Here is a 141247-nt window from a genome sequence, read left to right as displayed (position 1 = left end):
CCAGCAATATACAGAACAAGATAAGTCAAAGGAAATATAGAACAACAGAAGTGACCAGGAAATTGGCGACAGTTGAATACGGAACAAGAGTAAATGCTAAGCTGCACCATTAACTACATTTCTATAATAAGGTCACTGGTCTTGATGGAAATCCTCTATATATGTTATATTGGAACACAGAAAATGCTGTCTTTACTTTGCAAATAAGTGATATATTAGTTCATGAGTGATGGACAAATAATTCACTTGTGTACTGGAGAATGATATGGGACAACCTAGAATGACACATAACATGACTTAATTCCTTCAGCTATATGATAAAAGTGTGGGTGTACTAATGCCATGTGGTTGCTGGTGTATGGGGTATATTATTGTTAAGTTTGTGCTGGTGAAGGGTATTAATGTTATTTGGGAGCCTGGGGTATTAAGGTGATGTGGTGGCTCTTTTATTATTGTTGGGCTTTTATTGTCATGTGAGGTTTGTGAGGCTATTACTATACTGTAGGGGCTGTTAATGCAATATGTGATCTCTGTTGAATGTGCAGGTTATTTAATGTTGGGTTTCAATGGGAAAATATGTATATTTATTAAATGTGAATGCTAGTAATTTAATGTTAGGCTGGTTGGGGGAAGGGGGACAATTTATTAGACATAAATGCTATTAATTTAATGTCAGAGTTCCCTGGAGAGAAGGATGCATAAATATTAAACATGGTTGCTTTGGATATAATGTTGGTGAGTTTGATGTGAGAGTGTTTGTGATACACCATTGAAGTGCAGGTTAGCTCTTCATCACTGCCCTAGAGGTAACACCCCTCCCTATGGTGTCATTTTGGTGAGATGGGAGGAGCTGAGAGACAGGAGATGAGAAATGGGGATTGAAGAGCAGTTGATAAAAAAACAAGGTTGAAAACAAAGGAAAGAATAAGTGACTTGTAAGATAATTAACGAGAGGTAGAGAGCTGACAATGTAGCAAAAAGTGGAGATACAGAAGCAGGAAGAAAAGTTAAACAGACAGAAGTGTAGAGACTTCCAAGATTACCATTAGTCTCCCTGCATCTGAGGGAAGCTCCATCACAGGATAACCTTTTATTTGGTGAGAGATAAATCTATATATTGTTTACCCATGTGCACATCTTACATAGTTGTGGACACTATTCACTATTTGCAATTTTGTACTAAACTGTCATCTAGTGAACAAGAAAGGACCCATTTTGGTGTACATCACCGTTCACCTATAATGTACAGAGCTGCAATGTTATATTCAACTGCAGAGAGAGAGAACAGTGATTTTTTACTGTCAGCTAACTAGAGGCCTTCCAACATGCACAATATATATGTCATGTAACCTGGGTTATCTACCTACATAGTTCCAACCCATGCAAAATTTGAAATAATTTTTACAAGTGATTATTTGGTAAAAAAAAACCATTACTGAATAGCATATATATCTTATATATATATATATATATATATATATATATATATATATATATATATATATATATAGTATGTGTATTGTATATTGCATGTGTCGCTAATTCAGTATACCATTGTAATTATATCATCTTTAGTACTGAACTAGGACTGTTATAAAGTTATTGACCTTATATGTGTATTTAACTTTTGCCAAAGTACCAAAAGTTGCATTTGGTCCTAGCTGTATGCCGATGGCAGTGTAACCTATTTTCATTATAGCCGTGACCAGAATCACCGACCACATGCTGTTTAATAAATATTCAGATCATTCAGCCTATCTGTTTGGAAGAGACTTGCCTCTCTGTTGTGGCGTGATAAGTTGGGAAAGATGGTCTGCCACAGAAGTTAGTGTGCCAGAGCGTGAATCTGAAGAGCCATGTCACACTAAGATACCAATGACCTGTTCTTAATCCTATATTCACTACACCCTCAGCACAAGAGGGTATTACATGTTCACTCATTACTCGGTATGGCCGGGTCCCTCGTTCTGCTCTTTTGAAATATGTTCAGGCGCCAGGAGGGTTAATACCAAGCACCGGAGAGGTTAGTTTACTGGCGCTAGACATCAGCGTAAAACTATGTAGTGTGTGTGTGTTTGAATGTATATTTAAATGTATATTTAATAAATAAAAATGTCTCCTACCTCTCCCTGCTGGGCTAGTGGGGATCCGTGGGCTCCTATGGCAGCATTACACCGCTGCTACGGTTCCCTTTCATGAGGAACGGAGCACTGTGGTGCCAAGGTGTTCCCTGATCCCTGGTGGCCCAGTGGGGGCTGCAGGAGTATCCACACAGTCACCCCTGCCAGCAGCTTCAATTCAGTGGCTGCGGAGGGTCTTCTAATGTTGCTTCCTGGATTTAAATGAATCCAGGGCTGAGACCCCTCTCCCTGGCAGCTCGTGGACAGAGGGAAAGTATATCTCCCCTGCCACTAGCAATAAGTTGAAAGGCGTTAAACCCCTCTAGGCTGATTACATGAATAAGCCTGGATTGGTTGAAGTGACAGGAGGCTGTATTACCTCCTGCCATGTTATGTGTCTCAAACTGTATATAAAGAGCTATAATGTGCATTTAAAACATATATACCATCTGTGCTTCTGGAATATCACCAGTACCATTAACTAGTGTGTAAGGGTCCTTATAAGGACCCTAGAGCAATAAACATTACTGCTTCAAAATTCTGCCTAATGTCTATTACCTGCTGTATCCTTTGACCAACACATAAGAGCTTACACTCTGATCTGTTCGCTGGCTGTCCTGTGTTGAACCCGGCATCTCTGTGTCAATGCTTTGTCCTCTACCCAGCAGTCCTGATCCTTAGGAAGCAGTAAGAGGTACTAGTAAGCCCACAGCAAAGAGGCACAGCAGCAGCCATACCAACTACCCCAGAAGTAAGCGGTTCCAGGTGAAGGAGCCTGGTGTTGGCAGCACAATCCTCCTACAACTACTGCACAATTGGCATTTGCAGTCGGAGAGTGCCTGCTGGCAGGTCACACCAGGAACAGATCGTTGCTGATGGTGAGACAGAAACCCAGATAAACTGTGTAAGGTCTCGCAGCCAAGGACTGCCTCCAGACTGGATGGCAAAGTAAGTCCATTCGGTCACACTCGGCTGTTCAGGAAGGGGAATAGTACCTATCCCTTTTCCAAACAGAGCCTGAACATTCCATGATCCAGCCAAGCAGCAACAGATCTTAAGGCATCAGCAACAGAACAGTGGAGGATCTAGGGGGGCGGGGGCGATCGGGGCAATCGCCCCCCCCCCCCTAGCAGGGGCTTGCTGCAGACAGGTCTGTTCGGCAGTGACAGTGTACTGCCCGGCTACTCTGATTGTGTTTTAAACACAATCAGAGCAGCCGGGCAGCATACTGTCACTGGCGAGCGGACCTGCACATAGTGTGCAGCCGCCGGCAGCCTTATAAATCAGAAAGGGGGCATGGCCTATATAGCCCCCCCTAAAATCGCCCCGGGTAGAAGAATTGTCTAGATCGGCCCCTGCAACAGAAGGTATCCAAAGCTGCAAGAACAGAGAGGAGAGAGCAGCACAGTATCTGAGTTTTTGAGTGATTGTGATTTTGAGTGATTGTCTCAACTTTTGTCCCACTTGCAGGGACAATCAAGAGATATATTTGCTACACGCTGTTCTGTCTGTGAAGGGGGAGCCAAGTGCACACAATTCATCCCTGCCACTAGATATACTTTACATATTTGCTGCACAACCCTGACACCTCTGTTATAATGTGCTGAGCTGAACTCCTCTAATCAGGACTCAACCACGCTGCTGTCAGTCTGTGCATCAACATCAGTATCTGATTGCAATCAGCCCCATCACTGTAGGGTCAACAAAAACAGTTTCCTGTGAGTTGAGGTAGGCAGACTATATTTCATTACACGTGATGGGGGAACAATTTGTAGATAGATTAAGCAGATCAGTATTATCCAACCATTTGTCCTCTAGAATTCCTGGCAAGCTGTAGTTTCATATCTGTTAGACCATGCTGGGGGTGGGTGAGAGTTTAGTTCCCTTGGGAATATGAGAATATGTTGATGTCTGACCAAGGGTGACTGAAGAGTTTGAGAGGGGCGGAGTCTTCACTCTAGCAAAAGACATTTCTATTGTTCTTTATGCACAAACTCTAATTCAGAATCAATCTGATGTTTAGAGTGCTGTGCAAAATTTTAAAAAGTTGGGAAATGATGATAATTTAGAGATTTACTTTTCTTGAATGATGAATTTCCACTGCCCAGTTTTTGATCCAAAACATTTTCATTTTTAAAATCATGAACAGAACCCAAATGCCACTATTTCAATTTATAATAAATCGGATTGTAACATTACTTCAACATTGTATACAAGTAAATCAGTTATGGAAATATTTCTTTTTATTTGGTTAAATTGGGTTTTATGTAACACTCTTACTTCTGTAGATAAAATTGCTCTTTGTAGTGTATTGAGAAATAAATATTTGGTTATTAAACAAGTAGATAAAGGTGGTGGCTCAAGATATGGTACCTTACATACAAAAAGCACATTGGGCATTAAATTATGAAACTACCTAGATATTATTGACATGTGATCTACCTGACAAATTTATTGGTGAATTCAGACAACCAAAAAACATTAGGCATACTTTTTTATCCCTAACCTCTCAGACTTTGTAGATCTAAAATACAGAAATTAGTGATTTTCCTGTCATCTCACTCTTAGCGGTATATTTACTAAACCGCGGGTTTAAAAAAGTGGAGATGTTGCCTATAGCAACCAATCAGATTCTAGTTATCATTTATTTAGTACACTCTACAAAATGACAGCTAGAATCTGATTGGTTGCTATAGGCAACATATCCATTTTTTCCAAACCCGCAGTTTAGTAAATATACCCCTAAAGGGTAAATGTATCAAGCTATAGGCAACATCTTTACTTTTCAAAATCACCTGGAAACTCTCAGCTTGATACATTTACCCCTAAAATTCCACCAAAATCCTACAAGTTTAGGTCATTTTCAATGAAAGATCATGGTTTGGAAATAATTTATGTGCAGGTTCTTTATATATCAAGTACCACAAAATAAAGAACTAACAGTAGTAGAGTACCATTCTACCACTGTCAATACATTTTGAAATTGCAAACTCAAAATTTTATTATATTTTCTTTATTTTGACTTATAACTATGATATATTTTCTAAATATTATTGACTACAAACAAGAGAAAATGCGATGCACATCACATTTGCACCCAGATATGTCAATTTATTTATTGTTAATTGGGAATAGTGTTTTCTTCATAATTTTATATTTTCTCTTAGAAAGCAGCATTTTTTCATGATTATTTTCACAACCATTTATTCATTTGGGATGTTAGCTTGTTTGAATTTGAGGTGAATTTGAGGTGTTTATATCACACATTAATAATAACACTTGGAAGTTAAAATTTACTCATATGGTGAATAAAACTAAAATAAATTTACACTTCGAAATGTATTACAATGGATAGATCTCTAACAACATCTTTAAAAATAAAAAAAAATACTGTTCATACTAACATATCTTGCATCTAGCAACTGCCATCTCCTTCACTGGAATAATAATATCACATATTCAGTTTGTGGCAAAAATTGTAATAGGGATAGTGTATTATCCCTATTATGAGGAAAGAGGATCTGATAAAGTTATGATCAAGTAGACTAGATAGAGACAGTTTGCTGATCACAAACAAGTAACTTTGACAAGCAATCTTAAATCAGAATTCGATTGTCCATTTGTCACTGTTATGGTTCTGTCCTTATTTTAAATTGGGCCTGCAATACCTTTTTTACTACCAGAGGTGCAGCTGTTATACCTGGACAGTTTCTCCTTGCCTGCAGGTGGTTAAGCCCTCATCATCTGATCAGGATCGTGATCACCTCTGGCTGCCCTTTTTAAGACTGCCTTTTCTAACAGGCCAGTGCCAGCTTGTTTGCCTTTGCTGCTACTGATTTCTGTGATACCCCTATTTGAATTATGAGCTCTCCCTGGCATTTAACTCCTGCTTTATTCCAACATCCTGCACCTCCTCTTGTGACCCAGACCCTGGTCCCATTTGACCTTGCTCCTGCTTACTCCCTGGTATATTGTGGAACTTCCAGGTTCTGACCTTTGTCTTGCCTGACCCTCATTTTTCTTGATTCTCCCGTGGATCATCTAGTACCTTGTGCCTCCTGGCTAACCTGGTAATCCAGCCTTCTGGTGCCTGCACTGCACGGATTGTGCCTGGTCTCCAGCTCATCTGCTTATCCTGGTAACCAACATTATCAAGTACTTTTGTTCCTGTCTGCAATGTATCTAACCAGCATTATCAAGTACTTTTGTTTCTGTCTGCAAATATATATCTAACCTGCATTATAAACTATTTTTTAATTTCTAAACATTGGAATATTTTACATAAAGTCCTTCCTTGTAAACCTAAAATAATATTTAGGAATGCGACTAGTATAAAATCATTATTAGCTACTTCCCTTCTATTAATTTGTAAGGTTTCCACATCCAGCAGCATTGCTACTCAGTATACTAGCACTACCTTGATGGGATTTTTTCTTGTTCTAAATGTGTTATATGTAAATGTAAGGATAGACAGGTAAAACATTTCTTTAAAAATAAAGATAACATTAATGAAATTTGAGTATCCATTAATAGGAATACAACTTTAATAGTTGAAATGCTAAAATGTGGTTGAAATCTATTTTATATTGGTAAGAAAAAGCAACAGCTAAAAATTAAAAAGAAATATGTGCGTAATATAAAAAAAAGATTTGTAATTATAGAGTTTCTAGGCACTTTTTACAAACACATAAAAAGGATCCAATGAATCTCAGATTGCAAGGCATAGAGCATGTCAAATTGGGCCTAGAGGAACTCTTATTGGCAAAAGAGATTCCTATTCACCAATTGAGACCTCTGGTCTCAATGAATACATAGATTTTGTATAGTTTTAAAAATAAAATGCTACTGGAATTTTTCTGTAGAATAATTTAACTGAGAATCACATTTATATCATTCATTTATGTTTTTATAGTCTTTCTCTCTCTACTGATCTTGTCAGTATAAGTGATCTATATCAGGTTTTGTTCGATATATAATTAATAAATTTAGTTTTATTTAGTTTGTTATTATAAATGTTAGCAGTCATGTATTTTAATACAGGTCTTGTGTTACTACCAATCATTTATTATCAGTATTATAACAGCCTATATATTTAGAATGAATTATACTATTTATTAATTGGCTAATTTTGTGTGCCAAGAGTCTTTGCAGTTACTATTTTTCCATGCAAACGTTGTATTTATGGCCCATTTAGGTCTATGTAGTAAACGTTTAGTAATACTAAATTATTGTGTAATGTAGCATCTAAGATACTGTTCTAGTACCTAATTCACTCTCTCCGCCTAACTGTTCATTTGAGGGCGATAGTCAGAATAGAAACTTAAATTAATACCTAGCATAGAGCAGAATGCCTGTAACAAACAGTGATATCATTTCTGAGAAAATGTTGAATGAAGCTCCATGCAATTTAAAAATTAAACTGATCTACCAGAACCCATATAGTGTTAAATCGTTTAGTTGGAAGTAGATCTACAATAAATCAAGTGAGATGTGATACCATCATTGGCTAGGAATGGGAAAAGACATGAGAGGTCCAATGGGTTGACCCTAACACTTTTATTATGGGTACACATCTGACAAAAAATCCTGAAATCCTTAGTATTTTTTTTTTAAGAGAAGGCCACCAGACTGTGGGAGACAAAGGCACTCTGTTGCACACAACGTAATTAATTTCCATGAAAAGAAGGCACAGGGTGAAGTTTTTAGAATCTGGATTCACTTGACAAGATGGCTCCTACCCCTACATCAGAGGCATCAACCTCAATCACAAAAAGCAGGTCAAGGTTAGGGTGGAAGAGTACAGGTGCAGTACAGGATGCTCCTTAAAGAGCCTAAAATTCTTTTGAGGCCTCTGTGGACCAAACTGATGGATCTGCCTCTTTTCTGGTCATGGCAGTTAGAGGAGCGGGTATGATAAAGAGGGAATGGATAAATCTCTTATAATAATTAGCAAAGCCAAGAAATCTTTGAAGGGTCTTTAGATTAGTAGGCATAACCCAGTCTTGCATGGCTTGAACTCTAATTGAATTCATTGAGATATACTGTGCAGAGATCATATATCCCAAGAAGAACACTTGAGAAACTTTAAATTTGCACTTCTTTAGTTTAGTAAATAACTGATTCTCTCACAAAATTGAAGAACTAGACATACATATTTTCAATATTGTTCTAAGGAGCAAGAATAAATCAATATACTACTCAAGTAGACAACAACAAATCTTCTTAAGAAATTTTGAAACACTTCTGGTTCATTACTTAGACCAAACGGCATGACCAATTACTCATAATGACGCGTATGGATATTAAAAGCTGTCTTCCAATTATTAAAGTCATTTTTATCGCTTACCAATAAAACATTGTCCAATGCGATTATTGTGGTTCCAAAGCACAAAGATATTTAATTGCAAAATATAGCAGGATTCACAGCAAGCCATTATTATGCATAAAAGATGCAGGAAAGTATAAAAACACCGAATACATTACATTTTTACTAGCTTCACCCGGGCCCAGGGTATACAGTCATGGTCATATGTAGTCAGGAACAAAGAGGGAGAACAATGGGGCAGCATGCTTATATGCAGCTTCAGTATAGAAAAAAATACTGGTGATGTCATTATGTAAACAAGCATCATGTCTAGGGGTCTTCATTGGCTCAGGGTTAATGATGTTCCAGTTGTCTGCTGGTCATAGGCTAAGGATTTTTCTGGGAAGGTGTGATCACCTTCATCCAACAGCTGAAAGCATGTGCTTCTCAAGGAAACTGACCCAAACCAGTCCTAAACAAACTTAAAACACAATGTCATTTTGATCATTCAATCTTTTATCTTCCATAACTAGTGATCACAGGAAGCGAACGCAAAGCCGAAAGTAGCGGATTAGAGATGGTAATGTGCATATCAAAATGACACTAAACATGATACATTTCCTATATCCTGAGCCTTAGATACCTTTAATATATTATCATTTATGTATAAACAATCTAATACATTTTACTAATAAATAAATGTCGATTGGAACCTTAATAAATGTGCATTATTTACAAGTGTAAGTGCGAATGTAAATGTGTGTGTTAGGAATTTGTGTGATTGCATCATAACATGATGAAGACTGGTAGCATTGTAGAGAGAGGGTGGGAGAGGAAATGCGGGAGACAGAGAAGGAGGTAGAAGTACGGGTGAGAGAGTGAGGGAGGGTGGTAGATTAAATACATGGTAGGGAGAAGGTGGGAAAGAAAATGCGGGAGAGAGAAAGGAAGGGAGATATGCAGGAAAAAGAGGGAGCGAGAGTGGTAGATGAAATAACTGGTAGAGAGAGGGTTGGAGAGGCACAGGAGAGAAAGAGGGTCAGAGATATGCAGGAGAGAAAGGGTGCATGGTAGAGATGCATGGTAGGGAGAAGAAGGGAAGGGAAGCACTGGAGAGACAGTGGGAGGAAGATATGCAAGAGAGAGAGGATGCACATTAGATGAGATGCATGGTAGGAAGAAGATGGGAAGGGAAGCGCTGGAGAGACAGAGGGAGGGAGATATGCAGGAGAGAGAGGGTGTGCTGTACATGAGATGCATGATGGTAAGACGAGGGTTGGAGAGGAAGCACAGGAGACAAACGGAGAGAGAAGGAGAACGGTAGATGAGATGCATGGTAGGGAAAGGGTTGGCGAGGAAACACATGAGTGAAAGAGGGAGGGAGACATGCAGGAGAGAGAGGGTGCACAGTAGATGAGATGCATGGCAGACAGAAGATGGAAAGGGAAGCCCTGGAGAGACAGATGGAGGGAGACATGCAGGAGAGAGAGGGAGCGTGGTAGATGAGATGCATGGTAGGTAGAAGGTTGGAGAGGAAACACATGAAATAAAGAGAGAGGGAATTATGAGGAGAGAGAGGGAGCGCAGTAGATGAGATGCATGGTAGGTAGAAAGCTGGAGAGGAAACATATGAGAGAATGAGGGAGGGAGGTATGCAGTAGAGAGAGGGAGTGAGGTAGATGAGATGCATGGTAGGGATAAAATGGGAAGGGAAGTGCTGGAGAGACAGAGGGAGAGAAACATGCAGAAGAGAAAAAGTGTGGTTTATGAGATGTAAGTAGGAAAAGGGTTGGAGAGGAAACACAGGAGAGAAAGAGGGGGGGATATGCAGGAGAGAGGGAGCATGGTAGATGAGATGCATGGCAGGGAGAAGATGGGAAGGGAAGTCCTGGAGGGAGGTATGCAGTAGAGAGAGGGAGCACGGTAGATGAGATGCATGGTAGGCAGAAGATGGGAAGTGAAGCCCTGGAGAGACAGAAGGAGGAAGACATGCTGGAGAGAAAAGAAGCGTTGTACATGAGATGTAAGGTAGGGAGAGGGTTAGAGAGGAAACACATGAAAGAGGGGGGAAGAGATATGCAGGAGAGAGAGGGTTCGCGGTAGATGAGATGCCTGGTAGGAGGAAGATGGGAAGGGAAGCACTGGAGAGACAGAGGGAGGAAGATATGCAATCAATACAATGAGTGACCCAGTTAGACTTTGGGCTTCAGTTCGACTTAGTGAACCAAAAATAAATCAATTGCTAACAGTAGTTTAAAAATATAAAAAAATAAAAATATATTTTAACATTTTTACACAGATAAAAATGCGCTATGCAAAGAACAAATAATTTTTTTTGTTATGGTTTGTGAAAACAGAAGAAGCATTGTTACGGTACTTGTTCAGCTGTGATCCTTCTTAAATAGGCTAACACTATGGTTTGTATGGAGACGCTATTGCCAATTAGAACTAGTGAATTCTATCACATGCGGGGGTCACCACCTGCAAGATATCCTTAATGTATAGGGCAAAGCCCTATCGCTGGCAAAACAGCTAACTTTCCGGGTATAGGGGCTTTTCAACATTTGATAAATAGACCACTAAGTGTCATATACACAATAAATAATAGTGTCTGGATAATGCCATTAATAATTGCAAAAGTTACAGTTTACATAATTTTGAATATTTGAATACATACACACATATAAAATAAAAATTAATTTAAATTAAACTAAGAAAAAATTAAGTAATACAAAGATGTGATTTTCCCATTAAAAATGTGTTTCCTACTGCACTCCAAAGAGACAGCTAGCTACAACCTCAAATAATATAGCAGCCACATAATTAATTAACTATTACCATCTGGACAGGTTAATTCTGAATCATACAATCAGAAGAGGCTGGCTAGTGGTTCATCATCATCAGTGGTTCATATATTTGCAACAACCCTCCAGCATCAGCAAAAAGACTCATGACTGTGTACAGATCTACCTTAATTGCAATTACGGAAAAACACGTCCTACTGTACTAAGCCTATGTTTGTTCGACCATTCTCTCAACCGTTCCAACTGTCATAAGTAGCTGTATGTGTAAGATGAGACTAAATCTGCATACAGACATTAAAATGCATAAGGTTGATTTTTTTACATAAACCCAAATACTCCTACCAGGTTACAATCTAACTAGCTTAACCCATGTAAATAATAAAAACAAGGACACCACTTAAGATTGAAAGAAGAGTAATTTATTACAATCACAAAACATATTTGTAAAACGTCGGTGGCGAGAGCAGGGCAGTCAGCTAAATTGCAAAACAAATAAAGGTGGAAAGGTCAGACCATTGTACCACCATCCCAGGCTATACCTTATCTATTGGCCGATGCCAGCATTCACTAGACTAAGCGACTACGCCCCTTCTGGACTCAACAGTGACATGTGACTTCTCAAACAAGCCAAGAGGTCCTCCTCACAGGGGGGCCAAGAGTCTGATGACTTAGAAAGGGGCAATGACTTGTGACAATAAATTACCAACACCATATGCTATGACTGCTGACTGCTCTGCTCTCCTACCACACGGCCCACCATCCAAAGCCCTAACAACATGCCTAAGTCTCCTAAGTATCTGATCTATAATAAACCTCGTCCCTACCTTAGTAAGACGAACCCCATCTGCCCAAAAATGATGTGCAGCATCTACAGACAGCAGCGTGTGGTCTATAACAGTGCCCTTTAAATCTCGTATAAACTTCCCTAGGGTTTGATTGATTTTCTTAACAATGTGCGCCAGGACTTATGGGGGGATGTCAGAACGCCAAGACAGCCTTGGTATGATATTGGACTAACAAATCCGAATCGCAGGCCACCTTGCCTGTATATCCTTGAGACCTTTTCGCATCAAGATAATCAGGTCTAGGGTCTTACCCTGACCAACATTATTACCGCCAAGGTGCAACATTAAAATGTCTGGGGGGCCATGGGCTTCTATTTCTCTAACCAAGAGGGTCAAATCAACAAAATGGCATTCAACAGTACACATAACATAATACTTTGAGGGAAGAGTGGAAAGAAAAAGAGAGAGCTTTGACCCAGATGAAGGTAAAAACCCACCAAAAACCCCAGAGGCACATCACTAATCAGGTCTTGTTCCGGGGAAAAGATGGGAAAAATCTCTTTGTGCCCCCACTAAAAGCAGCAAACGGAGTAGCCCTGGGTCGCCACCGAGAGGAGACGAGAAAGAAAGAATGGTAGGAGTGTAAGAAAAAGGAGAGAAAAACAACATTTTAAGTGTCAGGCCTAATGTGTTTCTTGTAAGTATTGGACTTCCACCTTCCCAGAGACTGAATTTCTTGAGCACCAACGGCGGCTGCAATGGTAGCCGCACCGATCCTAAATGAGTGAGTGCCATATATACTGGGGTCCAAACCAATGCGAGCCTGGGAACATTTTAAAAGGGCATTAAATTGGAATTTTGTGAGGGGGGGAACCATTTTTGTGGATAAGCCACATATCTTAACCTGTAGTCCAGGTAATAGCAAACTCATGTATCAGAGAAACCGAGCATATGTTTTGTTCGGATTGTGCCATTAGGGTAATCCACTGACCACTACACAATTGATCCATTTTGAACTGGGCTACTTTACATTGAACTAATGAGGGTTGAATTAGTACATGCTTTGCTAGCAGCCCCAAGCCCATCTTTGCCTCAGATTGGGCCACCAACTCATTAATGCCCAGTGGTATGCTATCGAAAAAAGCAACTCTAAAAAGCAGGGTTTCGTAAGGGTCCTTGGTTGTTTCGGCTAGTACAATCATTATGCGTGACAATATGAATGGATTTATAGGTCTGCGGCTGTCCGCTACGACAGGGTGCAGTCTAGCCCAATAATGAGTGGGATCTGGGAAGCCCTGTAATCGGGCCATAAAAGAAATGCCTGCTAAGGTGCAGGCCATAGCGGCCTTGGTAGTGCCGTCTTTGTAATGTTGCCACATGAAATCCATCATACCAGATAGGTTGGAGAGGTCACAGGGATGAACTGACTTGAAATGTACCCATCGCTGCCAGGCCAATGTGTACGCTTTCTTAGTGGATGGGGCCAGGGACTTTTCCACGAGGGACACTATGCCGCCTCTGCCATCTGCCAAACATAAAGTGGACAGGTTAATCCTTTGGGTTGTGCCTGCGGTGCTATAGTTCTGAAACGCTGCAAATTAAAACGGAAAAGCACATCGGCAATGCTATTATCCACGCCAGGAACATGGCGGGTGCGAAAATTAATGTCGTAATTCAGACAACGAAGCACCAGGACCCTAAGCAGATTGACTGCCTACCGTGAGGAAGCACTCTGACTGTTGATTGCCTGTACCACGCCAAGGTTATCGTACCAAAAAACAATGTTCCTGCCGCGGAGCTGAGGAGCCCACAATTCCATAGCCACAATGATGGGAAATAATTCTAAAACTAAAAGGTTCCGAACCAGGCCGCTGCACCGCCAACACTGAGGCCAATGTGCAGCGCACCATTCCCCTTGAAAGAAAGCTTTGAAACCTTTAGAATCAGAAGCATCCATATGCAAGTCAAGGGCCTTGGTGGAGATCTGCGGGGTGGGCCAAATTCCTCCCATTAAAGTGCCGGCGAAAAAGTAGTCAAATTTTCAAGTCCCCTCTGATTTCGTTGCCTAGGTGACTGTGCACGTGTGAATCTTGGAACTTCGCAGAGGCTAACAGCTAGGATGTTTGGGTGTTTGACTGCTGAGCTTAGGTTTCTGGTGGTAGCCGAAAACCCTGTGCCCTTGATGGGGAGATGGAAGCCGTAACAAAAGCCATTGCGAAGGAAGGAAGCCTGAGACACATACGGGTAGAGCCGCAACCATCGGTTGAGAACCGTGAGGACAATAAGGGAATTAGCTTTACTGTTAGCCTCCTGTGGGACCTACCTGTACTACTGGCCTTTTTGTGGCAATCTTTGAGAGGGTGATTTCCTCGGCATTGGGAGCATATGTGGTGATACCTACAACCATCGCCTATGTTGCATGATGATTTGTTGAAAGAGAAACATCGATTTTTAAAGAATGGGGAGCGTCTCCCCATGGAAGGAAACTGCGCGCCTTGCCCCCCTTGCCCTGGGTTCAAACTTACGGAATTTACTGCCATCCAAGCTTCTATGTCTTTATAACCTAGTGGCATATCGTGTAACCCGCTAACCTTTTCCCTAAAGTTTTCATTGTAGACTAACCGCATGCCCAGGCGGCTCATTAGGTGTAAGTATTTCCAAACGTCAATCTGTGTCTTGGGTCTGGTTTCTAAATAACAGGCTGCAAAAACATAGTAACCATTAAGCCAGTTTTAGAAATTTTTGTGGGCCTCGATCCCAATACCTCCCTTTGCCCAAGCCATAGCTAACTCTCTCGCAATATCAACTCGCACGTAAAATCCTCTATTTTTTTATCCCTAATGCCGGACAGTAGGCCTGTATTTTTGGATTTTACCCCTGATTGCCCTGTGGAAGCTTCGTTCGTATATACCACTTTCTGACTTTTGCTACCCTTATAATGAGTGTTGAGAATTTTTATTAGCTTGTGAGAACCCTGGTCTTGTGATGACGAGGAGTCGTCGCTGATTGGGGAAATAGATGGGCCGGGGGATTATAATTATATGCTGGGAGAGTTCTCATGCTCACCGGTCGTGTCATGTTCTGTCCGAGTAAACATCCCTGGATCCCGCAAAGTGGAGGAACGGGGAGGTGAATGGGGGTTCGCGGATCGCTGAGGTGAAGGCTGAGGCCAGGCATGAAACCTGGGGCTGGTGGCCGGCCGTAGGGTTAGTGTGTGGCAGGGAGGGTGGAAGTCTATTGTCTGGAATGATATATTGTCCTGGACAAGAAAGGATGGGGTGGGATGGTAGTGGGTATATCGGCTATAGGGAGATGGATAAGCAGCAGTCCAAGCCCTATCAACTCGTGTTGGGAGACTCATCGCGCAGTGAGGCACCTGGTTGCTGTAGGGATGCGGGGGAAAAAGGCCATAAATTCACCTGGTCCGTGCTACACGAGAGGTCAGGCAAGGCGTGTGATGACATGGAGGGCTGGGCCAAAGGGGGGACTGCGGGCATGCCAGTCCTGGCTTCAACTCTTAGTGGAGTAGCATGTGGTTGCACTAAATTGGTTGTAGACCCGGGAATTTGAGACATGGGCTCCAGGGAAAATAGAAGTGCAGACATGGCGGGTGGGGGGTGTCACGGGCGATGGCCGCAGCGGGCTTTGGGAAAACACTGCTGAGGACATTGCAGCGAAGGGGATCCATAAGGGGCGCAGGCCTATGTTGCTGAAACTGCGTTCGGAGGGAATGACCTAGTATGAAATTTCAGAGAGCTGGTTGTAGGAAAGGAGGCTTGATGAAAATTACCCCACTGTGATCCGCTAGTATGTGGTGAAATGAGGTCATAAATAATAGGGCCCAAACTGATATATGGAGAGGATTGACAGCTGAGGGGAGTGTGGGTCAACTGTGTGATCCCCCCTGTGTTGCCCATGTGCAGTCTGGGCCCTTTGCTGTTGTACAGAGATCCCCTGTCCCGAGTTCCTGGGTGTGCTCTTTTGTTCCCTGCATATTCGGGGACGGGTGGCGTGGCCGCCCATTCCGGAGCGTGAGGCCTGGCTTTGCGCCTGGGCGCCATCGGTCTGATGCCCCCACGCCGCAACCGTATCATTTGACCGGCGTCCAGGGCGACAAATGCACCCTGGCGTCATTCCAGAAGAGATGGCCACCATACCGGAAGTGCTGGCGGCCACTCTCCGAAACTGAGTTTTAGTGGGGGCGGGGGGCTGCAAGGGAAGGGAGTGCGTTCCGTCAGAGGGGGGTGAACTGGGCATAGCAGGCGGGAGTGGAGCGGGTCCTCTTGGGGCGGGACATGACATGGGAGCTAAAGTCTGCAGGATTTTGGATGGGTGAGAGGGGAAAGAGCTGGTGGATGAAGTAGGGGGAGTAGACAGCTGAAAATGGGAAAAGGGAAAACGGAGGGGAAGATGAGAAGAAAGCAGAGAAAGAACATGTTATTTATTTTTTATTTTGAATGAAATAAAGGGGGGAGATGTGGAAGAATAGGGGACAGAAAAAGGGGGTGAAAATTAGAATAAATTGACAGTAAATCTCTATTTATATGTGTTAGATACTGAGCCTGCTACAGCACGATCCTCTCAGTATCTTGATGCTGGAAAGAAGGCCACTCCCAGGGGCTGTAAGATTATATAGAGAAAAGACCAGAACACTCCCCTGGCTGCTATTGGCTGTTGATTCTCAGGATTTAACTTTGTGTGGTAAATGTTATGACAAGCACAAATGCATGATTTTAAACACGTTCAGCTTATGGCCTCGCTAGTCAATGTGTACGCATTTTGGGGGCGCGTGTGCAGTTGGGAAATATGTATTTTATGTTAATAAAACAGACATGGGCAGTTTTAAAATAGTTATGGGCAGCACGGTGGCTAAGTGGTTAGCACTTCTGCCTCACAGCTCTGGGGTCATGAGTTCAATTCCTGACCAAGGCCTTATCTGTGTGGAGTTTGTATGTTCTCCCCATGTTTGCGTGGGTTTCCTCTGGGTGCTCCGGTTTCCTCCCACACTCCAAAAACATACTAGTAGGTTAATTGGCTGCTATCAAAATTGACCCTAGTCTCTCTCTGTCTGTGTGTGTATGTTAGGAAATTCAGACTGTAAGCTCCAATGGGGCAGGGACTGATGTGAATGAGTTCTCTGTACAGCACTGTGAAATCAGTGGCGCTATATAAATAAATGGTGATGATGATGATGACATATGGCCAACTCTTCAGGCCCTTATAAATCACTTTAGTGAGTCTAAAGAACAATAACTGATAACAAGAGAAGTTTTTACAATGGTTTCACCATGTGTATATTTAATTGATTTGTCTCCTCGGTGGGCGAGACACTTATTATTTGAGTCAGGAATCTGGGTGGAGACATGTTTACATTGTCCTAAGCTATACAGAAGTACTCAGTAAACTCCTGTATTTGAAGACAAAAGAAAGGTGAAAACATTTTCCAGGCATTTGTTATAGTAAAGAACAATATGACAGGAGTTTCCCTGGCAACTATGAACACATACAAAGCAGCTATCAATGTGTTGGCTGGTCAGAATATGTTTTGAAAGATCATTTTTTATTCTGATCAGAGGAGGGGCATTGGACCTAAGTCAATTGTCTAATTGACCTTAGCCTTCAGCCATCCCTAAATCAGGGACTGGTCTTTGTTAAAAAAGAAATGCCTATTGAAATGATATAATGAACTCAGTCTCCCCATGCTTGGTTATGTTCCCTGAAGTTTGTTACCTCTATCTATCTAAAAATAAATGCCTATATCTACTATATAAATGCGTAGTGGCGTGTGTGGAAAAAAACCCAAGCTGCTGGGCAGAGTTATACACTGACCTATATATTTCTTGAAGGAGAAGTGACAGTTGGGAGTGGTTGGTGGTTGCCGGGGGTGACAGTGGGGAGTTTTTAACACCTTAAGTAGCTTGATGAAGGATGTGGTGATGAAGATGAAGGATGAGGTGATGGAGAAAAATGATGAGGTGGTGACATGTGGACAAAACCACGTTAAAAAAGGGCGCTTGCGTTGGGAAGTAACGCTCTTCCCCTGAGGAGGCCTGGGCTAGGCCCAAATGCATGACAAGAACCTTTTTAACACCTTAAGTAGCTTGATTTGACTAGAATGCATGAGTATCATGCACGGGTTAACTTGTATGTGTATATATGTGCATGTGTATATATATATATATATATATATATATATATATATATATATATATATATATTGTGGCAATGGGAGTGGTTTTCCACAGGCCTCTAATAGTGGAATTAGCTATGGTGCTAACTCTCTGCAGGTAAAAGGCTGCAGACCAAGTTATATACAGGTGTAGCACTGGGCTTAAGTTCAGTAATGTACAGGTCAGAGACATGTGGCAAAGTAAATGTAAAAAGTAATTTACCAGAGTGATGGGAAGAGAAGAGTATGGAGAAGGAATGGAACTTCTCAAAACATACCACATCATCAGTGAAGCATGGTGGTGGTAGTGTCATAGATCCTCTGCACTCTCCATTATATATATATAATGCTAAATGTAAACCCCTAAACCTGGGAGCACAGATATCCTGCTTGATGAAAGATGCCTGCTGCAAGCGTTACAGATAAGCTTTAAAGATCTTATTTTTGGTATGCATATATTATATGCATAAGGTGTTGGCGCTTCAAAGTGTGTATAATCATACATAGCACTGTACAGATAAGCTATAAAGCTTCAATATCTGGTACGCATATTGCACATATAAGGTGTTGGTGCTTTAGAGTGGTGATCACTCTATGTATTTCCATCTATTTTACTGATCTCCGGGCAAATTCTGTTACTCTACATTGTCACTCCAGAATATTCACGTGGAAGTTGTCATTTCTGGGCTTGTGGAACAGTCACTGTATTTGTGCCTCTAGAAATACAGTATTATACTATGTGGCGCCTCATCCCTTCTGTTTTGCTATAGATTTTTCCAGTTCACCATCTGGACCTTGGGAATCGGCAGCCGCCTGTACAAAGGCAGAACGTTATTCTATAGAGACTATATTGGGACTTTTGTATCTATTCAGAGTTACGCGCTGTAATATCTATTTGTTGTGATATATATATATAAATATATATATATATATATATAGTGGCAAGAGCCCGCTACTGCAGAAGCACACGCGAACAACAACTTCCTTTTTATGGTGCTTTATTGTCAGGATGGTAAATGTTTGACACCGTATACTTGTACAGCAATCATGGAGACCCTAAACACTAGCTATACATAGTCCAGCTTTCTCTCAGGACCAGCCAGCTCACCCAGCATTGGTCTCTCTGAACAAATGAAACAAACAAGCTTTTATACATGATGCTCCTCCCCCAGCCTTAGCTTGATGGACAGGTGACACACCCACCTTCTCTTTAAAAGAAAACACCCATCACTGCCTCTGTTTGCACAACCAGACACGCCCTGTCTGTTTGCTGAGAGGAAGGATTTCAGATCATGTAAGTTTAACCAAATTTAAACTATTGCTTTTCATACATAAGTCTTCACTCTAGGTGCATTACTGCACAAATGTTTTACTCTACTTCCCTGCTTTCTCTGTATATTGCCAGCTAAATGCCTCCTTTTGTTACAATATATATATATATATATATATATATATACACATACACACTCCATTAACTTACATTTTCCATACTGCCATCTCCAAAGTTCCGGAGGCTTGCACTCACATCAATCGAAATATCAGCTGCATTTCCACAGTGGCTAGGCATAGTAGAGAGAAGGCACTCACCAGTTCTTCATTAAAGTTCAGGTTTTTATTTATTCACTGACTTCAGGCAAGCAATTTCATGTTGAAAGACTTTTTATTTTGTGTCTCTCTGATGACTGGTCTTGAGAAAGGTCCCCTGGGGATTGAAACGCTGACCATGAACTTGTGTGCCTGAAGTCAGTGAGTAAATAATAATCTGAACTTTAATGAAAAACTGGTGCATGCCTTCTCTCTACTAATATATATATATATATATATATATATATATATATATATATATATATATAAATAAATATAGCCAGCACACCAGGTAGAAGAAAGGTTTTTTCCAACTGCAGCTGTTTTGTTCCTCACAGATCTTTGTTGAGGCATGAGTACAGGTATACTCTCTAGTACTTTTGAACCAAAAAATGAGCCAGAGTAAACATAAAACAACGCCCACACCCACAAGCACAACAAAAAAAATGTGAATCATAAGGAAAGCTAAATCTAATATATTAATGTAATGAAATCAATAAAGTCACATGGCAGAAATCTATGTCCAAGATAATAAAAACCGCATTGAAAGATGTTTATTGATTGATAGAGATTCTTTACTTCAATCTGAAGCTGGATCACCTGATCAAGAGGCAATTTTCTACTGCTTATAAAGCCCTTTCTTCTGCAAGTAAAGACATCAAACTTAAACATTGGCATGTGATTCCATGATCCTATCCTATCTAAGGAAATATTTGCTCCACCTCTATTTTGTAAAGTTGTGGCAATGGCGTTAGAGAGCAACTTACTTAGACCTACCAATTTAGATGTGCTGGATGTGCAAACTTGATATGGTTGGATCAAACCCTTTGATTTTTCTTAATCACACAGTCTTGAATGCGATAGCCACTACATCATCTACATTATCCATGTAATAAAATGTATGTGCAGACATCAACTAGGACTGCCAAGGAACATTTTGCTAATCACAGATTTGACCAAGGACAGTATGTACACTGATATGACTTTATTACTAGTAGCTGTCATTATTTACAAGTAGGCCACACAGTTAAACAACTAAATGCTTATCAATCATACTCCACCCCTACGTAAAGGTGGACATCGAGGGAAACTTTTACTATGATTGGAACTAAAGTGGATAGAAAGATTGGTGTTTCTTGTCCCCAATGGTCTCAATGAAGATTTCAAGCTATTATGTTTTCTATGATTGTGCTTTATATTACCAGTTGTGCTTTATACCACTTAGTTGGGCATCCGGTGCATTTTTTTATGTATGGTTAATGTACAGAGTTGATTATCCTGGACATAGATTTCTGCTGTGTGGCTTTATCAATTTCATTGCATTAAGATATGTGATTTAACTTTACTTATGGTCCAGTGAGTGGATCTACATTGTGATCTTTTTGTTAATTGCATTTTAATTACTGCAGTACCAATTTTGGCTAGTTTTGTGTAGAAAATATCCCTATTTATTTTATAGAACTCATGTTTTTGCTTATTGGCTGACTGAATATGGATTTGAGTTTACATGGCATTGTTTTATTGCTCCTCCACTCTTGTATTTATAGTTTCCATGGTTACGCTGACGTAACACTACCCACATATGGAATTCCCTATCATTAGACTGTCCCACAGTCTACATGTCTTTAAACACTCTCTGAAAACCCATCTCTTTATACCTTACCCTGCCAATTATACTACCTGCAAGAAAGCAACCTCACAACAGTTACAATCTCCACTGTAATTTATACCCTTTTTTCAGTTATGCCCTCTTCCAATTAGAATGCAAGCTTTCTCATGAGCATCTGAGACTGATGACACGGACGTCATTCACCCCTGCACCTTCTTTTCAGAGGTTCATCTCTGCCTCTCTATATTCTCTTTTCTATTCTCACTGGCCACAAGAGCCTTTGGTATGTTCAACAGTTGAAATCTCTGAAGGCACAGTTGGTGTTATTTTTAAACAGGTTTTGCTTTATCAAAACACACCAGCCTGGATCCAGAAATAACAAAAAAATGACACACACTCCTGGTAGTTCTCTCCTGAATGATACTTCAAAGAGAGCAAAACTATTATACCTCCAGGCTTAATTCTGAGAGTGACCATCTCTTCTGAGTTTCTGGAGAGGATTCACATTCAAACCGCACTCACCAATGTGCTTAAGTCACCCAAAGGCAAAGATTCATACCTCCTGGCTGCCAGCTGGAGGTCCTGAAATGGGAACACAACTCATGATTGTCAGGGAATACAGGCATTTGGAAAACAATCGATTTATTACTCCAGGAATTCTGGTGACCAATTGTAAGGTAGGAAGCCAACTCCTTCGTCCAATCCTGCACTACTTGTGCACACACCTGTCCTCTGGGCTCCTTCCAATTCCACATAGGCCATTAACCTATGTCTCCATGGATTTCATGACCGACCTTCACAGCTCCCAAGGTACCACCATGATCATAGTGTCAGTGGATCTCTTCTCCATGCAAGTCCTCTTCACAGCCTTGATTAAACTGTCAATGTCACAGCTACCACTCTAAGATCTCCACCAAAGTGGTATTCTGGCTGCATGGACTCCCCGGAGATTCTAAAGGGTTCCAGGTTGTGGCTATATTTGAAGGGTCTGCTGAATGGCCTCGGAATTCCACTCTACTTATTATCTAGGTACCACCCCCAGTTGAAGTGAGAGACAGAGTGTGCTAACAAATACTTAAAGTATGGTGTATGAAAATAGTGGTAAGCATGCCCCATGGGTGGTGCTAGACTATCCCCTCTAGCAACACACCATGGCGCCAAATATCTCTCTAGATTTCCCAAGGTGCACAGCCTAATGAAATGTGCTGCACCCGCCTATTAAGTCACAAAGCACTTAAAATCCATGACAATCACAGCTGAAAAATCTCATACAAGACTTGCCAACCATCTTCACCTATCAACACATTATTACTTTGTCATGGAAAGTAATTATTCTTGCAAAATGTTATCATATTTATCTGCATGTCTAGTATATCTGCTACTACTATGATTCAAAAACCTGGTATGGAAAAAGAGTAGTTAACACCCTGTTTTTAAGGAAACCGTATCTTACCTGAGTAAAGGTAACTTTGGTATTACTGAAAATTGCCTAGATTCATAATAGAGTTGTAATGGTAGATAAGGGATCTACTAGATATATTTTTATTGTTGATATAGTGTCACTGTTGATTTAAGTGTTCATATTTCAAACTGTAAATATCTAATATTTGACAATGTAATTATGTTATCTAATAGATAATACTGTCCAGGTATGTGTTAATGCTAGCGTAAAGTTTATAACTAGTTTCCTCAAGATAAATTTGGACACTTACACACAGATCTCATTCATAAACTTTACCTATCTGGTGGAAGGAAAAAGTAGAATTGCATTATGTAACTTACACACTGAATTGGCCAATGAGCTGGAAATTAACTCTGTAAAAATAATTAGATTAAACTAGTTAGCCACAAAAGGGGTAAGGTAATATTGGGATAAGGCAAATCCTGCTAGATATGGTCCTTACAAGAGTTCTTTATATCCTTGTGTGGTCCCCTCCGGATCAAAGCAAAGCACCTATGAACTTTGCACTAAAATACCCTGATGCAACTCTCTGCAATAGATACAATAAATAGATGTACCGTATTTCCCCATGCATAAGACGCACTTTTCCCAAAAATTTGTGGTCTAAAAACTAGGTGCGTCTTATACAGTGGTGGCGGGGATCCAGAGGGGGGGGGGGGGGGGCAGCGTTAGAGTGGCAGCGGGTGGGCGAATGCAGGGGCTTGCTGCCGGCGGCTGCACACTATGTGCAGGTCTGTTCTGAACATAGTGTGCAGAACAGACACACTATGTGCAGAGCGGGGCCAAAGCGAGGTGCGTCTTATACATGGGGAAATACGGTAGTTAATTGTCGAGAAATTGATTGATATAAAGCTAGAGACATTTAAAATCTGTATTAATATAGTCTGAGCTCAACCTGGATCTACTAGAACATTTATCACTACATTAGCAGAGGTGTAGTGGCTCAAAGGATATGAACACAAAGTTATAAAACTGTTGAATCTCAAGAAAAGACATCAAGCTTCACATTGAAAATGCTGACTGCTGGATCACTGAACCTTATGTATCACCTCCATCAAAGTGGCTGAACAACACAAATGCATCTCTATTTGCAGACTTTATTTCTTCTCCCATGATAGATGACAGCAAGGAAGCTTACAGTGACATCTAAAGTTGGTCTGTCTCTCCCCTCTCTCTCTTATCTGAAACTATATTCAATTTTAATATTACTGAACCTTTTACAGAATGCTAATCCAGCCACCTTAACGTGTAGCATGCAATGTACATGCCACATATCTTCTCAAAAAAATGGCAAATTCAGCATGTACATAAAATGAACACATTCCTTAATATAACTCAAATAATTTCCTCCATATAAGTTTTCAGTATGTATTACAGGGTGTGCGTCTACAAATCTGATTACGGAAACTTGTAGCTGTACATCACAAAAGACTACCTGATCACTTACACACATGGTTAGCTATTCATTTGAATTTCTGTCCAGTCAAGTTTACTCTGCTGAAAATAGCTACACCTCACTGAAAAGCCATGTGTCACAATGAATGCACATAATACATTTGATATTAAAATTACATTTCTTAATGTACTGCCAGCTATCACTGACAATCTCAGCTCTAATTGAAGTGGCAGCTCCAATTTAGCTGTAGACATGTTGCATATCAATTGTTTATGAGAGTGTGACATATATGCTCTATGTTAATAGGTTTCATACACTAATCACAGCTATAAAACCAAGAAGTGTCTTATACCTATATCTCTTAGTCCTATATTGTACATTAAATTTTATGTGTTTATGTGTTTTATGTATTTATGCATTAAGATTGAATAAATATGGTTTTATAGCAATGATTGGTATATATAACCTATTAACATAGAGCTTATTTGTCACACTCTCATAAAAAATTAACACACAACTCTATAGCCAAATTGGAGCTGCTACTTCAATTAGAGCTTAATTATTTATTACTCCTTATCACTTACAAGAACAATATTATAAGGCACTCCTTATCACATACAAGAACAATATTTAACACACGTGGTCATTAAAAGTGTTTTACCTAAATTAGCATATATAATTCAGATGTTCTCTGAGGGCCTGATTCATTAATGAACGTAAATGCCGATATGTGCCATAATTTGAGTAGTCAATGTACAGTAAGAGCGTGCCAAGCATGAGTGCAGGCAACAGTGCCCAATTCAAGCTTTGGGCATCTCAAAGATGTTTTTCTGTCATTTCACTTGCACCAGCCACAAGGCAGTGTAGAAGTCAAATAATTGGATGAAGTTGGCTAAATTGATTAATATTGGCTTACGGTGCGATTACGATCAGTACATCACTTGTAATAATGCAATCGCACAGATTAATAACACACACACTTACATTCACATTTTCACTTGTAAATAGTACACATTTTCTAAAAGTTCCAATTCCCACTCAATCATTTAATAAATGACTTAAAGATTATTTATACAGATAATATTATAATAAAGGTATTTATGTTTCAGGTCCTCTAAAATGTAAAAAGTTTGGTCTCATATTAAAGCTTATTTCACCAGCAGTAATCCGGGTTTGACAGAGTAGCTTTCTAGTGATAGCTAGTTATGAGTTATATGAGATTAATACTCAAAAGCACTCGTCCAATGGGTTAGTTTAAACCGGTTCTTCAGCGGGAAGACACGTTGACAACAGTTGGAATAAGATCAAATGAACTGACCTATGACCAGCAGTCAACTGGAACAACGTTAACTATGGACCAATGAAGATCTCTCTTAGTGTTATGTGTGCATATTTTGTGACATCACCAGTTTTTTCTAAACTTAACAACATAAAAGCAGCATCTGATTTAGGAACAGTCTCTCTCTTTGCCAACAGACATCAGGATTGACGAGTTGTTTCTGGATCCAGGGCTGCGCAGTGTATGTATCGGTTGTCCTTTGTATTATCATTGTGTTCTGTTTAATTTTGCTATTAAATATTTTTTTGTGCTTTGGAACCACATTAATCACATCGGACAATATTTATTGATAGAAACAAAACAAACATTACATCAGGTATAAGTGCTGATTGATAATGATGATGGATGTGTATGTATGCTAGAACATGTGTCTGAAATCAGGAGTAACTGTAAAAATGCATTTTATGTACTGTAGACCTTAAGAATATCATGATAGATGTATTGCATGGAAAACAATTAAACCCTCTTTTTTTAAAAAAAATAAATATATATTTTAATGACTATATTATTATCAGGTGGCAATCACTCTCACTGAATACTTTTCTTTTCTGTGCGTTCTGCTGAACTTTATATTTAACATATGTGTTGGATGTATCTTGCAATGTATTGTGAATGTCAAAACAGAGCGTACCTAGACCCGTATTCAACAAGAGACATATCCTCAGATTGGCTTGTAGTTGAATACACTATCTATGGGCTATTATAACCTATAGAAAGCTATACTGTGGTCTCTGGACCTGAAAATTGAGATGACTGCTCTCTCAAAGTGGACCTCGGTACTGGAGGATAAAGTTGAATGCAATCTCAAATTTCAGAACGAAGCATTTCGGGACCTAGACTACCTACTGCGAGACAATGACTTTCTGAAGATCATACTGGAGGACTTGGAGAATCGCAAACGCCACAACAACCTGAAACTACATATTGTTCCTGAAACTGTGGAACTCAGGGAACTGGGACAGTACCTACTCCAGTGGCGCACGCAGGGGGGGTTTCTGAGTCTCTAGATACCCCCCCTGTGCTAACTAAGTGGCCACTGTCCTATACAGCAGCCGCGGCGCTGTCAAAGAAGCGTCCGCGGCGGATACTTCTGTATAGGACAGAGCTGACGAAACGGAGCTGCTGCGCCCCTTTACTCAGACTTTTCTCCTCTTTGGTTTCCCACTATATTGCTCAATCCATTCATATTGACTGAGCGCACAGGGCCCTCCACCCTCGCCCAAAAGACACAGAACCCCCTATGGACATTATTTTACATAGAACCATAGAATTTGATGGAAGATAAGAACCGCTAGGCACATCTAGTCTGCCAAAAATTTTTTATTAACCTTCTTACTCCTGTAATGTGATTGTTATGCATGTGTTAATAAGCCCTTGTTTCTAAGTTTTAGCTGGGTGGGTGAGTCCACTGTACTGCAGCCCACCCACACACTCCAGGAGCCACGAGACCCAACTTATTTCTAGTCCCCCAGAATTTCCTTCTTATTTATTAGTACAGTTTCATTTGCACTCCCAAACCCTGTCCCCAGATTATGTTTGTAGATTTATTGTAAGTTCTCATTTACTTTTACACATAGTTGGGCACCAACCTCAAGACATATAAAGAGAGCTCCAAGTTGCAATATTACATTTAATTAAATGTAATTAAATTTAGGAGAGGGGACTAGTTTGTGTGGAACAATTGCTAATAGTCTTTCGATACCAAGGAACATATTTAGGCTTTGCGTAATCCAAAATTCATCAAGGCACGGATCTCAAAATACAAGTGCTTTTGAAATCAGGGGCAGGTCGGCTGTGCTTTATTACACAAGACTCTGCAGGTTGCGTTCAATACTTTTGTGGACCAATAAATTTGCAAAGGAATGCGCAGAAAAAAATATTTATTGAATTAATGTCACCTGGTAATACTATAGGCATTAGTGATAAAACATTTATTAGGATGAACTTAATGTCTACTGAGCATAAAATATATTTTTACAGTTGCTCGTGATTGTAAACACATAAAACATGTGATCTATACTACTGATCAGGACTTAGACTAGCCCTGTATCTGGAGCAAGAAATATGGCAGATAAACAAGTAACTTTCAGACGATCAGAGCTGGATTCGGACGTAGCTGCGTGCACTTGAGTTTGGCATGCCCCTAGAGTAAATCCACTATGGAAAAACGCCCCTTTCCCGCCCAGTTCATTATCCAGAATCGTAGGCTGTAGTAAGTGGCCTTTGCATACGAAGACGCAGCAGACAGGGCTGTGTTCAGGGCCATATATCCCGGTTCTGGTCACGCGCAGAGTAATTTTGTGTACAATACGCACGAAATCTGCAGATATGTGAATTGATGAATCAGGCCCTGTGTTGCTAAGACCTCTATAAATATATCAATAAAGGAAGATGCTTATCTACTGTAGGTGGTACGTGGTGCCCTCGAAACTTCAAACAATGTTTCATGTAACCTCTGATTTGTGCTGGAGGGAATGTGGGAAATTGATATCTTTCAATCATATATGGTGGCAATGCCTCTTGTTTCCACTTTATGGAACCAGCTTACTGACTTTATTGCCCAGATTACAGAATTACGAGTGGCTCCGGATACCATGGTTATAATACTTTGCTACCCAGTGAAAAAGTTCCCTAAACCTATCGATAAAGTGCTACAATATACTTGCAATGCTGCTCGTCTCCAGATATCCAAAGATCGGAACCCTGTTCCCTGTGTCTCACAGCTTTTGTGTCCTGCATTTGGTACATTGCCTCTATGGAGTATATTACATGCCTACTCCATGACCGGATTGCTAGCTTTCACAAGGTATACGAGCCATGTTATCACTCATCCTTATCTGTGTCCCAGTAAACTTGTCTTTTTTCAACTTTGGACCTGCGTGTGTTGAAGGCACTTTTCCTCCACCCATCTCATCTCCCTGCTTCCTTATCTAAGTCCCGCTAGGCAGGCCGAGGCGAGGTTTAGATCCCCCTTTTCCCCCTTTCTCTCATCTCTTTCCTCTCATCGTACCTTTTCTATCTAATGTCAACAACAACAACAACAACAACAAAAACAACAGTTGATCTATGCAACCCTTGTATTTTCAAAAATGCCATTTTTATTGTCCCATATGCCCCCAATGTTGTAACGCACTTTCTATATTGTATTTGAGAACTGTTATTTTGCCATATTTTTCCTTTCTGTACTCTCTGTTGTTATAAATAAAAAGATTTACAATAAAAGTGTTATTTTACCTACATTAGAATATACAATCCAGATGCTCTCAATTATCTTATCTAAATCTGACGCTTCTAAATGTTATAATTTTATTGTCTAAATTTATGTAGCAAAATAAAAAAACTAAACTTGCATGCAATAAACTTAAACTCATCAAAAACCGAGGTGGCATTGGCTTACCAGACATTATAACTTTCACACATGCTGCTCTAATTCAATATGTCTCAGATTGGTTCCTAGATCAAGAAAATTTCACCAATAAATCGCTACAAAATTAACTCTTTGCTCCTTTCTCAAAGGATTCCATGTGACAACTACCAGGGGGATCAGTCCCAGATAAGATATTGCAGAATACGCTATTTAAGGACACTTATGAGGCCTGAGTACAAATAAAAAAATATAAAAGAATTAATAAATCCTGAATTTACTCCCGGCCTAGAGAACACTGCCTTATTGAACTGGAGAAATAAAGGCATCATAGCCATAAAAGATGTGTTTGATAGGAGTGGTATGATGTACAGCTTCCAACATTATAAGGACAAAATAGAAAATCCTAACAGCAAAATCTACATGTACTTGCAAGTTTACCATTATGTGCTATCCATAACTCTGATCAAAGTGTCCATACCTAAACAGCCGCCTTTATTTTGTTAAATAGCCGCAAGCAATGAATGAACTGCTATCAGTTGGTCAGGTGATTACGCAATCATCCAATCAGCAGCGTTCGTCTTTATCATATATTTGCACTAACAGTGTGAGGGATGAATCCGCATGTAGTCAAACAAAAGCGGACAATTAGTGTTGCCAATCATCATCATTAGTATTTACACCAGCTGCTCTTGACAGGTGTTTGTGTGACTGTGATCAGGACTGAATCAGGCTGCTTGCCCGAAAAACATCCTTTCTGTACTTTGCCTGTGTTGGAACAGTCCTTCCCTCTCCATCATGCTTTGCCAGTCACAAGGGTTCATAACACGTGCATATGTTTTGTGTGTGCATGCATAGTACGTACTGTACGACGCTGCAGAGTACTGCGGCGCTTTACAAATCTACGATAATAATAATAATAGTGCAAAAAAACACATTTTACGCTGCACAAACTGGCATAAGACCAGCTCTGCATAGCGCTTACACCTGGCAGACATCTGGCAAAGCTGTAGAGGCTTCGGCTGGATCCCATTGTCAAAGACAAGTAACGCCATCCTGAGATGTCATTACTTTGCTGTGAAAAGCTGCCAGCTTAATACATTGACTAATGCAGTAATAAGTTTAAAGCCAGAGAAATCTCTGATTTTTCCAACTTTAACTCTTTGTAAAATAACAAAAAGAGGAATCTTTTATAAATACAATTCGCAGTTTTGTGATTTTCTTAATAAAAATAATAATAATAATAATAATAATAACAATAATAATAAAGGATGCAGTACAGAAAAGAAAATGAATGGCTACAGCATAGAAAGCAGAAGGGTAGAGGGGGTCTGTTAGTAAGGTTGTGTGGGGGGGATAATAAATATTTTGTTGCATTTTTGTTTTGCATTGTTGACTGCCGTAAAAATTTGTGATTTTGGACTATGACAGCCCCACCATATCATGCTTGCGTATTCCATAAATATATTTGGTGTGTTTTGTAAACCATGACTAATTTTTTTCTCTTTGTCACCTTCATATGAGATACACACACCCATTCTGCCTTTGGCTTCTCACTTCTATAGAGACACATAGAGCGTAAAGTTGCGTACAATTCAGCACATACGGCCACCAGATCAGTTGTGGGGAGGGCGTTTGGCCTTCTAAAGGCCCGATTTAAGTGCCTCGACCGTTCTGATGATGCACTGATGTATGCGCTGAGGAAAGTATGCAACATCATTGCTGTGTGCAGGGCCGGATTAAGTCAATGTGGGCCCCTGGGCTAAGAGGCCGCCAGTAATTTGTAATGGCTCCCCTCAGCCCCAGTGTATCACCTCAACACCCCCCAAACATAGAAACTTACCTGGTCCTCTTCGCTGCAGCCTTCAGGCTCCAGACGGCACCTCTTCTTTCTTCTTGCCCTGCTGTCAGTGAGGGCGAGGTCCGCAGCACGCTGGTCAGTGAGGAAGTCTCGTGAGACTATGTCATGGTCTCACTAATCTAATTATTTTCATTTTGTTTTTACAGCTCAAGAAGACAGCCATATTATGGAGACCCCATTTCCCTGGATTCCAGCCTCACTCACCAGGATTCCCGCCCCTTCCTCTATTATTTTATTTCCGAAAACAGGAAATATCTTAAAAAAAATAAACATTATCACAAAAAATTACAAAAAGAAGATTAAATTAATTTTGGAGTTTTGTAGTTGTTGACTTTTTTCCTGTTTTTCTTTAGTTTTTTGTTGTATACAGTAAAAAATAATTGTTTAAAACATTGGTCTGTATTTTTTTTTAAATAAAATTATTTTGTACCATAATGAGGGGACATTTTTTAACATAAACTAATAACTAAAATTAATATTTGTCCCTTTCTAATGACTATTATATCCCATACATTTTTAAACATAAGGAAGTTTGTGATATGGCAAAGCAGGATGCAAAAAAAATGACATCATCTGCAGTTACTGTAATAAAGGTAATCGTCTCCTTTCCACACACATTATGGGCACATTATCATCATATGGAAATCCACTAACAATATTGTCATAAATAATTATATTTTTAAAGACAAAAAAAAAATGTAGCCCCCATAAAACAGCCGAAGCAAATGTAGTAGTACCAGCCTAGACAGGAAGTAGTGGGCTCAACAGCGGGAGTTGACCCTGATTTAATTCACTATAACCTCCCGCCGCATACGATCCCACCTCTGTGCTGAAAGCACTATAGTCCTTCCCACATTCCTGAGCAGTGTTTGTGGGGTAATATAACAATAATATATGAAAGTATTTTGTCTCAGGATGGCCAGGCTGCCATTAAGTAGCACTAGTACTAATTAATTGTCAAGGGTTGTCCTGGTGGCCATAGCTGCAATCTCAGTCAGTACATTCTGACCTGGCTAGCTGGAAGCTACGGGCAACCAATAGCAGAAGCCACCCTGACCCCCTGATTAAATGGGTGTTTAACACAGTCACATGTGGGCAGACTGTATTGCAGTGGTGCGGTGCAGTGCAAATGAAATACTGGGCCCCAGACCATCTGAGTTCAAACAAAAGCAACTTTATTTATCTCCTCCTCTCCTCCAGCACAAAAGAGCATAACGGTTACAGGTTAAGGTTGTATGACCACTTCAACTCCTCCAGCTCACACTTGTAGCAATAAATACTTCTGGTAATTCACACACCTGATGGTGTAGGGCAGGTATTCCACAGCATCCTTCAGAGCTAATCATATGTACTTGTTATTGGTAGACATGGTCCAGAGTTTTTGGCACTTCGCTAGTGCACACCATCCAGTACCTCAAGGACCCTCATTTTCCAATTTTCAGCCATGCAGCCACCACACAGTGACCCTCCCTCAAGATATGGGGATACTTTGCAAGGGGGCTCCTACTGCTGCTGTACAGGGTACTTCCCCACTATCCAGGGACCTTCCGTCATCTCTCTCATGCAGAGCTGGATTAAGGTTCTGGTGAGCCCTGGGCACTTAAGACAGGGGGCTCCTATTGTTTTCATTTTAGACAAATAAACAGGCAATACTGTGTGCACTACTGTTGGATGCACGCAGTTCTGCCATCACAAGCAAAACAGTGTGAAGTAGGAGTCCTTGCAGACAGACCAAATCCTGACTAAGCAAGACATTTACCCAAATTCTGGACTGTCCCACTATATTTAGGACAGTTGGCAGAAGGTCCTGCTCTCTCCTACCTGCTCTTGTCACTTTCACCACCTGCGGCTGCTGGTGTCTAAGCTCATTTGCTGCTTATGTAGATTCTGGGATGTCGGGGCCCTATTTGGAAAAAAAACGGGTACATAAAGTTTAGAAGTCGCCAAACAGTCCCGTTAATAAATCAATAGCACCCACTTTAGTAATTAGGCCTCCCTCCCTGCAACCAGCCCCAAATTAGAAATGAAATAAAATTAATACTATTCACATTTAATAATAGAACTATTTTCCCCACCTGTCCCGACATAAAATTAATAGCATACTCATTTAATAAATAAACTTCTTTCCTTCCCCACCAAACAGCCTGGCAATAAATTAATATCATTTACATGTAATAAATAAACCCATTTCCCAAAAACCATTGCCAATATTTTATAATTCATACTCGTCCTCCTTCATGTTAAGTGACACTTATAATTAACAAAATAACCTTACTATATGTATGCGTAATTTTGTCATTTTTCCAATAATGGCCACTTTTAGAAATGCTACTTCCCTGTAGCATGGAGAGAGGGTCCACAATAAATAGATAATCTAGGTCTGAGCACATCGTACTACTCTGTTCTCCATTTATATCCCAACATCCCACTGCTCAATTCTCTTCTTCATCTTAATCCTCTATCCCCCTTAAGCACATTCTCTATCTTCACTCTGACTCCTCATTCCCCACCTAATTCTCAAACCCCCTTTTATCAGTGTGGTTTCTCTTCCTGGGTTGCCACTCTGCAACCCCCTCCATGTGCATAATCACCCCCTCCATATCCAGAATCACCCCCTTCATGTCCATAATCACCCCCTCCTCTGGCTGAAACACACACACAGACAGAAAGACAGACACACACACAGACAGAAAGACACAGACACACACAGATACACAGACACACACACACACACACAGAAAGACACACATACATACAAACACACACACAGACAGACAGAAAGACACACACACGCCAGGTGGTAAATGTATCAAGCTGACAGTTTTCAGGTTTGAAAAGTGGAGATGTTGTCTATAGCAACCAATCAGATTCTAGCTTTCATTTTGTAGAATGTACTAAATAAATGATAGCTAGAATCTGATTGGTTTTTCAAACCCGCCGGAAAACAATCAGCTTAATAAATTTACTCCCAGATGTTAACTTACCTTATGCCCAAAAAGTAGCGCAGCTCTTCTCTGCTCCTCTTGACACTGTGAACTGCATGGCAGCTACGGAAGCCCAGAAGACTAAAAAAAAAACGCGAAAGCATACTTGCGCTTTTAGTGCCAACAGAGCACTTAAACACAGGACCCTTTGCTGCCCCTTGTATAGCAACATTTAGGGGCAGCAAAAAGAGCCACATCTGATTCGGGGCCCCCCCTGGGGCCCCATGTTTTGCCATGGCAGCTGCCACTCACTCACCCCTTTCCATGCCTCTCTCTTCCAGGCACACTTCTCCAGCAGCTTTTCAGCCCCAAAATCATTAAAACCTTTGTAGTAGGAGATCCCTCCCTTGTCACTGTCATACCCAGGGCCGCCAAGAGGAATTTGGGGCCCGGGTACAGCAACTTTCTGGGCCCCCCTCCACACATAGAAGGAGAAGGGATGTGCGCCACTGCTACTGTTGAAGGGGACGTGGCCATATGGGCTGTGTCTGTGCCTCTTTACACATGACATTATGGGGGGAAATAACCACGAAGTGTCACCGGAATGTCCATGAGACACTTTGCAGCAGAGATTTTGTCAGAAATTTCTAACGTAATTGCCAGCAATGTGTATGGCGCAAAGTCCATGCACCACATCGCCGGCAATTGAATTTCCCCCATTATTTAATAAAACGGCGTTGCTCACACCTACCTGTTATTGCAGCTTTTACAACCTGGCACTGGATTCCTGTATGGATCCTGGAATGCTGGGACCTGTTTGGAAAATGTATAGGTACAAAATATGGAAAATAAAATAGTGAACACAGTACACAACACAGATCACACAGCATATAAATATATAACAAGCAAAATAGGTGTAAAACAGATAAATGGATATTACCCAGGCTTCACTATCAATTTCTGCTAGGGGATTCCTAAATCAACTACACACTAGTTGATGTAATCAGGTAGAATATTACAGGTGTTTAGGGACCAATCCAGCGCTATTTATCACTCAAACAAAATAGAATAATAATAAACAGGAGATACTTATATTCAGTGGTGAGTGTAATAGATGTTCTTCAAGACATGAAAAAGAAATGAAAAAGAAAAAAGAAACACTGTATAAATGTTAGTGTATACAACTATTAACACTTAATATAAATCAAATTCTTCTTTCTTGTGATCCATGTGTCGATCATCAGTGTGATTCTCCTTAAGTGAATAAACTTACACAAAACCCACTTGTGTTCATACATCAAGTATGTGCTTTCATTAGCCACCATCAAACGTGTGTCCCAAAGAAACATGTAAATACAACATAGACACAAGTGTAAACATCATTTTGAATGCCATAACTAATAAATTGCACACACATTATTGGTCACCTACATGAAGGACCTGTCGTCTATAATATATTGTGTTATTCAGATAAAATACAAGATTCAAAATCAACTCCCAAGAACACTCCTGCAAAATAAATTCAGGCATCCCTATTTATACAACAATGCCAATGCCTAGCGTACTCTAACATACGCGAGTCATACGGGCCGAAACAGCACAGTTCCATGGTCGGACGCAGTAATACGCCACGTCAATTTTCCGTGACATAAATGGCTTGTGATCTAATTCATCTAGCTACCTATCATGTTTATAATTTATCATGATAAATACATGCGTAGACTACACAACGCAAGTTGCGCTCAGAACAAGTTCCCTAACGAATTAGGCCCATCGTATCGTTTGATTTGATTTTTAAACCAGAATAAAAATCTTGTTCAATTAAAAATAGTCAGATGTAAGGAGAGCAGCAGCAGGGACTGACGGTGGCCCAGCCTGGTCATAGAGTATACCTCCTATGAGGATGATTTAAAGCAACTTGCAAAGGGTGCCCCTTGAGGCCATAGCTGAAGCTACTGTCAGTAGTTTCTGCCCCTGCTAGCTGGTAGGTATGGGCAACCAATACCATAGTACTCCCCCCCTCCCTCCCCCCGAAAACACGGGTGTTTAACACAATCATCTGTGGGCAGACTCTAGTGCAGTGGTGCAATGCAAATGAAATTTCAAAATCCAATGGTAAACATTATTACCAACTCTTTCCTCCAGCGCATAAGCATAATGGTTGCAGATAGAATTTGTTTCTCCTAACGCCCACTCCTCCATCACACACTTAGCAGATGTAAAACATTTTTCTTGTTCAACTCCCATGTTACTGTATGGTAGTTACACAGCATATGGTCATAGTTCTTCATACGCACAGGCACAGAGTTGACATGTATCAGAGGTTCTTACTCTTCCTCCCTCCTGCCATCCCAATATCCAAGGACCTTACTTGCACTCCATCCCCTACACCAGGAACCCACTTTCACAACTTATAGCTATGCTGTTGCCTCACAGCACCCCCTATCCCCCCTCACGCTATGGGAGTATTTTACAAGGGGGCTTTCCTCCTGCAGTTTTACAGGCCATGATCCAAAAGATCCAGGGACCTTCTGTATTACTATAATGATGCTGGCCACTACTAGTGTTGAAAACATCCAGACTACTCTGAGTTTAAAACATCTCCCACATTTCGGATTTTACATGTGTGACTTACATCGAAGGATTATTCTAGAATATTTTCATTACTCCTCGTGACTCTTCCGTCATGCACACACTCCTATCAATTCCTTTCAACTCCCCATAAAGTTACATACCAGCCACTGCTGATCCTGCTGCTGGGTGCAATAGGTCCACAGGTACACACAGGTTTCTCATTGTTGATGCATACTCCCAATTTCTCAGGGACTTTCTCAGCATCACAGTCAGCCAGGCTGCCTCTATACAGCTACTCCACCTTGCTATCGGAGCACTTCTCAGGGGGCTCTCCAACTGGGGCTCTTCCTCTGTTTCATACAACTTTCCTGTGGTGTATATGTTCTTCACAGTTGGGGTACCTCTGAAGGTGAGGTTCCCAGTTGCTGGTCAAACTGGTAGTGCTCTACTTGATGGGACTCTCTTTCTCTATATATCACAACTGGTCCTTGTGGTGGCAACCATGTGCCCACTCCTTACATGTTAGGGAAAACTTCAGTCTACAGGGAACCCCACTCTGGCATTTTTCAATGTAAGTCTGAACCCGCCTTATTTAGGTCAGAAATGTCCCTCCTGCAGCACTCAAAGTGTTCCTCCATTTTCTGATAGGGTACTGGGCTTACATGTTGGGTGTCTCTCCCCTTCTAGTCCACATCACCCATTCAGACCTCGTGGCCATTTGCCACACACCCTCTGCCTAGCTGCCGGGGGAGCCCAGGACCTCTTCTGCCCTTGACTCTGGTCCCCGGCAATATGGCTGCACCCCTGAAGCCCAGAAAACCAGAGTCTTAAATAGACTCTGGACCCCACGTGGAGCTCGCATAGCCTGCGCCGGCGCTTTCACCAGCCGCACTTTTCTGGACATTTAATTCCCCGGTGACCTTGTCTGCCATCAACACAGGGGGATGGGGCCCAATGACGAAACGCTCATGTGTTACAAGCTAATACAACGAGAGACCATAGAAGGAATAAATGTCTAGGACATGGACAAGCCTCTGTCCCATCCTATGGCTGGTGAGTAATTGAGTAATGTCTACATGTAATTATTAAAACCCTGTACGCTAACTTATTAATTCAGCATCATGTAAATGTTATACATTTTTGCACATTTAATTGAGAAGCCTGACACTTGTAAAAAAATGTCATGATGCCATGTTTTTATTTCACAGCTTCAAAATGTTTTTTAAATTAAATATATTAACATAAATCATCTTGCATTTGTAAATACACAGGTTGTTCTCAGACGCAGCCAATGCCACCAATCACTCAGCATGATGACGAGGAGTCATTAGAAGGTGAATTCACCTAGGATCAAAAAAAAGTTACATATCTACTGACGCTGACCTTACACATTTTCATGTAGACATGAATCCCTGTAAATCATTTGGGACAGATAATGGTGAAAATTATTATTATTTTTTTTTATAAAGGAACATCACAACTGTATGTGTGTTTCTAGAGCCCGAGACGGATTCTGCAGAAACAACACCAGCACCAGACACAGATAATAAAGAGATTATTCTGGAATGTGTAATTCATTTCTCAGAACAAGTTGAGTATGTTGAACCTGCACCACATATCTTTCCTGTATGTAAAGTGAAGAGCGGAAATACGTCCCAGTTGTCCCTCAAGCCGGAACAAGCTCCTGGCTAATCAGGATAGTCCCCTACAATTAGGACTATCCAGATGGAATCGGGACAGTTGAGAGGTAAAAGGTATTTTATTTTATTAACCATTGAAGACAAAAATACAAAGTATAGTTGATTATTTTTCTTAATAAAGAAATATACATGAATAATGCTCATTATTATTAACCTCAATAACATTAATTTCCAATCATTTCCAGTCAATTTTTGCAAAGTGACAAGAACACTGCTACCCCCTCCTATTTCTGTATGAACAATGGCACTGAGCAATGGCACTGGAGACTGGAGAGTGGCAAGAGACTGCTACCCCTGTTTCTGTGTGAGCAATGGCACTGAGCAATGGCACTGGAGACTGGAGAGTGAGAAGAACACTGCTACCCCTGTTTCTGTGTGAGCAATGGCAATGAGCAATGTCACTGGAGAGTGACAAGAACACTGCTGCCCCTGTTTCTGTGTTAGCAATGGCGCTGGATCTCCTGGGGAGGGAGGTACTTATGGAATCCAAAACCTGCGAGATCCGACAACGCAACGATGATGTTTTGCCTCTATTCAGATCCAAGGATGCGCAAAAGTAACGAGCCAGCTCGCAAGCCTACTCGGATCCCCTAAGTTTGGGTGGGTTCGGCTTTCAGAAAACCGAGCCCGAGCATCTCTACTCAAAACCAACACAAAAACATCCAGTGAGCGGCAGTTCTGTGGGTGGAAACGCCTTGCTAATGAGAGATATCATAAGAGAATGGCCATCCTGATTCCAGCTGACAGGAAGGTGACAGCAACTCAATTAACCATGGGTGGTATGCAGAAGAGCACCTCTGAATGCACATTCAACCTTGAAGTGGATGCGCTACAGCAGCAGAAGACCACACAGCACCCTTGTGACCATCACACAATGCACAGCACCCTTGTGACCACAACACAATACACAACAACCTTGTGACCACCAAACAATACATAGCACCCGTGGGACTGCCATACAATACATAGCACCCTTGTGACCAACATACAACACATAGCACCCTGGTCACTGCCACACAATACAGAGGGCAACCTTGTCACTGCCACATAAAACAGAGGACAGCTATGAGACCACCACCCAATACAGAGGACAAAATATGATTTTTATTGATACACACAAACCGTGCAGTTAATGTGTGAGAACATGATTATCAGCTTTTGGTTAATTTCATACCTCCTGACACCTCAAATGGCCAAAGGGGAATGTATAACCAGGGAGGCTGCCAGCAGGTGGTCAGCATCACTGCCCCGCTCACCATTTCAAACCTCCACCCCCCTCCCTGCACAAGACACAAAAAAATATATCATTTTGGCTGGCCTGGTCCTATTTTGTGGAGAGGCCTGGGGCTGCAGCACCATCAGGTCCATTGTTAATCCAGCCCTGTCAAGAGTCAATGAGGGAAATCCAAAGACAGCTCACTAAAGAGATTAAATATTTGCATAACATCCATCAGAGGCAACTGTGTATGTATACTACTTCATCATTATCATCACCATTTATTTATATAGCGCCACTGATTGTGCAGCGCTGTACAGAGAACTCATTCTCATCAGTCCCTGCCACATTGGAGCTTACAGTCTACATTCCCTAACACACACACACACACACACACACTACTTCTGAACGTATTGATACCAGCCTGATGCACATGAATACTGCAAATAATAGTCTTACTGGGGCAGTAAGAGAACTCTCTGGCAATCTCATTTCCACCAGTGCCCAAATGCAACACCTTCTCATGGCCCGATTCCCTGTAACATCATCCTCAGGCGACAGCAGCCAGAATACAACACAACATCAATGCCATCTACTCCACAATGTTCTAGTGTGCGTATCAGGCATACTAGCTAACTTTCCTTGTTGGCTTCAGGAAGATCCGGGGGGGGGGGGGAGGGGCGGGGGTGGGCGTGCCTGGGCAGGGCTTGACGAATCACATACTGTGGCCCCGCCCCCTAAACGATTGTCACAATTTCGGCCAATTATCTATTGCAGGGGCGAGAGCCGGGAGGTTGCCCTGCTCTCCCGGGAGCCCAGAAGGTCTCACAGAAATGCGGGAGTCTCCCAAACATTCCAGGAGAGTAGGCAACTATGCGTTGCAAAAAACAGCTAATGAATCTCTAGAGACTGAAGTGTCTTTTACATTTCTGTCTCCGTTACTGATGTCATGTTGTCTTACCTGCCAGTCTTAGCTTAAATCTTTGTCCATGAAAATGGCCACCTCCATAGGCATCAATACATGGACATAGGACACAATTTCTGAACTGTGTCATCATGCCACAGATGGCGAAGCCAACCACGTCTTGTACTGGCTCAGCATCAGGGAGAATGCCAGACTCTTCAGGGAGTGAGGGAGATCACCCTTATTTCAGGGAGAGTTGGAAAGTATGGTATCAGGGGAGGAAGACGGTCATCAACCTGGCGTTTCTAAGATACAGAGGTCACAGCTAAAAATAAAAAATAATTGCAAGCAATAAATACAGGTTTTGAAAACGTTTGTGCCTTTTTTTGCAAACTACATTTCACTATATAATAAAAGTCCAAATTTGCACATTCAAACATTTCATTTTTACAGTTCTTGTTCTTTTTATTTTAAAAACAGTAAACTTTATGAAAACTTGTATTAGCAGTTGTGCTTAAGGGTACAATCATTATTTGGGTATAAATATTAGAATCATCTTTGTAGTTTCTTAAGGAAATTAGGCTTTTTTTAAATAAAAAATATACACACCCTTTAAGGGGTGGCAGAGCTAAAAGTCACATTATCCTGTTTTTATGATTAAGATTCACTGCAAAACAGTGAATACAGTGTAATGCAAAGCAATAAACTTTTTAAGCTAATGATAAACCATACTCAAGAAAAAAATTATTCTGGATTAGGCTCTCTCTTACCTGCCCCCCCCCCCTGTGTTCTCCACATCAGCTGGTTTTATGCGCTCCCTTGCTTTATCACTGTCTACTGCCGGTGGTATGGGTACATTTTGGTCAAGTACCAAATAATGCAGCAGACAGCATGACAACACGATATTAGCCACCCTACCTGGGGCATATAGAATAGAATAGAGTTACCTAGTATGATACATATTTCTTTTTTTAAACAAACACCAATATGATACATTTTTGAATATATTATGGTTAAAAGCACATGAATATTAGACCACATAGCCAGTAGCCATCCATCCGGCATTCCACCACTGTAAGAAGGCGGACTGGTACAGAATGTAGGCATCATGGCAAGAGCCAGGATAGCGGGCAACACTCATGATTTTCATGTTTGCATCACAGACCACCTGCACATTGATAGATTATGAATGGTGACCGTATCTCTTCGTATACATATCCACTCGTTGATGAGGTGGTCTCATCCCAATGTGTGTGCCATTTATGGTCCCTAAGACATTAGGTAATACTGAGAGCCTATAGAAAGCTCCTTTCAACTTATGTCATTCAGAATCCTGGTGGGGGAAGCAGATATATGCATGCAACAGTTTGGTAAGAGCACTTAACACTACAGATAAGTGCCTGGAGAATGTCACCTGTGTGACCTCTACAACCTGTGAGCAGTCAGACTAGAAGGAACCTGTGGCAAAAAAAAAATGTAGAGCAGACATTAGTTTTTGCATCCTAGATAATGTATTGGAGCTAGATGTTAATAGCTCTAATTATCTCTCACCTGCTCATACAGCTACAGGAGGTTTTCTCTAAAAGGCAGGGTCAAAAGTACTCTAAAGTCACGTGGTCTGCAGAGCCTAAGCGGACCCTGGTTCTGGTGATTTTCCTATCTCCTTCTCCTCCCCTCCATAATGAACATCTCATTTTCAGCCAGCAACAGATCAAATAAATTCTCAATCAACTCCATTTTCATACACCCTCAGAATAATGAAGTTTTGGGGGCCCATTTTATATACATCATTAACCTGCATAAATTAATGGCTAATATTGTTGCTAATCTCGCCTATCAAAACCTGCATTTTTTCCTCTGACGGTTTCACAGCAAGAAAGTGGCGATTTTCAAAATCACAGCTTCATGCATATTTTACGACTTGCATTGTTAAGCTGGGTACACTCTACAGAATTTTCCACCAACTTTTTATGCCGATCGATTTTACATGCGATCGATGTTCCGATCGCTCGGTCCATGGACTGCATACACACTAGCCTTGTTTTAGAAGATAAAGGGAAGAGCGGACTTCCCTTTAGCGACTTTTTACAGCCATGTTGTCATGAGCAATGACTGTAATTTCGTACTCACTGTTGTGGATCGGTCAGAAGTTTATACACACTACACAATGGAAACGAGATTGGAACTAAAATATTAAACTGTACGACCAACCAAATGAGGCGACAATCGTCCATTTGGGCAGACCTTCGACCATCGTGGCACTACACACACTGAACCGACTTTTGAACGAGCGGTCGTATGTCGGCTGATTGAGCCGATTATTGGATGAAAACCGTGTAGTGTGTGCCCAGCTTTAGAATGGCAAAAGTCGGGATGGCGATTAGTAATGTGGCAATTCAGGTTACATCGGTTTACTGGCGATTTCCTATCAGGTCGCACTTTCAAACATCTCCAATTGCCAAATCAAAACGCCCTAGAAAATCGCAACATTGCGGTCATTTAGAAAAATCGCACCTTGATGCACTTAGCCCCAGGTGAGGTACATTGGGTACATTGCTGCTTCTCTGTGTGGAAAGGGAAAGACTGGGTACTGACTGAGACCTGCAGAATCATATATATCAGGCTATGTCTGTGCCTATATTTTATAACAAAATCTTCTAATGCATTTGTATAGATGCATCGCCTGAGTGAAGCTCTCCGCTGAAGAAGGCGTCTATACCAGGATTCTCTCCACCTACCACCCTCCCTCTCCTCCTCTTTCCTTTATCCCTACACTCACGTCCTCTCTCCTGTGCCCTCATTCCCTCCTCTCGGCTTCTGCCCCCCCTGACGTCACTGGCCGGCAGGCTCCTGCGCACTGACTCCCGTCTCACTCCCTGGAGGGCGCAGGCTGCCCTGGTAAGGGCTGGCACAGTATACCCGGCGGGATGAGGCTGAGCTGAGGTCGGCTCCGGGATGGAGAGCGCTTTGCTGTGCGATGATGAGATCTGTGAGTAGCGCTGCGCTCAGACTGTTGCTCTATACTTTTCACTAGGGCGGCTAGTGATGGTCTTTGGGTATAGGTATATATGGCTTTATTAGATTATTTCTGATTGTTTGAACCGTCCTTGTAGAGCAAATTGAGAGTTATCTATTGGGAACACTGTACAGCTGTTTTTCTTACAGCAGGTGGACAGGGAGTTAACACTGCTATCACTTCGTTCCCTCTAGGCACTAAAATCAGTGTTTCTATCCCCTACTCTATTACTGTCACATACATATCCATTATGGCATTGGGAGCTACCACAGTAAGCCTTACAGATTCTGATGACATAGTACTATCCAGAGGAAAACAATGACAGGAAGAAAGGGCTGGGACCCACCAGTCACAGCAACATTTGTCAGGATAGTGGAAACCAAAACATTTGTGTCCCCACGTAGAGGAATACTTGTCATTGTGGTGTGTGTCTGCAAAACCTTCTCATGATAACCCAATAAGTGTACATATCCTGATTCTACACCACTGTTTCTAGAACTGTGCTCGGTTCATTTGTCAAATGTCCCTAATTTCAAGGGGCAGACGGTACATTCGACAAATTGCATAATTTCTCTTCTGATATCCTGTTTGCTGCATGCATGTCTCAGTATATTTTAGTTATTTATTGTAGACAAGTATTTAAAATTCCACAGACTTTACTATGATTATAATCAGTGGTGGCATTTGATGAGAGGGTGTGGTGCTCTGTGTTTGCAGAGCTTATGTGCTTAGATGACACCCGCACACCAACTAAGAGTCTCGGAACATTACAGTCAAATTTTGGCCAATCTGAATGAACCTGTTTTACCTCATGTAAGTTGATTACACAAAAAGCTGTGTTGCCATTTTTCTCCTTATACATAGTTTGAGAAGCTCTTCATTTTGCTAGTACATAATTGAAGCATTTAGAGTGGATTGACTTTAATACTTGTGACCAGGAGTTTGGATACTTGTTCATATTTTACTTCATACCTCACTTAAAACTCATACAGGTTTAGGCAAACCTGTGGCCCAATGGCTTTTGTTTAGCTAAAATTTGCTATTTTTGTTCAGCAACAAATAGTCATTGCTAATATAGAGGGGAAAAATGGATTGCCGGGCTCCATAGCAAAATTTGGCCAGGGGCCTGGCAATTACGTTTTTGCTTTCAGGCCCCTCGCCCTGCTCTCAGTAGTGCAGAGTGTGTGTGTGTGTGTGTGTGTGGGAGGGGGGGGGGGGGCACTCTGTGAACATGGGTGGTCCGGTGCATGGGTCTCATGTGTGTGATCTGCTCAGAAGAGGTCTTTAGAGAACAGAGAGGGGGCCTCTGAGGTGGTGGGGCACCCACATTGGGGGACCTCCTCAGCTTGGCCCCCGGCTGTGTTGCATCCTTGAGTGTTATGCTCCTGGCTGCATGTTTAAAGAAACAGTAAACATTGGATTTACAATAGATTTACAACATCTTGTTGCACACATTTTATGTTTTCTTTGGTTTAGTGAAAGTTGATATTGTACACAGAGCATTGCTGGAAATGTACATGTGTCATGTTTCCTATCTCTACTGAGACGTCACCTTGGTAATACTGGCTAGTTTGTTGTCCCTGTAAAAAACTGGTTTTGTATTTAAACATCACTAGTGAAACAATGTATGATGTCACATGTAATGAAGGTGAGGCTATTTATGGCTGCTTGTCTGGTGTAGTAGGGGCACTGTTTACAGTTTCCATGTATCCAGAGATTAACTTTGTACAATTTGATTGTAGGTGGATTCCACTTTTTCTTTTCACCAAAACTTTCTTAGTGTATGTAAAGTCATGTGAAAAATACACTCTCTTTCACATTTGCGTTTTTACTGGTCAGGAAATAGCAATCATCCAGTTCTCTCCAAGCCCTAAAATCTCATATGACAAATGACCCATAACAGATTCACTGTGCCCTTTTTGTGTTCAACAAAAAACAAAGCTGACATGAAGAAGTCATGTGTGAAAAAGTAAGTATATCCTTATTGGGTATTACATATTCATAAAGGATGTTATTTGAGCGAGGTGCTGCTAACCCAGTGCATTTCATTATTGGATCATGAGAAAGTGCTGCTAGAATTTTTCAGATGTTTGTTAATATCTTACCAAGGGGAAAAATTCTGTAATGATCTCAGAGCAGTTGTTGTCCCATCAGGTTGAAAAGTCTTATAGGGCCATTTTCAAACATCTGAATATAAGTAGGTGGTGGAAGGGGTTATGTAGAGCTGTTCTTTATCCACTGGACCAGGATGCCTCACTATTATAAATTCTTCTTTGTACCAGGGTATAAAAATGTGAGGCCATCTGTCTAACAGGTGAAGCTTGGCCAAAATTGGATAATGCTAAAAAACAATGATCCTGAGAATATCAGAACATTCAGGTTTTGCAGTGGCCAAGTCAAAGTCCAGACCTTAACCCTGTTGAGATTTTGTGGTGGGGCCTTACGAGGGCTGTTCATGCACAAATGTCCTCAAACCGAGGAATGCAAGCCCTGTTATATGGATAAGTAGGCCGAAATTCCTGAATTACAATGTAACAGACTGATAAACTCATACAGAATATGAATCCTTCAAGTTATAGTTGCTAAAAGTGGTTCTACAAACTACTGAATCATGGGGTGTACTTATTTTTTCTCACATGGCTTCTTCATGTTGGCTTATCTTTTTGTAGCCAGTAATTTCCATTCAGATGTCTGTATTAGATACTAGTAATGTCCAATAAGATGTCTATTAGATACTAGTAATGCCCAATAAGATGTCTATTAGATACTAGTAATACCCAATAAGATGTCTATTAGATACTACTAATGCCCAATAAGATGTCTATTAGATGCAAGTAATGCCCAATATGATGTCTATTAGATACAAGTAATACCCAATAAGATGTCTATTAGATACACGTAATGACCAATAAGATGTCTACTAGGTACTAGGGGGTAAATTTATCAAGTTGCGAGTTTGAGAAAGTGGAGATATTGTCTATAGCAGCCAATCAGATTCTAGCTGTCATTTTGTAGAATGTGTTAAATAAATGATAGCTAGAATCTGATTGGTTGCTATAGGCAACATCTCCACTTTTTCAATCCCGCATCTTAATAAATTTACGCCTAGTAATGCCCAATAAGATGTCTATTAGATACTAGTAATGCCCAATAAGATGTCTATTAGATACAAGTATTGCCCAATAGGATGTCTATTAGATACTAGTAATGCCCAATAAGATGTCTGTATTAGATACTAGTAATGCCCAATAAGATGTCTATTAGTTGCCAATAATGCCTAATAAGGTGGCCATTAGCTGCAGTAATATCCAGCATGATGTTTATTAGTAAGGGAAGTATGCCCTTTAGTAATAGAAGTAGTAGTAGTATCAGCATTGGCAGTAATATACACAGCATAGTACTCACCCCTTGCTAACATCTTCTCTTATACTTGCCAACTTACTTTATGCTCTGTCAGCAGCTTCACCATCCATTGAACATTTATTGGTGCAGGTCTTCTCCAGTACCTCCCATCTTTACCCTTATTATTTGTTACCTCACTTCTCTGTGACCATCCTTTCTGTCCTTCATTCATGTTTGTCCATATCACTATGTCCATATTTTCAACATCTACATCCTTGTAGTGCCTCTCCACTGGACATGACCTGTAAGTGTCTGTTTCTTATTGGTCACCGCCAGTGGCCAATTAGAAGGCAGTGGGCACACCATCACGTCTCTTCATCAAATTAATCTGGTGGATTGAAGGAGAAAGAGGAATGAAATAAGTTAAAATTGTTAGAACAATATCTCAAGTCTGATATAATGTACCTTTATATATTTCAATGTGTGTGTCCTCATTTCCTTACGTTATGGTTTAGTGATGCTCCCAAATCCTTGCTTCCTCGCTGTCCACCACCAATGCTAATTGGTGCACCTGTATTTGTTGTTGAGGTAAAGTAGCTCAATGAGCGCATAGAACTTCAACTGTGGACGTCTGTATGGTGTGTAACATTTATTCACAGTTACGTACCGTATACTGTGACGTTATGTCCATTGAAAACATATTTAGAGACATTAATGAAAACTGTTTCAAAGGAAACATGTGCTGTAACCTATAGCAACCAGATATTTGCTTTAATTTTATAAGCTATAACAAAATTAAATCTGTTGCAGTGCCTTTTTTCTTTGCATCGTTTTTTTTTACATAAATACACCCCTACAATCTATTTTGCACGCTGCGGCAAGACTGATTTTCCTTGCAAATCGTTATTCGTCTGTTGAATCACTCTGTATGTCTCTACACTGGCTGCCTTTTTTCTACTGAATCCAATATAAAATACTTTTACTAACCTACAAGGCCATCAACAAAGCTGCACCAACATACATCTCCTCTCTTCTCTCAAAATATCTCCCAACTCGGCAACTCCGTTCTGCACAAGATCTGCGTCTCTCATCCACACTCATTACATCCTCCCATTCCCGGTTACAGGACTTTTTTCGGGCTGCACCCACTCTGTGGAATTCTCTCCCTCGCACAATAAGACTGTCCTCTGGTCTACAAACTTTCAAGTGTTCTCTGAAAACCCACCTCTTCAGACAAGCTTAAAAGATTCCTCAACCACCCTCTTAACCTCACTACCTTACCCTATTACCACCTGTTACACAATTTCACACAAGACAACTACCCCTTGACCAACATTGTTGTGTGACAGGATCATTTAGCTTATGAGTCACTTTTACCTTTTGCAGCCTGGCTGGGCTGAAATGCAAAATTTAAACTTAACCTTAACCTCATGTGTCTAACTCCCATTGTCCCATAGATTGTAAGCTTGCGAGCAGGGCCCTCTCACCTCTTTGTCTGTTTTACCCAGTTTGTTTATTAGTTTACTATGTTTGTCCCCAATTGTAAAGCGCTACGGAATATGTTGACGCTATATAAATAAATAAATGATGATGATGATGATAATTGATAAAGTGTGACTATTTATATTCTCCTATAGTGTTTATCTCATTATTTTGACTGCTGAAATAATAACGTATTTAATTTGGCTTTAAATTAACTAGTCTAAATGAGCATATCAGTTGCCATAGCTATGTGCGGAACAGTTGTTTCTATACACATATTAGGCCACATATACAGTTATGAGTAAATCCAGCTATAAATTACAATTTTGCACCTTGGCAAGACCATGTTGCACTTTGGGGAGGGCAAATTTAACAAGTGCAGACAGACTTAGAGTTTTGAGGGGGTGCATATACACCCCTTGTATCACAACATGGTATGTCCAGGTGTGAATTTATACCCTTGGGCTGGATTTGCTCATAACTGTAAATGCAGATCACTATGTGTACCTGTCTCTTGGTCCATATACAAAAATAGTGTTTCCAGTGCCAGAGGCAACACATATATCAGATTATTGTGTGAGATGCTGATGACTGCTGAGAAAATAATCTTTACTGAACCACCAATGCTGAAGCGGAAATCCATGTGTGCGAGCTCTGCTGAAACATTTAACTAAAATAATGAGAAGAGTTAGCGAGCATATCAAGCCACTCTAATTCAAAAGGACAAACCTAAAATGAAATATCCTCTTCTGTACCCACTTGGTTTTCACAGATAACTATGATTCAACATTTTTTGCAAAAACACAATAAAAGTCAAAAAATAGACAGATTTGGACACTCGCTGGATATATCCTCACAGCGGCTAGATGCTTGTTTGTCCGAAACTGGAAGTCCCCAGATGACCACACAATCCTGACCCTCTTGAATTATGTATGCAGGTGTTCAATTTGAGCATATTACTATCCTTATCCATGATTGGCCCAACCACTTTCTCTCTGTTTGGATTTCTAGGGCTGAATTCTTTGATAACTAAAACTTTGGGTTTTATTTTATTTTATTTTTATTTTTTCTCCTTGGAGTTGCTCTTATTTCTTTCCCCATATCCTGAGAACTTTGCCTTTTGCTTGCTCTCTCCCAACGTACCGCTTCATCCCTCTACTAACACTTTCTTGTTGTTTATCTGATACTTATCTGACTTAGTTATATCTCCCTGTGTTTGTGTATAGTTGTCCCCCTGTCCTCTATATCTCTTTGTGTCCACAGTAGAAAACAGAAATGTAATTTATTTTATTTCCTGACCACTGCTGTGATTGTGAATATTTGCATAACCGAGCATTATTACATAGAAGCATAGAGGCTTGAAGGAGGAAACAGGTCTGTTTAGTTTTCCCATTTTTTGTTTGTATGTTTACAGTGTTCACTCGTGCTTACTTTTCATACTTTCCTTCCGGGAGAAGGTATGAATAGAAGGGTTGGGCAGGCATGATGATGCGATTTGAGTCATCGAATGGCGTGATAAGGTGTATGATGCCGTCTTCATGACCCTGCTCAGACAGGTGGTCATTTGCCTGCAGAATGTAAGCATACGGGCACATCTCAAGTGTACACCAGGAGTAACAAGTGTGTATACTTATTCACCACAATACTGTAGAGAAAGTATAGGGATAGAGCATACTTGCCTACTTTTGAAGGCAACAGTCCGTCGAAGGGGCGTGGCCACGCATGTTGTGCCGTTAGGCCCATCCCCCTGTCAATCTAAGCCAATTTCTGCCAATAGCAGCAGGGGGCAGGGCCACAATGATATGTTTAGCCCCACACCCACCTTCTTCAACAACGGAGATGACTGCATCCGGGATGTTTGCCTGCTTTCTTGGGAATCCGGGAGAACTCCCAAAAATTCGGGAGGCAACTATGGGATAGCGTAGTTATAGTATAGAGAGGTTTAACATATAACATTTAACATATAAAATATAATGAAATACACATTACAAATGAAGTTAAATGAAATCAGATTTTTTTCCCTTTTAAAAATCAAATGGGAATCTTCGTTACTGACGTAGTCCAAATAGAAGTAATGCGAACAGATGGCTGCAACTAATAAATGACTTACTATGGACTAGAGGGGTCAATCAGACAATAGAAGCAGCTGATACTGCTGATGTCATCATAATTGTGTCTGGTTGCACCAACACCTGCAAGAACCGTATATATTTGTTTGCGTCCAGGTCTAACTCAGTTACAATTATGTGGACACCCTCTTACTGTGCTCGGCTGATGCTTGCATGCCCCTTCCCTCCTCGGACCTGCCTCTTTATCTATTAGGAGTCATAAGTGTCAGATGCAATAAATTCTGCATATGAATACATTTCTGGTTCGCATGCGCAGAATAGAAGTGTATTTTATGCAAAAAAACTCTACGCTCAGCTTCTCAGTGTTCACACATTCCCACCTACTTCGCTGGCTGGTGAAAGGCTTTCAGGGAAATTACCCCTGGGATGTCATGTGAACTAGCCCTTAGCCAGGTGTCTTTAAGCCTATTGTAAAACTTCAGCTTACAGTGCAGTGACTTAGTGGCAGAAATCACTGAAGCTTCTCGCTGTGCACACAATTTTCACTATGGCCATTTCCTGATACCAAGTTCGGTGACACGGGACAGTAGGCAGAATAAATGTGGGAGGTCAACAATCTTTGCAAAAGAATCAATCATTTTTATTTTTTTAAGAAATTATTATTTTTTAAAAAATAATCTTATTAGAAGCATTTAATACATACAAAAATCACGGTATCAATTTTGTGATTTACAATGGTGTAAAGGAATTAAAAAATATACATTTAAGCCTAGGAAAATTATTAAAATACATTAATTAAGCCATCATGAAAGATTGAAAATTAATGACACAGTTGAGTCAAAGTTTCATGGAAAAGTAAGTCAAATAAACAACTTATCATAGATATCAAAGTGTTCATAAAATAGTTCAATAAGTAATACTCCTCAATCTATACATTAACTTTCCTACATCTCCTGTGGCTGGAGGCAAATGGCTGATTTCTACACACATTCATGATCCCCTAAACAAAGGAACTAATATAAAATAATAGGCGGATCCTTAGCTAGCTCCCTTAGGTTATACCAAGAAGTAAATTTAAGACACTCATGAATCTGTTTCCTCCTGGTTAATGGTAGGGTATCAGTATAACTTTCTCATGTTGAGAAAACATGTTCTGCTCTTACCTCCGTATCTAGTGACACTTCCATCCATTCCATTCTAATGAGAAAAAAAGCTTTTCTTTAATGTATTTTACAGGGGGAGAATGCCGGTAAGTCCAGGTGTGTATTATAGTTTTATGTGCTGACGCACTAATAACTAATAACAATTTTCTGCTACCCATAGTAACGTTCTGATTCTTGGGAATGATGCCAAATATAGCCCACTCAGGGGTTAAGGGGATATAAATAACCAAACCTCTTAATGCTATAGTTCGAACTTGTAGCCAGGAACTCCTGACTTGAAGGCATAGCCATAAACAATGAAGTAAATCCGCACCATCTACACCACATCTATCACATTGGGAATGGGTAGTAAGTCCTATATATTGTCTACTTTGAGGAGAGAGGTAAAATCCATGGAAAATATTTCTAAATATATGCTTGATGGGAGTTTACAGGATAGCTCAAGGGCCTGCAATAATTCTTTGAGTGAAAGAGAGGGAGGAATAGATAGCCATTTACCCAACCCCACAGCAGAGGAAGAAAGATCTATGGAAGTGCGCAAATGGCTATAATGTAGAGAAATAGGCTTCTGATCTCCCCAAATGCTAAAACTTAAGCTATCAACTGGATTGTTGCAATGCAGTTCAGAAAATGTCCTAAGCACGTATAATGTTGAGCTTGAAAGAATGCTAACAGGAAAACTTCAACATTGGGAAACTTGGATAGTGCCTCAGTAAATAGTAAAGGGCATCTATCTCTTTTGTGTATCAGGCAATCCATTGTTCTGATTCTCCCTACCTTTCAGGTGGAGAATGGTAAGGCTGCCGCGCCATCCTGAAAATCAAGATTCCTCAGGAATGATAGATAAACCGATTTATATCTATTGAGACCTGTCTTATAGCGATTGATATGCCTGAGGTATATGCCTGGTAGTTCATAACAAAGGATTGTCTCGCATTTCCTGGGTAATCTCCTGGTCATGCAGGTGTAAAAAACTTACTAGATCTAAGTTACTCAAAAAGTCACTCTCCAGATATGTGTCGATATAAATATCACTATTCTGAAGCCAATCCCTTAGATAGCGAAGTAGTGAGGCATAATTATAAGTTCTAATGTCCGGAAAATTAATCCCTCCATTTCATTTTATTTGTTGCAATTTAATAATTTCAGTGCATGGTCTCTTACCTGCCCAAATAAACTTCTTGAATAAATTGTTAATTTGTATAATATCTTTTGAGGGAGCAGAACAGGGAGTGTTTGGAGATAATAGAGCAGTTTTGGAAACACAACCATCTTAATGAGATGTGCTCTTCTGTAAACGACAGCATCAGACCTCTCCACCCCTCTAAATCCCTTTCCGTATACCTATATACCTTATACAAGTGGAAATATTAATGGGGTACAAGTTAGAAATAGTTTTTGGTAATTAAATACCTAAATATGTGAATTGATTGGACATCCGACGGAAATTAAAATGATGGCCTCACTCCCGTTCCTCTCTCCCAGGCGCAGCGCTACTGTTTTGTCCCAATTCAAAGACAGACCAGAAATTGTTTCAAAGGATTCGATATCTTATTAGAAGGGTCTAGTGCTAGGTTGAATAATAAGGGTGACAGTGGACAACCCTGCAACTGGTCTAATATTTTATTTTTAATTTTGTGATAGTTGACCTTTAAAAAAAAACCTGTAAAATCAATAGTCATATTTATATAGGTTGATAGACAATAGGTCTATATTTTAATATATTTGCTCAGTCAGTGAGTGTCAAAATGTTTAATCAATCACACTGTTAACTAACACCCAGTAATACAAACATACACAAACTAAACACCTATGCTCATGCACAAGCAATAGACTGTAAACAGCAGGTGAAAACAACACGCATCCAAATATGACATAAAACATGCTTCCACATGTCCATTATTGATTGCACGCTCCCTTTAGTGACCGTTTTCGTGCTTAAAATAAGTTGATTATGAATGTTATTTAATTACCTCTTTCCAATAACAATACTTTGGTTATCGACCGATCTCTCTATTGCTACGGAGAGCTGAGTAGCGCTAAAGGTGTTCAGCAGAGGTGCTGGCTAAATGTATTTATGTTCCAGGACCCTAATACAGCCACAAAGTGGAGATTTCAGGGCTCCCGTCATAGTATTTTTATTATGAAAGAAAAAGATTTAGTCGAATTCACATTTAAAATGGAAAACACCTTCAAAACCACCAGTGTGCATTAGTTATTGTTACATTTGTGCAGTACAAAGGGAATTGGTAACTTGCTTTAAAGTAGGATTTTCAGGGTTTGCTTTAAAAATTGATGCATACGGATCATAATCCATTGTGACTTCTGAATTAAATCAACTCACGTGTGCTAGAACATAGATGTCAGCCTATCCCACTCTATCTGGGTGATACATGTGTGCACCTCACAATTTATCACGGCCAGTTTTCTTGAATTAATCTTCGCTAAATGAATACATTAAAATATGGCTTGTTTTTTGTCATTTAAGTAACTTAATCCAGGTGTAGTGGGTTAACATTGAGTCACCAGCCAAAGTCTTAAGGTTATCAAACAGGAGCTTCATTGTGAGGATCCATAGCACAACACAGCAACACACTTAAACAGCAAAATTACAGTTATGTGCAAAGTTCAGGGTATATTGGCACCTTCAGTGGAGAGGTGTGAAACTTTCACCCTCCGCAGACACCAGCCAAGACTAAACCGAACTGAATTTGAGTCCTTAAATAGACCCAAACTCCTCCCCTTTGAGGAATGGGTGGGGCTATCTCCGGACTGCCTGGAGGTTAACCCTTTCCTCAGATTCGGCAGTTTCTCCGCCACACCAGGTTAGCACAAGAAAATAGTGAGTGCTAAATTCAGGAACAGAAAGTTGCCAACCTTCCAACAAAAAAAAAACATTGTTGCCAACCTTTCAAACCGTATCAGGTTAGTATTTTATGGAAATCGATGGTTGACCACCAGTTTTTACCAGCACATTTGTTTTTATGTAATAAAAAAATGTATTGAATAATTATGGACAATCTTGTGTGTGTAGCCGGTACAGGCAGTAATGCCTGTATGTTGTTCTACTTTTACTGATCATTATGTCTTGTTTACCAACTGACAAAAACTGACTTTATTGTCAGTAAATTTATTGACATATAGCAACCGTGATGAGCATTGAATCTCTGTAATGAAGTTTTTTTTTCATACCATAAAGAACACAGATGCTTGTATACTTTTATCATCAGTAGCAACTGTGAATGCCTAGAACAGTTGCTATTGATGAATAGTATTCTCTGTAATGACGGACAAACACGGGCATATCCATGCACTCAACCAGAGTGCCAAGTGGCAGCATTAGTGTCCCTACACATAAGTAGCCAAATTAGATGAGATCCTACCACTCAGCACACCCCAAATCCCTTCTGGCATCACTGGGCTCTGTCACTGTGGATGCAAGATGACCACACGTGGACCAATAGTCGTCATCTTCCTACAATATTTACTGACATGTTGGATAGTGAGCCAATCAAGTTCAGATTAATGTCAGGTTAACATTTGGGCCACAAAGCTGTAATATTGCCTTCTGACAATATGGCAGACGTGTATGGCCAACTGAAGGTGCATAGGCTTGCAGCTTGTCCACCTATTCTGTGTGACAGGGTATCCCACCTGCAAAGAGTGAACCAGGACTTGCTCCTTAGAAACATTGGAATCTCTCTGTGCAGTGAGGAGCTGAATAAGGTTTTTTTTTTCTTGTTTTGTTAACGTATTCCCCGGAGCCCTCACACACAATGGTAGCCTGTCAGCTCTAATTTGTATCACTGCTCAGTGTAGTACTAGTGATTGAAAGGGAAGCTCAGAGGCAAGGATCTGTGTGGAATATGAAGAGACTGACCAGAGCCCACCAGTTCAGTTATGAAAACATCAACAATTAGTGTATATTGCGTTAAGATGCAATATATCGTGTAACAGAGTCGATTTTCTAGACAAGCTGGCTGAGATCTTTTACAATATACAGCATTCAGAAGCAATATCTTATTAACTCAATAATTTTACAATTCCATGGTTTTACAATCAGAACTTATAGTATGCTAGAAGGTATAGAAATGTCATGGGTGAATGAAACAGATCTATCCCTTGAGGTTTATAGGCATGAAAAGCAGCGTCATCTACATGGGGATGTGGCAGTTGTCAGTAATTGTAAAACACAGTATAAGTGACACTAACAGCAGAAAGTGAAAATCTTGGACACTGAGCTGAGAATTTTAGAGTTTCCAAGTATGATGATATGGTGCTAAATTCTACACTAATACAATGGTGGTTATTAACGAAAGTGAAAATGATCAGTAACCAGTATCAGCCAATAATACATTTGCTTCATTATTTCATTGTGCACTAGACTGATTGGAGCTGATTAGTCGCTGCTGGTTACTTAACCCGAAAAATATGAGTAAGCAGAAGTCCCGGTAGCGGGAACCCATTAGTAGGCAGGGAAGGCCCAAATATATGGAAGAATAATATATTTTGGTGCTACTTCCCCTTTAATTGCGTTCATCCGCAACTATATAGGAGTTATTTTACATCCATAGAAGTCTGTTTGTTAGAACCAGCTGTTATAAACCTGTTATATGCATGATTTGTAACCTCCTGATTCTTGGTTTGTTTCAGTGCTCCGCACCGAGCAAGAGTTTCACTTCGCAGCAAAAACTAACAACACGGAGAAGATGATTCAGTTGATTAAGAAAGGGGTGGATGTCAGAGCCAAGAACAGTGTAGGTACAGTATCCCTTCCACACTACTACCAGGGATGGTGCACACCGCCGTACAGGGATGCTTCTTTGTAAATACAATGTGTTCTCCCTTTAGGAAATAAAGAACTTTACATGAAGCCATTTGTTAATTGATTGTTAATATGTTACTACCCCTACACATAGCGCTAATCCTCACATATGGCACTGTTTCCCCCACTCTACATTAACACCTCAACACATAGCATTTAACTTTACATACGTTTGTTCATTATTCCATAAAATATAAATGTCCATCGCTCTCTAAAATAGCAATCTTACATATAGCATGTCCCATAGCAAAAATTAGGGGAGGGCCTGACACTGCCTCTCCAGCTTCCCAGACCCCAGACCCCGGCTCTGATGTTTGAGAGAAGACCTGGGCTTTAGGAGGGTGACCTGGGCCCTCTCCCTGCTGTTCTTCCTAGTGGTCACAGTGGCGGTAGTTCTGCCACTGACTAGATCCCCACACATCACAATATACAGAACACGTGGCGTAGTGGTTAGCACTTCTGCCTTACAGCACTGGGGTCATGAGTTCAATTCCCGACCATGGCCTTATCTGTGTGGAGTTTGTATGTTCTCCCCGTGTTTGCGTGGGTTTCCTTCGGGTGCTCCGGTTTCCTCCCACATTCCAAAAACATACTGGTAGGTTAATTGGCTGCTAACAAAATTGACCCTAGTCTGTCTTTCTGTGCCTGTCTCTGTGTGTGTGTGTGTGTGTGTGTGTTAGTTAGGGAATTTAGACTGTAAGCCCCAATGGGGCAGGGACTGATGTGAGTGAGTTCTCTGTACAGCGCTTGCGTAATTAGTGGCGCTATATAAATAAATTGTGATGAACACGTTCTCCAGAAATAACTTTATACTAACTGCTTCAAGCTCAGAAATCTCACAGTTACCTTCTATCTACACTAACACCCTACACAAGCTAATCAACCCCACAATTGTACAGTAATACACTTACACAACACAGTACACACCACACTTTACTGTACTTTATGCCTTGTACCATGGTCTTTATATTCTACTAATCCTACAATGTGTCCAACACACTAGTAACAGTATTATCCATACACACACTAACCTAACACTTTGCTTCATGTTTAATACTGGAAAAAATAATAGCATTGCAAACATCAATAAGAACTGTCTACAAAAATACCCCAACACATTCTATTAAACCCCAAATATTACACAGTCCCACACGTCCTACACTAAACCTCTACACACATCACTAAACAACAGTGCTTCCAACATTTCAGATTGTGCGCCCCAACTCTCAGCAACAATATCTCTACACACAGTTATATCAAACAAAATACAGATGATACTACTGCTACATCTCTGTTTATTACAGCCCCAAACACTGCTTTTCATCCCTGTAGTATCACAGATTCAACCTGCTTGATGCTTCCCTGATAAAATAAAGGTAACAGAACATAACAATCCCTAAATATATCCATAGCTCATTTATATCTGTCCTGCTACAAACACTGTACAGTACCCCTTCTGTGTTCATTGAAAACCATCCATCTATGTCACTGCCCATACTCTAAGCCACTTTCTCACAACACCGTCATGTAACTTTAACAGCCCTTGCGTTATTGTGTGTCACTTCCACCCTCATGTACACATCTACTGTAATGCCATGGACAACAGCCAGATGACCTTTGCTGATGCTTTTATGTAAGGAAACTCTCCCAGTCTACTGCCCCCTACATCTCCAACCTCCTCTCCATTCACACTCCTGCCCGCTCCCTGCGCTCGGCCAATGATCGTCGCCTCTCCTCCTCTCTGATTACCTCTTCCCACTCCAGAATCCAAGACTTCTCCCGGGCAGCCCCCCTTCTCTGGAATGACCTCCCTCGCTCCGTCCGTCTCTCTCCTACTCTAAGCTCCTTCAAACGGGCACTAAAAACCCACCTGTTCCTCAAAGCCTACCAACCATCCACCTAACCTGCTCTCCCCTCCATCCTCCCGTCCCCTTTTCTCTCCCTTTACGTCAACTGGCTCCCTTTGTACCTGAGTTTTGTTCACCCTCCCTTAGGATGTAAGCTCATTTGAGCAGGGCCCTCTTCCCTCCTGTGTCCTTACCTACTCTTCTGCTCCATCTTTTCTGCATTAGCCTGCCTGGAGCTCCTGAACTGTTGGTATTTTTGTTTACTGCTCAGTAATGTTTTACCCTATACTGTCTATTGTCTGTGCATTGTATGGCGCTGCGGAACTCTTGTGGCGTCTAACAAATAAAGGATAATAATAATAATAATATTAACTTGTGTTTTAGGCTTGGTGTTAGATGGACATTTTATTTTGTAACTCTTTTTTTACCCCTTTTTTAGTATACATATTGTATAGTATGGTATACTGTAGAAACACTTGAAGACCATGACAGGAGCAGTCTGTAAGCTTATCAGCCTTTGAAGTTTTTCAGTTCAGTTAAGTACCATTCCAGACCTCATAGATGAAAGAGAATATCATTTATTAATGTTTCATAGTGCATAAAGCAATGTACATGTTAGAAAGGCCAGGCTAAACCAACATGCACATTGTAAGTTCACAAAGATTTAAACAGACAGCAAGGAAGACGCTGTGTCAGGATTATGGCAGACTTTCCTGCTCCTGACAGGTGATACTTGGCCCAGGCTGATCGCCATACAGACACTGGATCATGGTATCTCTTCTGTGTCCTTTCCTTGTGCTCCAGGTAGACAGGACAGCCCTACACTGGGCAGCAGGAGCTGGACAAGAGCAAGCAGTGAGGATGCTACTGGAACATGACATGCCTGTGGACGAGGAGGACAATGTAAGTGCCTGCTTTATCAGGGACCCAAGCACCTTTTTATCCCTTTGCTGTCTTTATTGGAAAGATTCTACAGATCTTCTACTTTTATGTTAAGTTTAAGTTTCCGTATTCAGTGGTATGTAATGGTTCTGCAAATTGTAATATATGATAATATTAAACAAATGTAGTGGTTCCTTGATTTTGACTAGGGTTACTCCATACCTAATAGTATGTCTTTAAAACATTTATATGACCTCACCATTATCATTTGGACACCAGAAGAGCACTTGACAGGTTTTTGTAGTAAAACTGCATCCATTTTGTATCTTATATTAGAAAGCCCTTAATATAGTAAAAGGAAAAGCGCTGCTAAAATCCATGTTGTAACAGAACAGACATTCCCCCTCTTATATTAAACTATGACGCTGTGCCCTGTTTTTATAACGTGATTCTTAGGCACATTGTTTAGAGCCCAGGTATCCTACATGTTTACTAGTACTGTGTAGTAGGGAGCCGTGCGAGGGTCCATTCTGAGATACTAGTAGACTATCCAAAGATAACTCTGTAGCTCTAAGAGCTCCAGAATTGCCATTATATAACAGACTGGGAGATCCTCCCAAACCTGCAGCTTGACCACTGTGCCTGGGACCTATTTAATTGGGTTCCGTGGCACCTGATCACTTTTTCTGTATTGGGGTTGCCATGGAGACCCACTAACTAGGCACCTTATTGCTGCTTCCACATTAGAGTTGCTGTGGAAACTCTGCAGCGTCACTGGGTATAGCTGTAAATATATATTTAAGGGGCGGAGGAGACCCAATGCCCCCCTTGCCTGCTGCTCAACAGCAATAAATCACGGGTAATAGTGATCTAATGCTAGATCTGATGCCAACAGTGCTGTGGGGCAGGAAATATGAATCTGGTACACATTATATATCTGGTTCCCTGATTAAAACTATTTTTTAAATAAAAACTAAAAAAATAACCATAAATAAAATATAAAAAAACACAAAAAAATTGGTCCCTGCCTCCCATTCAGCTCATTTTTCAACCCATCAAGACATTGTCAACTAATTCTGCATGACAGAGACACATTCCCATAAGTATCACGCACTTATACAGTAATGTGTAAATATCATGCAGAATGTATGTTACTCCAAACCCACAAAAAAAGACAAAACCCGTTTGGCTTTGTCTTTAATAAAAGTGCCGTTTTAAAAATGACTTCAAAGCGCCGTGAATCTGCAATTCTATGGAACCGCTGCATAGTAAGTGTACCCTCATTACATCCTCCCATTCCCGGTTACAGGACTTTTTTCGGGCTGCACCCACTCTATGGAACTCTCTCCCTCGCACAATAAGACTCTCCTCTGTTCTACAAACTTTCAAGCGTTCTCTGAAAACCTACCTATTCAGACAAGCTTATAATATTCCTCAACCACCATCTTAACCTCACTACCTTTAGCCTGTTACACAATTTCACACAAGACAACTACCCCCGGACCAACATTGTTGTGTGACGGGATCATTTAGCTTATGAGTCACCCTACCTTTGCAGTCTGGCTGGGCCAAGATGCAAAATGTATACTTAACCTCATGTGTCAATCTCCCATTGTCCCATAGATTGTAAGCTTGCGAGCAGGGCCTTCTCACCTCTTTGTCTGTTTTACCCAGTTTGTTTATTAGTTTATTACGTTTGTCCCCAATTGTAAAGCGCTACGGAATATGTTGGCGCTATATAAATAAATGATGATGATGATGATGATGATGATGATGTACCCCTTAGAGTTCCATGTTTCCCTCGTTGCTGATAGAGTCCATAGCAGCTTCATGATTGGCTGTGGCTAATGTCCCTCCGTTTCCCAGAGACATGTAAAAACATTGACAGCACTGATCTACAAATTCATGTGTTTGATTTGCTCTTTATGATTTTGCCTCTAGTTTGGAATGAATGCGCTATTGCTGGGGGCATGGTTTGGGCACCTTAAGATTGTTCAGATGCTTGTCAATGCTGGAGCCAAAATCAGCTGTGAAAACAAGGTGAGGTTTAATATTTAATCTTTGCAATTTATCTCACATTGCTATCAAGTGACAAGTAGAGGAAGGGTGGAATAATGACATCTGAGGAAGCCAGAATGTGTTATTTATTAAATAAAGCACTTTGTTTTGTTCTCCACAGCTATTTTTAAATGCACTAGTTTTTGATTTATAAATAGACAATGCCCTATCCAACACATTTAACTAGTTGAGAACATTTCATTTAAAGTAAATATATATCTGTAGCTCAAGCTAATGTGTCTTGTGAAACTTTCTTCTACCATATATGTTCCTTCCCTTCACCCCAAATTCCCTTCAATATGTTGGTCAATAGCACAAGCTGGCAGCTTCAATAGTGATTCATTCTGTAATCTTGCTTCTCCTTGGGCTGCAGGGTTGAGCTGTCACTCAAAAGCATTTTTAAGGAGTCCAAACATGAAGCCCCCGTCCTCGCCCCCGCCCAAATAAATAACTAAATAAATAAGGTTGATGTATCAAAGTGCAGACCTGTAGTGCAAATGCTGACATTTTATGGCTATCTTTGCACTAAAAGCACCTATTTTTACAGGTAAGTGCATGGAATTGTGGGTAAACACAATGAGCCTCAGTAATTAAGGCACATATCTACCGATTTTGAGCGTATCGTACGCAAAATCGGCCTGTGCATGCCCACAACCAGCCCATACACCAGAAATCGAAGTCCTGTCTGCTCCATCTTCTTATTCAAAGGACCTTTAATACAGCCGACGATTTTGGGGAGGGGACGGGACTGGGGAGGGCCATAGTCAATTTACATTAGGGGTGTGCCAATCTCGAGCGCACAGCAGATTACGAATCAAGCTCTGGACATCTCTAAGTTACTTGTTTTTCTTCCGTATCTCTTGCACCAGCTCCAGGGCTAGTCCAAGTCCTGAGTCCTAGTTATGGCTTTACCTTATACATGCTATAACATGTGTCTGCAATCAGGAGTAACTGTAAAAATGTCTGTTATGTACAGTGGACATTAAGGACAGCCTAATAAATGTTTTTCCAAGGGAACAAAATACATTTTATTTTAAATTTCCATGCATAATCATAAATAACTATATTATTGACAGGTAATATTAATTGCTTAATATTTTTTTACTGTGCGTTCTTTTCAGATTTTACACTCCACGTAGGTGTTGTACTTGCCCTGTAGTGTCAGGTCTAGTAGAGCAGAATAAGCCCACACCTGTAGTCATCACCACATGTATGCTTAGATCTGTTCCTTGTTGACTTCGGGAGTATGCAGAGCCCAATTATGTGCGGTTTAAAATAAACACACACTGTGCTCAGTATACATGTCTTAATGACTCAGGCTCAATGTCTGTAGAGGTGTGAAAGTTTGCAATTGTTTTTTTCTTTTTTAGCAGTACAGTATGATTTAAATGAGCCTCAATGTTTTAATGCACAACTTTGCTATAGTACTGCTCCATGTATGACAATTGTAACACTACAGTACAGTATAGAGGGTAGTCAATACATCTAATATATATGTACTTTATGGTAGCATTGGGTGTAAAAAGTTGGAAGAAGAATTACATACCAAAAGTTTCAGAGCCCTAGGTACATGTTGATGTGTTATTGTAGCAGAATTCATATATCGTACATTGTATTTCCAGAATGGGCTGAATCTGCTCCACTGTGCGGCACAGAGAGGTCACATCAAGGTCATGGAGTTTATTATGGAGGAATTGGAGCACATCAAGGTAGATAAGGTGGACAAGGTAAATGAGACAGCTTTATTTGTGCATATGTCATGTTATATATCGCCAGTTATGAATGTAATGTTTTCCATGTTTTAGAAGCCTATAAATAAGTAAAGACTTTGCAAATCCTAGTGATTGTCAAACTGTCCATGGCGGCCTATCAACAGTCCAGGATTCAGCAGTATACAGTGTATAGCCCGGTTTGTTAATCTTTAAACCCTTGAGTGTTAGTGGTCCTTGAGAACAAGGTTCAAAGCCGGTCTCCTAGATGGTAACACAGGATAACTGGCCTCACGCAACCTAGATTAGACCAGTAATGAAGGGTGGTAAATCTTGCAGTATAATTGTACAGTGAGATATTGTGTCCCTGGATCGTATCATGTACAGAAATTGTTACCATCTAAAGCTGGGTACACACTACAGAAATTTCGACCAACTTTTTATGCCGAGCGATTTTACATGCGATCGATGGTCCGATCGCTCGGTCCATGGACTGCATACACACTAGCCTTGTTTAGAACGATAAAGGGAAGAGCGGACGTCCCTTTAGCGACTTTTTACAGCCATGTTGTCGTGAGCAATGACTGTAATTTCATACTCACTGTTGTGGATCGGTCGGAAGTTTATACACACTACACAACGGAAACGAGATTGGACCGAAAATATTAAACGGTACGACCAACCAAATGAGGAGAAAATCGTCCATTTGGGCAGACTTTCGACCATCGTGTCACTGTACACACTGACCCGATTTTTGAACGAGTGGTCGTATGTCGGCTGATTCAGCCGATTATTGGTCAAAAACAGTGTAGTGTGTACCCAGCATTAGGCAGGATTCATTTATCTTTTTTTTGCATCACAATTGACACATTTATGTTACTGGGGTAGTAAATATGGATTCCTATTGTCTCTGTCAACCCCTGTGACACTGTAGACATTTTTAAATGTTTTCCAAACTGGGTGATAAAGACTCTTGCCCATTATGCAAAGAAAAATAGATAAAGAGTACTCAATAGAACAAATAACACAAAAGTAAATACAATTTTTTTTCATTTATTGATCAAAATGATCCAGCATTAAATTTCTTTGTCGGAAAAAGTATGTGAACGTATGGATTTTTATAAACAAATTCCCCATAAAGGGCAATGCGCCCACATGCTTAGAGCGAATGCTATATCATTACATTTCACAGTTAAGGTTATTTTTTTGCTTATAAAACAGAAATAATTTTTTGGACCAAAAAAGTCAAATATTTTAGTTTTTTTTATTATTATTATTTTCCTAAATTATGTTTTCATATACCTAACCCGTACAGTCGGAACAGCTTTTTTCTGCTGATGTGTAGTTTCCAAGTTTTGAGATAGGCGGGCACAGAACAACTTGGAACCAATCAGATCATCAAAATGTTGTCAGCAGCACTGATTATATTAGGAGTTACTGTACTGAATTTGTTGGAGGTAGTGATCTGTCCATTCATGTGATTATGTTATTGAGAACAGGACTGCATGTGACACTGGCAATGCCATGGTTTGGGGGTGAATGGAGGAAAGCAGAAAGTCACACACTGAAAGTTAGATAGTGCAAAGAGCTGGGTCCTCCAATAGTACAGAATAGTGATATGAGATTTCTTTCAAACTGTTGTGGGAATTTATGAGGTCAAATGCACCTTTACATGGAACAAAGATCATACATACAAATTGTTGTTTAATTATGCGGGGTTTTTTGTGTTTTCTTTAAATGAGAGAAAGTAAAGCTGTCACATGGCGTTGTTTGGTGACAAGATTCTATCTATCTGTGTCAGGCTGCTATTTTGGAAAAGAGATGGGGAGCAGCTGAGTTTAGGGATATATTGGGTACATTGTGGGCACTACAGTCTGTGGCTGAGTTTATTTTGAATGAGGCAATGTTAAGCTGAGAAGCAGTAACATTTGTTTAGACACTTTGAATGAACAATTGCGAAATATATTCAATTGTGAAATATATGGCTGTCACTCTGTAGTATGCACGACATATGTCCTAAAGTGGACAGCATAGTGAAAAGTTTTGTTATCTGTGATGACTAGTGACGTCAGAGAATTATATCATTCACAGATGTTTATACAAGTATTCTATATTATAAAGGGATTGAAAGAGATAAAAGACAAACAATGGCAACTGTACATAAAAGGTAAACTCCTACAGAAATTAGATAAAATCCAGACTATGCTTATAAATTGATAGCTGAATATTTACATTAGACAAATACAAAATAAAACATTAAAACTATTACTTTAGATAGTCTTGAATATCAACTGAGTCCAGATTATTGAAGTAGGGGGGAAATGGTAGTAAAATGTCATAGGTAATTGTGCACATAATGCACTAAATAAATAAATAACAAACAACAACATCTATAAACATTGTGTTGTAGTTTGTATGCTGTACCTGTCCTACAACACGTCTGTTCCGTGCAGGATTTACAAACGGAGCACTCAGAGGTGAAGAGTTGCGGCACTAATCCTTGCCCACAGTGAATTCACAGGTCTGCCCTTTTGCCTTAAGTCTGTTTTTGCAGGACAAAAAGCATTCCATGAGAATATGACATTCATGAATATGACTTGGCAGTGCCAGGTATGCCCATGAATTAATCCACAGACTGGATAAGAGTTAAGAGTCTTAAATAATATTAGTTGAGGAAGAAGGAGTAACTCATAGGTTAGCGACACTGATCATACAACAAGAACACTGACCATATAACTATGTCACTGAGAGACCTGGCTCCTTGTATCTCAGGCATCCGTAAATTAGATTGAAAGTTCAATTAGGCAGGAAAACTGTGCCTGAACAATGCTGTGTATAGTGCTTTGTAAATATGAATGCACTATAAAAAAAGAAAAATAAAGAATGATTATTTGTTAGGGAGAATATGGAGCTGTACACAGCAGAATGTACACAGCAGAATGTTAGCTGTTGCTATGGCAATGCCTGGATGTTTCTAAGTTAGTATGTTGTGCTAAGAATGGGTTGCAGATTCCTGGTTTGATATGGTCATAAGTAGAGGTGTCTCTTTGATTGTCAGCTTTGCATTACTTATGGGCTACCAGAATTCAGTTATATTCTTCCTGGGGGTGCAGTACCTGAGGCACATTATATTTAACTTTAGGCTACCTTAGGTAGTTTGCTTTTTAAGGTATAATTCTTTAGTTTTGGGTAGAATTAAGGAACCTAAAATAAAATATGAATTATCACTTACAGGAGCTCACTGGATCCTGCAGATCTCCAGTGTGTCTTTATTACACCAACAGGCCTTTTTTCCAGTTGCCAGAGCCACTTTTTACATGATCTTCATAAACAGCATCAGAGTCCTGCCAGTTCCACTGAGCGGAAGTCAATTACATTTTATTTTATGTCACCTAATTCATCCCAAAATTGAATTGTTAGTCTGGATGGAGTACTTAAGGTAAATTTGAGGTAGATGTCCTGATGGACACAGTGTCTGATTCATCAAGGCACATATCTGCTGATTTTGACATATGAGACCCACGCCAGTAAATGCAGCCCTCTCTGCTCCGTCTTTGAACGCAAAAGGACACGTACTACAGCCTGCGAATTTGTGGTGTGAACGGGGCAGGGAGGGGTGTTTTGCCATGGTAAATGCATGGTAAGGGCATGCCAAACTTAAGCGCACGCAGCCACGTCTGAATCCAGCTCTGGCGACCTCAAGGTTACTTGTTTTTCTGCCGTATCTCAGTTCCAGCTAAGGCGCTAGTCTAAGTCCTGATCACTAGTGATGACAGTCTCATATGCTGGCTATAACATTTTGCAAACAAGAGCAACTTTAAAAAGGTATTTTATGTTCAGTAGACATTAACAACACCCTAAGAAATGTATTTGATAGAGAAAATATTTTTTTTACTGTTTTATCATTAATAATTTTATTATTAACTGGTGGCATTAATTCAATTTTTTTTCTGTGTTCTTTTGCAAATTTTTAATCCACATAGGCTTTGGACTGCAGTGTCTTGTGTAGTAAAGCTCAGCAGACCTACACCCGAATTCAGCAGCGCACATATCTTCAGATCTGTACCTTGATGAATTTGGGAGTGCGCAGAATCCATGTACACGTTGCACTTGGTGAATGTTTTGATGAATCAGGCCCAAGGAGTTTTTTTGGACTTTCATTAGAGCAGCATATTATAATATGATAAAACGGTTCATTTGGCTCATTGACAATCAGGAAGGAAACAGTATTTCAATGTGACCTTTAGAATATATTCATGAAACATTGGCTGTGCTTTCCTGTAAATAGTGTTGAATTCCGTTCATAGAAACACTTCTACATTGAAAAGTAAATATTTTACTCTATTAACTTGAACTGGGCAAAAGTTTAAGTGTTAAACAATGGTTGCAGTCACATGTTCTCTGTCAATTCACTAAACAAACAGAACATTATCTATGTACTGTGGAATGTGTGTCAGGAAGAAATAACTATTTAAATGAGTGTCTCGCGTGTGTGTGTGTGTTAGGCAATTTAGACTGTAAGCCCCAATGGGGCAGGGATTGATGTGATTGAGTTCTCTGTACAGCGCTGCGGGAGTAGTGGCGCTATATAAATAAATGGTGATGACGATGATGATGATAGAAAGCAGAATGCCGTGAGCAAAAGATGTTAGCCTGAAGGCTTCTCAGAATTGCCAGCTGATCACTATGATATGTGCTGATTTATTACCAACGGCAGATGTAACAAACCTGGATGGGCCATGTTGCATTCATGGCTCGATTGGTGTTTATCAAATATATGAACTTATCAATATACAATGAGAAAATAAAAAAAAAGTTAGAGAAAGTCAAGGAAATAAATGGAATATAAAAGGAAAATAAATTTCAGAAGACTGAAAGGTTCAGATCTTTGTTTAGACCCTCAGGTGACTTTGTAACTTGAAAAAATCCAATAAGACTCTCTCTGACATAACTGTCTTAGTGGAGAATAATGGTCTGTCTTCTGAATTATATGCTCAGTGCCAATGATCAAAAGGGAACTGAGGTTCTTTGAACATGTGCTATAAAAGTTCCATGATTCACTGCTAGAAGATACCACTGAAGGACATTTCTATGGAGATGGTAAATGTAGTGTTGCAGTTTATGTAGCTCTGACTAGTATGTGATAGACTACTTACGTTTGATATTTATTTGCTAACATTTATTTAGTGCTAGCGTACTCAGTTGTGAGCTTATTACCATATTGTTTACAAGTGAGGCATTTATTGTATTCACTTCTTAAACAACCTTAACTTGGGAGCTACTAACTCTTTGGAAACTACTACAGAAGCTTTTCTAATATTTGTAGATAAAAATCTGTCACACATTGTATCTGTATGTACCCTCAGTCATCCTAAACATTTACAAATAGATCCCCCATGACAAGTATATTTTTCCATTAGAAGCACCTCTGTCTATATTCTTATACCTCCCCCAGTCCACACACACTTGCCTTCGGCCTGCTTTGCTTTACTTCCGTAAGGGGAACAGACTGCCTTGCATACGGCGGGTAAAATAATTCCATTGGTCATTATTTCAATTGACCAAGTGCAGCAAGCTATTCATTCTCATACTCTGATTTGCGTGGTATTGGACAGTAATGCCAGGGTGAGGCTTTCCCATATCAACCAGCCACAAGCAGGAAATAACCTTTACACTAGTAACCAAGGAAAGCTAGTTTCATCCCTACAGCCGTTACAGCTACTCAAAGAGACTGTAGTTGTAGCATTGTATTGATCTGGGCTGACCTCGATGATCTACCTGACTGTTATCAGGAATGTTTTGTCTACTCTGTACACTCTGGACAGACTTGGAATGCAAGTTGTTCCATGTTTAGTCCTTCATGTAATACCCCTAGAGATTACTACCAGTATAGAGCCATTCAGGCATTGCTACAGCCACACGGAAGGACTAATACGTCTCTACGATGTTACAGTCACTGATGGTTGCTTATTGTGCTGGACCATCTACTTTGTTTGTTTGGATTTCAACAAAAATCAATATCACTGTAACATATGTGTAGATCTATAGACCAAACATAAGTTGTATACCCATAGAGGGCCGCAGTTAAAGAGAGGGACGGTAAGACTGTTTAAAGTACAAGTCATGTACATGTGCCTAGTAAACAGTGTTTAGTTAGTGGTGGGCGTGGAAGCGCAAAGTGTGTTTTACAGTGTATAACATATTCCACAGCTGTGTACATGGAAACTGGAATTTCAAGTGATGTAAAACAGTAACATGTAGCATGCCAGAGATAGGAGCCCAGCCTACAGAATGTCTCATTCAACAGAAATGTGTAGATTGATATTTTTTTTTGTATCATCAGAAAAAAAAGTTTGGCAGCATTGTAAAGAGCACCCCAGGACTTTTTACGAATGAAAAGTATAATTTATTTTTGGATATGACTGTAAAACAGATGTTTAAAACAGTACATATGCAAAATAGGCAGACAACACCTCCTAATGTGAAGCAATGCTTAGGTGTAAATAACATCATAAACAGTTATGATGACAGTGACATTTCTGTGTCAATTGAGTGATTAAAAACAAGAGAAGTTATTTTGCTGAATAAAATCATGAAGCTGTTTCTGCATTATGTTATTATGTTATGTGTTTCTGTTCCTGCATTGTTTGCCCAAGATGCCCTGGCATTGCAAGAACCCTGTTCCTTTCTGGAAATAGAGGACAATAAAAGGAAGTTTATTTTACATGTAAAAAATATATCGTACTTGAATGCTGTCATTTTAGGCAGTTAACAGGAAATAGTTTCATTTAACTGCTTAGTGGGTTCACATGTTGGAGAATAAATGAAAGGGGTCATCCACTTTTGGAGAATCCCCCTCTGTATGTCTTTCACCCACCTACAGCTTCATGGTCATGCAGAGGGTGTTAAGTCAATGGACAAATAAACCAGAAGGTGAATGAATGCTACATGAAAAAACAGTCAGTATTTAACTTATGTGCAAAACAGAATGCTAATTTGCACCCCTTGCATTGTAACATGGTTTTGTCCAGCAGACTGAAATAAGAAGTTTCTCAAGTTAAGATCCTTAATGAATCAGTCCCTACATTCTCATGAATATTTGTTAAGTGGTATCATTAGCTCCTAGTGAACTGATAGGCTGCATTCTCCTTATTATTTGTTCATCTCACAAAGTTGCTCTGAGCCTGTTGCAGATCAATCATCTTGTAGTATCCATTATTGTTTGAGAACATTCCGTCAGCAGTGGAAGTTCACTTTTTTTTTTCCTTCTCTTATAGCTCGGAAGGACTGCGTTTCACCTGGCAGCCGAACACGGCAAGATGGAAGTGGTAGAATTCCTGATAGGCTCTGGGTGTCAGCACAGCCTAAAGGACAAGGTACCCTTGGCATAAAAACCCAAACATCAAGTAACTCTTCAGAAATGATATCTAGATATATGACAACCTTACTACTATTGATCGATCCCTTTCTAGAATTTTGTAATGCCCTCTCATTGTGGAGCCGAAGTATTTTCATTCACAACAATGCATAAATCATTGAAAAATATGTTATGTATAAATTATCTTCAAATCAGCATCACCATAAAACAAAATATAGGCATATATATATCTGTATGTAAAATATGTAGGCATCATTGTAAGGAAGATTGTTTGGTTTTATATTGAAATACACAAAATTTGCCTCCTGTCATTTGCTACTTTATTTTACATTTTCCTTCTAAAATAATATGACTTTGATTTATGTCTCTGCTGGGGGCTGACCAGGTGGGCCAATCAGAAGCCTCAATTTCCGTGATTGCGGCTTCTCATTGGTCCCCCTCCCCCCCTTCTATATGTCACACAGATCTGGTTTTCAGACGGGGGCTGTGGAACTAACCACAGAGACTGGGACAAGTTTGCTGTATTCATACCTGTTTGTGAATAATTTAATGGGATATATTAGCAAATTTTTTATGACAGACATCATCGTATTTTAGGAGATCAACACAGCCCTGCACTTGGCAGCTAAGAACGGGCACACAGAAGTGTTACAGAAAATTGTTGAAATTGGTGTGGAGCTGAATGAAAGAAACCTGGTAAGTGGAAACAACTAGTGGAATCTGATCATCAGGAAGTTAAAACTATTTTTTTATTTTCTCCACTTTTAAGAACATGACTCAGGCCTCATTTAAATATGAAATCATTGAGCAGCAGGATACAGGAAACCTCATGTTGCTCTGTTTCTCTTCAGATATATTTAGAGCTGCTCACTTGTACATACAGATGTATTTTTTAAACCATGCAGTAAAAGTGTGTATAGAGCATTGAATATTTGTGTTAACCCATTTAGGATCAATACATGTTTTCGATCCATGCAAGTGGTATAAAGGCAATAGTTTCTCTGTAATGTGGGAATAACAGGGCAGGGTTTAGAGGAACTCCATAGCATTTGCACAAAACTAGCAGTACAATGACACAAAACTGGAAATGCGTTGTGTGTGCATTTGTGCACATCAAGAAATGACATTTAGTGTGTCTGGTGGTGTTTCTAAAGCTCCTTTGGGAATTAATTAATTTGCAATAATCAGCACCATACCTATGATTGTGGGCGCACAGAAAATATTCATTCTAACGCATTTCGCAAAAGGGAAGGATCTTATTGATAGAATATTAATGAAAGTTAAGTGGCACTTGCAACACAAGGGGGTCATAGGCACCATAGAACACATACAAGGTGCTAGTTGGAGGACATGTATAATAACTGCCAATGCAAGGTTTTTAAATAAAAAAATTTAGGGCAGTTTTCTCATTATTTCTCTATTGCACTGTTTCACAATGTTTAAATAGATATCTTGGGCCTGATTTATGTCCAAATGCAGCTTGGATGTAAGTTCCGTGTTTAAAAAGAGCATGCAACTTGTGTGTAGTTCTGCCCACATTCATATCCAAGCGTATCTCAAGATATGTTATGATTTGATTATGGGTGGAAATACGCTCTGTCTAAATAGTACTTAGCATACAGAGACAAGCAAAACAGACTGCAGTGTAACGCACATGAGTATGTACAATAAAACTTTCATTTTAGCATAAATTTAAATAACAACTGGTAATTCTATAATAATTTAAAAAAATTATTGTTTTCAAACCTAATATTTTTTTTTTACATTAATTACATAAATAAAGATGACTTCAATGTGCACAGTACATACAAATTGATTTTTTATTGTATGTACTTTTTAATTCAAAGACTATGCCATTTTGGTCATCACTAGTCGGTATTTACACCTGCCCTGTAGTGGGTGCAAAACATACAGCTGAAAACAAGCCTATGATAAACACAGGACTTGAATGGTGCGTTCCTGTGGGATCATGCCCTTACTTCACATGGTCTACGTTCGTCCCCCCCTTACCTCTCCTGTTCCGCCTCTCAAGTCATAGGGAGTCATACGTGTCAGTTGCATGTGGATATGAATTCGCTGTTTTGCTCTCATTGGTATAATGTCCGTTTCTGGGCGTATGCAGTGTGGAATCACGCCAGATACGCTATGCAAATTGACGTACGTCCAAACATGATTAAGGCCCCTTGTTCTTCTGAGTTATTCAATTGATTTTTCTTTTGGTGACCTATTTAAACTACTTGAAAACTTCCATGAGGTGGCAGTATTCAAATTGCATGACATACCCTTAATTGGTGTGGTCTTCTTCTTCTCAGCCTAGAGGTGAGTAGTGTTCAGCTGCTTGAGTAGGCAACACCTGAAATGGTCCTATGTTTGATGGGAGTGGGGTATCATAAACTTTCATTTCTCTAATACCAGCCCTGCCAGATCAGACATAACCTCTAGTCCACACATCAGTGGGTCCTGGATCAGTGATGGTCTGGCTTCTTTTAGTTTACTATAAAGTGGACCAATCAGATACACACAGTGGGGGCAGCAATTTGGTGGACTGGACTAATATTGATCAGTTTAATAATATGTGTTCCTCATGACTCATGACTGTTTTGCCTCTACCTCTTAGTGACTGTATTAACCTGATTACTCATGAATATATGTGCAGCACAAAAAATCGCTGGTTCCACTTTGTGTAGGTGACAGATCAACTTTAACACTGGTACGGGGGTAAGAACTGTTGTAATGGAATGACATGAGTTCTGTATACAATAAGGGCAGTCGCAGGCTGGAATGTTAGCAGTGTATTAATAGCTATAAGCCATTTCTGAGTGAGGCTCTGCAATATACAGTTTATAAACTCACATCTTAGTAATCCACCTATATTGTGTATCCGCAGGAAGGACTGACAGCTTTGCATCTTGCTACAGAAGGAGGACACATTGACTGTGCTAAAATTCTTCTAGGAGCTGGGTGTGATGTGAATGTGCAAACAGAGGTAACCTATACCTGTTGTGACAGAATGAAGGCAGTGGTTTTCATATGTTATATAAACTATGGACATTAAAGAGAGTTTATGCCAAATACAGCATGTTCCACAAATATATGTGCACTTCAGAGCCACTGCCAGATGTACATTGGGAAAGAGCATGAAATAAAGCCTTGTAACTGCCATCTTGTGGAAGGCGGCTACATTAGATTCAAACCACTTATGTGGAATAAACAAGCTACTGACTTCAGTCAGCAAACTGTGACTGGACACCTAATGTACATAAACAGTATTATAATTGTTAATTTTTTAACATGTACGAGCCACTGCTTAAAGGCAAACAGACGTTAAATGAAAAAAAAAGTGTACAGGGCCTTACCTGAGAGAGCTTATTATCTATAAGCATTTTTATTAGTAAGGTTGTGTACCGTTTAAATTATTGAAATAAATGTATTCAAATGATGGAGTTATCTTTATTGTATTACTATGCTGTTGTTAATTAGCAGCTGTTTGTATTATTAATTAGTTGACTATATTGCCATAGGTCAGAAAGTCTGAGGTAGACCTTTTTTTTTAATTAATGGCGTTGTGCACACCCCCTTCCAAGTTCTTGGAACTTTTCATTTTCTCTCCTAAAATACTGCTCATTTCATCTTCATTTATGTCATAAATTAATCATGAGGGGCACTTGGGCTGTCTATATAGCATGTGTCAGTTTTGTGTGTTCAAGGTATTCATTGCATTGCTAGAAGTGTACCAAGAAATGCAACTGGAAGGTGTAAAATGTGTCCTGTTAAAGTGTAGGACGGCACCTGATCTCTGCCAAATGGTGGAAAAAGACACAGACACAGACACAGAGACACACACACACACACAGACACAAGATCTGCCCACCCCCTGCCAACTTATACCATCCCACAGATGCTACCTACCTGTCCTGCAGTTCCATTCACTTCCTTGTAGAACTCGGTGCAATTGAGGAAAAGTAGATACATGATGTCGCAAAGGAGCATTTGGGCTGTGGGTTTGCACTTTGGTAAATGAGCTTTACTGCTTACATGACGAAAGGGGTTGTTAGTGAAATGTGAAACAAAACACACACACAAATTAAGTTTATATATATATTATATTTACCAAAAATGCACTATCTCCCTGACAAGCAGAAAAGTGGGGGTCCCTCTTTAAGTTAATCCACATTTGCTTATTAGGGGGAGGATGCAACTTGAATAAAAAAAAATAGGTGAAGGTCTTTAATTTAGTAATTAATATCATAGGAAATATTAAAATGTAGAAACAAGCAGCAAAACTAAATAGTCCTCTTTGTTCCACAGAAGGGGATGAATTGCCTTCATTATGCTGCTTTCCATGGACATGAAGAGATTGCCAGGACCCTCATTGATGCAGAAATTAACATCAACGCCGTGAACCATGTAAGTTCGGGTTTCTGGCAGTTTTCTGATATTAATGAATGTCCATTATATGAAGCTGAGAGCAAGTGCCCCGTACTGGATATATAGGAATATATAGATAGTGTGAGCATATGCGTTGTATATATCAGTTTGTTGAGTAGTGTGCTCTGTACAGGATGTATTAGAATGTATAGATTGTGTGAGCGTGTGCTCCTGTACAGGATGTATCAGAATGTATGGATTGTGTGAGCGTGTGCTCTGTACAGGTCAGGATGTATCAAAATGTATAGATTTTGTGAGAATGTGCTCCTGTACAGCATGTATCAGAATGTATAGATTGTGCGAGTGTGTGTTCCTGTACTGAGTGTAGCAGAATGTATAGATTGTGTGAGCATGTGCTCCGTACAGAATGTATAAATTGTGTGAACATGTGCTCCTGTACTGAATGTAGCAGAATGTATAGAGTGTGTGAACTTGTGCTCCATACAGAATATATCAGAATGTATAGATTGTGTCAGTGTGTGCTCCTGTACTGAATGTAGCAGAATGTATAGATTGTGTCAGTGTGTGTTCCTGTACTGAATGTAGCAGAATGTATAGAGTGTGTGAACTTAAGTCAATTTTGAATGTATGAGTCACATGCAATCAATGAATTCTGTTCTTACAGCAAAAGTCATCTGCTCTGCACATCTCAGTTCTACAGAACTTTCCATCCATGGTGAAGCTTTTCATTGAGTGCGAGTGTAACCTGGACATTACTGATCATGTAAGAGTTGAACAACTACTATGTCTTATTAGGGAGTTGCAAAAACAATAGTTATTTAGCAAAGCACATGTTGAGATTACATTATAAGTTTATATACAATCTACATTGTCATGCCTGAATAATAAGGGAAAATAATAATACATAATCATCACTATCAGGTGCCAACTTCTGCTACTCTGCAAACATTATTATTATTAATTTTTAGTCGCCACAGATTCCGTAGCGTCAGGTACAGAAGCAAGTAACAAATAGATGAGGTAATACATATAAGAAGCACAGATGAGTGACTTACATAGAGTGCAGTAAAAGATATGACAGGACGTACGAGGGAGTCAAACAGTAGACAGATGTGAGACAATAGGTAAAGAGGATCCTGCCCGCAAGAGCTTATATTTTAGATGGAGGGGTGGTAAGAGAAAGTAGGACCATCTGGGAAGAGATGGGGATGGCAGACGAGAAAGTGGAGGTGATGGATAGAATGGTTAGGAGGTGATAGGATAGGTGAGCTTGAAAAGTTGAGTTTTTAATGGGCGTTTGAAGGACTGAAGGTTGGGGGGGAGAGTCAAGTGAGACGATATGGAGTTCCAAAGATTAGGGGCAGCACGGTAGAAGTGTTGAAGGTGAGCATGGGAGGAGGTAATGAGAGGTGAATTAAGGCACAGGTCAGAGGCAGAGCGGAGTGGCCGGGTAGGTATGTACCTCGAGACAAGGTCAGAGATGTAAGGGGGAGAAGTGTTGGTAAGGGCTTTGTAAGTGAGGGGAAGGAGCTTGAGCGGAATTCTGAAACGGATAGGGAGCTAATAAAGGGATTTACACTGAGGAGAATCGGAAGAGGTGCAGTGGGAGAAAAAGATGAGTCTAGCCGCAGCATTCTATATGGTTTGAAGGTCAAAAATGTGAGAGTTAGGAAGGCCAGTGAGAAGAAGGTTGCAATAGTCGAGCTGAAAAATGAGTGAATGGACCAGGATTTTAGCTACTCCCTGAGAGAAGAAGGGACGTATTTTCATGACGTTATAGAGGAGGAATTGGCAGGATTTGGTGAGGGACTGGATATAAGGGGTAAAGCTGAGGGCTGAGTCAAGGGTGACTCCAAGGCAGCGGGCTTGGGTGACAGGAGGAAGAGTCATTTTGTCCACCAAGAGGGAGATATTGGAAGGTATAGCAACATTGGCAGGAGGAAAGATGATGAGCTTGAATTTGGAGATATTGAGTTTCAGGAAGCACTATGACTTCCAGGTCGTTAGAGCAGAGAGATAGCTAGATACCTGGGTTAGGAAGGTGGAAGAGAGGTCACGTTAGGCAAGATAGATTTGCATGTCATCAGCATAGAGGTGGTATTGGAGGCAAAATGATTGAATGACTTCACCGAGAGAGGTGTTGTAAAGAGAGAAGAGCAGAGGGCCAATGACAGAGTCTTGTTGGACTCCAATAGAAAGGGAGAAGAGGAGGGAGGAAGAGTTAGAAGCAGACATGCTAAAAGAGCGGCCAGAGAGGTAGGAGGCAAACCAGGAGAGAGCTGTTTCGCAAAAACCCAGGGAGTGAAGGGTGGTGATAAGAGAATGATCGACTGTGTCAAAAGCAGCAGAGAACATTGTACAAACATTGCTCCTTAAAACTACGTGCTTCTGCACTAATCTAGGACATTTTGTGCTTTGTAAATATCTTCCAATAAAAGTGATATTATAAGGATGCAAACTCATATTACAATCCAGTGGACAAACTGACTTATTTGACTTGGTAGAGTTTCCCAATATATGATTTCAACTTGTGATAAGATTCAGTTGACTACAAGTAAATTGAAGCAAATTAAAGCTAATCAATGTTGAAGAGTTGTAACATAGGTTTGTTCAGACTGATATACTTGAGCTGGTCACACATGCTGCAATAGCGATATAACAGCATGTTTCTCACAAACCCACCACAATGCCCCAAAATAATCCAAACAAAATCGATTAGATCTACCTTGGACATGTTGGAAGATGACTTCTACTGGTCTATGTGGGCAACTATCTATCCCAGCGAAGCCAGAATAAAGTTCTGCTCAGCCTATGTACCAAAGTCCAGGTCTAATCTGATTTGGCCATCTACATGTCAGTTTATTGGTATCTGATGCTGGTGTTCACTATTGGGGCTGAATGGCAGGATTGGCATAGTGTAGCTGGCATTATAAAGGAGGGGACACAGGCTAACAGGGTCTAAAGCCAAACAAATCATGAAAAAGATGAGGAACTGAGAAAGAAGAAGTAACATACAGGATATGATATCCAGATAATTCTGAGAGCTAAAGTTCAGTGATTAAAGAGCACAGATTGACTTATACAAAGGTATAGTAAAATCCATCTGACAGGGGTCTAGTGATATGTATATCTTTGCAGAGGATGCAGACCCCTCTCCATATCGCAGCAGAAAATGGGCGGCAAGACATGGCTGAAATGATTCTCATTGCAGGAGTGAATCTGAAGCTACAAGACAAGGTACAACATGAATCGCACTATACTGTTCTCTGGGAGACGTCCTTAGCAGATGAAGATGACTTTTATAAATAGCCGTGGCCCTCTAACAATTGTCTCTCACTTCCCAGCAAGGAAAGTCATCGCTTGATGTGGCTGCTCGTGGGAATCACATCAACTTAGCAGACATGATTATCAAGGCAGATCGGTTCTACAAGTGGGAGAAGGTACAATCTTGGGTGTGGGAGGAAATTGTGTATATGATGTTTCAGAACATTCCCTAAGAGGAAACTGTGAATTTACTTAAACAGTGCGTTTCCCAGCGAGTGTGTTGATCATCTAATCGAATACATTTTCTGAATTCTCACAGGACAACATGAACAGTGACTCAGACTCCTGGGTGGCTAGACATTTGTCATTTAGACAGGACCATCGCTTGGAAACACAGCACATACGCTCAGTCATCTGGAGACTCGCAACTAAATACCTGAAACCCAATGAGTGGAAAAAGCTGGCTCAATACTGGAAGTTCACTGATGCCCATATAAGAGCAATAGAGCAGCAATGGACAGGTACAGCGGGAGGGCATACAGAGTACTTGGCATATTTAGGGCTCCCGGTCCCAAAATATGCAAAACGTGTATACAGAAGAGAATTGTACATGTACACGTAACAAAACATACAATTTAAAACATACAATTGGTCTTTAGAGATTGCAGATTTAAGTTGTTGTTTTTTTTCTGCATTGAAAAACATTATTCATTCCCTATGGTCAATCCTTAAATCATGTTTCCACATGACTATGTTTTGTATATTATAATTACAGCAACATTTCATCTTTGGACATAGATAGGACACTGGACTCTCCTCATTCACCAGAAAAGGTCACGTCAATGACGTATTGTATCGTGTTGTTTTTTATTACACTAGGGAACAAAAGCTACCGAGACCACGGGCACAGGATGCTGCTGATCTGGCTGCACGGAGTGGTGATGGCTGGAGATAACCCAGTAAAAGGATTGTATGAGGGGCTGGTTGGCATTGGGAGGAGAGACCTGGCAGGTTAGTGTCGATTAATACATTTTGGGTACAAACATGAGACAAAATAGAGAAACATGACATGAGGGAAGAGACAAATTGACAAACAGCGATGCACAGTAAAGCGGTAAGGTGGACAAACATAAGAGACTATAGACAGCAGGAGAGATGAGATGCAATAGGGCTGATGTTAGAGATTCCTGGGTGGTGGTAGAGGTGCGATGCTTAGCTGTATGTGCGCACAATACACAACTACAAAATTCATTTACTACTCATCTTTTTGTATAACTGTGTCTTATAATCTACAGTAAATAAGGGAATGACATGACAAGAACAGCAACACTTGTGTTGATATTGTGAGATACATGTATCTGTGTGTGTATAACATATACAAAAACACACGCACATATAGACGAGGGTGTAAAAATGCAAAGATAGTTAAGGGAAATTATTTTGTTGCTGTTGAACAAACCTTTAGAAAGTTTATCTTGCATAACATTTTGCCTCATGTTCCATAGAAAGCATCAGAAAAATGGCAAATGCGGATGATTCTTCCCCAAAGACGTGCGCAGCCATGTAAGCACCAATACAGCAAGATCTTCACCCCGTGGGGACGATACCACTACCTGTTACACGCCTCAGTTACAGACTGAAGTTCAAACTACAGCACTAGTACATCAAGGGCTGATTCTAAATCCAAATGCAATTCCTGCTGTGCCATTTAAAAGAGAAAAAGAAAGAAAAACACCCTTCAAAATAACTACTTAGGGGAGATCGTTCAGACGCATGTGGTTTGCGCCTGTTTTGCCCAATTTAGGGCACTGGTTGGATGTCCGATTTGCGAGAACAGATTTTTTTTTTATTAATACTAATGTACATAATTTGTGGATTCTAAAGCACACTACGGATGCACTCTGAGGGTTAAACATAATGTGACCTTGACCAGGTACATTTTTCTAATTACATTTTGTACGCACAGGGATGGGGTAGATGTTTTTACTTGCAGCAGAATTGTGTGAAAGAGACCAATAGATAATTGCGATTCCTCACGAGTATTTTCCAGGTGCTTGAATCTAACACGCGTTAAGCATTGGGCAAATTGGCCCTCTCCCTTGCCACCGATATTTGTGTACATTTATGATACATTTTAGGGATTTTTGTAAGAAACTCTCTTTTTACCCTTTTGTTAAACTCGAGAAAAACATTTTTGTATATCTGATGTAATTCAGCAGAGTCACGGCATCTTATTCAAAACCACCAGAAAGGAAGACCGCTTCATTTATGTTAAAGGTACTTGGCTTACGCAACATGCTGCACATGGCAATGTTCTACAACATTCCCAAAGGTTGCAAGCAGTTCTCACTAGTCTTTGCACATCATGTTTCTAGATTAAACCTGAACTATGTCATGTTTGTATCACTTCCCGTGCCCCCAAGAAAATTACCCATGTGGATTTAACCCAACTGTAGTTGTGTCTGTCTGGCAAAATCTATTGTAACAAATAAGGAAGGGAGAGTGATAATGAGAGCCCCAATTCAAATACAATGGATGCATCACCAGTAGCTAGGTTAGTTATGACTCAAATATGGATTTATTTCCACCGAAAGGCAACTGAAAACCTAATAGTAAAACAAGTCAAATTATACTTCAGGACAGTGGTTCCCAAACTGTGTCCATGGGGTGCCAGGGCCGTTGGTAAGCAAGGCAGGGGACTACTTGGTAATAATTTTGGCTTAGGGGTGCCTTGAACTGAGAACGTTTGAGATCCACTGCTTTAGGAGGTAAAAAAAACCTGAAACAAGTGAATGTGTATATATTGTATGTATTTAAGATGGCATTTGTTTTATTAACTTATTTTAGGTCTACTATCTTTTCAACATATATGCCAAGTTATAGATAGCTGTATTTTAATGAACAATTCACTTGTGCACCACAATGTTTTCTTGTCTAATTCCAGAGCTGCTAAATCAATTTAATTGAGCACCATTATAAAGTGCAACATGTTCCTCAACAAGCCAGGTACCTCTAACATTGTGATTAAAACCAGTTTCTGAAGCTGTTTGCCTTTTCCTGGTTGTATTACACACTCCAAAAAGTACAGAAATGCCATTATTTTGTAAGAAAACCCACATGTGTAGTGTAACTCTAGTCTTTGTTACTGCAGAACAGGGGTTATAACTGCCTTGACCAACATTCAGCCTTAGGTGTCAGATGTTACTATCACATGGTGCTTTGACAGAGCCTCCTGACTCTGTGCTGATACTATGCAAATACTTCATCAGCAGAGCTCAGTGGAATCTGTAGAAGATTAGCAGCTCCAGAAGAACATGCACTTTTATGTATTCTTGTTATCCTCAGCTCAACAAAATAGATTTTCATTGTAGATTCAAACTTGAGTAAAGTCATTCCTTGAAATATACACCAATATGAAGTGTGTGCGCCTTTATTCTGCAGTGTGGATAATGTTTTAAAGTTCACTTGTCACCTACACCCAGATAAGGCAGCCTTTGTGTTGCCTGAACAGATATTTGAAATAGTAAACTGGATGCCTTCACAGAGTAGAAGTCTGTGCCAGACAGATAACTGCAACTCAACGTAGCTTTGATAATTCATTTTTTTTCTTAAATACTATGACACTAGTATGGAATACATACAAAAAGGTATTTTTATATATAAAAAAAAAAAAGTCTGGATTATTTGTTCAAAAGAATGGTAAGCACAATAGTGGATATTTATTGTTTATCCTGTATGCATCCAGCTGCCCCTCATAACCACACACAGAGCACAAGCTGCACATCTGACACCAACTACTTCCATAAAGTTTATTGAACAATTGCATTATGTTAATGTTGCTTCTACAGACTTTACATGAGTGGCGGCTGGCAGGGTGCCTTATGGGAACCAGCTCATCTGATAATGTCCAGTCTTTTTTTAACCTTTGTCAGACCAAGCTGTCAAGGAGTATGTAGGAAGGGGATTTCTGGTTGTGTAAAGTGCCATCAGGTTAAATAAATCATACCCAAAATGTACAAATGCATGTTTTTCATTGTTTTTTTTCCCCCTCATTTAGGAGCAGCTAACTATACAGACTATGAGTAGTCATATATATTTCCCCATACACCAGATCACACAAATGTACATCTGGAAAATGCAACCTGTTTTGTGAAATAATAATGTATCTATAGATTTCGGATGAAAAGCAGTACATAGATAGAAATTGCATTGTTGCATATTTCATTGCGTCGATTACAATACTCTGCTGTCGATTATCTGAAAAACTGAGCTTCAGTGTAAAGAAGTCACTTGGTCACTGTTATATCTAGTGCCATCTATCCAACTTCCATCCAGAAGTACTGGGGATTCCTGTAATTGAAGAGAAACCTGTCACCTTGCTAGGGTGGACAATATACCAATATTAGAGTAATACCACAATAATAAATATATTCATGACCAATAACAGAGCATGACTATCCCATGTACTGGCAGGAGCAGGTCATTTGTGTTCCTGACAAACATTCTGTGTTTACCACCATATACATTTTTTGGGTGCCAAACAAAGTAAAACCTATATAAATTGTGTAGAACATAGTAGCTGGATATATTCGGACTAGATACAATGCAGCAGGCTGAGGTCAGAATCTTTACCATGTTGCTGTTGAGATGATCTGAAAGTAGAGGACTGTATTTAACTGTGTGTGTATCCAGACTAGCGAGCATGGGGTTATTTCATTTTTCCCCTTATAAACTATACATTAATTATTGCTACTTTGGTGTAAAGGTTCAGGAACAGAGATAGACATTCTGTTGCTGGCCAGCTGTTGACTGGGCATGCTGGGACTTAGTTACACAACAGCTGGAGAGCCACAGGTTGCCTAGATCTCTGCTGTCATTGAATAATGAGCATTATGTACCAGAACCAAACAATGAATAACTGCATGTCAGAAAGGATGACATATGTACAACAGTAATCAGACATTACAGCTTTCAGTCATGGTGTCATTTGTGTAATCTCCAAAACAACCACGTTACCCAGTTTCCAAGAGAAAGAATGAACCTTATAAATACGGTGAAAGTCAAAATTAGAGAGAACATATTAATTATATTATTTTATTCAAAACTATCAAATAAATCAGACTATCAAAAGTTTTACACAGTATCCTACCTTGAAGAATATCAGAAGAAATGACAACACGGCTGAGAGTACAGCATTATGGATTATTGGGAGATTGGCACTTCAAAACTTCCAAGAAAATGAGGGGGAATGGACACACATTACAGATCAATCACAGGAACAACAGAACGACTTCATAATATACACCTAAACTATATACAACAGCGCTCAGGATACAATATGAAAAGAAATAAGGCACTGGACCTGTATGGATTTTATGTACATGTACTGGAGATTTCTTGAGAATATAGGACATCGCATGATACACATTAGCAGTGCTTTTTTATATAGTATAATACAACATTCACCTGTAGAGATTAATCCTGATGACACAGTACAACCTTCTATTCTTGCTACAATATTCTATTCCTGTGAATGAAAACCCAATTTAGCCAACCAGGGGTGACTCCCATTGGCTGGGTGTAGCTTCCATTGCAGGTATTGTTATGGTGCATAGCACTGGGACTGGCTGATTGTTCCAGCACAAAAGACTTGAATACTCGAGAACAAAAAAAAACCCAAAAAACACTGATGCTTCTCTCTAGTGTGGACCATGGTTTTGTTTTTTTGTCTTACAAATTAAGTTCCATCTCTTGAGTCAATAATGTAGACAAGATGCTGGTTCAATATGTCCACCACTAACAGAGTCATCCCTGATCACTCATCATGACCAGAATACAGGCATTTATGTTCTTCTCTGTTCCCAAACCGAGACCATATACAAAAGAGGAAAAGACCTGAGCTCTTTCCAGAACTTATGTATTGCCAATAACAAGAAGTGTTTCCACGTGGGAGATTTCTGATACAAGTCCGATAGAGTTCTAGAACTAATCCACCGTTTTGGCTTGACAGTCTCGTTGAGCAGCAGAGAATGAGCCCAGTGAAGAAAGGTCTTAAAGATTGCAAAAACTCTGACAAAGTTCTTTAGATGTTAGGCAATTCGTTTTAGGAAGGGTCTCCAACAAATCTCCTCTTGAAATACACATTAGACAAGTGCTTGGTGGTTTGCCTGCTAGCATACATAAGAAGAGCGTGGAGGCCACTTCTAAAGTTTAGGGTAATGCTTCGTTTTCTTGAGGTTCCGGACTAGGTTGAAGGTTGCCTTTCTGTACCTCCAGCTCCTCTGCACTAACCATGGATGGGTCTATGGCCGCATGTCTGGTACCATGAAACTGACGCAGGTGAATCTGAAAAACACACAAAAAACTAATGCTTACATTCATCAATTCTTTAAAAAATAAATAAATAAGAAAATACTATTAAAAGAGGTTTAAAATATTTGACGACTGGAGTTAGTTAACACCTCTATGACCGCACCCGTGTTCATGGTTTTGTGTTGCATTGGTTTTACTGGCAAGATGTTGAAACAGGACAATTATATGTACGAGGTCTTAGGTAGTGTAACGGGGCAGAAACTGGGATTTATTTTTTTTATTTACTTTCAGTTTTCACTTGTTTCAAACCATGGAGACTTAAATAGGGATCTACTATTGTTATTATTAATAATAGATAGAATACAAGTGGAATCTATTAGTAGCTACAACAGCAGATACTGTCGGATCAATGTCAGCATGACTACCAGGAAATCCTTAGTGAAGTCATATTGTGATGTGAATGATTTCCTGTGACAAAGCTTCATCGCTCTTGCACTGTACAAACAGCAATGGCTTGTGAAGACATTAGGACAGGAACCAAACTACACTTTGTAGCAACGGATCGCTGTCTCTCCCGGTTGGCTCTATCCCAACTCCCCTTAATGACATGAAAAGCTGTCATCTTGCTTTAATGCACATCCAGATGTGACATTTGTAAACATCATTTTTCATTAAGGGATTAATCAATCAGTCTAGCATTATATTGGCCACTGGAGAAATCTGAAGAGCAAGGTGCAAGGACTGTCACCATCTGCTTGATGCTGGTACGAGACCAGACGGCTGTCCAATCACACACATAGAATAGCACTATGCATGCTCAATTGATTAAGGGATTAAGAATAGGAAGTTACGGTATAGAGATGACAGGGAAGGCACCCCGTTTTCTACTACATGGGAAAAGGAAACACTTATGGTGGGTTAGGATAGATCTACCTGGGGGCCTCTTTTAATTAGATTTATCTCTGAATATATAAGGAAAAAAGTCAATCAAATCACAAAGGATCATTTTATGCAATGTGCATAAAATTCAATTCAAGCTCAAAATGCAATTATGTTGAAAGTAGTTGGTTTTCTGACGTCTAAAACATAGAAACATTGTTTAAGAAGTGAATGAGGACATAGAATTTGCTGGATCATGTATAACAATGAAACATTCGGGGTTTTTCATGAAACCCTGGCAACACAGGCTGAGCTGCTTATTTCTCTACCAAAGTTCAGATTTTAGAGCAGCTCTTGGGATTAGTTTACACTGACTCATAGCAACAATGGAACCAACTGTAGTCTGATTCTGGAACGGTCAGGCTCCACGATTAGGAAGATATATATATATTTATTTGCCCTGCTGGACATAGGAAAGCTGCACTTACTTGTACATAGAGATTGACTTCCGCACTTCTGCACAGGTAAGGGAAGTTTCCCCCTGTCTTCAAGTGGGCTCTCCTGGCATTAGGATACAGCTTGTACATCTCCTCCTTAGCATCTGTTGACAGAGCGCTCTGATCGAATACCTGTAAAATGCAAAAATGTTACTCCAATTGATAATTACTCTCATTAAACAATTACTTAAACAGCTTGATGGACATGGGATTGGCTATGAGATGCAGAAGCTTGAAGCTCTGAACGTGACATATAAATGTAATAATAGACAGGAGTACAACACATACGAGCACACATCCTGCTGAGCTTTACATTGCAATTTCATTTTAGGCAGGATTCCATCTCACACCAATCTGTCACTGGGTTCCGTGTTAATAAAAAAAAAAAAGGATGCTCCATGTTCCAGGGAAATAAAAAAAGGTCTCAAAATGGTTGGTATAAATGGTGCGAACAAACCAAATACTCAGCAGAAAACATTACACAATGTATTCTTTATCAGACATACCGATCTGTGCCACGCTATGTTACCAAAGTTTATTTAATGTTACAGTTAAAAGATAAAGAAACAGTGAGGGCGTGAAGCCCGTTAGCAGTAAAGGACAAGAGGGAAAATAGAGTGCAAAATATTCGGGATGGAACATATAAAGAGAGCACACTCACATCCATAATGGTGACAACGATGTCCTTGATTTTATGTGGTTCCACATAGGAGTTCTGACAATTTAGGGTGAGACGAGATGCAAGCTCACTTTGATTCAGACTTTCCAGCTACAAGGAAAGGAAAGACATTAATCTACAGGTTTGTGAGCCCGCTCAAACACCTTTACTAAGATCCTGAAAGACAAGTGAAGAGGGGCATGGTGTATTAATGACATCACTTCGGCTCACGCAGTGCAATGAGGCTATCAAATCATCGCCGAGGGTGGACCAAAGGATGCAATTCACAGCAAAATTACCAAGGCTCCTGTGCCTTCCAATTCTTTAGGAGGTAAACAGGATCCGTGCCAAAAGCCTGCTCTTCGGGGTCTGGGAAAACTACCCAAAATTTGCAAGTTTCCTATACATTCTGGGAGAGTAGGCAAGTATGCTTTACACAGAAACATCAAGATTTAGCCATACACTACAACCTTGTTCAAAAAATAAACCCTTCATTAAAAGAACCCTCTTGCAATGAAACTGTGTAGCAAAGTAAAGCTTTTTATGTGTCACACAGCAATAGCCAATACTTCTATAGTAAAGTTGGAATTAAAAACTGGATAACTCTGGTGTGGCGTTCCGCTAGGCCCCTGGCGCGTGTAATGGTCCAGTGCTGCGTTCCTTCATCCTATTGAGTTGGGTATAATTTAGACAGCGCTGTTATTAGTGTCTCTTTTGCAAACTTTACATTCACAGACATCGACAACAACACTGCCTGTGAAATGGTAGAAGGACCAAGGAGTGCATCGCTGGACCAGCCAAATTCTGTGGGGGGGGGGGGGCGGGGGGGTGACATCAGACCACAGGTAAGTAGCATTCAGTATTACATTATAATAAGTTATTTACCGAGATTTGAGTGACCAACTTATTTAAGGGAAATAAAGGAACATTATAAGACCGGATGCCATAGTACCCCATCAACAAAAGAGTGTTTAGGCTATATGGGTAAGGTTTACAGGATGATCTCTTACCCGGTCAACCATAAAATCAATGGCATCAGCCATGACCGGATCCACTGGGCCAGATGAGAAGTTTCCCAAAACGATCTTCTTCAGCATGAATGCAGGCATGAGCCAAAAGCTGCAAAACAGGAAGAACTTAAAGACAGGTACAATGTTACCCATACCCAGCACACTAGCACCAACGCCCAGAAAAACCAGACCGGACAGCAAGACACCCAAGAGAGTTGAAAATAGCCAGCAACAGATCTAGAATATTACACTGGACAAACAACACCCTGAGCATTTAAGATTCAGAGCTCTTTGACATGCTAACGCTCAAAGGATTTATCTGCTGGGCTTCAGAAAGAAAAAAAGAAAGAAAGACACAGGACTTTGCAGTGCATGGAGATATTGCAGACACCTGGATGGAGCCTAAGATAACCGTTTCATTAATCATTAACAAATACTGCCAGAATGATTTGTACGTGTGGCTTCCTGTGTACCCACCTCGAGCAAGTGTTATGATTTCCCCTAGTATGTAATAAAAATACATGGTCTTGAAAGAGCTGTGTGTTTAGCCAATAAAATATATCTGTAATAAGGAGAATATGTTAAGGCTTCTTTCTGATATATTTTATAGGCTTGATCGATCAATTCAAAATCACATAAAAAGTCAAACAGAACTAGTTATTTTAACAGAATGTTCGAGAACAATGCCAGAGCTGGGCTTGTAGGAGGTGTTGCTGTATATTATGAAACCACTTCCTTTTATACACAGGTGCATGTTGTGTGTGAATGACAGAGGTAGGATGGTAAATGGGACACCCTCACCTGTTTGCTGTCCAGGTCTGGTTGAAGATGGAGGTGTCACTGAAGGCATTACAAAGGATGAGAGATTGGACCCTAGGAGATTTGTGTGTGTACTCTGCAAACTTCTGGGCCAGAAAACCACCAAGAGATGCTCCAAACAAGTGCACCTACATATATAGGAGATACAGTTATTTTGAGATTCCAGATTATATTGGTGACTGCAGGTATACAGACATGCCACTGGCTCTCTCACCTTATCCAAGTGCAAATCATCCAGAAGTTTTCGGAATCCATCGCAGAATTCCAGGTGGTCCCAATATACCGGGTACTGAAGCTATAAAAGGCAGGAGAGGAATTACTTTTACAATATACTTGTCTAAAACAAGAGCATGAAATAATAAAGACACAATATGGAACAGAGCAGGGATTTAAAAATATACTATACCAACATTGTTTAAATGGATCAGAGGGAGAAGAAAACCTCGAAATCACAAGATTGACAAAAAGAGGGCAACAACTAGAGCAGAAATCCACCAAAATATTTTTCAGGGTTGAGGTTTTTACATTTACTCGTTTTCAGGTCATATGGAATAGATGTCAATGGGAATATTCTAACATACCTAGTGTAATTCTACTTCTTTAATATTTAGGAAATTCCTAGCACTCTGTGTATACTTCTCATTGTATCAATAACATGGTATAAACATATCAATCATCATTATAGCATTATGCAATATTACATTATTTAGATTATTAGAAAAATGTGCAATGGGCTATTGCTAACAGCAAAGAAACTAATTAGGTGATTTTTGTAGGGCAATGTAAAACAATACATGGCAGCATGCAGTTTCACATTTGTGCACATATCACTATTAGTAAACAAGCATATAGACATAACGCATCTACACAGGCAGCAGATCTGTAGCAGCTTCAGAAAAGTTCTGAGCAAGTGCAATTGTCATAATCCCTGAATGAAATGTGTGGATGAAGGGGATGACAGGCAGGCAATTTCAGCAAAGGGTTTCCTTTGGAGAACTGCCAATCTATGTCCATGCTTGCTGGAACATATAAAGGTTATTAGTATAATATAGGGATAACCCTGATCAAGCTAATGTTGTCAACGCTTATACACCGAGGAATGGAGATATCTGTGAAATAAGGAAATGGAAAGACATTTGTATCGCGATGTATGCAATTAGGAGGAGGGAAGAGGGCTGTGCACCGAGATCAGGTGATTTGTGTACCCTGGCACCTGTATTAGGAGGAACAGAGAGGTCTATATCCTGATGACTGTATTAAGAAGGAAGAGCTCTGCATCCTGATATCTGTATATTAGAGGAGGGGTTAGGCATGTGTATTAAAAGAAAGAAGTCTATGTATTAGATGAGGGTCTTTGTCCTAATGTCGGTTTATTAGGAGGAGGTAAGAACTCTGTATTAGTAACAGATGAAGCTTTGTGTTCTTATGTCTGTGTACTAGAAAAGCTGAGAAATGCGTGTCCTGGTGCCTGCATACGAAAAGGAGGCAAGTGGTTTGCTTACTGGAATCAGGTGAAAATCTGTGTATCATAAGCTTGTATACTCACCGCAATGACTCTGTAACCCCACGCGGTCAGTGCCAGGATTTGATGGAAGAAGATATCTGCTGTGCCACTGACAGGTGGCAGGAATATAATGGGACATCGCACACTGCGAGGGCCAGCATCATACAGAGACCATACTTTACTGTCATCATCGTCCACAATAATCTGACAGAAACAAAATAGAAGTTTAAGTAGGAATACTATGAATCGGGCATAATCAGGCTTCACAGACACAATATAGCGCTTTCCACACACATCTATATAGAGAGCTTTTACATCGACAATCCCAAGCGTGAAAAAGGGATACAGCTTTCAACAATGGAGAATTAGTCTTTGTGTAACATTAATTCCTTGAAGATCTATAGCAAATACAAAGACAATAATAGTATATACAGACTGGCATTTGAGTTATGCAAGTTAAAGCCATGATACAGTCTATGACACAAAAATAATATTATTCCATGCAGTGCTGTGCCCATTTGCATTTTTACACTACTTGTGTTGCAATTTAAAAAATAAATCTCAAACACCAGTGGGCATGTACCCTGACTTCGTTATGCTCATCAACAACATCACTACAAATAAAAAAAATAAGACATATACATTAGAACTGGACTTGAGGACTAGATACATTAAGTGTTATTTTATTGAATCAACCTAATTATTTTAACATTGAGTGACTGTGCCATCCCCAACTTGGTAAGCGGAAAAATATTAGGTATCAGATGGGGTAAAACACTGAGAGATGCATTTAATATAATGATTTTATGCCTACACAAATAGAACCTAATTTTAAGACCTGTTGCAACGAACTGTTTAACATGTTTTCTTTTCCCCTAACATATTTAAACGTACGGGTTTTGACATCTAAGCAAGTATTCTGGTGCTTTCTAAATATTCAGCTGAACCATCACGTTAACAGTTAATGAGAAATGAGCGTTATTGTTATGATAATAAAGTGTTCTACAAATAAAAGCATGAAATGCATGTTGGTGACTAGCTAACATATTCCCACACACAGCGTTTTCTGAAAGCATTGTATACTAAAGTTTCTACATAGTACAGACAGCAAAGGCCTTCTTAAGAGGAATGATAAAATATATCATTTTAAAACTTCAAACCCGGACAGGCATACATATGTAATACAATCTATACCTACACAATACACAGGTAACCCATACTATCATTTGTAATTCGCACCAGTGAATAAATACTTTCTATTGCAGTACAGCTCTACATGTTAGGTTATACATTACTTCCCAAAAATATTGTAAATTAGTTTTTTTCCCCCACTTTCTCTCTTCCTCTCTTTAGCTGAAAGCTTATGCCAGTTTCTAAGACGAGTTGCCACTTTCTATTCCTCTCCAAAGCTGAAATTTAATACTAGTGTATAAGAAGTGATAAGACCAGACAGAAGATAATGGTCGGAAGGAAGGGCATTGAACTGCGACTGCGGAATATTATATATATTTAACACAGTCAATAGATATATTTCAAAAAACATCAGTGCAGTTTTATGCAGACCCTAACCTAACTTTACATATCAAGCACATTAAATGCCATCTCAAACAGATATGACTGTATAAGTTTACACTTGTTGTTTGATACATGTCAAACCCTGGATCACAATTCACTCTTTGCAAATGTTTAGTTTAAAACTAATACTATTCTAAGAAAAAGGAAATAAAGAAGATATTACAGTTGAATAGCACATACCCTCTTCAGTGGAACCGTGCTGCGGAACCAGTTGTAATCAGGGGAGATTTTGATGGCTCCCATGTTGCGGAGTGGAAGGCTAGGCAGTTCTGTTGGGAGGAGAGCAGGCATGTGATGAGTCAGTCTCAGCAGACACAGAATGTAACCACTTACACACAAAGCCTCTCTTTCTGGTATACAGTCCTTATCTGCTCTACAGAGAAGGCAGGAAGATAAACGAGCTGCATTTAAACATAGAAACTGGACACAGCGCACACCTTTATACCGGAAAGGTCAAACACATTGTTCTTTCTGGACGCTGGTGAGAAAATAAATCAGCTCCAGAGATCAAACGAAACGCTGTACCGGACAAGTGCACAAACTGCACAGAACTGGTATTGGCACAACCTCCCCAGAGGTTTCCATTTCCACTTATGTTTTGGAGAATTTAGAAACCAGTTTCCAAAATCAATAACCCTTCCAGATGACACCAGCACTGAAGCAGTTAAAGCAGCCACTGTTTTAGAAGTTATGAAACGCACAGGATACATTGTTGTAAACTGAATGTATGTCCACTAATAATGAACATAAGACAGAGATTTGCAACTGTGTGCAACATATCCTTGTTTGTTGTAATGGGTATAAGCAGGGCCGTAACTAGGGCTGTGCCACAGGGGCGACCGCCCAGGGCGCAACGGTGAAGGGGGGCGCATTTTAGGAATATTTTAGGTTAATTTGGTTAAAATTGAGGACTAGGGGGGCGGCATTTGTCTTTCTCGCCCCGGGCACTAGAATTCTAAGTTACGGCTCTGGGTATAAGGACTTCAATTTTTTTTCAAGTCCGTTGCTTTGCAGCCAGGAACAGTGCCCTTTCTCTGTTAAGCATCTCAGCAGTTCCAATCCTGCTTTGTGCCATGATAAAACTGTAGCACTAATTGCAACTGGTCTCTGCTGTATCACTTCAATCTTACCTATTCTGTATTCATCATAATGTTTTATCATAGCCATTTAGCGTGTTGTCACTGCGACATATAGAGGATATTAAACTGTAAGAGGCTGCTTACAGATAAACTGCTTTAGATTGCAAGCTCTGACAGACAAGAACCCTATTCTTGTTTCCCTCTTTGTTGCTTTTTAACACCCAATGTGTGGTTCTTTTCAAATATTATTAAGGTGCTATCTATACTGTGCTTTGCCGCAAAATAATCACACATATACATGTATTGGCCCGAAAATGCACTCCCTCACAGCTCCTCATAGACGTTATAGTGTAAAACATGTTCTATCAATATCTGGGGAATGAAAAGCTTAATATTTAATACAAGAGAAGCATACCCAGTGGAACAAATTAATGTAGCACCACAGCCGTCAGTGGCATCAAAACATCCCTATATTACAGCATAGGATGGATTCACCTTTAAACTCTATCAACAGCAAGCTAAAAGTAAAAAAGTGATATGGTATAACAGTGTCATGCTGAGCAATAGTCCAGAGAACAGATGGTAATCTATTTCAATAGATCATTTAAACAGGAAGCTTATAGCAGAAGTAATACACAGAGAAAACAAACGACATATGAATGTGTAAACGCTTTTAAACCCTAGACGTCAGTGTGAGCTAGTTACAGACATTTCTCAAAGAAACAAATCTGTATTATAACCAGTACAACCAATCAGGCATTGGCTTTTTTTTTTTTTTTATAAATAGCCTACACTTTTACGAAGAGACTAGAGGTGAATTATCTTGAGTCTTGTTTTAAGGAAGTTGAGAAGCTTGAACAAAGGAAATCATTGTAAGAAAATCTATGCTCTAAACATAGATATTGACAATAAAGAGAACAAGGCATGTCAATATTTATTTTTCATTATTTTTAATATCATTAATTAATATATAAGAAGGGTATTATTATCAGTCACAATTTTTCTCATCTCCTGTGACCAACAATCAGTTTCATCATCTCTGTTATTTATTTACAGAGTTCAAGTTTAGGGAGAGAGACGTAAAGCAGAAGATTCTTGGTTGAAAATCAGACAGAGAGGCTCAGGGGTAAATTTATCAAGCTGCGGGTTTGAAAAAGTGGAGATGTTGCCTATAGCAACCAATCAGATTCTAGCTGTCATTTTGTAGAATGTACAACATAAATGATAACTAGAATCTTCCCTTTTTCAAACCTGCAGCTTTATGAATTTATCCTTAAATCTTCTATCTCCACTCTAATTAATGAAAATATATATAAGATATATACAAAATGGTACATGGCATCTATTAGATTTGAATAAGATGCATCTGTTCAATTCCCCTCTAGGAATATAATCACAGAGGGGACTTTTATAATTAATATTATTTTTTATTTATAATGTGCCACAAAAGGTCTGCAGAACCTTACACAAGATTTACAGTAGTATATATTTGGTGGTCATACCCCTAACATCTCTCTACCTTTTGAAAGGCTATCCAATTTACTAGAGGACTTATTACAGACCAATATCTTTCTGAATCCCCTGGTCTGATCTCTGAGGTCTACCTATTTCTAGTCTCAGCAGAGGTTTTGACAAAATAGCCCTTTAGGTTATAAATGCTGAACAGTTGATAGCAAAATATTGGAAGCAATCTACACTACCACTGATTCATTTGGTTTATAAACTCAAAGGAAAGAAAATACTTATCTAAAGTCAAAATGAATCAAATGTAATCAGCTTTTGGCACAGTGATTTACATATAAGTGAAGGGATAGAACATCTCTAGAACAGTGGTTTTTAATGTGTTATCAAAACATTATCTTTATATCTCTTTGACAATTAGACTGTGTGAAACAAGTTCTAAGAAAATATTCACTAGGTAACTAAATGAAGCACTCATGTCACTCCCTCGTTCCTTCTCTTTTCCTTCATTTCCCCCTTCTACGATCAATTCCCTCCCCTATAAAACAATAAATACCCCACAACAGATGTAGGGTTACAAATTCAGTTAAATGACTCAAATTGTATTTATTCTGTATGGTTTATGACTGATTATGTCATTGGACATGCTGTCATTTTGCCATCTTAAAATAAAACAAAAAGGTTTTTTATGGACTTCAAATTATATATATATATATATAATTTTAATACAGTATTGTGAGTTCCTATGCTCATTTTTTGTAGCTTATTTAAAAACACTGCAGCACTATGTTTTTAATTCAGAATAAAGATGGTTTAAAAAACCAATTGTGAGACTAGTTGGAAACTGGAATTTCAGAGTGTATGTTATAAGGTCCATAGCTCATGAATATATTAGGTGAGTGGGGAATGTACGGGTTAATATTGACCGAGGATTGGGTGTGATGGTAATTATTGTGATTATAATGAGAAACAAGAAGAGAAAGAGGAGGGCAATAAGACAGAGAAGCAGAATGAGAGGGCAGTGACGATGCTGAGGAGGGGAGTGAAAGGGTTTGAGGAGCGAGTGGGAACATAGAGAAGGAACTTGAGGGAGGATACATGAGTGAGATGAAGAAGAGTGAGGTGAAGATAGACAAGGTTTATAATGGGGATTGAAGAGAGTAATGTCTAAGAGGGGCAAGTTGTGTGTAAAGATAGTGAGGAGTCTGTATGTCTTCTATTTATCAATGGATACTATATAAAAACACCCGACAGTTTTATTAGCAGGACACTTAATTTATCCATATGTCAGGGCTGGTGACTCGTATCTCAAAAGTAATTTTGATATTCGTAGTGTCACAACTTAATTAAGCATATCTACAATATTTGGAATAACATGCAATAAACTGAATTTCTAAAACAGTTTAAAAGATAGAGTTTATGTCAAAGATTAATAAGTCTGGATTATATTACAAAAGAATATGCTTGAAATAGCAAAAAAATTCCTACGAATTCAAACCAATCAATGACATCACCTGTCCCACCCCTTTGCTCAAAGCTGACAAGCTAGGAAGGGAAGGTGTTTCCACCTGGCAACCTTGTACAGCCGTAATCAGGAGTTATAGTATACCCGACAAAAGGACAAAAAACCCCAACTGAGAGCTTTCCTGCCTTTTGTAGTTAAAATCGAAAAAGGGCAAACACAAACCCCTCAGTATAGCTGGGGATCCCATACAAGCACAGCTTTATTTATGGAGCACGAGAAGCAGCATGATGATGTTCTTCAGGAAGGAGAAAAAAAAAAAAGACATAGAAGGTGGAAAATCTAAGGCAGTAGATAGCGATACATTGGTACTAGATACATTTTACTCACTCCCCTGGCACCCTGACCCCTCTCCACTTTCTCCTGGCAACCTGTCCTCCCAGGACACTGTTCACTCCATTGTCACCCTACTGCCTTTTCTGATTCCCTCTCATTTATACCCTGATATGCTTAAAACAAAAACACCAAGTCAGTTTTTCATTTAATGTTTTAGATTTCATTAACATAAAAGAGACTTTTTTTCATGTGTAGGGGGAATACAAAACCCAGGAACAATAAACACAAAAGTCACGAAAAATAAATACATAGTCAATCATAAAACAGATATGATAAAAGTGGCACATGAAGTTAATTTTGTTTTAGTGACTTCTTGCTCAACATAAGTGGTCCTCCTCCATGGACATATGGGGGGGCTAGATTCACATCAGCAGGCAAACACCAAGGTCTGCTTAGAAACCAAAGCCACTGTTGAACAGTCTTACAAGTATGTCCTGTGTGAAGTGGGCTATGAGTGTATATATATATATATATATACACACACAGATACTACACTGTTAGTTGTACTCTACATAAATACAAGGGGACCAAATGCAGCAGTCTAGATAAGACTTGATCACTATAATCCGCTTCAAGACCAGTTTATTGAACTTGGTAATAATGTATTGTTTGCCTTAAAAGTATCAAACTTGAATAAAGGTCAATGCTGAAAGCCCACCGAAAATTAATGAGAATGGTATATTATATGCAGAATATAGAACACGGTATTGTACAATTGGTCAATGTCTAAAAATAATTAGAAATCTTTAAAGTCTAGTCCCAGATATAAATCAGGGACTGTTAGAAGCTAAGTGCTGAAATATACCCAGTGAATGTAAACTGCAGTCACATTTAGGCTTATTGAGAGGAGTGTTACATTCCCACTTACCTCATTATGTACCAATAAATATCACAGTACGAATGCACACTGAAGACATGACAATGACATCAACATCAATGACTGCACTTCAACAATAAAGTCTACATTCTGGAATCCCTAACACTCTGCAGCACAGAGCTCCTATATACCCCCAGCCTTTACACTAACAATCTACAAGAGATCACACTGCATGCCCCTGCAGCACCTTACCTCCCAGTGACCACCGTGCTCTCTCCTGCCCACACACCGACTGCCCCTCCACAATCACCTGCTTCCGGGTTCTGTCATGTGACGCATCACGTGCTGCAGCTCAGTAATGTGGGTTACATAAACAGGGCCTGTTATTTCCCCATGTAGTATGTAGGTGACATACCTGACAGCATGTGAGCGAAGTATGTGGTGTTTTCGCGCCTGTTTTATAAGTAAATGACGAAAGGAAGCCATATACGTTATAAAGTGTTGTGTCGTTAGATATTGCCCCGTGCCTCAAGAACGTGTATACAGTAGATTGTGGAAATAGTAGTTATAGAGTACATCGTATACTAACACTTAATTCTACTAAACCACGATCACGAAATCTGTTGCTCTCATGCTTATGGAACTACAAGTCCCGGCATGCTCTGCCGGAGAGTACGCATCATACTTCGCGCCTGAATCTGTCACAACTCTAACACGTGATTAATGGAATTCGGGGTCAGATGGGGGTGGCGGGTGACGTCACTGAAATAGCCGGCCATCTTTGATACTGTCAAAAAAAACCTGTTGACATTCAGCGGCTCCTAGCATAAAGCCGTATGTATATTGATGTATATGGAGCATCCACACTTCCTGCCCTAAAGACTCTACCTCTCTCTCTATATAATATAACAAGTGTAATATGATAATAATGACATGATATTCGTGTAAATAAACAGGAGGTGTCAGGATAATGGGATGTTTTCCTCACTGCGTTAGAAAGTTGGTACTTGTCATTGGCGAAAACAATATGGCGGCGTTACTCTTTCCGATTGTGCAATCGCGGTTAGTGGAACGCACGCTGGTGGTGAGGTAGTGACGTCATGACGCAATAAGGGCGTAACAACGGCACGTCATCGTCAGCTCTTCTGATGTTGGCCTCTAATTGGTTGAAGGGCTGACAACATAGTCTGTTCTTCGACTCACCCGACACCGGCTGGGTTCTCCTGGGTACACTCACCCTTCACCGTGATCCCTCCGCCACCCCCAGTCCGGGCATCCCGGCGGTACCATGTCCGGTCCCAGCTGTTCTTGCGCCGCCAGGATCTTTATCAGCAATTCCTTACATAGAGGTCAGCGGTTCTCCGTAGCGGGGCAGAGATGGCCGCTCCTCTGCGTTATTGGGTCTGTTATGCCAATACTGTGCTGTTCGGGGTGCAGAGAGAGAGCTGCCAGTTTTAGGTGCAGAGAGAGCTGCCAGTTTTAGGTGCAGAGAGAGAGCTGCCAGTTTTAGGTGCAGAGAGAGCTGCCAGTTTTAGGTGCAGAGAGAACTGCCAGTCTGGGGTGCAGAGAGAGGGAGCTGCCAGCTTGGGGCACACAGAGAGAGAGAGAGGGAGCTGCCAGCTTGGGGCACACAGAAAGAGAGAGGGAGCTGCCAGCTTGGGGCACAGAGAGAGAGGGAGCTGCCAGCTTGGGGCACACAGAGAGAGGGAGCTGCCAGCTTGGGGCACACAGAGAGAGAGAGAGAGGGAGCTGCCAGCTTGGGGCACACAGAGAGAGGGAGCTGCCAGCTTGGGGCACACAGAGAGAGGGAGCTGCCAGCTTGGGGCACACAGAGAGAGGGAGCTGCCAGCTTGGGGCACACAGAGAGAGGGAGCTGCCAGCTTGGGGCACAGAGAGAGAGAGAGAGGGAGCTGCCAGCTTGGGGCACAGAGAGAGAGAGGGAGCTGCCAGCTTGGGGCACAGAGAGAGAGAGGGAGCTGCCAGCTTGGGGCACAGAGAGAGAGAGAGAGGGAGCTGCCAGCTTGGGGCACAGAGAGAGAGAGAGAGGGAGCTGCCAGCTTGGGGCACAGAGAGAGAGAGAGAGAGGGAGCTGCCAGCTTGGGGCACAGAGAGAGAGAGGGAGCTGCCAGCTTGGGGCACAGAGAGAGAGAGGGAGCTGCCAGCTTGGGGCACAGAGAGAGAGAGAGGGAGCTGCCAGCTTGGGGCACAGAGAGAGAGAGGGAGCTGCCAGCTTGGGGCACAGAGAGAGAGAGGGAGCTGCCAGCTTGGGGCACAGAGAGAGAGAGGGAGCTGCCAGCTTGGGGCACAGAGAGAGAGAGAGGGAGCTGCCAACTTGGGGCACACAGAGAGAGGGAGCTGCCAGCTTGGGGCGCACAGAGAGAGAGAGAGAGAGGGAGCTGCCAGCTTGGGGCACACAGAGAGAGAGAGGGAGCTGCCAGCTTGGGGCACACAGAGAGAGAGAGAGGGAGCTGCCAGCTTGGGGCACACAGAGAGAGAGAGAGGGAGCTGCCAGCTTGGGGCACACACAGAGAGAGGGAGCTGCCAGGTTGGGGCGCAGAGAGAGAGGGAGCTGCCAGCTTGGGGCGCAGGACTTCTTCGCATGTGCTGTATGTAATGCAGCGGTCACATAGTTTCAGCTTCTTGTAACTGATACTTCACTATATTGGTAACGAAAAAGCATTCGGTGACATAAAACCAATACTTGTGTTATCTTCACATGTTGTGTTATGACAGTATTTACAGATTGGTTGTATCTGATTTAAAACAAAAAAACAAATCTATAAACTTGGGGAGTTACGTAAATTGCATACGTTATAGGGTACATGTGAAACATTTACAAGCATTGGCTGTGCTTGATAAACAATCAGATGCCTATGTAAAGAGGTAAGTGATGGGGGAACTAGTTAAGAAACCAAACTGATTTGTTTTGGGGCTTTTGTCTTTGTTACATTGACATTGTGCATTGTGTCAACAAAAAAGTTTAGGCTGAATGACCCTGGAGACTCAGCTTGTTTGTTTTTTTTCACTCTGAAGAGCAGTACACAGAATATTGGTAACCTTTGGACAAATGATTCAAGGACTGAAGTAGCTTTCAATTAACTTCAAAGTTTTTTTGTTTGTTTTTTGTTTTTCCTGGGAATATACTACTGCAAGTAAACTTGCGTGAATTTATCAGTGTATGCCAGTGGTTCCCAAACTGCTCCATTGGGTGCCTCGGCCAAGACCAGTGGTAAGCAAGGCGGGGGACTACTTGGCAATTATTTTGACTTGGGGGTGCTGTGAAAAAATTATGGAAACCCTAAGTGTGCCTTGAACTGAAAAAGTTTGGGATCCACTGGTGTATGCCACAACTTACAATTGGGCATAATATGTAACTGTCATAAGGAACACAATGTATTTGGTTTTTATGCATGCTGAATTTCAAAGTAAAATTGTCATACGGCAGATTAGAATATGTTTACTATCTTTTGATCCACTTGAACGTATAATGTTAATAGTGATGCTGTCAGTGTCTCCCAACAGTTGTTGTAGTGTGCGACCATTGTTTTTTGTTGCACATGGCATTATTTTGCTGTGTCATATTCTAGGCCTGCTGAGTAAGCAAAAGTAAAATATAAACATCACAAGTACTTCACAAACACTCCTCAAAAAGATTCTAGTGTTAAGCTCTGATCTTTTGTGGTCTTTGATCTCTATGTGGTGCAGAGTTTTAAAGGTAATGTCTCCCTCATTCTAAACACTGCACCCTCCTCCCCTCATGTAGCTGGATGGAGTTGAATCAATGGTCACTTGTATCTTGGTCAGGAAAGAATCTCCACATAAGGTAATAAAGGGGGACAAGATGAGATTCCACTTGTGGAGGGGCATGCCTAGAGTGACGAGATCTCCACTGGTGGGTATCCCCTTAAACAACATGCTGTTTCTAGTACCTCTTGATAGGTGTTTGATAGGTTATGAGTGAAAAGAGAGCACTTTAAACTTCCGGCTCTGTAATGTTTAGGTTTCAATTAAGTTATTTTATGTTTTTAATATTTGGGTTGCTAGAAATCTTTTGTTAAAAAAAAAATAGTTTGTAGAAGCTCTAAGTATGATTGTAAAACAAATTAAAAAATAATTCATTAATCTCATCAGTTAAGATGTATACTAAAATATTTACAAGATCTACTAAGTTAAGTGAAACTGTAACTTGTTAAGTTTGACTGTGAGGGCAATCTAATTCAAAGGGCTTATCCATTTGGGTAACTCCTTCTTCCACATCATACACAGAGCCCCTTCTTATTGTGTAGAAATCTGGCAGGAGTCCCTACCCTGGAATTACCTATGTTACTGTAATGTTGCTGCCAGTTCCCAATGCGACTATGGACAAAGTATTCGAATGCTTGACCATTACATCAACAGGGACTGTAGTGACCTTGTGTTCAAATACATATACTTTACTATGGAGTTAGTCCCCTCCCCCTTTTGCAGCGATAGCTTCCACTCTTCTTGGAAGGCTTTCCACAAGATGATGTAGTGTTTCTGTGGGAATTTGTGCCCATCCATTGTGTAGAGCAATCTCCATTCGAGTTCTTCTCAAAAGTGTTTGGGGTTGAGGTCAGGGCTCTGTGCAGGCCAGTCAGGTTCTTCCACACCAAACTTTTCAAACCATGTCTTTGTAGTCCTTGCTTTGTGCACTGGGGCACAGTCATGTTGGAATAGAAAAGGGCCTTCCCCAAACTGTTGCCACAAAGTTGGGAGCATAGCATTGTAAAACATAACTTTGTATGCTGAAGCATAAAGATTGCCCTTCACTCGAGATAAAGGGTCTTGGCATAATGCTTACATTAATGCAGGTGGAAGTTCGGAAGTCTTCAGCTATGGCATCAGCAGAGCGTTGGTGACTTTTATACACCATGCATCTTAGCAGTCGTTGACCCGCTCTGTGATTTTACATGGTCTTCTGCTTCGTGGCTGAGTTGCTGTTGTTCCTAAACTCTTCCACTTTCTAATAATATCACTTATAGTTGACCGTGGAATATCCAGCGGGGATGAACTTTCACGAACCGTCTCGTTGCAAAGGTGGCATCCTATCACAGTATCACACTTGAAGTCACTGAGCTCTTCAGAACGACCCATTTTGTATCACAAATGTTTGCAAATGGAGACTGCATAGCTAGGTTCTTAATTTTATACACCTCAATTCATAATAATAATTAACAGGTGTGGCCAAATACGCTATATGGACAAAAGTATACCAGCAGGTGCCATCCGATATACCAGGTGCCGTGGCTATGAAAAATTAAGATCTCTACTGCTGTCAGGTAATATTCACACTTAGATTTCCCTCCCTCTTTAATGATTCTCTTGACAGTGGCACCAGTCATAGCCACCATTTTGGCTTCTGTGGACACAAATTTGATAGCTTTATTAGTTTTCCAGACAGCAAAACCTGGAGAATACAGTATTCCCCTGATGTCTTGGAAACAATGTGTATTCCCAGGTAGACGTCAGCCATCATTTTCCTATTCTGGAGTAGGGAAAGTTTGTGTAGTGATTATATTATTGTCTGAGAAATGCAATACGGTAGACCAAGTTCACATTGGAACAAAACTATAGCATAAGGGTTAATAATCTCTGAGCTTCTAAAGCAATCGTACAAATTGTACCAATGTCCACCTAAAGTTACAAAAGAATTTTATCAATCTTGCATATTTGCAATTTTCCTTGTGGATTGCCACAATTTCACAATGAGGACTGTAGGAGAATAACCTGAAAGCTAGTGTAAGCGTTTACAAAATTGTTTGCTCAGATTACTTGCTGTTTTTCTTCCTACCTACAGATAGGATTTTGTGTAACTACTTTTTGTAGTGGGTGGTTGTAGCAATGTTTGCGTATTGTAGAGTTCTAAGGCCTACCCTTCCCAATTAGTTTTGACATATTTCAGTTTAAAAGAATACTTTCCTGGAAAATATGTACTGTACATTTGGTTTAAATGTTATTTTTAATGGCTCACTCAATGAAATGGTATATTTTGTATTTCTGCAGAGAAGAATAGAAGATGGCTTTAAAGTAATTTTATCATCTTTAACTATGGAAATCTGGATTAGTGGTCATAAATTCATATTGTCAATGTTTTCCATTTTCACAGTAGAAATCATTTTAGAAGAACATTTTTCAATACAACAAACGTTTGTGTTTTTCTTTTTAAATACCACTCTAATTTAAGCGATTTAAATTGGGCTAAACAATCAGTGAGGGGAGTCAGAACTGTCTTTATTACATGTGGTGCGCTTCTCTGGTAAAGTACAACATGGGGAAACATAGCTGGCCATATTAAGAGAACGGGATGACTCTGGTTTTGAGCTTGGTCAAACTTCAGGTCTCTTTGCGGAGTGAAAATGGAACTATTCCTCTCCACACAGCTAAAAAAAACAAAAAAAAAAAAAAACAAACACTCGCAGGTAAAGGGGATAAGCCACTTTATCTGCGAGTGTTATTAAGGTAACATATGGCCTGACATCTTGTGACTAGTGTCTGTGTATGAACACAGCAAAGATTGGGCTAGCATAACATTTTATGCAGCCCAAATGGCTTGAACAGTATACCCAGCTTGCCAACTGCAGTCTCCACACTAGACCAGCACTGCTACAGTATACCAGTCTGGCTGGTCCATTGTGCAATATGATGTAGCACATGCCCTTGTGTTTCTAACTCCCATTGTCCTATAGATTGTAAGCTTTCGAGCAGGGTTCTCTTACCTCTCTGTCTGTATGTATTACCCAGTATTGTCTTATTAATGTTTGTTCCCAATTGTAAAGCGCTACGGAATTTGCTGGCGCTATATAAATAAATGTTGATGATGATGGTGCCCTTTGCACATTCTAGCAGCCTATACTCAAAGTATGTCACCCAGGCAGCCATTGAACCACCACACAGTGTCTTCCATACACTGTTTACGATACTGGTGCAGTGAAACCATCTTTCATCACTGACAGTAGCCCATTGCCACTGCCAGCACTTGACAGCACCACCAGGTGAAATGGGGAGGGAGGTCTGCTTGTTTAACAATACCGTTACATTTTTCTGAAAAGCCAGCTTTAAGTGCCTGTTGGTTACATGTTGGCCCTAGTGCATCAGTTGGCAGGTTGCTGTCACAGAATGTTTTTCAGGAGAGCAGCAGGCATGTTCCTGCCATTATACAGGGCTGCTAGAAAGATGGCATATTTTTATTCTTTGTTGTTGGTTTGTTTTTGTAGTCTACTAAACTAGCATTTGGTGCTCACTATGGGTTTGCTCACAGCAATATACAGTTTGAACACACTCAACACCTTCCCAAATGTTAGTAAAATGCAAGTGGGTATGCTGTTATTAAAAACAATGAGTTCAAACACATACTAGGTGGTACTTGGTGCCTACGAGACTACATAAGATGTATCCGGGTACATCGGAACTCTGTTGGAGGACCTGTGGGGGATGGGGGTCTGTCTTTCATATTTGGTGGCAATGCCCCAGCATTTCCAATTTATGTCTCCAGGTTTCTGCTATCCTCATCAGAATTTTGGATGTGGCGTTAATCCCGGATCCAATGGTCATGTTGTTGTGCTCCCCAGTCAAATTCCTTACTAAATATAGTTACAAGCTGGTACAACACATCTGTGCCGCGACGTGTATGCAGATGGCTAAAGAGTGGAGTCTTCCAGGCCTCAAGTATTGTTTCTTGGGTTTGGTACGTGGCTGCAATGGAATCTATTACCAGTCTCCTCCATGACAAAATCTCACACTTCCACAAAGTGTGGGATCCCTGGTGCTCCCACCATTCTTCAATGCCCGTTACCAAGTAAAACGTTCCGTTTCGTCTACAACACATGAGTTTCATATTTTCTTTTTTCCATGTATTTATGCTCCCTGATGGCCCTGCAGAGATGGGACCTCCCCCTTGGGCTTTTCCTACCCCCCTTATGGGGACCCCTCTTTCCTTCTATGCTTCTTCGTGCTCTCGGAAGGTGGATGCGCGGGTCACCTCAAGGTCACATCAAACCCCTTCTTTCTGTACTCCTCAGCTTTTGCTTTTCTTCCCCCTCACCCTACCATTTCTTCTCCCTCCCTCTTTCCTTCTCTCCAAAATAGAAAAAAAATCCAATGACATGTAGCTCCACTAAGGAGGAACGAGACCTTATGGTCAAAACTTTCCTATCTTCCTTTTTCTCTTTTTCTTGCTGAGACCTATTGCCCTGGACATCACCTTTAAGAATGTCGCATTGTCAATGAAATGTCCAATGTTTGTTTCACAGGGACTCATTATCCTTTCTATGCATAAATTGGAATGCAATAGAGATTGAAAACTGAACCCATTGTTTTTTGGATTCTTTTTAGACACCTTTCCATGCATTGTACTACTGTTGATAAAGCTAGTAAAAGGCATTAAATGAACGCCTGTGGGTATGTGGAAATAATTGTCCACAGCTGTGTATAGTTTTAAAGCAATATTTGTTCTTTTAAATACTACTTTTGTATGAGTTTGAAGAAAATGGGGGGGGGGGGTGAATCTATTCACATTATTGGCTGAAGGCATTTATGTTAGACTGTTCGTTATCACATTTGTATGGTGAATCTCCATTATATAGTTGACTAAAAAAAAAAAAAAAAAAGGTATGACATTACCAGATATCTCCAACTTTTCTTAAACTATTTGGACAAATTGCTGTGCAGGCTTTCATATCCTCTGATATCCATTTCTTCATCCTTACAGTGCCGGGAAACCAATCACATGGGGGGGAATTCAATTCCCCCCCTGAATTTCTGCGGCGTTAAAACCCTCACTGTGCTTTAGCTGTATTTCTAATTCCTAAAGATTGCATTTCCATGAATGATGGTTTAGTCCACAAGATTAACCCTTTTGTTTATTAACATGACATTCATAGTTATTTGCCTGCTTTTGTATTTTTATTTCCTTCTTAGGTGTTGTGTGTGGTCGGGGACATCTGTCAGTTTTTAGAAGACCTGGGTCTCTTGAAGTTCATGTTCTAAGGAAGATACCATTTAGGACTTTCTCTGAGGCAACTGTGTATTTTGCCTCTAAAGATGGTGCCAGCAAAGATGGATCTGGTGATGGAAACACGGTAATGTTGGGAACAACAAAATCCTTCCCCCAAATGTAAGAAGCATAATTTAGTGCTCAGTTCCTGTATATTTGGTTTGATGTATTTTGTGTGCTTTTATGGACAGGAAACAGTGAGTGAAGGAGGCAGCAAAAAGTCCTCTAGGAGTTCAGGGAAAGGAGGAAATCAGCTCCACTGCCCAAAGTGTGGAGATCTGTGCACCCACGTACATACTTTTATCTGTAAGTCCTGATTGCCTCTTCTCTTCCTTGTGGACCACAGGCATGGCTTGTGCTTACCCAAGTGCAAGCTGATGATGTCTGCCTCCTCAACTCTGAATCGCTTTACCCATTCTCTCCCTGCAGCTTCTACCCGTTTTGTGAAGTGTGGGACATGCCACCACTTTTTTGTTGTGCTGTCAGGAGCAGATTCGAAGAAATCCATAAACCGAGAACCAGAGACTGCTGCTGAAGCTGTGAAATTAGCATTTCAACAGAAACCTCCTCCACCCCCGAAAAAGGTGTGTGAACCTCCACCCTCCTTACCTGAATGCCTTTTCTGTTTGAAATGAGACTGACTGTGCTGAGCAGTGAGTGGGATATATTTTCTGTAACAGCCTTCCCATATTAGTGAGTCTGTAGTGCTGTTATCAGAAGGGACTCTTATATCCTAATTAAAAAAAGTATGTGCCAGAGTATTAATTAATTTAACTCATTAGCATGTGTGGTAAGTGACACTTTCTGACAATAAGAAGATGCAATGATTTCATTGACTGATCATTTTAACTTTTTCTAATGCAATCTATCTGCCATGCTCCTTTTGCTTGGAATAATTAACTATAATATGTTAGGTTTATTTGGTTGTCAAACTATTTTACTTCTCAATTCAGTAGTACAGTTAACCATGCAACATTCACTTTTCCCTTGTTAAATCTGCTATTCGCTGCTCTTAAATAAATGTAAATCTATGTCCTAAAGCCAAATGAGAATTCGATGTGGGTGCATTGTCTGAGGTGGAATGGGGTCATTGGGGGCAGCACGGTGGCTTAGTGGTTAGCACTTCTGATTCACAGCACTGGGGTCATGAGTTTGATTCCTGACCATGGCCTTATCTGTGTGTGTTTTGTATGATGTCCTTGTGTTTGCGTGGGTTTCCTCCGGGTGCTCCGGAATATTAAACTGTAAGCTCCAATAGGGCAGGGACTGATGTGAGCGAGTTATCTGTACAGCGCTGCGGAATTGGTGACGCTAAATAAATAGCTGATGATGATATTCTAAACAGCATTAGAAATGCCACATCCAGTACTCTCTGCCAGCAAATTTACCTGTATCTGCTGCATAGGGTTTATCACTCCCCAAGCTTAATGGTTAGAATGGGTGGTCGGCGGGACTCTGACTGCACCTTCTGGCACCTATTGTGGTAATGTCGGCGGGTGCACGCCCTCTGGACAGACGTGTGGATGTGTACTAGTGACAGCGCGTGGAGGACGTGTTTAATAGACCTCTCTAGCAATACATCTTTATTCTCACAACTCTGGCTAAAGTTGTTATAACCTTCACCTGACTCGCTGCAGACGGGCCTAATTTTCATAAATAGAGGTCCTTTGTGAATGGCGCAAAGAACCATGAAAAGTATATGTATATTGAGGGGCATGCGCCGCATAAATTCCATGAAGTATGGTCCCATTGGTACTCCTCGAGATATAGCCTTCGCATGGCTGGACATGACTCGTGGTCAGTCCCCTTCACCGTGGAACCCCATTTTACTTTTACAGCTGGCTCAACTGTCTGGCGCCTGGCGCTGTCCTGCTTGCTTCTGCAGTTTGATGTTTGGTGCTTCTGCAATGCGTGCTGTTTAAATGTACTTATCAGAGGCGCACGCAGGGGGGGGGGGGTTCTGGTTCTCCAGAAACCCCTCACCTCCACGAACGAACAGGCACTAAACATTGCCCCTACACAGCAGCACTGTACTGTACAGCAGCCACTTAAAAATCCTGCGTTTGCCCCGCTTATGATCTTTACCATAATCCATTGTTCACGGACATGTATTTTAGTGTCTAACTGCACCCTTATACAAACCCATGCTACCTGAATGGGTAACTCCAATGTCTATCTGTAATACCTGCTGTCAAGGCTGCTATTTATTATTGCCCTAGGATTTAAGTTTTTTGGGTGGTTTTTTTTTTTTGTTTGTTTTTAAAAAAAAAAAAAAAAAAGTAATGTCCAAGTACTCAACATGGTCTCCCCGTGTTTGCATGGGTTTCATTACACAATCTTTAAACATACTGGTAGGTTAATTGGCTGCTATCAAAAATTGACCCTAGTCTCTCCCTCTCTGTCTGTCTTCCCTCTCTTTCTGTCTTACTGTGTGTGTGTGTGTGTGTGTGTGTGTGTGTGTGTGTTAGGGAATTTAGACTGTAAGCTCCAATGGGGCAGGGACTGATGTGAATGAGTTCTCTGTACGGCACTGCGGAATTAGTGGCGCTATATAAATGATTATTATGATATTCATCACATTTAGGCAACATCCCTGAGGCACAGAGTATACCTCTTGTATTCTGTTTCAGATCTATAACTACCTCGACAAGTATGTTGTGGGCCAGTCATTTGCAAAAAAGGTGCTTGCTGTTGCGGTATACAATCATTACAAGCGGATATATAGTAACTTCCCAGTTCACCTCAAACACCAAACAGAAGTGGAGAAACCGGCCTCACCGACTCAGAGAGGTGGGTGTGATCCTTTTAAATTGACTATAGCACCCAGTATGACTTAAGAATGACATTTGCTGTGGTTCCATTCATTCAAATAGCATTAAAAATAAATAAAGGTAATATTTGGGCGAGAATGGGATCTAAATGTTAAGTTCCAGATTTCACCATAGTCCAGTGCAGCTAAAGTGCCAGATTCTTAATAATTAACAAAATCCTTTTAGCATGTTTTGTCTTCAAGCTAGACCCAAATGGCATATATAGAGTGCATTTTCCTTTTTTTTTTATCTAAAAAAACAAAACCGCTTGTAGAGGCTTATTTCATAACCTGATACAATGGGCACAAATGTGATGCAACCGATGAACCGTTTGGCTTTCATTTTTTAAACTGCACAACAAGAATGGCTGTTAGAATCTCTTTGCTATATGTTATTGCATAATTGTGCACATTGTATGATCTTGAACAAACCCAGTAGGTTGTCTCTTCCAGCAGTAGGGCAGAACAGATGGTGAGGTTATGTTTCATCCCTGGGAGGAGAAGACTAGAGAACCATCCCCACCCCCCTTGTTCTCCAGCTCATCAGGTTGTGTTCCCATGCACTTTTTTTATATTTTCACAGAATTTAGGGACAGCTTCAAGTGCACCCTGAAACATTGCAGGGAATGTTCTTTAATCAGCCAGTTTCCATTCTGGGAGCACTTAAGCCCCATATCGGTCTCCTGCTTCAGCCAGCCACAGGTCAAATGGTCCTTTGGCTAAATAAGTTGATGAGCGATTTGACCCTGCTGCACACCCAGCCACACTGCATTCTTCCTGTCTTGATCTTGAGCAGGGAGGCTGGCTGGTGGCTATGTTCTCCCCAGCAGTTATGAAGCTTTGGTTTGCCAGAGACGGGGTGCTTTTATGACTTACTGTTGGGAATGGGCAAATCTGGACAGACTCTTCATGTTTCACAGCATTTTAAAGCCCTCTAGCTGTGGACTCTTTGACTTGGCGACTATTTAGTGGGATCTTGATTCCTCTTCTGTATACATTCCTTTATGGACCCAATGGACAAGAGATTAAATAGACTTCTAATGTGCCCATTTTCCATCTGGTTTGCCTCTTGGGTTAATTGTTTCAGATTCTGGTAACAGTGGCAACAGCCCAGAGGGAAAGACACACTAGACCAGGGTGATTGGTCCTTCTTGAGCAGTACACCATGGGGCATTAGCAGACCAGCTTTGCAGAGCAGTCACTTGGTTGTCCTACATACAATTTATTTATTTTTTTCAATTTGTACAAAGTAGACATTGCTGCTGCTGTTTGGAAGATCCTTTAGGCAGCTTTTCATGCTTGGGAATTTCTCCCCTTCCATTGATGGTGGTTTTGGGACATCCCACATTCTGTGGCCTGGTTGTTCAGACAATGGGTTCGGAACGGCAGGTAACCAATCGGTTGACTATAGCACTCCAGTCACCTGATGGAGCTTTTCTTCCTTCATTGCTGCCTACTGATCTCATCATAGCTTTCCTTTTTTGTCCTGGTGCAGCAAGAGTACCTCTAAGGTCAGACAAATCTATCGGCAGGTCAGTGAGAACCAGTGTGCCAGGCCAGTTCAGCAACAGGAGGACAGTGTGAGCCTATGCATTCTCAAGCATTAATGGGCTTCCTCACTTGTGCAGTCTACTGCCGCTGTATTCAGATTTTTTTCTTGGATTAATGGCAAAAGCTATATCTGTACTAGCATGACTGTCTATGTACCTCCAGGAACCTGCCTGGCTTAGATACTAAACACATCCTCTGACAGACTCCTAAGGTAGTTGAAGATACTAGAAAAGTCTGTTTTGGGTTTGGCTGTTTTCTTCTTTGCAGAAGCTACTTGAGCTTCTATAGCTAAGATCGCAAAAACACCCGTTCTCTCAGATGAGAATTCTCTTCACAGGAAGTTGGGGAACTTTTGGGTGCCTTACCTAGACTATCTGTTTCTCAAGGCAATCTCTGCCAACTTGCTGCAAATTCAGCTCTACAAGACTGCTCAGGTACTGGAATCATACAGGTGGATTTTGAGTCTCCAGAAATCCAGCCTGCTTCCGAGTCAGAGGATGGTGTTTCTGGGTCTAATCTTCGACACCAGGGAGGGGAACAAAGGGTCTTTATTTCACAAAACCTGATCCGGGCCCTCCAAGTAATGGTGAGAAGGGTTCTGACCCTCAGATGTCCTTAGGTTCTGCTGTGCATGAAGTTGATGGGGAAGATGGTTTCCATCTTCGATGTGGTACAATATGCCAATTTCCACAATCGTACCTTTCAGCTCAATCTTTTGAGGAGCTGACCTTTGGCTGAATTCTCAATTTATATCACTTTCCCCTGGAGATGCACCTGTCTTTGAGGTGGTGGTTGAGAACAGAAAATTTGATTAATGGCAACTTGAAGGGTATTTGGCCCAGGGAGGAAGCCAAGCTCCCTGTCATTGTTCTGGAGATCCGAGCTATGGTGGTGGCGTACATAAATCATCGATGAGGAACAAAGACTTCTATGGCGATGAAGAATTCTTGTTGAATTCTGTCCTGGGCAGATTGCTTTCTTTCAATGACGCAGTATCTGCTCTGTACATTCCAGGGTTAGAGAATTGTGAGGCAGATTTCTTGAACAGGCACTCCATTCTGCTGGGAGAGTGATCTCTTCATCCGGACATTGATGGATCCGGACAGTCTATTGATACAGAAATAAGGTTGGCCAGAGGTGGATATGATTGCCTTCCAGCACAACAAGAAGGAGCCCCTATTCTGTTCTAGCACCAGAGATCTGTTTCCAGCCCTAATGCATGTCATAATGGTAACATGGAACTTCAGGTTGATCTGTCTCTTCCCTCCAATTCTCCTTCGTGTCCTTAAGAAGACCAAGAGTGAAGGGTTCCAGTCATTATTGTGGCTCCAGATTGGTCATGAAGAGCCTGGAACACTGACATTCTAAGAATGGCAGCAGATGGAAGGTAGAGACTTCCTCTGTTGCAAGATATTCTGTCTTAAGGTCTGTTCCTCCTCCAGGACCTTCTTCCGCTGGCAAAATATTTTACATGTTCCAGTTAAATTACCAAATGGGCAGAAAGACCCGTTGGCGCTCTGCTCAGTCTGTGAAGGAGAGGTCCCCTCTGCACAAACCCAGCTCCTTCCAGCCCCACTGACGGAGGAACCGGCCTGGGTAGCTTCCCTGACACAGTCGGTTTCCTCTTTAGCACAGATGATCTCCCAATCTACTCAATTGTTGTCTAGTGTGGCAGCCTCTGTGACAAATAATGCTATTAAACCTGTGGGGCTCCCTGCTGCCACGGTTTCTACTGAAACGCCTATAGCAGGACCTTCCTCTTTGCTTACGGACCATCCGCCTGTACCCACAGAACCGGCATGGTCCTCAGCATTTATAAAGGGTTTGGACAAACTTAACCAGTTACTTGAATCCCCAAACCTGCCCCCAGCTAAAAGAAAGTGGCTTAGGTCCTTTCTGATTCAGAGGGATTTTCAGGAGAGGAAAGAGAATCAAATTTGGATTCTGACCAGGTTCCATTCTTGGAACAGGAAGAAATCACTAAATATCAGTTTATTGATGATTTGGTTTTAGCGGTGAGGCAAGCGTTGGACCTCCCAGAAATGGAGGATCCTAGTCCTAGAGACAGAAGTCTCTTTAAGGAGGCCAAAAGGAAGGTTATTCGTTTTTCCCCTTCTGTAGAACTCAGAGATATTGCTGAGGGAGCCTGGAAACAGCCTGATAAAAAGTTCTCTGTTCCAAAGAGGTTCTTTTCCCTGTATCCGTTACAGGAGGAGGATGTGGCTCGCTGGGAGGAAATTCTGAAAATAGATACTCCTGTAGACCGTTTGGCCCAACACACTCTCCTTCCAGCCCCGGGCTCAGCAACTTTGCAAGATACCACTGACCGCAGAGTGGAATCCCAGTTAAAATCTATATTTGTAGCAGCAGGTTCTTCCTTTAGACCCATGTTTGCTTCAGCTTGGGTTGCCAAAGCCATGGAAGCATGGGCAGAGCAACCGGCACAGACCTTACAGGACCCAGAATTGATTACCCTAGCGTTACATTTAAAGGAGGCGTCGGGGTATATTTTTATGAGGCGGCTCATAGCACAGCTTCTGTGTCTTCCTCTATTCAGGCTGTGTCTGTTTCAGCAAGAAGAACATTATGGCTGAAATCCTGGGAAGGGGATTCTGAGTCAAAGAAATCTATGGAATCCATTCCTTTTTCTGCAACAGGACTGTTTGGCCCGGAATTAGATAACATGATTTCCCAGGCAACGGGGGGCAAGAGCACCTCTTTGCCGGTTTTCTCCGGTAGAAGCCGGACCCCACGGTTTAGCTCCTTTCGTCAGTACTTTCGGGGTACATCATTGCCCAGGGGGCAGTCGTTTAAGGGTAGACAACCGAATGTTCGAGGCTCGTCTGTCAGAGACAGGTCCTCTTTTGCAGCTAGGCACCAGGCCTCCAAGACTCAGGAGAAGCCTGCGTCCTGACTGCCACTCTATTCTCCAAGAGGTGGCGCTGGTGGGGGGACGCCTGTCTCTTTTTCAGGAACAGTGGGCAGCGTCACCCCGAGACCCTTAGATTCGGGGCATTATTTCAAGAGGGTACATGATGGATCTGATGGGGCCGATACCACAGCGCTTCTTTGTAACCTCGCTATCCCGAGATCCCCAAAGAAGACAGGCAGTGCAGGCCTGTGTCGCCTCTCTTCTTTCGCAAAAAGTTATTTGCAGGGTCCCAGACAACCAGAAAAGAAAAAGTTTTTATTCAAATCTTTTTCTGGTCAAGAAGCCGGACGGGTCATTTTGACCCATTTTAAACCTAAAGAGCCTCAATTTGCACTTACGAGTGGACAAATTTCGAATGGAGTCCCTAAGGTCCGTGATAAACGGCTTGGAGAAGGATCAGTTTATGGCATCCATAGACATAAAAGATGCATACCTCCACATTCCTATTTGGAGCAATCATCAGTCTCTCCTGAGGTTCACAGTAGGGAACTCTCACTATCAGTTCCGGGCTCTTCCTTTCGGCCTCTCCACAGCTCCAAGGGTCTTCACGAAGATCATGTCGGTGATGGCAGCGTGTCTTCACCTAGAGGGAGTTCAGGTCGTCCCTTATTTAGACGATCTACTCATCAAATCCTCCTCAGAGATTTGCTTACGTCAGCACTTATCACTCACCATAGCGGTCCTCGAGAGCCATGGGTGGCTGATAAACTTAAAGAAATCCCAGATGGTCCCGTGTCAACGCATGGTCTTCCTGGGGCTCATCATGGATACCAGTTGGCAGAAGATGTTCCTGCCTACGGAGAAGATCCGTTCAATCCGGGCTATAACAACTCGGGTCTTGTCCTCTCCCAATCCCTCAATTCATTTGTGCATGCGGCTGCTTGGGAAGATGGTGGCCTCCTTCGAAACGATCCCCTTCGGTCTGGCTCATTCTCGATGCTTCCAGTGGGATCTGTAACAGAAATGGTCAGGATCTCACCTACGCTTGGATCTCCAGAGGCTCTCGCTGTTTCCGGGGACGAGAGAATCGCTCCAATGGTGGCTGAATTAGGATCACATGTCGGTGGGCAGGTCTTTCGATCCATGGTCATGGATTATAGCCACAACAGACGCCAGCCTGAGAGGTTGGGGGCGGTAATCCTGCACCACCGGCTCCAGGGACTTTGGTCTGTTCAGGAATTAGCCTTATCAATAAACGTGTTAGAGTTGAAGGCAATTCTTTTAGCTCTTTGGGGGGCACAGACCCTCCTTCGGGGCCACCCTGTCAGAGTTCAGTCCGACAATGCCACGGCTGTGGCATATGTGAACAGGCAGGGAGGAACCAGGAGTGCAGCCGCAATGAAAATTGCAGCTCAGATTTTTGCTTGGCCAGAACAGTATGTTCCAGCAATCTCGGCAGTATTCATTCCGGGAATAAAGAATTGGGAGGCCGACTACCTAAGTCGAAATCAAATGATGCCGGGGGAGTGGTCACTCCATCTGGAAGTTTTTCAGTTTCTAGTTCAGAGATGGGGTCTTTCGGATATAGATCTCATGGCCTCCAGACACAACAAAAAAGTTCACAGGTTTTGCGCTAGGGCAAGAGCCCCCTTAGTGGTGGCAGTGGACATAATGACGATTTCATGGAAATTCAGGTTGGGATACCTGTTTCCTCCGATTCCCATGCTTCCTTGCGTGCTCAGACGAGTAAGGCAAGGCGGTCTGCCGGTAATTCTAATAGCTCCCTCTTGGCCATGCCGAGTGTGGTACGCGGACATAATCTCAATGGCGGTAGGACAAGGATTTTGTCTTCCGTCACGAGACGACCTTCTTCAAGGTCCCTTCCGTTAACCAGAATTTACCTCCAGCTCAGTTTAACGGCATGGCTGTTGAAGCCAGGCTCTGGAGGGCTAGGGGTATTTTCCTCCAGTGTAGTGAACACTATGATGCGAGCTGAAACTGGCTTTCGAGCTCGCATCAATCATCGGATTTGGCGAGCCTATATCAGATGGTGTGAAAATAGGACATGTCACACGTCTGCCTTTCGTGTCCCTCGCTTATTGGCTTTTCTTCAGGATGGGCTGGAAGCAGGGTTCGTTTAGGTTCCCTAAAGGTTCAGGTATCAGCACTTTCAGTCTCTTTTTCAACTGAAATTAGCGGATTTGCCAGATATAAGGACTTTTCTTCAAGGAGTCTTACATATTCAACCTCCCTATGTTCCGCCTACAGCAACATGGGATCTTAACCTGGTACTGGACATGCTCAAAGGGCCTCCTTTTGAGCCCTTACTTGAGGCAGATTTTAGGTGTTTGACCTGGAAGTTTGTTTTTCTTTTGGCAATTGCATCGGCACGTAGGGTGTCGGAATTGGGAGCTCTGTTTTGCCGGGAACCATATCTGGTTGTTCCAAAAGTAGTGTCCTCCTTCCATTTGAACCAGGAAATTGTAGTTCCGGATTTTTCATCTACTTCTCAGTCTTATCTGCAGTCTATGGAAAAGTTAAATGTGGTTAGGGCTCTCCGTATTCATGTCAAAAGAACATCTCAAATTAGACAAACCGATTCTCTGTTTGTTCTCTATGATTCTAACAAAAGAGGCTGGCCAGCCTCTAAACAGTCCATTGCAAGATGGATTACGGCAACTATTAAGCAAGCTTACATAAAAGCTAACCTGCCTGTGCCAGAGAGACTTACGGCCCATTCCACCAGATCGGTAGGGGCGTCGTGGGCAGCAAGAAATGGGGCTTCTGCTGACCAGCTTTGCAGGGCAGCCACCTGGTCTTCTGTCCCCACATTTACCAAATTCTATCAATTTAATGTATTCGCATCCGCGGATGCAAATTTTGCTCGTAGTGCTCTACGAGTGGGGCTTTCAGAGTGGTCCCACCCTTAGGGGGCTGCTTTAGAACGTCCCCATGGTAAGCAGTGTCCCCCAGACTGGATGAAAGAGAAAAGAGGATTTATATACTTACGTTAAATCCGTTTCTCTGATTCCGTCTGGGGGACACTGCGATCCCTCCTCTGTATGCTCTTGGTTGATTGACCTTTCTCCTTGGGGCTTTTTGAATTAACTGAGGAGGAAGAGGAAGAGGTGGGGGGATTGTAGAGGGGAGGGGTCTGTCAGCAGTGCTAAAGATTAACTAGCTAGGTGCCTACACCCGTGTTCCCCTCCACAACCCATGGTAAGCAGTGTCCCCCAGACGGAATCAGGAAAACGGATTTAATGTAAGTATATAAATCCTCTTATCCTCTATATACTCTGATGACATTAGTTGTACGGTAGGTATAAAATCCCTTTTGAACTTGCACTTTTGGGATCTCTTACAGTACCTGATAAGGTTTATGGCTGGGTGACATGTCAGACAGCAAGCTGGCTGTTTCTATTTCAGGCCTTTGGTTTGAGTGTCCCTTCTTTCTGTGCTTTTAAAAGTTTAACCAGACCCTTCTAAGCTGAAAAAGCAGGTTGGCTAGTATGGAATTAGTGACATAAAATGTTATGACTAGTAATCTCACAGATGTAAAAGTGGATTCCATGCGAGAAACAAAGCTACTTTTAGATCTGGTTTGGCACTAAATGTATGTTATTAGTGAATTAAACCCCTCCACTGCTGGCTTTGCTTTTGTCATTAACCTCCTTCCTCCTATATAATCCTGTGAATGACATTGTATATGCATGTTCTGTTTGTACTGTATGCTGCTTGTTTTATGCCTGCACTCTGTGTACTGATTAACCTCTGCCCTTGCTCTTTGTGCATGTTTTCTCCCTTGTGACCTTCCCGTTATACAAGCACAACTGGGCTTTGCTGTGTGCAGACATCATGGAAAATCAATTATTGAAAAGTGTAATTTGTTACTATATTGTGCAAGGGATATTCTGCCTGGGCCTCTTTTTAAATACCTACTCCTACCCACATTGGGAGACCTTGAATAATGCAGATTACAGCTGCAGCTAGTATAGTTAGTGCATGATAAGTTTTTGTTTTGTTTTTTTGTTTTTTTTAACCTCAATGATGCCCCTAGTTCCTTTTGATAATAGGCTGAATACTGGTTTGAGCCACATAATGATTGCTGCCTCTACATATAACCAATGACTACACTTTAAACTGTGTTCACTACTGCAACAGTGTCTGGTATCTTCATGCAGACAATATGTCTTTCTTCTCCAGCTTTGAATGCAAAAAAATAAAATAAAAAATAGATGTTGGGTGTAATTGGAACTTCAGAATCATTTGAGTGATACCATTTTCTCAGGTATAGAAAGAAAACTCAATCCAAAGAAATCCTCTTACACAGAATAGGACCACTGCACCTACATATAGTAGGTTTTAATTTTCTCTTCTAAGCAGGTTTTTGATCACTTCATTCACTGTTTCAATCCCTTCTCTATAGAGTTAGAGATCAGAAGATGGGAGGATGACCGAATCACAAGTAAGTTTCCTCTCCTCCTAGCACAATCTCACAGCACTGGTCTGGCTGAGCCCTGTGGTTCCATGTCTCATCAGATTGTGTGTTTTAAGTGGTGTGATTGCAGCTAGTAAAGTGCAGCCTCTTTGGTGTATTCTGTAAAACTAGAACAGTCTGTTACATTGAGCAGTAACGATTGTGATCACATTGTTACTTTATTCACTTGCAACTCGTTTGAATCCAAATTCTTGGAAAGCTGGTGTGAAATGGTTTTGTTTTGTTCTTGTTTTTTTTTTTTTTTTAATATATGTTGGATGTGCCTCTTATGTCTCTGGACAAATGCAAAGCTCTGTTACTACATCTCTTGTCATACTGACAATGTGTCTGCAAGCTCTTCTAGTACTAAACGTCTTGCATGTTTCATCTCAACATTGTGCATGTATTTGTCGTATCACAGACCTACCTATAACTATTTCAATATGAAAGCAGCCAGTTAGCAAGAGTCTTGGATTAAGTTATATGTAAATTCTGGATTGTGTTGCAATGCTAAGCCTGAAGATTTTTTGAGGACATTGTTAAGATATGGATAATGGAATCCCTTTAAATGGACCACATTCTCTCATCAGAACTGCTTCAAATTGCTGGCATCAGTCAACACGCCAATGCCCTGGGAGCAGCTTCTATGCAGCAGCAAGTAAATCATCAGATGCCCCAAGAGAGGCGAGGAGGTGATGTGCTGGACTCCAATCATGATGATATCAAACTTGAGAAAAGCAACATCCTGCTGCTAGGCCCAACGGGCTCCGGTAAGTAACGTCATACTTTGTAGTATGTGCCCATTATTTTTTTTTTTTTGTTTCGTGCATATATGAAATAAGTTGCTAATTTCTTAACTAAGAGTTTCAGCTGTGACATTGGTGTTGATATCAAAATACATCTTTAAAATTTCTGGTTTGGGGGCCAGCATCTTGGTTTTGTTTGAAGGATTGTAACGTTGAATTGAATGTAGACTTTCTTTGAATACAAAAAAATGCATTTAAACATAACTACTGTTAATGCAATATATGTGATTTAGCTTGAACTCTGAACTGTTGTTTGGTTGTCATACTGAGCAGGATGCCCCTATTTCATGTCCATGTTGTGCGAGTGACTGCATACATAAACATGCAGTCACTGTAGCTGGATAATATTTAGTCTGTATAACTAATCTAGAAATCTGAGCCCATTATAGCATTAGATCAATAATTACACCCTATGCTGTTTTAAATTTCCAATGAGGTAAATGTGTTTTTGTTTGTCGTTTCTTATAGCTGTGTCACCGTACATTGGATCGTTCCTTTAATAATACTTACATGCTTTTACTGTCCCACAGGTAAAACGCTGCTTGCACAGACGCTAGCTAAATGCTTGGATGTCCCCTTTGCTATATGTGACTGTACCACTCTGACTCAAGCTGGCTATGTGGGAGAGGATATTGAGTCTGTGATTGCCAAACTGCTTCAGGATGCCAATTATAATGTGGAAAAGGCTCAGCAAGGTGTGTTTTTATTCCACAGATGTCGGGTCAAGTGTACCCTTTCCTGCCCTCCCAACATCTTAAGGGGAAGCTCAGACAGAATTGCTAGGTTCTCACTGTGCAGAGCTGCAGCTGTATTCAAAAACTGGTCTTGGTAATTGGTGGTTCTGGGAAGAAGCTGTAACAATGCTGAAGGGGAAGAGTATATCCACCCTGCAGGGAATTGTTATTTAGTGGTTCTTGGGTAAAAAATTTAATCGTCTGATCTCCCCTCATACACACAGTTTTAGAATAAGTGCTTCTATTCTTTTTGTTTACTGTTTTATCTTTAAAAAAAAATAATTTTTTTTTTTTTTTTTTTTTTTTTTTATCCTACTGCAATTATATCAAAAAAAGTGTTGTTTTTTTTTCCTCCAACAGTAGAAAGACACAGATGGTGTGTTATATTTCACACTTGATGCTACGATTCAAAGTTTCCCAACAAATGACAGATTAAATTACCAGCAGAATAATTTGGCCTCCATGTGCTGTCTGTGCAGTTCTGGGCAGCACCCCCAGAGCTCCAGATTCTCCATATAATATAGGTAGACAGGAGCTCTTAATACTGACAGGGAGTGCAGGGTCCTGGTGCTCTGGGTGCTTCGAACTGGCTTTTGCTAGGTCCCTAATTACATCGGTCACAAACCTCTAGAGGACGGTTGAGGGCCTGCAGACTGCTTGCTCCCTGAAGCACAAATGTCCTCCTCAGCCAATTAGGCTGCTGGAGCATGCTAGCGGCGTGTTGGTGATAGACCCTTCACTGACTTGAAGAGTAAGCTGAAACTTTGGTAAACAAAGTGATTGGGCCCAAGACAGTTTGGCGGCCTCTAGAATACATGAAAAATCTCCCTTTGGACCTCTCATCAGGTGGTACTTACAAGACTATTTCTCTTCTCCTGGTTGGCAGAGACCTGAAACACAAGAATACTTTCCATTGTACCATTCAAGGGCTGCTATCATCTGCCTTGTCACAGATGATCAGATTGGTTGGGGTTTTCCATCCAATCTCTTCCTGGTTCCCATCATAGGAACATTCCTTCTGACCCATTTTGGATGTGAAGGTCCTCAATAAATTCCTTCTGTGGGAGTAATTCAGGGAGCCCTGATTGTAGCTTATCTTATCCTGGTGAAAGCTTGAACAAGGCGCACACGATTTATCATATCCAGCTCCTCAGGTTGCATGGATTGATTATAAATGGGCCCAATTTCTAATTGCACTAATTTCCTTGCTGTTCCCGAGGCTCCATTTCAATGTGGTGTTTGTTTTTCTTTTCCATGACAAAAGTTTGCATTCTTTCAGTAGGTAATCACCCCACTTCTGACCAACCAGCAAACCACCATCGGTTAGTTAATGAGTTTGGTAGGGACTAAGGTCTCTATCCCCCAAAAGATCTCATTCAGGCAATTACTTGTGCACTCCATTTAAAGTGGTTTTCTTTGTTCATGTTCTCTCATTCAGTTAACCTTGGCTTTTTCATCTTCCATCTACAGCTTCAATCCTGGGGGTATATTTACTAAACTGCGGGTTTAAAAAAGTGGAGATGTTGCCTATAGCAACCAATCAGATTCTAGCTGTCATTTTGTAGAATGTACTAAATAAATGAAAGCTAGAATCTGATTGGTTGCTATAGACAACATCTCCACTTTTTCAAACTCACAGTTTAGTAAGTCTAGCCCCTGGTGTCCCTTCTGTTGACAGGGCATTAACAAATTGGTTTTAACGGCATGACTCTAAAAGCCATGATTCTTAAAGCATAAAGACCTTGCTACCAATGTTTTTGAGACCATGCTGTGGGCATGGCAACCTTGTTCCAGGTCTGTCATAGGTTTTAGAAATCCTGTGTGGCAGCTCTTTTGTGTCTTTTGCTTCTGAATGGCCTGACTCTAAGCTGCTGAGTCCTCTCACTGTGCAGATTTCTGCCCTTTTGTGTGTGTTCTCTATTGTTTTGATGCCCTATTGGTCTCCAAGAGCTTTAGGAAGAGAGCTGGTGCCACCGCCTAGTCAATGATCTCCCGCTGCAAGCTTATTCTTTGGCAGGTGTACAGGTTCTCTTTGGGCTGAAGTGACATTTAAACATGGCAGTAAGCCCTTTTTGGTGGTACAATGTAAGTCATCAGCAGACCATCTTTGCATTGCAGCCACATGGTCATTCCAGCATACTTTTTACAATGCAGTCATTACTGCATGGGTTTTTAGGACATTGTACAATCTGTGTACCCTACTGCAGATGGAGAAAAGAGGATTTTTGAACTTTCAGATAAATCCCTTTCTTTGAGGCTGTAGATGGACAAAGTCCAGCCTACCCAAGAATGTGTGCCTGGTGTACTCTGCACCTTGCTGGGGTAACTGTACTAAAGAAGGTTTTTGTTTTAATCTCCAGTGCTCTGTCTCCTAGGTAGAAACATAACCCATTGTCCGTCTCTCTGTCGATCCTCTCTTTATTTTATTTATTTATTTTTATTTTTTATTATAATATATTTTCAGGGTTTTCAGAAGGGAAAAAAACAGAATTCAAATGTGGATTATATGATGTTGTTTTTCATATAAAAAATAAATAAATATTTATTAGTGTATATCTGTCCTTTCAGGAATTGTGTTTTTGGATGAGGTTGACAAGATTGGCAGTGTTCCTGGAATCCACCAACTGAGGGATGTGGGAGGAGAAGGTGTGCAGCAGGTGTGACTTTCTCACTAGAACTTTCTTCTGGGTTGTTTATTTTGGGTAGTGGGTTTCTTTTTGTTATGAGCTGTAGGGGGTGCTTCTGTACATGCAGGATTAAAATGGATACTTTCCATGTCTTTATCTGTAGCCAGGAGAGATTGATTTACGTAATGCGAGTGTATAAAAGTACAAATACTGCTGTTTACTTGCAGGGCTTGTTGAAGCTTCTTGAGGGTACTATTGTCAACGTCCCAGAGAAAAACTCCAGGAAGCTGCGTGGTGAAATTGTACAAGTGGACACAACAAACATCCTCTTTGTAGCATCTGGAGCATTCAATGGCCTGGACCGGGTCATCAGCAGGAGGAAGAATGAAAAGGTCTGTTCTCTGGTTAAATTATACAGGTCATGTTGTTGCTCAGACTTTGCTGTAAGACCTGTTATCCCATCTACCAATCCACCACTGGCGCTTAAATGGTGATGGAAGTTATGCTAATTGCTTTTCATTCTAAGATCATACCACTATAGGAAGATAACTGTAGAATGTGTATCTGGCAATGGCTGACGTGCTTACATAAAATCGGCAGTTCTTTCTTTGCACTAACCTAAATTAAACAAATATGTAAGTGTAGAGTGAGTAATCTTGGACCAGAAATTACCTCATTCACCTGTTAATATACTTTTGTTTCTTTCATGGAGTTTACTTATCATTGAAAATCAGGTGTTAACTTGCAGAACAATATTTTTTTTTCCAATCAGCCATCTGGAGAATATAGACACTTATAACTATACTCCCATTCTTTTTTTTTTTTTGGGCAGCACAGTGGCCTAGTGCAGTGGTTCCCAAACTTTTGCAGTTCGCGGCACCCTTAGAGTCTCAATTTTTTCAAGGCACCCCTCCAAAATAATTATTGAGCAGTCCTGTTTTAGAAGTAGTTGGGTCAAAAAATTGTAATAAGTATTTAGGTCTGGACAGAAATCCTTATTTAGTTGTATGCAAAAATGCCCCCTCTGCATCCAGACACTCTGCCCTCAGGCACACTGCCCCCTCTGCATCCAGACACACTGCCCTCTCTCACGCTGTCCCCCCTCCTCTGCTCTGTCACGCTGTCCCCCCTCCTCTGCCCTCTCGCACGCTGTCCCCTCCTCTGCCCTCTCACGCTGTCCCCTCCGCTGCCCCCCTCTCACGCTGTGTCCCCCTCCGCTGCCCCCCTCTCACGCTGTGTCCCCCTCCGCTGCCCCCCTCTCACGCTGTGTCCCCCTCCGCTGCCCCCCTCTCACGCTGTGTCCCCCTCCGCTGCCCCCCTCTCACGCTGTGTCCCCCTCCGCTGCCCCCCTCTCACGCTGTGTCCCCCTCCGCTGCCCCCCTCTCACGCTGTGTCCCCCTCCGCTGCCCCCCTCTCACGCTGTGTCCCCCTCCGCTGCCCCCCTCTCACGCTGTGTCCCCCTCCGCTGCCCCCCTCTCACGCTGTGTCCCCCTCCGCTGCCCCCCTCTCACGCTGTGTCCCCCTCCGCTGCCCCCCTCTCACGCTGTGTCCCCCTCCGCTGCCCCCCTCTCACGCTGTGTCCCCCTCCGCTGCCCCCCTCTCACGCTGTGTCCCCCTCCGCTGCCCCCCTCTCACGCTGTGTCCCCCTCCGCTGCCCCCCTCTCACGCTGTGTCCCCCTCCGCTGCCCCCCTCTCACGCTGTGTCCCCCTCCGCTGCCCCCCTCTCACGCTGTGTCCCCCTCCGCTGCCCCCCTCTCACGCTGTGTCCCCCTCCGCTGCCCCCCTCTCACGCTGTGTCCCCCTCCGCTGCCCCCCTCTCACGCTGTGTCCCCCTCCGCTGCCCCCCTCTCACGCTGTGTCCCCCTCCGCTGCCCCCCTCTCACGCTGTGTCCCCCTCCGCTGCCCCCCTCTCACGCTGTGTCCCCCTCCGCTGCCCCCCTCTCACGCTGTGTCCCCCTCCGCTGCCCCCCTCTCACGCTGTGTCCCCCTCCGCTGCCCCCCTCTCACGCTGTGTCCCCCTCCGCTGCCCCCCTCTCACGCTGTGTCCCCCTCCGCTGCCCCCCTCCTCTGCCACGCTGTGTCCCCCTCCGCTGCCCCCCTCCTCTGCCACGCTGTGTCCCCCTCCGCTGCCCCCCTCCTCTGCCACGCTGTGTCCCCCTCCGCTGCCCCCCTCCTCTGCCACGCTGTGTCCCCCTCCGCTGCCCCCCTCCTCTGCCACGCTGTGTCCCCCTCAGCTGCCCCCCTCCTCTGCCACAAAAAAAAAAAACACAGAAACTTACCAATCGGGACCCAGCAGCCTCCTCTCTCCTGCAGCTTGTTACTGACGTCGATATTCAGTGACAGCTGCAGGAGAGAGGAGGCTGCTGGGTCCCGGCGCCCGACGGATTGGTAAGTTTCTGTGTTTTGTTTTGTTTTTATGGCTGGCCCGCGGCACCCCAGTGACAGCGCCGCGGCACCCCAGTGACAGCGCCGCGGCGCACAGTTTGGGAACCGCCGGCCTAGTGGTTAGCACTTCTGCCTCACAGCACTGGGGTCATGAGTTCAATTCCCGACCATGGCCTTATCTGTGTGGAGTTTGTATGTTCTCCCCGTGTTTGTGTGGGTTTCCTCCCACACTCCAAAAACATACTAGTAGGTTAATTGGCTGCTATCAAAATTGACCCTAGTCTCGCTCTGTCTGTGTGTGTGTATGTTAGAGAATTTAGACTGTAAGCTCCAATGGGGCAGGGACTGATGTGAGTGAGTTCTCTGTACAGCACTGCGGAATTAGTGGCGCTATATAAATAATTGATGATGATAGGGCTCCTCTGAATAAAAAAATCAAAACAAACAGACTGTAGGCTCAACTTCTTTTAGAACTTTTCTTCCGGTGCTTGTCTCCTGTGATGTTTTAGTTGGGTCAGGCTCAAACTGACATCCTTAGTGTAGTAGGGAGTATCTTTCCTAGTCTTCCCTCTATCCATGCACTCATGATGTAGAATCCTGTCCCTGAACAACACTAAAAAGATGGCTGCGGGCAAGGCCTGATGTGAATGATTGATTATATGTTCTCTGTACAGAGCTACGTCTTATGAGTGGCACTATATAAATAAACGATAATTGCTGCTTCGTGTCTCTTAAAATCGATTTGAGTAAATGTAAAGCATGATGAAACCAGATTTTATAAAAGACATTTATGATATGCCTCTTATATATATTTTTTTCTCCCTTCCTGGCAGTATCTGGGATTTGGCATACCCTCTAATTTGGGCAAAGGTCGTAGAGCGGCGGCAGCAGCAGAACTAGCAAATTCGAGTTCTGAATCTAATGCAGAACAAGACATTGAAGAGAAGGACCGGTTGCTACGACACGTTGAGGCTAGGGACCTCATAGAGTTTGGCATGATCCCAGAGTTTGTGGGACGTCTTCCTGTAGTGGTGCCTCTCCACAGCCTTGATGAGCAGACTCTTATGCGCATCCTCACTGAGCCACGTAATGCTGTAGTGCCACAATACCAGGCCCTGTTCAACATGGATAAGGTTTGATTAGGACTCCTTGCTTTCAAATCTAAAGACTTTATCAGTATTATGTCCATCCGGTGTTTTGTTCTATATAAAAATCTAAAAATGTTGCATCACCTCTGAAAATGTTTCACAATGAAGTCTTTTGTGCGTCTTGTCCTGACTGCCGTTTTATGTGTGATTATGTTGTGCCAATATGCAACTTTTCATGCATCTTACAAATAGACGACCTATTTCTGCCTCCAGAATTTGTATACATTACAAAGGGATGCGGCAGAGGAGTACATGGTGCTCTACTCTCTCTTCCCAAGTTCATCTACACTTTCGCCTTTACAGTCGTTTTATAGACTTTCCTCAATGTTTTTTTGAGGCTAACAATACTTCTTTTAATATGCCATCATTTTAACATTCTGGTCTGTTTACCGGCACACCTAGTTAGAACTCCTGAATAATGTTGCCTTTGAAAGATTTATGACCGTGTTTTTTTTTGTTTTTTTTTGCAGTGTGAATTAAATGTCACTGAAGGTGCGCTCAGGGCCATCGCCAGGCTTGCTCTTGTAAGAAAGACTGGTGCTAGAGGACTCCGCTCAATCATGGTGAGGGGGCTGTGATTCCTTTTCTTCACTGAAGACTATTTTATATATCTTTATTGTGGAAAATGAAGAGCAATATGCATTTCTAAGCCAAGTAATAGTATTTCTTTTTCAGTTTAATAATAGCCTTTGCTGATCACTTTTTGATCTTTGTTTTTTAAGCGATTTGTGTATCTGCAACATCTTAAATAAAATGTTCCCAATTTTTCTACTCTACTGTAAGAGATGACTCCTCTCCATGTTGTAGTTGTAGCCACTTTCTTACTTGAATTTGTTTTGACTTTAAAAATGTATTAATGGGGTGGGGGCAGTCTGTTTTTTGTGCAACTTTCCCAGACTTCCCTTTAGGTATGATAGATAATACTGCTTTATAACACAAAGGAAATCTGTTAATGCTATTCTGAAGTGATACCAGATCTGCTGCTACTGCTCCCAGCTCGACTTGAGAGCAACTTTGTGAATGATTAAAATAGAGAAGCAAACATGCTAAACTATTAAAACTTTACAAGCTAAAGCCTTTATTTATCTCCTATAGCAATCGATGATGCAAACCCATGGTTATAGCTCCTCTTACTTTAGTGTTAAAAAGAGACAACCTTCTCCAGCACACTTCACAGCTTCTGTTTTATATTAGTGTCCTCAGGAGGTGGCAATATTCTCTTGTGTTTTTAACATTTCATTTGTTTATCCCCTCTGGCTGTATTCTGCTATATACAGAGGTGACCTGGCTGAAGTTGCTGTAAGTAGAGTTGGCCACTAATCCTACATCTGAGAGTCCTGTGCTCGCACAAAAGCCTGAATTGTTTCCTGATATTCTTCCTGATAGATGGTTCAGATACATGCAGGTTTCTCTTAAAATTGGCAGTTCTTTGCTACATAGATTTGAGCGTAACAGAAATCCTATTAAAAATCTGCATTCAACTGTTAACATGAGGCCTTTAAGGATAAACTAAATGCTTGATAGTCTGATAATGTTGCACAACAGCAGTTTACTGGAAAGTATGTGGAGCCATGGAGGGTCGCCTACTGGGGGCAAAGGAGTGTCTCCAACTGGAGAACCATGAACTACTGGGGGCAAAGGAGTGTCGCCAACTGGAGAATCGTCACCTACTGGGGGCAATGGAGGGTCGCCAACTGGAGAATCGTCACCTACTGGGGGCAATGGAGGGTCGCCAACTGGAGGGTCGAGACCTACTGGGGGCAATGGAGGGTCGCCAACTGGAGAATAGAGACCTACTGGGGGCAATGGATGGTCGACAACTGGAGAACCGTGACCTACTGGGGGCAATGGAGGGTCGCCAACTGGAGAATAGAGACCTACTGGGGGCAATGGATGGTCGACAACTGGAGAACCGTGACCTACTGGGGGCAATGGAGGGTCGTCAACTGGACAGTCTATTATCCAAGCTAAACTGAAACATTTTTTTTTCTTGTCATTAGCCATGATTTGGTAATTCCTCAGAAAAACATTTGTGTTTTTGCCTTTCTTTGCTTAAGTTATGCATACTGTTTTTTTTACACTTTCAGGTTTTAGTATCTTTGTCATGCTTATATTTCATATTTTCATTTTTATATTTAAGATTTCTTTAATTTTCCATTTTAGGAAAAGCTGCTTCTTGAACCCATGTTTGAAGTTCCAAACTCTGACATAGTGTGTGTGGAGTTGGACCAGGAAGTTGTTGAAGGGAAGAAAGAACCCAGATATATTCGGTAAGAGTGTAAATTGTAAATCTAGCAGATTGCCAAACCAGCAGAATGCTGGGTGCCTGTCACTACTCATGATCTCTCCAAGTTACCTGGGCCAATTTACCGTAGGCATAAAACAGTGGACATGTGGCATCACTTGCAGCATCCAATTGGGTGTGCCTTTTTTTTTTTGCAAGTGATTGAGTCTAATATAACGGATTGTCCAGAGATTACAAAATGCTTGTATTTACAACCTATCTGCATTTGGGCCCTGGATTTGATTCTGAGCAGTGTGTGTGTGTGTGTGTGTGTGTGTGTGTGTGTGTGTGTGTGTGTGTGTGTGTGTGTGTGTGTGTGTGTGTGTGTGTGTGTGTGTGTGTGTGTGTGTGTGTGTGTGTGTGTGTGTGTGTGTGTGTGTGTGTGTGTGTGTGTGTGTGTGTGTGGTTGCTATGCATTCCTCCCATAATCTGAAGACCATAATGGTACGTTCATCTGCTTCAGAATAAATTGGTATGTTGAGTGCTAGCAACAAGCATTGTAAGCTCAATTTGGGTACCGAGACTGACTTGTACTTTTACAATGCTGTGAACTGTGCAAACTGCCTCAATAAATGAATAACCATGTCGCCCACCATCAGCACCTGATGTGTCTCTGGTTGTAAGTTACTTTGACCATGGCCTTTATCAATGTGCTGTTGTATTTCATATGTTTAGGATGAATAGTAAGCTCCTTGACCTAAAAATACCCTAAAAAGTATAATGAGTTCTGCTAATTGTATGGCAAATAAAACAGATTTGTTGCATGTTTTGTTACTCGGCTGTATTCTGTGAAATGTAATCATGTATATTATTCAATGTTCCTGCTCTTCAATGTTCAATACTTCTCTTCTGTAATCCTGACGTCCTTTTCTTTTCCAGAAAACAGAATAGAGATATGACAGAGGAAGACTATGATTCTGGTGTGGAAGAAGAAGCCTGGTCTCGTCAGGCTGATTCAGCAAACAATTAGACTATCAACATTACTACTGTTCTCCTTCAGTGCTAAAATTACATTTCCCATTTAAAAAAACAAAAACAAAAAAAAACAGTTTTCAGTATACTAAACACAGCTATTTTATTACCTGGGAATATTCACTTTGGGAGAACTGAATCACGTGACACATTTTAAGAAACTTCAGATTTCTACAGTAGAAAGCAGTGTTTATACATGTCAGATGGTAACAATGTATATTATACCTGGGGCTTTTATAAGACTAAACTTTGTTAATTCTTAAAATGGTGTATACTGGGACTACCAGACTTTAATTTTACAATTGTGTTCTGTAACCATTGTGCAGGCAGTCACATGTTGGCTGGGCTAAGCAGGACCGCTCACAATCTCCCAACACACGTTTACCTTATTGCTGATAATTCTCTTTGCCGAAGCCTGTTTTTATGTTTTTTCTTTTTGGTTTTTTTTTTTTTATGTCATGTTTAAGAAAACTGAAATAATTTCACATTTGCTAAAGTTTTAGTTTAATTCTCCACTAACAATTTATTTTAAAACTACTACTTATATGGAAATCTGGCTTATATCTTAACCCCTAAGAGCTGATACTGGAGGGAGCTGTTCATACACCCCACCAGCATCAACTGCATTTAGCATCGGGGGATTGGACACAGTGAACATTGGGTGGACCCTTAACCCACGACAAGAAGACTTGCTGCATTCAGGGGCCCCAGTTGAAAGAGCCTGAATTCCGATTGGATCCTGCAGCCGGCTGAAAACGGCATCTTGGTGATTATATTGCCACAACTGGAAAGACCCAAGTAGCCTGCCTGAGAACTTCTCTACAAATTCTAGAATACTATAAACCTGGATGGCACTAACATATAGTAAAGGGATGACTTAGTTCTTCATACATGGTTGCTTTTGTAATTCGTTTCCACCTGGGAATGTACCATATCATGCTGCAGACCCCACAGTAGTGATGGGGTTAATAGCTTTTAAGTTATAGAGAAATGCTTGTCTACTGTATTTGTTTTTGGTTTTTCTTTTTTTGATTTTAGAATTTCAGAGGCTAAATTAATGTCATGACATTCACTTGAATAAACTTCCTCCTTTAGCCAAAATGTTTGCGTAAAATGAACGGACTTGTATATTTTTATTTTTGTGGTTCCTTAAACGAATTAAAAGTGGCTAAAATCTGCCTGTTTCACATGGGTGTTGTGGATCTGGGGTGGTAGAATAGACTGTACTTGAAGTTAAAGTACAAATTGCTTTCTTATATGCTGGCACATGTCAATATATAGTTATTTTTCTGGAAATCAGAATATGATCAGTGTCTCTTCCTAAACACACAGAGGAAATACAAAGCAAAAGATAGTGCATCATTTTTATGAAGCGCACACAATGTGCACCACAAATTACCTTGGTTTGTGTACTGTGCCCAACACAGATTGAAGAAGTTGGGATAGGTGTGTGGAAAGGTTGGTGTAACAGAGGTTCTGTGTAAATGTTGCACAAGTCCAGTCTCCTACCACTAGTCCCACCCTTTTCAATAAAATACTTTTTTCAGTTCTTCTAAAATATTACTGTTTTGCCTTATTTTATATGCATTACAAAAGAGGGGACTGGTCTTGTTATATGGATCACGTGTGTGTGTGTGTGTGTGTGTGTGTGACTTGTCTTAAATTGCAGTGTGCGCTTTTCTGCTGAAGTGAAAAATGGTTCCCATTAATCTAACAAAACCCACAGACCTTTTGCAGAGTGATAAAGGCACAGCAAGGAAAATGAACCTTTTCCATCCCTTTATCTCATCCAATAATATCTCTGTAAAAGGAAATCTTGTTTGTGTATTGCGCTGCAAAACGAAGCTGACTGTGTACTTGACTGGGAATGTGTACACTTCACCTTACTCTTTCACTCTGGATGTGCAATCCTCAGCTCTCCCATAAAGCCATGGGGTCTTGGATGAAATCTAGGTGCAGGTCCAAAGCTTCTTTTGCAATGTGCAGAGGCCTCTTCTTTTTTTTTTTTTTTAATACTGAATTCCATGGATTCTAGGTATTAAAAAAAAAAAAAAAAAACAACCCGCTGTGGTCTGAGTATTTAAGAGAAAAGATCCCTTGTATGTTTTTGCTTAGTTCAACATGGCCTGACGTTTTATTACATATACATGTGTGTAATAAACGTGTGTGTATGTATATTTACTTATCAACCCAAAAATTTAAGGTCTACTGTATTAGCAGTTTTCAGGCAAGTTCTGTCCTGCATGCTTCTGTATTACAGTATTATACAGCCCTGCAGCCTATCAGAAAAAACAACAGGTCAGCAGGAGAGTGGTGGTAGACATAGCAGGACTACACTCCCTCCTGGCAACCCAGTCTTTTTTTTTTTTTTTCCCCAGACAGGCTACATGATATTTATATTTGTATGTGCTGGTACAGATTGCAATATTTATCCATTCTGTAGCAACTACAATTGTTTGGTTTCTCTTACTTTGGGAATAGGAAAGCATATACAGCAGTTTTCTATCTGATTATTGTGCTACATAAGTATTGCTTTTCAGCCCACTCCTATTAGGTCTGTATTATATAAAGACATTAATTGGTATACCTCTTTATTCATTGATATTTTGACTCATATTAATTGAGAGGACGGCGTGTACTAGCAATTATTGCTAGTCTTAACAGTTTGTTACGTTCTTTTCCGGTCATTTTTCCATTTACATCTTTTAATATTTCACTGTTCTACCTAAAACAATATTTTTAATGCATACTAATAAACCTTAAATATGTTTTATATCAATTATATCCGAAGAGTGCCCCAACCAAGACACTTTGGTTCTCCGTTAATTTGAATTTCTGATAATTAGTGTGGGTGCACCACTTCTAGGACTAGGGGCTCCTCAAGAGTAAAAATCTAGTAATTATAGTGTAGAATTAGCCATATCCTAGAGGAGGATATTCCTGGTGCGATATTAATGTGTTCTGTTAAATCATAGGCTACATGATGGCCCAGATATATAAAAAATCCAATGGATCAGCCCATAATGTCAGTGGGGTGCAGAAGCGTGTTAATGTCGAATCATGTAAGTAGCACTTGCAATGAAGCATAACTGCTAATTTATCCAAGACTGAATTTTCGGTTTTGGGCATTTTTTTTATTTTTTTTTTAAAAGAAAACCAAACCCCCATAGAAATATTTTTAGTTTTGAGTTTTATTTATTTTTTTAACTGCAAATTTTGTGTCCTTGTATTTGAGGATTGTGCAACCTCATTGGAGTCTGAGCCAGTCAGTGGTCCTATTTATTCCTTTATGTTTTAAAGAAGCATGCAGAGACGGGTGTCCCAAAGCCCCTTTGCTCACAAAATCATGTCATGCGACTGTGGTTGTCATAGTTGCATGGCAAACATGTTCAGATGCTTAATACGTTTCGGGGTTTTTTGGTTTTTATTTTGCCGTGTTATTTGTAGCCATATGAGTCTCCCGATTGCAATGGATTTCTTCTATACAATTCATACCTCCAGCCGGGAGATGTCGCTGCTGCAGAACGTACAGTCTATTGTCTATCTGTACGTGGTTCCGTCTGCTTCCTCTTCACTTCCCTGTTGTCATGGAGAGCAGACAGCCATCGGCGGGTAGCGGTCCCTGGGATAGGCCGCGCCATGGCGGCTCCCAGGCCAGTCATTCAGCGGAATACCAGCATGGACAGCCGGGGAGCTCGCTGCCTACCAATGCTCCATACACTGCCTCCCGGCAGAGCAGGCCTGGCTCACAGCCAGTCCATCACCCAGATACCCGTGTGGGCGGCAGGCAGCACGGAGCACCGCAGTATACTGTGTATCCGCAGGGTGAGCGGCCAGACCCCTTCCAGCACAGCGCCGGGCAGCATGGAGATTTCCAATCGACCTTTTTCCACCATGGAAGGCCTGATGCTATGCAGTCTGCCATGTCCAAGGACAGGCTGCCGCCCCAACAAGTAATATCTGGGCACAATCCTCATCAGAGCATGCTGCAAGCGCATGAACGCAGTCATGGAGGTCCACAGTCTATGTCGCAGAATGGAGGGCCCCAGACAAATATTTCTCAGCAAAGAGGTGCCCAACAGAGCATGTCACAACAAAGAGGGGGGCAGATTAATATCCCCCAACATGGCAACCAACAGCCTGATTTGAACCGGTTTACAGACAGATGCTCTGGTATCTTCCAACATGTACGACCCCAGCAAATCATGCTTGATTATAGGACAGAGAGTTCTGGTACTTCACATCATGGGGGTCCCCAGCAAAACATATTGGAATATAACATTGAAACTCAAAGCATTGCTCTGGACAGAAATAGTCAGCAAGCCATACCCAACCAAGGAGAAATACCACTGAATATTCAACAGGATAGAGGTCTAGGGTCAACAATATCACTGCATGATGCTCAGAAATCTGACGTGTCCAAGCATGGAGACTTCCAATCAAGAGGTACCCACTTTGGCGGACCACAATTTGGACAGTTGCAACATGACCTCTTGCAACACAAAGACGCTCAACCACACTCCTACCAGTTTGGTGGTTCCCAACATGGAGGTTCATTTTCAGATGTATTGCATCACAGTAATCCCCAGCAAAGCACAATCCGATTTGGTGATCCTAAACCTGGTGTATCTTCTTTTGGAGGTTCCCAAGCTGGAATGTTGAATCCAGTAGTACCTGTGAACAGACCTCAGCAAAATGATATATTTCGCTATAGGGCACCATCTCCTGGTACAGTCCATCAGTGCCCAACACTGTTACAGCCTGTGCCTCCGCAGACCACTCCATATGTGGATAACACAGTTCAAGGCCATCATAACTTTCCTCTTCCTTTTCACGAAAACTTTACCAATCCTTCCTTTCCTGTACCTCCTCCTGTTTTTAGTGGATATCACAAGGAGAGCGATCTGAAAGTTCCACATCTTCAGGCACAAGTTAATGATCCACAAAATGTTTTCAACCAGGAACTACTTAATGTGCAGAGGGGTGACAGGTTTGATAATCGAGACATGTTTAATGTACAGCGAAATGACAGCCATTTGCAGCATGATCTAATACCTGGACAGCTGCCATCTGAAAGGGTAGTTGTGCAGAATAAGCCATTTGGTCAGAAAGATAGGTTTTATGAACATGATGTTCCATTTTTGCAGCAAGACATACCAGATCTGCAAAGAGACCCACATTTCTTGCACCATTCCAGATTTAGTGAGCAACATGGTGGCCCATTTGTTCCCCATAACATTCCCAACCTACAAGTTGAGGACAATGTAATGCTTTTAAATAGGCAAAGTGATATGCCGTTGGAGAAAAATGGTGAAACCTATAAGGACAGCTTTCAGCAGTGGCTATCCAGCTTCCTTGCATGCCAGAGAAAAAAACCTTCTCCTAAACCTGATGCCATTCAATCTATCTCAATACCAGAGGCACATAGGCTTATATATGGTGCTCTTCAACTAGTTTCACAACTCGATTCCTTGTGCCAGACTCTAGAAAATGAGGCTGGGGAATCTTGGACTCGGGATTATGAAAAAGCAAGTGATATTCGAATAGAGCTTGAGAGGAAGCTAAAGGAGCTGGAGAAGCCAGGACATATTCAAAGTGTCAAGAAGAAATTGGATAGGGTACGTAAGAAAAGGCTTCGCTGGCAACGGAGGAGAGAAGCAATGGAGGAGGAGGATAAAGTGGAACAGGAGCGTGCAGCTGAAAAGGAGGCTACTATTGATAGCTGGAGGATGCAATGTATCCATGCAGTAGAGGAGAAGAAACGGGTGAGTATGAGCCTTTGGCCACACCATATTGTCCACTATATTGCATGCATTTCCATAGACCTAAATGAAATATGACTTTCAAATATTTCATGACATAATTTATTTATTTTTTACTTTGGAGATGGAGAATTATAGTTGTATTTGAATGTGTCTGAATATAGGCTTGTGTTGTCTGAATTACATATTGTTATACTGTATACATATGATATTCTATTTTTATCTAGTATTCAATTTTAATGTACAGCTGTCACTCACTTACCTGCCCAATTAAGCTCACAGTCTATTTGTGTGTTTGTACAATTATAACTGCAGCTGGAAATCAAAAATCTTAAACCACAGCATTGACCCCCATATATGTCCGAGCAAACTAACGCTTTAGATCAGGTATCCTAAAATGATCCATCTTGTATTCATTCACTTTGCTTCATTGTAGTGGCCCTCCAAGTAGTGTTCAATTTAAATCTGGTGCTGTGGAGACAGTGTCTAGCTAACGGTCCCATAAATGTAAGCTCCACAAGCCGCTTAAATTGCGGAAGTAACGGTCATGACAGGACCCTTATATTCCTTTGTTCTGGGCAGTGTGCTGATATTTACTAGGACAAGATAACCACACCTGATGTGTCCAGTCTGTGAGCTACAAGAGCAGCAGGCAAGAAGTGAGTGTGCTTGGGGGAGTGGACACCCACCCATAATACTTTGAGAGACTAATGGTATTTTTTGTCAAACATCTGTTCTGTATGGATCACCATTGTAATCACAGAGTTTTTTTTAAAAAAAATCACATTAAGGGTAGAACATGTATAATATATCGCATGGCAATTTGTTATTATAAGTTCTTCAATATTGTCAAAATATTTTGGGTGGCATCCTCTTAAATTTTTGTGTTTTGGGCCCTCAGGCCAAGCTGCAGGGTCTGACCATGTGTGACCTGGATCAATCGATAATATGTGCCTTCCTTGAGCCTTATGCCTCTATATATTTTTCAGATGCATTATTTACCGGTATGTAAAACAAATCTATGAAAATACTAACATCTGAGAAAGAATGTCGTCTTGCAGAATAGAGATAAGGGTTCTACAACACTATGCAGCCCTAACATGGTGTGGTGCTTGTTATGTGTAGTATCAGTAGGACTTAGTTTGTTACTGACCATAAATACATTTGCTGACACTTGTTAACCACGGTTCAGAGTGTGTGTTTTTTTTTTTTTCTTTTGCTGTACCCATTTGAAGGTGCCCACACATGGGGCATTTTTACCTGTGGTTTGTTTCATGTTTTTTTTTTTTGTTTTTCTTGTTTTTTTTTGTGTCAGGAGCGAGAGCTTAAAGCTGCTGCTGACGGTGTACTTGCGGAGGTGAGGAAAAAGCAAAGTGATGCAAAGAAAATGTTGGATGTTTTGAAGTCCTTGGAGAAGTTAAGGAAATTGAGAAAAGAGGCTGCTGGACGGAAAGGTAATATAGCTAGATGTAGAAAAGCTCCAAGCACCCAGCAAATTAACAATCAGAATCATCGTTTGTTCTAAAAGAAATTTGTAGACATTTGATTCAGTATGGTAAGTTGGGGCAGCTAAGATAGATGCAAATTAAGGCCTCATCTGGTGTTAAAATATGTTTATTTACTAGTGCTTTTAATGTTGGTACAAAACAAGTAAATAGATCTGACAATAAAACAAATTGTTTTTAATGGCAGCATCTCTGCATGTTTTTACTTGTGTTCAGACCTGTTGCAGCTCTTCAAGCACTACTGGCCAGAAAAGCACTGGAAATATGACTAAGAGCAGGCAAAGTAGTAGTAGACACAGCCCTTTAACATTGCTCATAGCCTGCACAGAGAGACATCATTACAGTGTCTAATATATATACATTCTTCTGTGCTACGCGCCTTTAAACACAGAGAATATTTGATATCACAGTCCCTTTATGTTTCAGAGAGCGCAGCTTTTTAGAAATGACACAATAATATTCAGCAAATCCTATAGGTATAATAGGTATTTTAAACACAGCTGTTTGGTTATACTGGGCAGCATTTGGCACTGTAGGTGTTGCTTGGACCACAGTGCTACCAAAGCAGCAGTATTTGTTTTGACTACTGATTGTAAGCTAACTTTGCTTAATCTTCTTGTTTACAGGTGTCTTTCCACCAGCATCTGCAGATGACACATTCAAAAACCACACAGACAAACTTAGGACAATGGTCCACAAGCGCACTGCATTATACGATGCAGAGGAGAGAGCCCTTAGAGTTATACTGGAGGGAGAGCAAGAAGAGGAAAGACAGCGGGATAAAGACAAGAGATTGAGGAAGGAAAAAGAAAAAGTCCTGCAAAAGCAGCGAGAGCTAGATTCCATATTGTTTGGAGACCCAGGTGTGTGTCTAGGGAATGCTCTTCCCTACTGTAATTCTACCTGTCTGTCTGTCTAGTCTATCTGTCTATCTCCAAAGGTTTTACAGCAACTAGGTTTATGTCCTATACTATTATAATCTGTAATTTAATTGGGTAGAATTTTACAGCAATATGCAAAGTTGATAGGCAGTATGAACCCTGCCATAAGGATTTTATAGGCTTACAAGATAAAGGAGAAGAGAGGATTTGGTTGCCACTGCAAGGTTTGCATTTGATTACAGTAATATGTTGGTGGAGAAGGGTATGAGTCCGGGAGTAGGAATCTGCTTGGATGTAGTGAGTGTTGTGCCAGTATATTTGAACACATGGAAGGTGCGAGAGATTCTGGTGATCAGAGGTTTCATGTTTGAGGTTCTGCTTGGGAAATGTCTTGCAGGAGTAAATGTGATGAAGGTCAACTGAGTTCATTACATGAGCAAAAAGGACCACTATTTAGAAATAAGGCTGAAGATGTAAGGTGAGGCAATTTTGTAAAGTGCTTTATCAGTCAGTTATAAGCTTGACTTTCTTTTTCTTTTTTTTCATATCATAGAAGGTATAGGGGAGCACCTGCAGGGAATTGTAGAGAACAAGCAGAGAAGATCTGCAAATGGTGGATGAGTCTGGTAGCAGAAGCTTGGATATGCATATGAAAATGTTGTGTAGTGAAAGTATTCATCTTAAAGTTGCCCATCAGCAACTGTGTCTTGTTAATGTTACCATTTTTTCCTTCTTTCCCCCCCTCATCATAGAACCTCTGCCAAATATGCACCCTCTACAGCCGTTCCGTCAGTATTACCTGCAAGCTGAAAACTCTGTTGTGTCGCTCGTCCAAATCCGGTGAGACTGGCATTCAGTTTGAGCACGATAATTATTTTATTGTTAACATAATTTTTCTCTTCCGAGAGCAGTCACATTCTGTCTTTAGAGCTCCATAGACATTTTAAAGGTTTTTCAGCTTTTGGGGGGCTAGGGTGGGTTACTGTGTGGGAAATGGCACCTGATTGGGTGACTGCAGCACTCATTCAATTGATATCGGTCATTTGATTATTTTGCAAGTCACTCTTCCATCTAGTAGCTAGTCACACAGTGGTAGGAAAGAGGAGCAATGCCAACTGTTGCAATTTGAAGACAATCAGACGTCGGCTCTTTTTAAAGATTATTGGAGATTTGATCAGGTTTTGTGATATTATAACCATTTCCAGTACACATTTTGTGCTTTGGTTAAATTTGTTTAACATATCTAAAAGTTTTGAATACAAACTGAAGTCGCTTTGTATGGTTCATTGTGTATGAATATTTATCATGCAGATCTATATGGTAAATCTATTTACATTTCTAGTCCAAAGGCCTAAAGTCGCACTTTTTAGTTTAATCTGTGCCAACCGCTTCTATGCCATAACCATGTCAGGAGGGGTTGGCAGTGGCACATAAGCACTTGGGGTATATAGTTCCTCATATCTAAAGTTTTGAGTGGAATTTCTTAAGTTAAACCCCATGCCAGACGTTTTCTTCCCCAGAATCCACTATGACTATTGAGCTTTCCTCACTTTTGCTGAGAGCGTGTTTTTGGTGGTCAATACAGTGGCAGTCCGGAAAACGACCAGGTTGGTAGGAGCAGGAAGATTTTAGCGGACTCTCTTCCCTCCCGCCAACCAAGTTTTATTACATATAGGTAGCACCACCAGCCATAGCAAGGAGACCAGCACAGAGGCATAAGCATCAAGGGCACTTGCAGGGTCACATGGTATGCCAGGTCCGTAATCTTATGGCATGGGGTAACTTATGATATTCCACTAAAAACTGAAACATTCCGGGATAAGTAACATAGAATAAAGTGCTCAGTCACTCACTTTCGCTCACTCTTTCTTTCAGGCACGCCTGGGATCAGTACTTGGTCCCACCTGATCATCCCAATACCAGCAGTATCCCTCGTGGATGGGTAGTCCCCACACTACCTTCTAGTGACATCTGGGCCACAGCTTTGAAACAAGCAGAGTGAGTGAGCTTTAGAGAAGAATAATGGACTAGTATATGTACTACAAGACTGGACAGAAGGCAAGCAGACACCCCCTGCATATTGGATGCACTCTGTCTGGCTTACATCTATGCTACAAGAGACTCTCCTGAATGTTATGACTTTTGATGAGAGACAATATGTAATTATGGCATTTATATTTATTTAGAAAAATAAAATAAGAATTACTCTTAACTATGTTCTGTGTTTGTATTTTTTCATTTGTGAAGTCAGTTAACACTTTTTGGGCTGGTCAATATCTGTAAAAATTAAACCTTGTTTTTTTTTTTGGGGGGGGGGGGGGGGGGGTCAGAAGACTGATTTTCAAACAATACCTTTAATTTGCTCTGACCTAAAGAAAATCTACACAATGTCCATAAAGTGTTTTTTGGGTTTTTTTTAAACATTTTAAAAATTTGCACTAGAAGCAAATCTGTGTGTGTGGGGAAGGGGGGTTTGGTTCAAAGCTCCATAAATTTATACATTGGTTCTTGCTTTGTCATCAGTCCACCTTTTCAGAACTGCTAAGAGATTTTTTTTTTTTTTTTCATAAGAAGCCAAGATTGGTGCCCCTCCTTCCCATCCCTTGACTTCCCAAATATTTCTGTAGTGCAGTGGGTTATTGTCTGGTGGTCACACATAATCGGCAGACAATAACTTAAGGCTGCACCCCTCTATTAGTCAACCCCTTAATTTCTAGGTGTCAGTATAGGGGAGATGTGGCATTTTTAGTGTCCTCTACCTCCTTCCCTGGATCTTTATTATTATTCTGTAGTTAGTGAGTGAGGAGATAGCTTAGACGTTATCATGTCGGTGTGATGGCATCATTAGCCCCGCCCCCTCTGCCTTTACCACTGACAGGAAACAACTGTGGGGAACAGGCAAATCTAATTTGAACTTCTTTGAACACCCTGTGTGCTGAGGACCAGTGACACTCGTTTACATCTGCCACTTAAACACGTAACTACTGAAATATTTCCTAACTTTTTCGTGAAACAACGCTCCCCTGATCTCTTCTGCTTAGCAGACATACTGTGGGCCTTGTCCTGCAGCCTCAACTTATAATAAAGGAAGGATCTCAACTACGCCTAAACCCTATAAGGTAATCCTAGATTAGGTAAATATGTTTAATTTCCCAATTGTCCCATACAACATATGTATATACTAGGTGTATTTATTACTAACCGAAGTCTATTCATAATGAAAATGATTATGTTTTTGGCCATACGTAAGAAACCATGTAATGTGATGATGAAAGAAGGGACGGCTCGGACCTAAAGGGCCTTTACAAAGATCTGAGACTTAATCAAATACAACAAATGACCATTTATATTTTCTCTTGTGAGTTACTGTCAGCTGGAAAAATCCCGATTTTAAACCTCCATCTTAACACTATGTAAAATCAATTTTATGGTTAAAGAGGGTGTTCTTTCCCCTGTACCCCTGAATATAAGATGCTGCTATACCAACCTAAATCTTGTGGCTGCTATCTGAGACCCCACATATAGATTGATGGGTGGCATGATAACAAAAATCCCTATGAGGCATGAGCTTTGAGAGTCTGAGCGGCAGTGTCTGTATTAAAACATTTTCATTTTTTTTCAGTTTTGAGTCCTGTACCTAGAAGAATAGACATTTGGGGGCATATTCAACTGTCCGGATTCCCCGCCGCGTAAGAACTACTACCGTTATTACGGTAGCAGGTAGCTGGATTTCTCGCTGGATTTTCTTCAGCTCGCGGCTCCTTGAGCGGCGAGCTGAAATCCAGCGAGAAAATTGCAGTAATAACGTTTTTTCCGCGCACTATTACCGTAATAACGGTAATAGTGCGTGGAGCGCAAGATTTTCGGCGTTTCCTCCAACAATTGAATATGCCCCTTGAAGTTGTAAAAAGTGAATCACTCCTGGTGGTTCTGCCCAGTAGCACAAGAACGCTGGGCTCAAGCTCAATCCTTGATTAAGGATATTAATCGACTAGGTCCAGCGATTTTCTTGTTAGATAGCCCAGTCCAGCCCCTCACTGAGTGTGCATGGAAGCTTACCCTGACCATGTTAGTGGGAGCATGCAGTCTATGGGCACAATATTGGACACAGAGGGGACGTCTGAGCTTTACCCTGGCTTCATAATAAAATAGCCATTATCTATTGCCATGCCTTGCCAAATAGACTGATCAATGTCAGTAATGCTACCCTGTGGTGGTGGGATCTGTTTATCCTAATCAGATTTGAAAGTGAAAAGAAATGCTTAGGTGCATATTGGAAGCAAACTGCAGATTTAAATGGTCAAGATATACTAATGTCACTTTGTCAGTCTGAGACTTTGCTGACTGAATTGATAGGTTGTGTGTGGTGTTAGCAGCACAGTTTACTTGTTTAACCACAACTATTGTCTGGTAAGGCAGTACAGAGGATCGATAACTATATGCAATGTTATATATCTTTTATATTTGTTTGCAGTTTGTCAGTTTAACTGTAAAGAATAAAACCCAGTGTATAGCCAGGGCACCATCGGTGTGGAGTTTGTACATTCTCGCTGTGTTTGTGTGAGTTTCTTACTAGTGATCCTGCTTCCTCTGACAATCCCGAAACATACTGGTAGATAACTGGCTTCTGACAGGATGGACCCATGTGTGTCTCTCTGTGTTGTTCATGTGATAGGGAATATACATTGTAAACTGCGCTTACAGGGATTGTGGTGAATGACTATCATCTGTAAAGCTGTAATCCCATTAAAAGTTGTGTACTATGTATATGCTATATAAATAAAGGACACTAGAGGGAGATAGAGTAATAATAGTGTAGACGCACGTGTATATTTGGTGTCTTATATACTGCTGGAAGATTCAGGAAGTGAGGCATGAAAAATGTGGGGATTGGACCTAAATAGCTATCCATTTTGGTTATACCATGCAGCTAAGTAATCAGCAGAATAGTGAAATATAAAACATTCCTGTTTTCAGGATGTATTATCTAACATAAATGTTACTGGCCATGTGGAACATTCTATAAACACACTGATGACCAAGACAACTGCTATTCACATGTGCATGTAAGTGTTTTTATCCTGGTGTTGTTGATATTGTACTGCAATAATGACCTGCCCAATCTACTGTTGTGGACAGTGTATTGTGAGCACTAGTATTAATCATTGGTCAGTATTTGCAGGCGGGCCAAGGATTGCTATTTAATGTTGTGTACGAAATCAAGATCTGGAGGATTCTATAAAGCGAGAATGGCCAGAATCATGTTTATTTAGACATCACGTACTTACTTAAATTAGCATAGAGTCACTGTGGAAGTTACCGGTCGCTCTCCCCCATTTGTGGCATTACACTAATACTTATAGCTTGAAACAATGAAAAGTAAAAAAAAACACTAATATATGGTATATGAGCT

General features: G+C 41.0%; 4 protein-coding genes across 8 annotated transcripts; 3 read left to right on the top strand and 1 right to left on the bottom strand.

Annotated features, from left to right (window-relative positions):
• The first annotated feature begins 42933 nt into the window (after positions 1–42933).
• Positions 42934–80945, top strand: ANKDD1A (ankyrin repeat and death domain containing 1A). 3 transcript variants are annotated; one of them, XM_075207650.1, is made up of 15 exons: positions 42934–43104; positions 55841–55948; positions 58668–58762; positions 60683–60781; positions 62422–62526; positions 69786–69884; positions 70484–70582; positions 72774–72872; positions 74195–74293; positions 74940–75038; positions 77414–77512; positions 77620–77715; positions 77859–78060; positions 78419–78550; positions 79045–80945. In XM_075207650.1, exons 1-15 carry the CDS (start codon positions 43071–43073, stop codon positions 79104–79106), a joined length of 1527 nt encoding a protein of 508 aa, XP_075063751.1. In that variant the 5' UTR covers positions 42934–43070; the 3' UTR covers positions 79107–80945. The 3 variants fall into 3 exon arrangements, with proteins under 3 accessions (XP_075063751.1, XP_075063753.1, XP_075063752.1); XM_075207652.1 differs by lacking the exon at positions 42934–43104 and having other exon boundaries at positions 55854–55944; XM_075207651.1 differs by lacking the exon at positions 42934–43104 and having other exon boundaries at positions 55855–55948; positions 58664–58762.
• A 1674-nt stretch (positions 80946–82619) lies between these two features.
• SPG21 (SPG21 abhydrolase domain containing, maspardin) lies at positions 82620–96409 on the bottom strand. Of its 2 annotated transcripts, XM_075207653.1 has the most exons (10): positions 96261–96409; positions 95021–95093; positions 90974–91062; positions 89261–89422; positions 87929–88009; positions 87697–87842; positions 86896–87004; positions 85889–85996; positions 85219–85359; positions 82620–83884 (listed from the first exon to the last, which is right to left on the bottom strand). In XM_075207653.1, exons 2-10 carry the CDS (start codon positions 95043–95045, stop codon positions 83750–83752), a joined length of 996 nt encoding a protein of 331 aa, XP_075063754.1. In that variant the 5' UTR covers positions 95046–95093; positions 96261–96409; the 3' UTR covers positions 82620–83749. The 2 variants fall into 2 exon arrangements, with proteins under 2 accessions (XP_075063754.1, XP_075063756.1); XM_075207655.1 differs by lacking the exon at positions 95021–95093.
• Positions 96410–97141: 732 nt separating this feature from the next.
• Positions 97142–129246, top strand: CLPX (caseinolytic mitochondrial matrix peptidase chaperone subunit X). Of its 2 annotated transcripts, XM_075207648.1 has the most exons (14): positions 97142–97357; positions 104946–105106; positions 105213–105327; positions 105451–105605; positions 107652–107811; positions 116680–116718; positions 117321–117500; positions 118067–118231; positions 120839–120927; positions 121125–121289; positions 124116–124415; positions 124901–124993; positions 126594–126700; positions 127594–129246. In XM_075207648.1, exons 1-14 carry the CDS (start codon positions 97297–97299, stop codon positions 127682–127684), a joined length of 1881 nt encoding a protein of 626 aa, XP_075063749.1. In that variant the 5' UTR covers positions 97142–97296; the 3' UTR covers positions 127685–129246. The 2 variants fall into 2 exon arrangements, with proteins under 2 accessions (XP_075063749.1, XP_075063750.1); XM_075207649.1 differs by lacking the exon at positions 116680–116718.
• A 2005-nt stretch (positions 129247–131251) lies between these two features.
• PDCD7 (programmed cell death 7) lies at positions 131252–138046 on the top strand. Its single transcript, XM_075207647.1, has 5 exons — positions 131252–133451; positions 134764–134902; positions 135580–135816; positions 136587–136674; positions 137710–138046. Exons 1-5 carry the CDS (start codon positions 131274–131276, stop codon positions 137834–137836), a joined length of 2769 nt encoding a protein of 922 aa, XP_075063748.1. The 5' UTR covers positions 131252–131273; the 3' UTR covers positions 137837–138046.
• Positions 138047–141247: the final 3201 nt, after the last annotated feature.

The sequence above is a fragment of the Mixophyes fleayi genome, chromosome 4 (assembly GCF_038048845.1).
Source record: "Mixophyes fleayi isolate aMixFle1 chromosome 4, aMixFle1.hap1, whole genome shotgun sequence".
NCBI classification, from domain to species: Eukaryota; Metazoa; Chordata; class Amphibia; order Anura; family Limnodynastidae; genus Mixophyes; species Mixophyes fleayi.
This window is presented reverse-complemented; position numbering and strand designations above follow the sequence as displayed.

Coding starts and splice junctions, on each gene's coding strand:
- ANKDD1A (XM_075207650.1), top strand. CDS start 43,071: ATGGAGAGCGCTTTGCTGTGCGATGATGAGATCT. Junction 60,782..62,421: donor AAATCAGCTGTGAAAACAAG/GTGAGGTTTAAT, acceptor TTGTATTTCCAG/AATGGGCTGAATCTGCTCCA. Junction 72,873..74,194: donor ATGTGAATGTGCAAACAGAG/GTAACCTATACC, acceptor TTTGTTCCACAG/AAGGGGATGAATTGCCTTCA.
- SPG21 (XM_075207653.1), bottom strand. CDS start 95,045: ATGGGATCCCCAGCTATACTGAGGG. Junction 88,010..89,260: donor GGGGTTACAGAGTCATTGCG/GTGAGTATACAA, acceptor TGCCTTTTATAG/CTTCAGTACCCGGTATATTG. Junction 85,997..86,895: donor TTGATTTTATGGTTGACCGG/GTAAGAGATCAT, acceptor CTTTCCTTGTAG/CTGGAAAGTCTGAATCAAAG.
- CLPX (XM_075207648.1), top strand. CDS start 97,297: ATGTCCGGTCCCAGCTGTTCTTGCGCCGCCAGGATCTTTATCAGCAAT. Junction 120,928..121,124: donor GAGGAGAAGGTGTGCAGCAG/GTGTGACTTTCT, acceptor GTTTACTTGCAG/GGCTTGTTGAAGCTTCTTGA. Junction 121,290..124,115: donor GCAGGAGGAAGAATGAAAAG/GTCTGTTCTCTG, acceptor CCTTCCTGGCAG/TATCTGGGATTTGGCATACC.
- PDCD7 (XM_075207647.1), top strand. CDS start 131,274: ATGGAGAGCAGACAGCCATCGGCGGGTAGCGGTCCCTGGGATAGGCCG. Junction 135,817..136,586: donor CATATTGTTTGGAGACCCAG/GTGTGTGTCTAG, acceptor CCCTCATCATAG/AACCTCTGCCAAATATGCAC. Junction 136,675..137,709: donor GTGTCGCTCGTCCAAATCCG/GTGAGACTGGCA, acceptor TCTTTCTTTCAG/GCACGCCTGGGATCAGTACT.